The 144,179-nt window shown below is 37.8% G+C and overlaps 2 protein-coding genes and 2 non-coding genes across 8 annotated transcripts; 1 reads left to right on the forward strand and 3 right to left on the reverse strand.

Annotated features, from left to right (window-relative positions):
* Positions 1-5,708: 5,708 nt before the first annotated feature.
* On the forward strand, positions 5,709-96,062 carry Cntrl (centriolin). Of its 5 annotated transcripts, none has more exons than XM_027945013.3 (44): positions 5,709-5,849; positions 15,444-15,691; positions 17,239-17,369; positions 26,238-26,368; positions 27,966-28,107; positions 28,985-29,171; positions 32,345-32,538; positions 40,459-40,578; positions 41,418-41,646; positions 42,979-43,088; positions 46,189-46,383; positions 50,850-51,003; positions 52,162-52,382; positions 55,181-55,357; positions 59,625-59,759; positions 62,549-62,694; positions 63,274-63,481; positions 63,985-64,164; positions 65,852-66,031; positions 66,566-66,682; positions 67,183-67,327; positions 67,798-67,946; positions 70,090-70,276; positions 71,471-71,784; positions 73,200-73,408; positions 75,233-75,425; positions 77,817-77,947; positions 78,076-78,216; positions 78,321-78,447; positions 79,868-80,032; positions 80,773-80,932; positions 82,002-82,117; positions 82,199-82,416; positions 84,590-84,747; positions 85,928-86,001; positions 86,972-87,160; positions 87,567-87,792; positions 89,408-89,613; positions 90,567-90,707; positions 91,893-92,159; positions 92,336-92,398; positions 93,812-94,018; positions 95,159-95,242; positions 95,617-96,062. In XM_027945013.3, exons 2-43 carry the CDS (start codon positions 15,475-15,477, stop codon positions 95,222-95,224), a joined length of 7,026 nt encoding a protein of 2,341 aa, XP_027800814.2. In that variant the 5' UTR covers positions 5,709-5,849; positions 15,444-15,474; the 3' UTR covers positions 95,225-95,242; positions 95,617-96,062. The 5 variants fall into 5 exon arrangements, with proteins under 5 accessions (XP_027800814.2, XP_071456989.1, XP_071456990.1 ...); XM_071600888.1 differs by having other exon boundaries at positions 46,264-46,383; XM_071600889.1 differs by lacking the exon at positions 66,566-66,682.
* LOC114100980 (U6 spliceosomal RNA) lies at positions 37,214-37,316 on the reverse strand. Its single transcript, XR_003584190.1, has one exon. It is a non-coding gene; the product is annotated as a U6 spliceosomal RNA (small nuclear RNA).
* A 262-nt stretch (positions 96,063-96,324) lies between the features above and the next one.
* On the reverse strand, positions 96,325-121,308 carry Rab14 (RAB14, member RAS oncogene family). The gene is made up of 8 exons (XM_027945004.2): positions 121,032-121,308; positions 112,510-112,568; positions 111,567-111,620; positions 109,677-109,854; positions 105,809-105,875; positions 102,067-102,154; positions 101,685-101,715; positions 96,325-100,434 (listed from the first exon to the last, which is right to left on the reverse strand). The coding sequence occupies exons 2-8, from the start codon at positions 112,559-112,561 to the stop codon at positions 100,257-100,259; spliced, it is 648 nt and encodes a 215-aa protein (XP_027800805.1). The 5' UTR covers positions 112,562-112,568; positions 121,032-121,308; the 3' UTR covers positions 96,325-100,256.
* Positions 121,309-125,319: 4,011 nt separating this feature from the next.
* LOC114101017 (U6 spliceosomal RNA) lies at positions 125,320-125,426 on the reverse strand. Its single transcript, XR_003584203.2, has one exon. It is a non-coding gene; the product is annotated as a U6 spliceosomal RNA (small nuclear RNA).
* Between the last annotated feature and the right edge of the window lie 18,753 nt (positions 125,427-144,179).

A 144,179-nucleotide genomic window follows, 5' to 3' on the forward strand; every position in this document is an offset into this window, starting at 1 on the left:
ATTCATCCCTGGGATGCAAGGATGGTTCAATATAGGGAAATCAATAAATGTTATTCACCACATCAATAGACTTAAAGATAAGAACCATATGATCATCTCGATAGACGCAGAAAAAGCATTTGACAAAGTACAGCATCCCTTTATGTTCAAAACATTAGAAAAACTAGGGATAACAGGAACTTACCTCAACATTGTAAAAGCTATCTATGCTAAGCCTCAGGCTAGCATCATTCTGAATGGAGAAAAATTGAAGGCATTCCCTCTAAAATCTGGAACAAGACAGGGATGCCCTCTATTACCACTTCTATTCAATATAGTTCTCGAAACACTGGCCAGAGCAATTAGACGAAAGAAATTAAAGGCATAAAAATAGGAAAAGAAGAACTTAAATTATCACTATTTGCGGATGACATGATTCTATACCTAGAAGACCCAAAAGGTTCTACAAAGAAACTACTAGAGCTAATAAATGAATTCAGCAAAGTGGCAGGATATAAAATCAACATGCATAAATCAAACACATTTCTGTATATCAGCAACAAAACTTCTGAAACGGAAATTAGGAAAAACACCCCATTCACAATATCCTCAAAAAAAATAAAATACTTGGGAATCAACCTAACAAAAGAGGTGAAAGATTTATACAATGAAAACTACAGAACCCTAAAGAGAGAAATAGAAGAAGATCTTAGAAGATGGAAAAATATACCCTGTTCATGGATAGGCAGAACTAACATCATCAAAATGGCGATATTACCAAAAGTTCTCTATAGGTTTAATGCAATGCCAATCAAAATCCCAACGGCATTTCTTGTAGAAATAGATAAAGCAATCATGAAATTCATATGGAAAAATAAAAGACCCAGAATAGCAAAAGCAACTCTAAGCAGGAAGTGTGAATCAGGCGGTATAGCGATACCAGATTTCAAACTATATTACAGAGCAATAGTAACAAAAACAGCATGGTACTGGTACCAAAACAGGCGGGTGGACCAATGGTACAGAATAGAGGACACAGAGACTAATCCACAAAGTTACAACTATCTTATGTGGGAAGCCATTCTCACACGTGACTGGGCAACTCCCGGTTTGGGTCTGAGGCACTCTGGCTAATCTGTGTTGGAGCTTTCCCAGCCCTCTCCTGATGAGAGAGCCTGTCCGTGTGGGGGGTGTGACTGACCAGTGACCCCGGGGGCCAATCACTGACCCTGACCTTGGAGTGCGGCCCCCCTCAACCTTCATTGGATGGAATTGTCCCCTGAATTTCTTGTTCCCCAATAAAAGGCTACTCCCTGGCGTGCTCCCTCTCTCTCTCTCCTGCTAGCCCTGAGTAATCCTTGCTGCCCTACTGGGTGGTTCGAGGTGGGAACCAGAGAGGGGAGCCGTCTCGGACCTGGTCATAGAAAAAGGTAACTGAGTCTGTGTGTTTTATTTCAATCTCGCTAGCTAACTTTTATGCCAAGAACTTCATTAATGAAACCAATGTACTGGCCGCATGGTGGAATACAACTATCTTATATTTGATAAAGGGGCTAAAAGCATGCAATGGAGGAAGGATAGCATCTTCAACAAATGGTGCTGGGAAAACTGGAAATCCATATGCAACAAAATGAAACTGAATCCCCTCCTCTCGCCATGCACAAAAGTTAACTCAAAATGGATCAAGGAGCTTGATATCAAATCAGAGACTCTGCACCTGATAGAAGAAAAAGATGGCTCCGATCTACATATTGTGGGGTCGGGCTCCAAATTCCTTAATAGGACACCCATAGCACAAGAGTTAATAACAAGAATCAACAAATGGGACTTACTCAAACTAAAAAGTTTTTTTCTCAGCAAGAGAAACAATAAGAGAGGTAAATAGAGAGCCTACATCATGGGAACAAATTTTTACTCCTCACACTTCAGATAGAGCCCTAATATCCAGAGTATACAAAGAACTCAAAAAATTAAACAAAAAGATAACAAATAACCCAATCAACAAATGGGCCAAGGACCTGAACAGACACTTCTCAGAGGAGGACATACAATTAATCAACAAGTACATGAAAAAATGCTCACCATCTCTAGCAGTCAGAGAAATGCAAATCAAAACCACCCTAAGATACCATCTTACTCCAGTAAGATTGGCAGCCATTATGAAGTCAAACAACAAGTGCTGGTGAGGATGTGGGGAAAAGGGTACTCTTGTACATTGCTGGTGGGACTGCAAATTGGTGCGGCCAATTTGGAAAGCAGTATGGAGATTCCTGGGAAAGCTAGGAATGGAACCACCATTTGACCCAGCTATTGCCCTTCTCGGACTATTCCCTGAAGACCTTAAAAGAGCGTACTACAGGGATACTGCCACATCGATGTTCATAGCAGCACAATTCACAATAGCTAGACTGTGGAACCAACCCAGATGCCCTTCAATAGATGAATGGATAAAAAAAAATGTGGCATTTATACACAATGGAGTATTACGCAGCCCTAAAAAATGACAAAATCATGGAATTTTCAGGGAAATGGATGGTACTAGAGCAGATTAGCAGGGAGGAAGAGCAGGAGGAAAAGATTAACATTAAACAGAGACATGAGGTAGGAGGGAAAGGTAGAGAAACGGGAAATTGCATGGAAATGGAAGGAGACCCTCATTGTTATACAAAATTACATATAAGAGGTTATGAGGGGAATGGGAAAAAAAACAAGGAGAGAAATGAATTACAGTAGATGGGGTAGAGAGAGAAGATGGGAGGGGAGGGGAGGGGGGATAGTAGAGGATAAGAAAGGTAGTAGAATCCAACAGTTACTAATATGGCATTATGTAAAAATGTGGATGTGTAACCGATGTGATTCTGCAATCTGTATTTGGGGTAAAAATGGGAGTTCATAACCCACTTGAATCTAATGTATGAAATATGATATGTCAAGAGTTTTGTAATGTTTTGAACAACCAATAAAAATAAATAAATAAACTAAAAAAAGAAAATTATGTTTTATTCTGTGAATTAAAAAAAAAACCACTTATTTGAATTATATCTGCATTTCTGTTAACTCAAAGTCCCACTGGCAAGTCACAGGAGAGTAATGGTAACAGTGGAACCTACTAGACAAGCTAGCATGATTCTTAAAGCAAATGTACAAAATGATTTAAGTTGGCTGCAAAAGATGAAGCAAGTTCAAAATAGCTAGATCGATACTCCTGTGGCTAATATTTCTATTGTAAATGCAACTCAGGAAAATGACAACTTTACCACATTATCAGATAAATATGAATTAGCATGGAATGAAAGAGTTTTCCTCTTGCTTATTCCTTGCTTCTTCTTGAGGAAGGTTCTTTTAGTATGCTGATAGGCTAATATTTAAAATAACTAGAAAAAGTTCTCCACTCTGAAGTCATAAGGCCTAAGGTATAACTATGGCCTTCACCATGCTAGAAAGCTACAAAGGTCTCTGTGGAGAAGCAAAATTAGGCAACACGAAAGTGGAGAACACCCATGTGAGGCTACCTAGAAATGGTCTCATAGACCACCCAAGTGAAAAATAAGCATTTTTCACCTTCTTCTGGTTTTGTTGATTTTTGAATAAAATATATTAAGAGCTGCAATTAAAAGTTATTGACATGTTACTACAAAGATTATGAATTATCGACAGACAGCACACCATAATTTGACAATGAATCTCACCTGAATATCATTACAGACTTTGAGGAGCAAAGCAATGAGGTTACACAATAAATCCAAGTCTGGTGGAAATGACAAGTGTCAAAAAATAATAAATTGATAATAATAATAAACTTTTAGCATTGTACACATTCTAAACCAATACATACCATCTAAACTTTGACTAAAAATGGATACAACCTCCTTTTAATGTTAAATGGAGCTTTTCAGGAATTCTGTTTTCTATAACTCCCAGGGCTTCCTGTAGTATTGCATAAATAGTTGCTGAGAGGGAAGCATAATTCACATAAATGTGCATGGTGTCCCTACTGGAAGTCACCTGAATTTCCTATTAAGATGAAGCCATTTTTTGCCTTAAGGAAATCTAAAGTGCTAATGCTGCTTGTAGTAAGGCCCCTTTTCCAGCTTTAGCTTCTCCACTCCAGATTTTTGCACCAGCCATCAGGAATGACTTAGTATTTCTATTCTGAAGGTTTATTCCAGCAACACTGAATTACTTAACCTTCAGCTAACTGCTAAGCTCCCTTGCACACCCACACCCCCACTTTCCTGGGTTTTTCACAAGTTTTCTCTTACTAAGATATTTCTTCCCCACTTCCTTACTCCTCAATCAAATTCTTCTTCAGACTTATGATGAGACATCACTTCTTCTTGGAAACGTTGACTAATAATAACTAAAATAGTGAGAACTTACTATGGGCCAGGCATTGTTCTAAAGTCTTTCAAAGGCATTGTTTCATAATTATAAGGACAACTGCAGGAAGTAGGGAAGATTATCATATTTTATGAAAGAGGAATCTAAGACAGAGAACGAGGGTATTCCCAAAAATAGCGTTACCAAGATGGATCTTGAGTGCCAGGCGCGATGGCGGACGCCTGCGATCCCAGGGGCTCTGAAGGCTGTGGCAGGAGGATCGCAAGTTCAAAGCCAGCCTCCGCAAAGTCCCAGGCACTAAGCAACTTAGTGAGACCCTGTCTCTAAATGACGTACAAAATAGGGCTGGGGATGTGGCTCACTGGTTAAGTGACCCCAAATTCAATAATCCCCGGTACCAAAACAAAACCAAAACCAAGATGGATCATAAACTCCACGTTGAAAGATATGAATATAGGGGGGAATGATTGTGAGAAAACGCTAAGAACAAGGGACTGGCGGATATTAAGGAAGTTCACAATTATGCTGGGATGGGGATCTTCAGATGCAAGCACGCAGCTAAAAGCAGAGGGCTAAAGGAGAGGTAGAGATTGCACTGGAAGTTTCTGGAGTTGGTGCAGCCTCTCATGGGAACACGGGCCTGGGTATTCTCTGGAAATGGGGGGCGGGGGCGGGAGTGGAAGCAAGTATTCTTGATAGTGCTTTTTTTTTTAATAATTGCACTATGTTTCCCAGCAACCTGAAGAATATCTGCTACATTCTCTTCAAGAGCTGTTGCTGACTGTTTGCGGTCGAAAGCAGAACTTTTAGGCCAGCCCCAACCGAAGTCTCTGCAGATGCTTCTTGCCTTAGCTTCCGGTGCCAGCTGGAGGAACATTCTCCGCCAGGGGACGCCGCTCTGCTGTGGCTCCCTAAGCCCCAGGTGGCAGCCGGCACGCACGCTCCGTCCGCTCTAAGGTTCGCCTCTTCCGAAGCGAAGGAGAGTGTTCGCCTCAGCACTAGCGCTGCGGGGAGAAGCGTGCGGCGAGGTGCACCTGCTCCAGGCTAGCTGCCCGCATCCCAGGTGGGGGAGGCGGTGACAGCGCCAAGTCGCTCCCTCAGGTGGTCCTCGGAACCGGCCCAGAGGATCGGGTTCACTCAGGGAAAAGGGAGTCCTCGCGGGCTGCCGCCACCGACAGCCACACTTCCTGAGAACTCCGACCCCAACGCCGCCCGCGTCGCAACCCGAAGGCTGTGGCGCTCCAGAGCGCTCGCCCCAAGCGGCAAGAAGGTTGGTGACCAGAGCTTCCCCGCGTTCTCTCGCGCCAGCGGCACCCACGCTCAGAACGGCGGGAAGCGCCAGCAGCCCCGCCTAACGGCTCCGGGAGAGGCGTGGCCCGCACAGGCCCCGCCCACCCGCGCGTGGGGCCCCTCGGCAACCGGCACAACACAACAAAATGGCCTCCGCGCCGCCGGGCGCCTGACGGGAAAGACCCGTGCTTCTCCGCCTCGCCTCATCCCGCAGGGCTGCTCGGTTCGGTTCTTGGACGGTGAGTGCCTAGCCTGGGTGCTGCTGTCCTCCGGCGTCTCGCCGAGCGGTGGGGGCCGGCGGCGAAGGCGGGAAGGCCTGGGCAGGCGTGCGGTGGGCCGGCTCCTGATGGATTGGGGCGGGGGCGTGTGCCTGGGGATAGGGATTGGACGGGAAGGATGGGCGGGCGCGGAACGGGCGTGGGCAGGTGGAGGCCGGGGCTGGGTTCAGGAAAGCGCTGGCGGCGCGGCGAGGACCCGGCTGTGGGGCCTGTTGGGAGTTGGGCCGCGGCGCCAGGTGGGACTGGGGTCGGGCCGCCGGGAGGAAGTGCCCGGGGTCTGCGCAGTGAGCGCGATGAGAGGGGCTGCGGGCGTCCTGCCGGGTGGAATCAGACGAATGCAGTACGTGCAGAAAGATGAGGGACGGTGCTGGGAGGACTGGGTCGGTTGAGGGACGGGTGATGGTTGAAGCCGTGGGTCTTGAGGCTCGGGTTACTCAACCTCGCCTCGGTGACAGCAGGCAAGTTCCTTCATTTCCTGTAAATGTGTCCTCGCTTCATCTGTATTGAGTGCTCACGAGGTGTCTGCTAAGGCTCTACGTGTTTTGCATATATTGATTAGCTCCTTTGGAATTTGAAAATTCAGTGTGGGACGTTGTCATCCCCATTTAACAAGTGATAGCGCTGAGTACCAGAGGTTAAGTAATTTACCTAATGTAGCACAGTAACTGAAAACTCTGGATTTGAATTCCAGCCGTCTAGTTGCAGAATCAGTTACTTGATTGCTAATGATGCTCAGCCACTCATAAATGAGGTTGATAATTCAGATCTTATGCAGCATCTGTGAGGATTTAAATACGGTGATGTCTGTAGAATGTTTATCACGGTCGTTCAGTCAACATATTTTTTCCCCCATACAACAAAAGACAAATGGAGTCTCTGCTCTTTTGTAGGTTATAGTTTAGAAGGAGAAAAGGAATAATTATGCACTTTCAGAAATGATTACTTAATTCCAATTGTTTATATGTTTATAGAGGAGACTTATTGGTGCATAGACCATGTATAACAGGGGGACACAATCTTGTACATCTTCAGTGTAAGAACCCTGCCTTCTCAGCTCTATTTTAAAGAGTCTAGCACAATTCTTAGCACATAAAAGTTGCTCAATAAAATTGGATAACTAAATAAATTAATGGAAAGAATTGGAAACTTGGGTTTTGGGGTATCTGAATAGAACCAGAGAAATGGAAGAGGGGAAATCAGGGTGTTAATAGGTTCCAGAAGGACACAGGAGCCAGGGTGTTGGAAGTGAAAGCCAAGCAGGTAGGCAGTTAGTGGAGTGGGTGGAGTTTAGGTATTTAGTTATAGTAGGGGAGTAATTATAGGTCAGAATATTGACTGGTCAGGATGTCAGGATATATGTTAGAATGAAAAGAATGAAAGAAATGAGCAGTTTGGGAAAACAGGATGGATATAGAAGTGTTGGTGTGGGGTATTAAAACTTTAGAGAAATGGGAGAGAGAAGTACTACATTAGGGAACTGGAACAGAATTTATGGGAAAACTTGGCAGCCAGAATGGGATGAAAGGGATGAGAAGCAGAGAGGTTGACAACATAGAATGGGGAGTTGGCTTTAGGAAGAGTGCCAGAGTTAAGGACTTTGAAGAAGAATGGGAGTCAGTATTTGACAGGGCTGGAGAAGGTTAAAGAGTATTTTCAGGAGATCCAAGGTTATGAAATGAAGCAGAATTGGAGGAAACTGATAGAAACACAGTTATCAACCTGAGCTGGGTTCACAAGAGCTGGCTACATTAATAACTAAGAAAATGGCTAAAGAAGTACGAAACACACCTTTTTAAAGAAGTACAAACACCTTTTGCTTGCAGGAATCAGGGATGGCTCTAACTTAAGGGTCTGTTAGAAAGAGAGAGGGCACGCCTGAAACCATCCTATTTATTGAGGGGAAGACACTTGAGAAAGTTCCACCCAAATGAGGCAAGGGATTGGGTTTCAGGGTGGTGAGGCTCACTCCCAGAGCTGTATAATTCCTTGCCAAGTGAAGTGAGGTCCATCTGCTTTTGCGCTGTGAGCAGAAGCCAGTTCTACACCTCCATCGCTCAAGGCTAAGAGTTGTGCTCAGCTCCTGTTCATGGAGGCCCCCGACACACAATTAAAGGACTGAGGATGTAGTGTGGTGAGGGACATCACAGTCAAAAAAGTAGGTGAAGGCTGGGGATGTAGTTTAAGCTGTAGCACACTTGCCTGGCATGCGCGGGGCCTGGGTTCGATTCTCAGCACCACATAAAAATAAAATAAAGATGCTGTGTCCAGCGAAAACTAAAAAATAAATATTAAAAAATTCTCTCTCTCTCTCTTAAAAAAAATAAGGAGAAAAAAAAGTAGGTGAGTATTTGTATTTGGGTGGTCTGTTGGGAGAGAATAAGTTTTGGGGATTGTCAAGCTCTGCTTCATTTGGAGGTCCGAGAAGAAGATGGAGAGCTAGGAGTGGTAAGAAAGACTGCGTGTCGACAGAATTTGTCACCTGTGAGAAACTGTAATGGATGGGGTTGTTAGATCAGGTTAGGTGTTTGGGATTGTTGGGGCAGGATGCCAGTGTTTTGGAGCCTGGTCATGTGATTCTGATTGTCAGCACTCTTGCTCCACAGACCATCTTCTGTGCCTATACAATGTGTCTCCAGCTCTAGGCCTCTTTCGCTTGTTTTCTCTTTATTTTGCCCCTTCACGTCTTCTACCTCTCCTTCTCAGCTGTTTTCTCTTTTCCCATGGGTTGATTTTTATTCCCCTTGCAGATGACATCCTAGGATCAAACTACATCCTCATTATTATCTTAAAATTTTTGTTGAAGGGGGAAGGGAACAGGGGATAGGGAGAGGGAAGGGAAGGAGAGGTACTGGGGTCTGAATTAGAACAAAGTATATACCATACTTCTATAATTATGTCAAAATGGGTTCTACTGTTATATATAATTAAAAAGAACCAATAAAATTTTTAAAAAGTTATTGAAGATTTACTATCTTAAGACAGTAGTCTCTAAAATAATGCCAGCCATTCTCAAACACAGCAAGTGCCTAAGAACAGTTCACTTGAAAGTTAGCTATTCAATGAGATAGCTGTTGTTTTAATGAACTGCCTTTATAGGAGCTCTGCCAACCCAGGGAGGGGGTCTGGGGATGCACGGTAACTTCAGTTATTGTTTTTATGGTTCATGTCATCCATTTATCCAAGTCATATTAATCATATTACAATTATAAAAGGAAAGAGCTGATCTAGGTTTCTGAAATCCATTCTAATATTTTAAACTCTGTTAATGATTAAGACTGAGTTATACTTTTCAACAGGGAACAAAGGACTTTATGATAATCTGGGGAGATGATCATTAGGATATTAGGGAGGAGTTCTGGTCAGTATTTTGAGAATTTGGAGAGAGATGGTACAAAATAATAAAAATATGGATGCTTTTTAAGAACTAACAAAAATTTTTAAATATTAATCTCTAGTATGTAGCATACACTTATTCCAGTTTTATAGTCTGTCATTTAGGTTTAAGGAAGATATATAAAAGTATGACTGGGCCCTGTTTCTGCTTTTGTTTTTAAATTCATCACCTTTATGAAAATTATATCCATTCATTCATTTAATTTAGGAGTAAAAAAAAAATAACCTAAATGCATGCCTCTCAGCTCTCAAGTTTGAGAGTACTCTTATTTAGAAGGAATTCAGCTTAGCACAGAATCAGTAGTAATTACTAAGAAGCTTTTCCACTGAAGATGGTATGATATTGGACATAAAAGTTGTTTGCCACACTTTTGAAATTAGGACTAAAAGCCTGTGGTGATGGCATAAATAGCAGTTATGTGAATTGACAGGGCTGCCCAGTGAGGGGGGGCAGGGTCTGATGCATATGAATAGGAAACATGAGGAAATGAAAACATGAGGAAATGAAAGAAAAAGTATAGACCCATAAAAAGCGTTTAAAGTAGTATTCTAGGATGCCAGAGTGAGGCAGTTTGCCATATTAAAATTTATGTCTGTGAGACAATAATTAACTTTTTAAAAATATTTTTTTTATTTGTTGATGGACCTTTATTTTATTCGTTTATTTATATGTGGTGTTGAGAATTGAACCCAGTGCCTCAAATAGGTGAGGCAAGTGATCTACCACTGAGCCACAACCCCAGCCCTAATAATTGACTTTTTTTTTTTTTTTTTGAGAGAGAGAATTTTTTAGTTTTCGGTGGACACAACATCTTTATTTTATTTTTATGTGGTGCTAAGGATCGAACCCAGCGCCCCATGCATGCCAGGCGAGCATGCTACCGCTTGAGCCACATCCCTAGCTCAAATAATAATAATAATTGACTTTTAAAAAACAAATGTGGCAGGTTTTTGTTCCCTTGAAATGAGTTGATTACAGTTGGCTAGGTCATGACTTCAGTATAAAATTTCCTAGTTTTCCTTCAGTTATTGTTTTTATGGTTCATGTCATCCATTTATCCAGGTCATTTAATGGTACTTATTTATGCGTAAGGTGGTCTCATGCTGGGTTCTAGAGAACAAAACAAACATAATATGAATTCCAAAAAACTCAAATTGTATAACATGGTAATAAAAAGCATGGGTTCTGGAATTAGGTCAGGATTCAAGTCTTGGCTTATGCAATTAGTTATGGTATTTTGGACAGATTAACCTTTTCATCTTTAAAAATGACAACTGTTTCATTTCATAGAGTTATATATAGTTCTTCCAATGTGATGTTAGGCATAAAGAGCTCATCTCAATTGTAAGCCCTCATTAAATATTAGCCACTAACATTCTTTAGAATTAACTTCAATTCTAGCAAGTCAGCATGTTTTCAAAGAGGCTTAGATTTTTAGATGTAAACAAATTTATTTGGAGTCATGTTTACTGTGTATATCTGAAGTGATGTGTCCTATTTTCTTGTGTGACTTGTAAGTTGAACCTGAAAGAAGAAGAACCAAAGAAGAATTCCAAAAATGTTTTGAGCAAGATCAGCATTCTTAGAATGACTGTATGGGCATTGCACAGTATAGCATCTGCTAAATGCTGGTTAATCCGTTGAATATATTGATGGATTCTATTAATGGAAAATTTCTTTCCTATATACTGCATATGCCCCAACCATTTAAAAAAATAATCTTCATAATCCCAGCCTGTATAGCCTATGAAGGCTTATTACATGTTAATAGAGACATGAAAAACCCAGAGTAATGCCTTTCCTACTCTTAAAACACCATGCAATATAATACTTCCAACACCAGATGTGTGAGTTGTTTTTTTTTTTTCCCCACACAACATGTACTTCTCTAGTGGACACCTGCAACATGTCCTCTTATTTAATTGAACTCTGACATTATTACCTGGAGGTAGTGTCAGATCCCACAGGTTAAGGACTCAGTTCCACAATACTGCCACCCACTTCAGATGCCAATTGCAAGTAGAAAAACCTTGCCAATTAGAAAGCTTTGTGTTGAGGACTAATGTCACTCATAAAGATATCCCTTTGTTAAGGTGATAAATAATATTTATCACTCTTGTGTTCTTTATGACTAATTTTAAAAATAACTATTAATTATTTACTTTATGATAGGCTGTATTCCAGGCATCAAAACATCAGTTAATGATAGTTCTACTTTCATGGAGCTTGTATTCCACTGGATTAATTATGTGATTTGATCTAAACATTAGTTTCAGTGAACAATTTATTGTTAGAAGAACTTACTGTTGCTAGCATGGTGACTAACCAAGCACTATTCTGAGCCTTGATTTTCTTACATGGAAAATAAAGGAATTTGACCAAGGTCCCATTTAACAATAATTGCTTTAGTTCCTTCTGGAAAATCTAACCTTTAATAAAATTTATTTTGTTAATAAGTAAACTACTGAAAAAAAATGGATTGTCACCTTGGAGGTAAAAAAGCTAGTGAGTAAAACCTAAAAGTAGAATAAAGAGAGGTTTATTCCTTGTAGCAAGTAAGAACACTGGTGCCGGGTTTCTGTTCTCGCGACCAAAAGGCTCAGGGGTCACTCTAGTTAAACTGGGCTAATTGGGCTGCACGAAATAACCACACAAGAGACACAAATACCTTTTTCTTTGGGGTCCCTGTGACAGCTCCTCTGACCTTAAGGGTCCCTAGAGAAAGAGAGAGAGCGCACGCGCTGACCCCTTTTATTGAGGAGAAGTTATTTAAATGACGCAAGAGGTCAGGTTTCAGGGGGCTGAGTCTATCTTCATAATGTCCACTGTCAGCAGGTTGACTGACACCTGGGTAGGCCACACCCAAGGGCACAGTAAGAGAAGGGGACACACACAAGGCACTTCCATGGAAGATTCTATCCTAAACAGGGCAAGGGGTTATATTACAAAGGAACAGGTGAGCGTAGCTTCACCCATGGGGCTGTAGCAAGACACACCCATGCAGGAGACACCGACCCTCAAACCCAAGAAAGGTGCCACATTTCTGTGACTGAGAGCCTCAGCACCCAGCCGGGGAGTGTAACTCAATCATGTGTAAGGTTGGCCTCCCACACACTGGAGTAATTTATGAAGCAGTCTCCTTGAAGAAAGCAAGCAAAGGGGTTTTATTGAAGAACCTCTGTATATTCAGATAGGAAAGCACTTGCAGGGATGGGTACATTCCTAAGCATGTTCAGTCCAAGGTCATAAATCACTTCTTTAAAAGGGAAGATGGCAGCACCTTCCTGAGCATGTTTAGTTGAGGGTCATCATATGCCCTCTGCTTCTAAGCAGAGAATGCTATATTATAATGAGTAAAGTTTACTCCAGGTCATGTAAAATAATGAGTGACCTTGGTTGATTCCTTGTAAGCTTCTTCAAAGTGTCTCAGATGAACAAAAACAAACAAACAAAAAAGGGGGGGTCATTAATAGTCTTTTAAAGGGGCACTGGCTCTTTCCCTGATGAATATAGGAGTTTACCCCCTAAAGTGCCTCTGTCTTGCTTAGCAACTAACCATAGTAATAGACACCAGAGTTTGAAGTGATCACAATCTTCATACAGCATTAGACAAACATGAATGAATTTTAGAAATGTAATATTTAACAAAAGAAGACAGATATAAAAGATATATTTATTTTGTATGATTTCTTAGGTAAAATTCAAAAACAGTTTTAGAATTTGGTGTTGGAAGTCAGGTTAGTGAGTATCCACGTGTGTGTATCAGTGATTGGAAGTGGGCATGAGGGGGCTTCTGGGTTCTGGTGATGTTCTGTTTCTGGATCTGGATACTGATTATGCAGCTTGTATTCATTATATAGGAACTCATGGAGGCTGTCTCCTGCTCTCAAGGTGGCCCACATTCTCTCTTACATGTGTCTCTGCTTTCCTAAATCTCTGCCTGTAAAAAAAGGAAGGAAGGAAACTAACTGTACACTTAAGTGCAGTTTATGTACCATAGACTGCCACAAAGACACACACACACACACACACACACACACACACACGTCAGGAACACACTCTTGAAAGTATGGCTTCTAAGCATATTGAATTCTGTTTGTAAGATAATATAACATTCATGACCTATACCAGTGAGCTGCTGGGAGGTCAGATATTGTCCCTCTCCTTGTGGATACTGCATTATGGGCAAGGAAATAATACTTAGTAAAATATATAAATATTTTTGTACCTCTGATAGAGGTACATTCCGTGCGATAAGAAGACAAGATTAGTTTTACCATCAGGATGTGAATTTCTGGAAAGCCTTCATGAATATAGTGACATTTTAGTTGATAGAAGATGCCATTTTAAGGAGAGGAAATTTCATGAGCAAAAATTCATGATGGGTTCAGATAATGATAAAAAGACAGGCTTGAGTATAGAGTGCATGATGAGGACAGGTAAGAGAGTAGGCTATAAGTTGAGAATAGATTGTGACAGGTCCTGTAAGCAGTATTGAAATGTTTAGCTGTAGACTATGTGAATCATCCAACTTCTTTTTGTTTTGGGTCAGAGGAAGAGGATGGATTAAGCAGTAAGGCAAAGGAGAATTGGAAGGAAGCTACTTAGGAAAGTATAGTCTAAGAAAGAGATTATGAATAATGGATCTAACATAATAGCAATGGAAATGGATAGAGTTGAATTTAGAAATATTGTGGAGATTGAATCAATCTCTTGATGAATAAGGGAGAAGGGCAATGGAAGATAATAAACACCTCTCATTCATTCAACAAATATTTATTAAATTTCTGCTAAGTGCCAAGCACTACTAGAATAGGGAAACGGTGGTAAACAAAACAAACTCATGGAACTCACAATTTGGTAGGAAGACAGATGTTCATCACAATCATGTACATGTATAAATGTGTGTTGAGGAAGAAAATACTAATAAACTTTTGGACTGGAGACTTCACTTAGTGAGTGCTAGCAGAGCTTTCCTGAGGAAGCAACAATTGAGCTGCTCTGTGAAGGAAGACTGAATGAACATGGTTAAAAAGAATGGGGTCAAGCATTTGAGATAGCAGGAAATATGTGAGGAGGTCAGTATGACTGAACCCTTATTAGAGAGAATGAATGATAGAGGTGAGGTAAGAGAGATGGAAACAGATCATGGGAGACCTTGAAGGGCTCAACAGGGATTCACTACAGACTGCAAGTTTTGCTTTTTAAGTAGACCTTCTGACAGTCTGACTATAGTAGTATGATGAGGGCTTGGAGTAGAGTGGACAAACGTGGAGATGAACGATATTTAGAAGTTAGAATTTATAGAACTTAGTGATTGAATGGGTGTGGGAAAAGGGAAGAGAGAAGTATCTAGCAAGATTCCCAGGTTTCTGAGCACTGTTCACTGGTGAGGGAACACTAGAAGAGGAATAGAGTGGGAAGAGAGGAAGGAAGGAAGGAATGGAGGGAGGGAGGGAGACTATTTGGACTGAGTTTAGGATGTTAAGTTTAGAAGGTCAATGAGATGACAATTAAATACTTGAGAAGAAGATTCTGGAGCTCCAAGAAAGATCAGATAGAAGATATCAATGTTAGTATAGAAGTGGCATTGGGAACCATGAATGTACATTAGATTGACAAGGTGAGATCAAAGAGAAACTAGAAGGAAACTTTGAGGAGTACTGATATTTAAATTAGGCTAAATAGAGGAACAAAATGAGCCAACAGAGAAGGCCATGGGGTAGGCAGGTAGATATGGGAGGATATCAGGAGAGTGTGGTGTCCCACAAGCCACAAGAACTGTTTCAGGAGAGAGAGAGAGAGCTATCAGTATTAAAGACTGCCTCTTGTCTTTAGCTTCCTGCATCCTGGGACTTTTTAGGTGTGTAGAAGAGGCCTTGTGACTAGCTTAATCCAATCAGCTGAGAATAGAAATACAGTAATACTTCTGTCTGGAGCATATGTCAGTAGTAGACCCTCTTAAGGTGTCTCTTCCCTGTGGTAGGTCATCAGTGATGTTCAGAATAGTGTCTGCTCTGTCGGGGTAGGGTAGCACAGATCTTCCCATCTATAGCCTCTGAGTTTATAACTTTGTGGTCTTGAAAGCTCTAGAAATAATTTAATGGTTTTAATAGTTCTGGAAAAAATAATGTTGTTAAATATTCTGAAAACCCTTGCAGGTTTTGATGGCCACCTGGCTTTACTCTTGCAATGAAGAAAGGTTCTCAACAAAAAAAATTCTCCAAAGCAAAGAGGCCACCATCATCTCACCCTCCCAGCCCATCTCTTACATCCAATATGAGATCTAGGTCGCTTTCACCTTTGATTGGATCAGAGACTCTGCCTTTTCATTCTGAAGGACAGTGGTGTGAGCAAGTCAAGTTTACAGATGAACCCAATGTGATTTTGGGCTGCCAAGACCATAAAGGTATTCCTTTCATCTGAGAATTGTGTAAGGACAGCGAGAGGACTGAGCCTTCTGGGTGAGGGTAAAGATGTCTGCTTAGGGGAGGAGAGTTTCCAGAAAGAGGAAGCTTTATTTCCTGTGGAAAAGTGCCTACACACTCATTCTCTAGTTTTGCCATCCTCTGTGAGGAGGAGGGCATACCTCTGCATTTCAGAGTGAAGTTCCTTTGGTATAAATATTCAGTATGAAAATGTTTCCACACTTAGGCTGTGCCAGTCTGCTTGCTTTTAAACTGCTCGTCTGTGGAGTGGACTGATTTCCACATTTGGGAAATGCATATGTTTTATCAACATTTTTGGTTTATTCTTAAAAGCATTCTTTTAGTTGGGAGTCTGTTTTTAAAAATTTTTTCTTATTTGTTAGATTATGAAATCACAGCCATCAAATTCTATTGATCTGAATATCTGATCAGTTTTTTAATTAATAATTAATATCAGCATTGAGTTTATATTGTACTACATCTTTGCTACCAGATAGTTACACTTATTTCTATTTGATAGTCTAGGATATTGGTCATCTTTATTCCTAGAACAAATCAAATTAAAGAAAAATTCAATTTTTTGAACTAAAATTAATTTGATATTAACATATAAATCATCATAGGGAACCCTTGGCCCATAGCCCAGATCTTAATCAAGATTTTTTTTTCTGATTCATAAAGTAAGAGCCAAGAAACAATTTTCTTTTTATAGCTACTTTCATAAAATATGATTTTAACAGTTTTTGATTACATTATTGAGGAAGACCATAAAACAAGATATGCTATTATTCATTAGGTTAGAATTATATCTCATATGGTTTTATTCTCTGCATTTAAAAGGGCAACAAATTTAGAGTTTCTTACTATCAAAAAAGAAAAAAATAGGATTTTTGAGGACTTCAGTTTCTGAACTTTAGCATTTTAAAAAACAACTAAAGGGGCTGGGGTTGTGGCTTAGCGGTAGAGCACTCGCCAAGCGTGTGCGAGGCTCTGGGTTCAATCCTCAGCACCATGTAAAAGTAAATAAATAAAATAAAGGTATTGTGTTCAACTACAACTAAATAAATATTTAAAAAAATAAAAATAAAAAACAACTAAATAGTAGCAGTTTATTTTTTAAAAACTGACTTGAAAATATTACTTTGAAACAAACTTGCTGCTGCATATAGATAATATTGTGTTAGATTCATCTGCCTTTGTTCAAGTTCTATATTTACAGCTTATGAGTTATGAGATTTTGAGCAAATAAAGTTTCTATAAATTTGTATATCAAATGTTTGTTGTACAAATTAAATTTGTAAAATGTAAGCCTTTAGCCCAAAGCTTGGCACACATCTAATATTTCTAGAGTGTAATTGCTATCATCATTATTATTAAAAATGCTGTAAGTTAAAATACTATAAAGGTTTTTTTTTTTTTTTACATTTGCCTGACTTAAATATTTTTTCTTACATAGTGTCAAAATTATTATTATTTTTGGAATATGTGTGTCTCCCTCTACTGAAAATGATCTTTTTTGTAATTTTAGGAGCTGATTCAAGAGTAGGAGTTCGATATATCACAGAGGCCCTCATTAAAAAACTCTCTAAGGAAGACAATTTGGCTTTGGTAAAGTCTCTCAACCTTTCACTTTCTAAAGATGGCGGCAAGAAGTTTAGGGTAGGTTACCAACAATTGCTGTGAATAGACATTGATTTTAATTACTTTGTGTTTTCAAACTGCCAATAAAATAAAAAGATTTGAATCCCATCCTCATGTTACCTAATTTGTAGCCGACCTTTTATTGTTTCTGGTGATAGTTCTACATCTGAAGTATAATAGCTCCAAATTCATAAGCATCTATTACTCAGTATTACATATAGTATTTCATTGAGTATGTTTTGTAGTACAGCTTTAGGGGTTATGAATTCTTTTGATTTTTGCATATTGTGGAAAGTTCTAATTTCATCTTTAATTCTGAAGGAAAGTTTGTTTAGTATCATAATCTTTGTAGGCCCCCATTCTAATATTTCAGGTAAACATTCCAAGCCCTCTTATCTGGGATGACAAATGAGTTGAAATTCTAATTGGCTTACCTCTAAATGTGACCTGCTATTTTTCTCTTGTAGCTTTTAAAATTCCAACCTTATTCTGCATATTAGGCATTTTTATTATAATCTCTCTTGGAGAAGATCTTTTCTGATCCTGTCTATCTGGAATTCTAAATGCTTCTTGTATTTGGATTTCCATCGTGTTCCTAAGATTTGAAAAATTTTCTGATATATTTTCATTGAAAAGATTGTGCATTTCTTTAGTTTTATATTTTGGTATAATCTATGCCAATGATTCTTAGATTTGGTGTCTTTATGTTATCTCAAATTTCTTGAATATTCTGGTTATTGTCTCTTAACATCTTTTCTTTATTACTGACTATTTCCAAGATTTGACTTGAAAGTTTGTCTTGAAGGCCTGAGAATATATCTTCTCTGAGGTCTAATCTATTGGTAATACTTTCAAATGAATTTTTAATTTGATTTATTAAGTCTTTCATTTCTTTTTTTTTTTTTTTTTGAGAATTTTAATATTTATTTATTTTAGTTCTCGGCGGACACAACATCTTTGTTTGTATGTGGTGCTGAGGATCGAACCAGGGCCGCACGCATGCTAGGCGAGCACGCTACCGCTTGAGCCACATCCCCAGCCCAAGTCTTTCATTTCTAAGATTTGTTTGATTCTTTTTCAGAATCTTCATCTTTATTGAAATGATCTTTCACTTTCTGTATTTTTTAAATTGATTCCTTGAATCTTATTTTAGCTCATTGAACATTTTAACTATGAACTTTGTAAATTCTTTCTCTGACATTTCTTCAATGTGGTGTCAGAATTGTTGTGGACTGTTTGAGGTGGTTTGTTCCTTTGTTTTCTCATATTGTTTGTATGTCTGCTGATTGTAAAGAAAATAAAAAAAGACACAGAGACAAGATGCAGAGGCAGAAAAGATGGCAGAATGGCAGAAAGGCCAAACTGCCACGCTTTATTTATTTCAATAGGTTACTTTAGGTCATTAGTGCCATAACTACATTATTGTTTGGTGTTCCTTTATTCCCAGGAGCTGAGTGTCTGAGATCAAGGTCCACACTGATAAGACTCTAGCACAGATCCTCTTCATGAAGGATATTACATAGCAACTAGATACTGCACCTATATTAGTTAGTTATCTTACTAGCTTCTAAGAGAAACAAGTCAGAAACTGTCCCCTCACCCCCAGGAGTTGGCTCACCGGAGGAATGCTTCCCTGTATATTTCCAGGGAAATTGGTTGGGATGATTATCACTTCTACTTTTATGCAAGGGACTATTTAATAAACTTCTTTCTCTTAAGTGCCCTAGGCTAGGTGAATAACCAAGTATTAATACTCACACTCAATGTGTATCTTCTGCTGTTCCCAGTATCAGTACCACCTTGAGAGAAAATGCCAAACCCTATTAACTTCAGTCTCTTCAGAGCAGAGCCACATACTTTGGAATAGACCATTGGAAACAAAAAATTTGTTGAAAATATTCTATACAGTTCCCTTAATCTGGGTAGAAAAATGTAATAATGCTCTCCCTTTGTGGGGTATACTGCTGTATTTTGTGTGTAAGATTTTCCATTGGCTGCTTTGGCTTATTCTCCAGGATGAGAAATTAGTTATCGTAGTAAAATTACTGTTACATTATATAAGGACTAAATATAATGTAATTACTATTATATTACATAGGGGAGGAGAGAAAATTTGGGGGAAAAGGAAAGAGAAAAAATAGGAAAGAATAATACAAACCAAGTAAAGAGAAGAAAAAGGTGGTGGGGGAGGGATTTAAGGCAGGAGTAGGTAATGCAACAGAGAAAAGAGAGACTATGAGGAGCAAGTATAAACCTGAGCTAGGAAAAGAGAGAATGATTCCAGCTAATGCTTTAAAACATTAGGAGATGTATAACCAAGTGGGGTGAGGGTGCAATAGCAAATAATATGGAGACATCTATTGATGCAAAATGAAAAAATAACATATAATAAGATCAAAATTGACATTAGAGCTATTTATAATTATCCATATAGAAGTTGAGAAATTTATTATTTAGTCTTTCTTTTTTTATTTCATCAAGATTTGGGGCCTTAGAAGATGCCCACTACTCTGGGTATGGAGGTGTTGATCACACCAGCTCCCCTCTAATACAATTCTTGAAAGCTTTTTCCAATGTCTAGGTACCCACTAGCTTTCTGTTGGGTCAGAGGAAATGATCTCTGATATTCTGTGACTTAGCAAATCAGTTATTCCCTGTTAGGTGGTATAGTCTTTTTGTGCCTTCCAGAAGAAAAGCTCTATGTATCCAGCACTTTCAAATCCAGTGGAAGATATACTGTGAAAATTTGGAGTGTGTGAAGTATGATTATTTAAGTTAGATATATTTTAGCCTGTTTGATGTGGTACTCTTGGGCTGGAGGGGCTGCTGCCCTTTCTCTGGAGTACATTGGTCACAGATCACTGGGCTTGTATCTGGACCCACAAATTGGTGTCTGGTGTCTGGGGAGCTCTTCTGTAAGTCCCTTTGTGGGGTATACTGCTGTATTTTGTGTGTAAGATTTTCCATTGGCTGCTTTGGTGTATCCTCAGAAATTGCCTTCTGTTGGTCTGAGTGTCTGAATGACAATGCAACTCTGGAACTTACAGCTGTGGATCATCCTAAAGATGCTGGGGCACGAGAGGATTCTTCCCTGATTGCTCTGGATTTCCTGCCAGCTGGTTCTTTTTGTCAGCTCAGGGACCTGAACCTGCATGCATGGAGGGTGCTGTGCTGTGTCTGCTGGCTATTTCTGTTGGATGAAGGGGCATAGGATATAATCACGCTGACTGTTGTGAAATATTGTACACCTGCACCCCTACACAGGACCTTCTTTAAAGTGTCAGAGAGGTGCAAATGTGGAGCCTATGATTGCTAGCTGTCTGTGGGTGGCTTATTATGCAGAAGCTTCTACCCTGACTGATGTGTATCACTGGGACTCTGTCCCTGTGACTGGAATGGAGCCTCAATTTGCCCATCTGTATTTGAGCTTCTCCTGCCCATCATTGTGAATCTTTCTATGGAGAGGTGCTATCTGAGCACTTGGTAGCTATCTGCAACTGTGGGGCCTGGAGTTGAAAGGCCTCTACAATGAACACTTATAGAACACTGAGCAAAGATGATGGACGACCCATGTTCTTGGATAGGCAGGATTATTATTGTCAAAATGACCATATTACCAAAAGTGTTGTACAGATTCAGTGCAATCCCCATTTAAATACCAATGGCATTCTTTACAGAAATAAAAAAAAAGTCCTAAAATTCATTGCAAGAATAAAAGATAAAAAATAGCCAAAGTAATCCTGAGCAAGATGAGCAATATTTGAGGCATCACAATACCTGATCTCAGATTATACTACAAAGCTATAGTAACAAAAACAGTATGTTAATGGTATCAAGAGAAACAGAAAGACCAGTGGAATATAAGACACAGAATAGAAGACACAGAGACAAATACACATAGATACAGTCATCTGATACTTAACAAAGGTACCAAAACATACCTTGGAGAAAAGACAACCTTTTTTTTTTTTTAACAAATGGTTCTGGGAAAACTGGATATCCATATGTAGAAAAATGAAAATAGATCTTTATCTTTAACCCTGCACAAAAATCCACTCAAACTGCATCAAACATCTAGGAATTAGACCAGAATCTTTGCAACTGCTGGGAGAACACATAGGGTCAGCATTCCAACATATTGATATAGGCACTATCTCTTTCTTAACGAGACCCCTAAATCTGGAAGTAAAAACAAGAATAAATAAGTGGACTGAATCAAATTAAAACGCTCTGCACAGTAAAGGAAAATAAGAGCATGAAGAGAGAACCTACAGAATGGGAGAAAATCTTTGCCAGCTGCTCCTTCATCAGGGAATTAATGTCTAGAATATATAAAGAACTCAACAAACTTAATACCAAAAAAAAGCGCCAATCAGTAAATGAACAAAACAGACACTTCTCAAAAGAAGAAACAAATGGCCAACGAATATATGAAAAATGTTCAGTGTCTCTAGCAATCAGGGAAATGCAAATCAAAACTACATTGAGATTTCTTCTCATTTCAGTTAGATTGGAAATCATGAAGAATACAAATAATAATAAATGCTGGCAAGGATGTTGGGGTTAAGGTGCACTCACACATTGTTGCTGGGACTGCAAATTAGTATAGCCACTTGGTATTTTTCCAACAACTAAAATCAGCAAGCTATAGTGATACAGGCACATTGTGTTTATAGCAATGTAACTCACAATAGGTAAGTTACGGAACCAGACCAGTTACCTGTCAACAGATGAATGGATAAAGAAAATGTGGTATCTACACACAGGTATCCACACACAGTGGAGTTTTATTTAGCCATAAAGAATGAAGTTACGCATTTGTTGGTAAATGAATGGAACTGGAGAACATTTTGCTAAGCAGAATAAGCCAGACTCAGAAACAAGGATTGAATGTTTTCTCTCATATGTGGGAGCTAGAGAAAAGTATGAGGAAAGTGGGGGAGGGGCTGAGCCCCTGCAAATAGAGGAGAGATCAGAGGAGTAGAGGATAGAAGGGTGAGGAAGAGGGATGGGGAAAGGGAGGAACAGTAGAATGAAATTGACCAAATTATGCTATGTACATATGTGAATATACCACTGTGAATTTCAGCTTTATGTCTATCTATAAAGCACCAATTTTAAAATACATAAATAAGCACAAGGAAGACCAGTAGAGTAGAGGAAGGAGAACTGGGCAAGAAGAACAGGGGGAAGGAGTAAGCACTGGGAACTGAAGTGGAAAAAATTATATTCCAGTATGATTATATCATAATGAACCACACTAGTATGCATAACTATAATGCACAATAAAGTATAAAAAGAATATAATGATTATTTTTTAAAAGTTTGCTATCCTAAATAATAAATACAACATTGACATTGAAAACAAAAGTTTACTATCCTTGCTTTGTGTGTGTTTACTGCTATATTAATAAGGTATACAATGTGAACACAGTGTAATAGCCTCATTTCTTTAATTAGAATAAATAAAACTAATGTTCTACCTCATTGTTCACAGAAAATAATTCCAGAAGGTTGAAGAGCTAAATAAAAACAAAGCAGTGCAAAAAACTTAGGAACAAACTGCTGTAAAGTTATTAGGAAAGAGCTAAGCATGGTAGTACACAACTATAATGCCAGTGACTTGGGAGGCTGAGGTAGAAGGATTCCAAGTTTGAGGCTAGCCTCAGTAACCTCAGAGAGACCCTCAGCACTTAGTGAGACCCCCATTTCAGAATAAAAAATGCTGGGCATGTAGTAAAGTTGGTAAAGTTCATTGGTAAAGTTCCCTGGGTTTAATCCCCAGTACAAACAAAACAATTACACACACAATATATATATGTATGTATGTGTGTATATATATATATATATAAAGAATATGAAAGAATAATTTAAATCTTAAGAGTGGGAAAACAGTAACCCTAGTACCACAAAGAAAACTATTGATAGATTTATTTGACATAAAGGTTGAAGAGTTGTGTTTAATGAGAGATATATTCTCAAAAGTTAAAAGGAAAACAAATCTGACAATTAGTGTTTGCAAAATCTGTTAACAATATCTACATAATATGTAGGTCTCCTACAATTCCATTGAGAGAGGCAACTCATTGACACATGCAAACAGTGTGAATAGGCAGGTCAAAAGGTACTGTAAATGACTGATATTAACTTGAAAATGTATTCAGTTGTTAAGGTCAAAGAAATATGAAATAAAACAAGTTTTACAATATTTTTGTATCATGCATATCTATTGGTCAAGACTTAAAAAACTATTTCATTATTCAATAGATAAGTTCTATAGTTTAGGAAGGTGGTTGGTAATATCAAAATTTCTAATATGCTTATTTTTTATGGATTTTTAGTTGTAAATGAATCAAAAATATTGATTTTTATGTGGTGCTGAGGATCGAACTTAGTGTCTCACATATGCGAGATTAGCACTCTACCACTGAGTCATAATCTCAAGCCCCTTATTTTTTGATCTAGTAATTGTGCTTATACTCTCAAACCAGCAATTCTACTCCTTGATGTCTATTGTACTAGTATTGTGTACACATATATGCAAAAACATCAATATAGCAATGTTTATTAAACACTATTTAAATAAAAATTGGAAATAACTAAATGTCAATAAGGTATCATTTAAATAAAATATGGCATAATATATTATGAACTACTATGCCTGTACCAGGGATTGAACCTAGGGATGTTCTACCACGGAGCCACATCCCCAGCCTTTTTAAATATTTTATTTGGAGGGGCTGGGGCTGTAGCTCAGTGATAGATCACCTGCCTCACACGTGTGAGGCACTCGGCTCAATCCTCAGCACCACATAAAAATAAATAAAGATATTGTGTTCATCTACAACTAAAAAATATTTTTTTAAAATATTTTATTTGGAGACAGAATCTCACTCAGTTGCTTAGGGCTTCGTGAAGTTGCTGAGGCTGGCTCTGAACCTGCGATTCTCCTGCCTCAGCCACCCAGTTGCTGGGATTACAGGCATGTGCCACTGTATCTGGCTACTATGACTTTTTTTGAAAAGTGATTTATACCTCTATGTATTAACATGGAAATATGTCCACAGTTGTTTCAGTGAAAAAGCAATTTTAAAGCATTTCAGGGTCTCAAATATTTTTTTAAATTCTAGTTTTCTCTGTGAGTATAAATGGATGGAAACAAATAGAAATATCTGGGTACACATAAAAATGGTTTGAGTATTAGGAGTTTTGGGGTTTTGGGGGTAGGAAAGAGGATATGGGGCCTTGATGAAGATGGCTTTTTGTATTTCATTTGAATTTTTTTCTAGAATATATTCAGGTCTTCCCTTGTATAGTTAAGTAGTAAAAAAGGAAACATGCTAGAGTTCAAAACTTGCAAAAATGAAATATGAAATAAATAAATTCTGTTTAATTATTATATACCACACATATGTTAGACTGTGGAGGTAGGAATTAGCTTAGTTTTCTAAATTCAAATTTCTGAATTTAGGGCTTAGTGTGAAGAATGCCTAGGATTAAGAGGAGATAGGGAGAATCATAGAGCATGTATGATTGAGGCTTACCCAGTGAAAAAGCTTGAGGGAGCTATTACAGAAGACCCAAGAGTATGATGGGTGGAGGTTATAGAGGGGGAACTTCATGCAGAAAGTTATGATAAAACGATTATAGAATTGTCAAATAAGAGGAAACCTTAGAAGTCAATGGATTTGGCAATCAAGAAGGCAATTCTTCTGTTTCAGAAACCCACCAAGTTCATTTTTTTAGAACCTTTGCATTTTCTTCTGCTCATCTAGTATTCTCTGACCCCAGAAGTTCACGTTCCTGGATTCTTTTTATTAAGGTCTCATTTTGATATACTTCTTCTGTAAAATCTTTCTCTTGCCACACAATCACAGTTAAGTCACCCTCTTTATTTAGTCAACAGATGTTTATTTAGCACTCACTATATGCCAGGCAGAGGTACCATGGCACTGTACACAACAGACAAGATCTACCCTCTTGGTGCCTTGCATTCTAGCACAGATGTTGTTTTTACTTTCTTATTAGTATTGTTGCTGTCTGAAAATCTTATTTGCCTCTGTTTATTGTGTATCTCTGCAGATGAATACTAATTCATATTTCCTGTCCCTAGACAGCTTCTGGCACATAATCCACATTCAATCTGTGAAATATTGAATGGCAGTCTTGGGGAGAACCATTTGAATACATTGATGTAGTAGAGGATTTATTGCCTTACTAATATAATAGGAGTGAGTGGAAGGCAAAGTGAGCAAATGTAGACGATTCTTGTAAGAAATGCTGGTGGCATTATAAAAGGGAGATAAGATGATGGCTGCCTAGGAGAACAAGGTTAGTGCAGGGCGATTTGTTCTATATGGAAGAATTGTGAGCTTATTGAAAGTAAGCTGTGTGCAGCAGGGAGGGTTTGTCCAGTTCACTGCTATAGCCCATCACCTGGTGCCATACTTTGTAGGTAGCAAGCACATAGTGCATGTCTATTGTAAAAATGACTGCCTTTAAACTTGAGGGGACACAGGGAGAGAGAAGAAGGTTGAACATGCATGGGCACTGAGGGAGAAAGAGAGGGAGAGGTTATACACCAGCATAGTACCTAAAGAAGAAAGGAGGAAAAGCAGAAAGGCATAGAAAAATTGAGGCAGAGAGAATGATAGTGGAGAATTCTTGTTGGATAGTTTGAGCTTCTTTTGTGGACAGTGCTATCATTTGCAGAGGGGCAAGGAGAGTTTGGAAACTTGAGGAGAGTTGCTACTTCAGGGATTGTCCAATAGGGTTTTAAATTTTCTGATGACTGGCCTAAACAGCCCCTGATGCACATACTTAAATATTTTGCTTTATGTCATTCCATATGTCATGTAAAGAATTGACTTATTTATTTCCATTTAGTATATTGAGAATTTGGAAAAATGTGTTAAACTTGAAGTACTGAATCTCAGCTATAATTTAATAGAGAAGATTGAGAAGGTGGACAAGCTCTTAAAATTACGTGAACTCAACTTATCATATAACAAAATCAGGTGAGTGAATATTTCTTTAAGTAGCATTGTAGGGTTTTCTTTTGTTGTTGTTGTTCTTTGTTTCTTTGAGAGGTAAACTAATGTCATCCATGTTGCTGGAAGAATCCTTTGAAACAGCAAATATTTTAATAAGTATTTATTAATTTGTAGGCTAGACCTTCATAATATGATAACTTTATGTTTTGGTACTACTTAAGTACAGAATAATAGCTAGTATTTTGGAAGGAGATAGATTTTTTGAATACCAAATTTTGTCTTAATTCTGCTCTTGGCAGTTGCTATCTATGGTTCACTGTTTTATTACATGAAGAATATTGATATGAAGCAGAATGTTCTAACCCTGCCATTTTGAGCCCAAAGATATTCTAACCCTTTTCATCTTAGGTATTTTTCTTCACTTGTTGTTACAAAAAATATACTTTCAATCTTGTTTCTAATGCATAATAATTTTGTGAGAAATAAACATAATCAAACTGACAATGGGTAAAACTACATTTTGAAAATTTGCTATAGACAAAATGATGCAAGAATCAAATAATGAAAATCTTTTTTTTTTTGTTGTTTTGGCTTTGTGGCATTAGGGATTAAACCTGGTGCCTCACACCTGCTAATACGGACTCCAACCAAAGCTTGAAAACCTTATATCAGTATGCTTTCCTCCCACATTAGACTTGTTAAATATGATGGCCAACAAATAAAAACAAAACAACTAATAGCTGCTGAAGTTCCTACAAGACAAAAATGAAATTAAAAAATACTAATTAAAGTCTTAGTATAAAATTTGTGTAAAAAATAACTGATACTGATGATAATAATTTTGACAAAATGGAAATGAAAATAGACAAGCTTAGGAGTACTTTCCTGGTATAGAAAATTGACTGAGTTATTAAATAACATATTATGAGTAACTTGGAAAAATTTTTCATCAATGAAAGTTTATCAATATGGGTGATAAATATTTTATTAACTTAAGTATTCTATAAAAATGCTTATATTCATAAGCAAAGTGTCACTTTAGGGGCTCTGATATCCTTCTGCACAGTTAACCTTTTGGCAGTGGCCTAATATAACTATAGTTATCTCTTGAGCAGGACTACAGCAGGTAGCACAACGTGTGCTGTGGAGTTTTCCGGCTCTCTCCTGGCTGGCTGCTAGTTCTCACAGTAGCCAGTGGGACTGGCATAGACACACTCCTCTGTCTTCCATTACAGGTCTTGAGTTCTGATAGTAAGATGAGTACAGTTCCTAGGCACAGTAATAGGAGTTTGCAGTTCACTGCTCTGGTAAATTTTTTTGTAGCTACTTTGTTCTCATTAATAAGAAAGGTTGATAAATCATAATTATGAAAAGAACATCACATAGAGCCAAGGATATTTTTTGTCTTATTGGAAGTTCAGCAACTGTTTGTTGTCTTGTTTCGATTTTTTAGTCATCATATTTACCAAGTCTAACTGAGGGTAAAGCATATAGATATAAGATTTTCAAGCTTTTGTTTGGTGTGTAGCTCAGATTTAATTCCCAGCAGCTAAAAAGACATGAAAATTACAGTAGAAGGACTTCATCAGTATATTTGCTTGACTTTGTCCTTTGGTTTCAGCAAAATTGAAGGCATAGAGAATATGTGTAATCTTCAGAAGCTAAACCTTGCAGGAAATGAGATTGAGCATATTCCAGTATGGCTAGGAAAGAAGTTGAAATCTTTGCGAGTCCTCAATCTGAAAGGCAACAAGATATCATCAGTAAGTTATTCAAACTAGTAAGAATCTTTTTCAATTTCTTTAATTTACTGAGAAAAAATATTAATACTTAAATTTTACAAATGGGATTTCTTTATTTTCTATTAATCAAACACCAGATATATTATATCAAATTCAGATATGACCTAGAATACTCTATAGTAATTAAATACAGTAAGTTCACATTTTGTATAGATTCCATAGCAACTAAGAGTTTATCTCTTAGCATTTATCATTTCATTTGAGCTCTTATTCCCATTTTACATGTAAAGCCTCAGAGATGTTAAGTCCCTGTCCAAAGTTACAGCTTGAGCTAGAATCCAGACGATTGAATGAATGCCTAGAAGAGTTTTTTTTTTTGTTTGTTTGTTTTTTCCTGGCAGTATTTCCTTAAATTCAGAATGTGAATATTGGTACATATCCTTGTGTCTTTTAGATTCAATTATAACTCAGTTTTCTGCAGTTTTACTAAATTTTTTTCACTACCATTTGTATTTTTGATCTGTTCAGTTAATATAATGAAGAATGATAAAGACTTGAAATCAAATCCTGTTTTATTCACTTAGACTCTGAGCTTTGGGCAAGTCACCTGACTTCTTTCAATCTGTTTCTTTATCTGTAAAGTTAAGATAATGCGTCCATTATAGGTTGTTGTGAAGAGTTGCAAATAGAATGATATAAAGAAAATGCCCAGTACTGTCCCAATACACTACTCACATGCTGCCTTTCTGTTCCTTTCCTCAAACTGCTTTGGAGCCCTTGGTTTCACGAATAGGTTTTTTTGCTATGTTAAGAACAATTTCCAGGATTTATTATTTCCTTTAGGTAGTTTATGATTTTTACAGTAAAATATACCAATACTACTGTTATGTCATTTCAGCTTCAGGATGTCAGCAAGTTGAAACCACTTCAAGATTTGACTTCTCTGATATTAGTTGAAAATCCAGTCGTGACCCTTCCTCACTATCTCCAGTTTACCATTTTCCACCTGCGTTCGCTGGAAAGTTTGGAAGGTCAGCCAGTAACTACTCAGGACAGGGAGGAGGCTTTTGAGAGATTCAGTTTAGGTAAGATGACAGTTTAAAAAACTGAATTTGAATGAGGAAAGAATTTGTTTTCAGAACTTATCTAGAAAAAAATGTATTATAAACTTTCTGATGACATTACATTTGCAGAGATGCCACCATAAATCAATTTATTTAATAACTATTGAGCATATTCAGTATGCCAGGCACTGCACTTGACACTAAGGATACAATGGTGAGCAAGACACTTGGTGCTGGCCTTCATGCAGCTTATGGTTTTGTGGAACAGACAAAAAGCAGTTAAACCCAGGTAAAGCAACAGAGGGGAGCCCTGTTGTGGTACAGAGTGGTGTAAAGGAGTGGCTCTTGAGGCAGTGACATGGAAGCTGAAGGCAAGGGGAGGAGAGGCCAGCCATGTGAGGAATGGCACTCAGAGAGAGGGAGGAGCTGGTTCTCTGAGGTTATAAAGACCCTAGTGGGGTCAAGCAACTGAAAGATCAGTATGACTGGAAGAGTGCAAGAAAAAGTTTGGAGAGAAGGGGGAGGTTCGAGATGGAACAGGGCCTTGTGGTTTGGATTTTATTCTAGCTGCAGGAAAAAACCATGGGCAAGTTTTAAGCAGGGATGGGCCAGGAACAGGCTCTATATTAAGGAGATCATTTTGGATGCAGGTTGGAGAATGATTTGGAGCAGGGCATAGAGGAGATGGAGGGGCATGTTAGGAAGAGCTATGACAGTCATGCAGGCTAGAAGTGTTGGTGGCCTGTGCTTAGGCGATAGATGTGGAAATGAAAAATAGATGCATCACTTTTAATGGTAGAATCAGCAGCGCTCTCTAATGGAGTAGGTAATTCTCAGGCTTCTGGCTTAATTGGCTTAATTAGGTGGTGATATCATGTAGAAAATTAGGAGAATTCAGAGTTATCTTTAGGACATGATGAGTTTGAATTATGTGTGAGGTGGCAAATAGAAAATATGTGTCTGGAGTTCAAAGAGGTCTGTATCAGAGATACAGATTGAGCATCACTAATCTGAATATATAAAATCCAAAATGCTCCTAAATCTGAAACTTTGAGTGCTTTTCTAATGCTACAAGTGGAGATTGTTCACAGTCAAAACACAGGTACATAAAAATTTTGTATAAAAATTACTTTCAGGCCATATGTGTTTGTGTAACTGTATCTAAAAAAGAAATGAATTTTGTGTTTAGACTTGGATTCAGTGCCCAATGTATCTCTTTATGTAACTGCAAATATTCCAAATCTGAAAAAATAAATCAGTCCCATGATAAAGGAGATTCAGCTGGAATAAATTTGGTTTTCATTAGCATAATTCCATAGGAATCAGTTTTCTCATGCAGGCAGGGGTGAGAAGAGAAAGAAAGGCAGCCAACTAAGGAAACTAAAAAAGTGAGGTCAACAGGGTAGGAGAAAACCAGGAAATAGTGGGTTACAGAGGCCCAGAGAAGAAATCTTCAAGAGAGGATGTGGTAAGCTTTGTTGAATGTTGCTGAGGCACAAAGTAAGATGAGCACAGAGAAGTGCCTGATTGTGACAGGGATGGGGGAAAGGCTGGGTAATAATGTATTGAAGAATGGAAGGGAGATATTTGCCTGAAGATTTGAAATTTCCTCCCATAATTTCTCTCTTCTAACACTTAAATAAATGAAGGTGTTTCTTTTCGTTTTTTACTGTTTAAAAGTTAAAAAAAAAAAAAAAGAAAGCTAAACTAAAAATTAATCAGTAGCTTTCAGACCAGGAAATGGGGAGGAAAAAAAATGTAGTTAACCTCAAAATCAGTAGTCAAAGAAATAAGCAGTATATCTTAAGAGCGGACTGCAGAGACAAATCATGCCTCAGTAGGATTGGAGAAAGAAGAGAGGCCATCCCTTGACAGAAGGAACACTTTCTCCATCAGAAAGGAGAGAAGATGTACAGGTCATGAGGTTTTGTTGCTTTGGTGGTGGGAAAATAAAGGAGTTCCCATGGATGGGGTCTGTTTTCTCAATGAAATGTGAGATCATCAGCTGAGAAAGAGACTCAAAGAAGTATGGGAAGTTTGAGGAAAAAGAGGAAGATAAGAAATCACCATTGTAGAGTACTGGGTAATAAGCTGGTATGTTTAACCATTTGGAATGGATGTTAGTCCACTTTCAACCTACAAAAGCAGCAGTTTTATATGGTTTAATCCAATACTTCAGAAACATGGTAAATTTCTTATTTGTTTAGGACCCCTCCCCCAACTCTACTTTTTTCCCCTGAAATTTATTTTGGAATTATTAAAAATTTAAATAATGCAGAGTAATCATATAAATATACTGTTGGAGGAAATGTTTCAACCACTTATGGCTCATTCATGACTTCAGACTGTAATTAGGAGCCTTTAATGTGGTGAGCTCTTAGGACCCAGTAGAGACGAGGTGGATGGAGTTGCTGTTCTCCTGAAGCTTTAGTGGGGTAGGCAGACAGTATAGTAGATCACATATTACAACTCCCTGGGTGACAAGGGCCGGAGCATAAGTTCAGGGTGCATAAGAGCTTCCCTAAGAAGCATCCAACCCAGAGAGAGGAGAGAGTCAGGGCAGTCTTCTCAGAATGGTTTGTAAAGCTCAACCCCTAAAGGATGCAGAAGAGACCTATAGGAAATGGAGGAAGACAGGTTCAGTCAGAGGATGAGAATAAGCCTGCAGCAGTGAAGAGGCATTGTCAGTAGAAAGAAGAGTCATTTCAGGAAAGCTGCAGAAATATGCTTGAAGATGAGGTTCAAGAGGGAGATTGGGGCCAAATCATCTTTACGGAAGCTTTATGAATCTTATCCTAAGAGTGATAGGAAATAGTTGAAGGATTTCAATACAATGTAATGTTTTGCATACATGTTTACAATATTCTCGAAAATGTAATTATTCATATCAAATAAAATACTGCATTTTTTAAAAGGGACTGGGAAAATTTTTCATTTATCAACAAACTAAAATACTTGGAAGTCAATTCTTATGTTTTAAAAATGTCATCAAAATAATAATGACTTCTTGCCTCGTAATATATATCCATTTCAAGTGCAAGATGGTTTTCTCTCAAAGCCATGGTATATAATTTTAAAAGTAAAATTGTAATTACACCATACTTAACTTCTTTTGTTATTCTTTTGAGAAATAGCCTTGCCTTTTTTCAAGTAAGAAACATAATGATAAATACACTATCCATTTTTATTGACAGAAGAGGTAGAAAGACTGGAAAGAGACCTAGAAAAGAAGATGATGGAAACTGAAGAGCTTAAGAGCAAACAAATAAGATTCCTTGAGGAAATTAAAAATCAAGATAAATTAAACAAATCATTAAAAGAAGAAGCAATATTACAGAAACAGAGCTGCGAGGAGCTAGAAATTGACCTAAACATGAAAAATGAATTGGTAAGTCTGATTTTACATCACATTGATTATATTCTCTTCAGGTAGAAAATTCTTTGTCCTTGTGTCTAAAAATACAACTTCTTGACCGTAGAAAGGGGTAGATGTATTTTAATAGAATATGTGCAAAAGGCTTTACTGACTGCAGTTGACCATGTGCCATGTGATATGGCTTCCTGAAAGATTAGTGTTCTTTGGGGCTGCCCAAAGGGGGAAGGTGATGTTCCTCACTGTGAGAAGTCAGTAAGATCATCCCTGATGTTCATTTTTTTTTTTTTAAGCAAGAACATTGTTGGAGAGAGTATACACTGGCAAAAACTTTTAGAAGACAATTTGGGGAAAATATCCAAATTTTAAATAGACCCTCTGTCTCAGAGATTGAATTTCCAATAATATATTCTATAGAAATAGTGGCAAGAATGGACAAAGATTATATATATACCTGAATGTATATGTATGTATGTGTGTATATATAACATATAACACACATATACATATACAAGGATATTCACTGCAATATTATTCATATGATCAAAAATTGTAAATAGCCAAAATGTCCCTCAGTGAACCCTGAAGTGATAAAATAATATATTGTTTTGAATAAAATGAAGTACGGTTTTATGTCCTAAAGTGGAAGATACCTGACACTTTTTATTATGCATAAAAAAGCAAGGTGCGAAACAATATCAAAATCAAATATGATCTTATATCTCAAAGTGTATGACAGTTTCTTAGGGGAGAAATGGCAAAATATGCAGCAAACTCTTGAAAGTAGGTATTTCCAAAAAGTGCAATTACAGAACACTTTCAGTTTATGCATATCTGTAATGGCTAAATTTTATATAGTTGGGCTTTATGGTCGAAACATAAAAAGGATACTAAAACTGAAAGATTTAGACAACCTAAGTGGTATAATTTGATAAAGTAACCAAGATACTTCAAAGGTCTTGGGACCATGTCACATGAAGAATGATCAGAGGGACAGAGTTGTCCAGGCTAGAGAAGAGGAGACTCATCGAGCTATGATAATTTCTCTCAGATATTCAAAGAACTTTTTCATGGAAGAGGAATTATAGACCAAGACTCATCATAAACCAATTGATAGGAAAATATGTTTTCATTTAATGATAAAGAAATTCCTAAAAGTTGGCCTGCAATGGAATAACTGGAATGTTTGCTATCACTGACAGGCAGAGGCTGGCCATATGCTCAGGGTTTTGGAGAAAGATCATTTGATAGGAAGGTGGGCCTTTTCAACCCAAAGAATCTAATTTTATAAACTTATTCGGCTATTTAGGGAAAAATAACTATTGGTACCCTTTTTCTCTCCCCTCCTTTTAAATAATTCCTCATTTTACTTATGTATAACTTAGGGAATTTTACTTATCCTATAAATAATAAAGTCTTTGATATATTTATCCTTTTTTGGATCTCCCTTTCAAGTTTGGCATTCTCACATTCTCACTCAGTTACTTGTTTTTTTAAGAAGAAGAATTCTGCTTAATCACTTACTTTAAAAAAAAAGTATTTCTTAGTTGTTGATGGACCTTTATTTTATTTATTTGTATGTGGTTCTGAGAATCTGCCCCAGTGCTTCACACATGCTAGGCAAATGCTCTTCCACTGAGCTATAACCCCAACCCTAATCACTTACTTTTTAAAACAAAGACAAAAGAGTATTCTCTCCTCTGTGAGGAAGGAAGTTGTTCTTGAAATATGAATTTTAACTAACTCCTACTTAAAGTCTCTTTTGCCTGAGAAAGAAAAGGGAACATGATGGAAATCCAGGACAGCTTCTCCAGCTCTGTACCTCCAATGTTCAGAGCATTTGTGGGTTCCTTTATATGTTACTTAATTTGAAGGTAGTTTTCATATATCTCAGCTGTATCCTGAAGGCATATATTAATAATGTTAATAGATGATTATTAGTGATTTTAGATTATTCAGACTCTGTTGCTTTTCAGTTTGTAATAGAATGGATTGATGAGTAATGAAACCAGTGGAGAATGGTAATCAATGTTACTTAAACAATGAACTCTTTTTGCCATTATATGACATACAAAAATAAAACCCAGTACTTATTTGGTATCATGTGACATTTGTGAACATTTAATAAATTTTCCTCAGTTATTTTTCTGTTTTAGAACATAGAATCCATTTTATTACTAAGAAAGGAACTTGATAATTTGTATATGCTGACTCCCTGAGGCATGTTAATCAACCCATTAAACACCTTAGTTAATATGTCTTAAGGCTTTGCTTTGTCCTGAAAGTATGGTTTGTTATAGTTTTCTCTTTCACTTATTTATGTTATTGTTAATATGGTTGTGCTGGGAATAAATGTTTTGTAAATTGTCAGCAGTTTTGCTCTTTTTTCTGTAACTACTTTTCTTAGATTGTGCTTTTTTCTATGTCATTATTACTCTTATAATTAATAACAATTTAAAACATTTTAACATGTATATTTTTGTAACAAGTTCAGACAACACAAATGTATACAGTAGAAATGAAAATCTACTCTTCCCCTGCTCCTTTCCTCAAGTGTTGATATAGATCCTTTTTGTTTTCTATACATATACAATATATGTAATTAAATAATTACACCCTTGAATATTTGTTATTTTTTTAAAAAAGGAATCCTATTATATATGATTATCCTGCATCTTATCTTTCACAAAGCAGTACATGTAGACAGCTCTCCAAGTTTAAAATATATGTATATATGTACATATGTGTACATATATGTGTGTATATATATATATATACACACACACATACATATATATATAAATCTTTCTCATTCATTTTTTTTCTTTTTAAAATTTTTATGTAATTTTTTAATTTATATATGATGCAGAATGCATTACAACTCTTATATAGAGAGAAAGCACAATTTTTCATATCTCTGGTTGTATACATAGTATATTCACACCAATTCTTCATACTTGTACTTTGTGTTTTTTTTAATTTTTATTGTTGGTTGTTCAAAACATTACATAGTTCTTGATATATCATATTTCACACTTTGATTCAAGTGGGTTATGAACTCCCATTTTTACCCCGTATACAGATTGCAGAATCATATCAGTTACACATCCATTGATTTACATATTGCCATACTAGTGTCTGTTGTATTCTGCTGCCTTTCCTATCCTCTACTATCCCCCCCCTCCCCTCCCCTCTTCTCTCTCTACCCCCTCTACTGTCATTCATTTCTCCCCCTTGTATTATTTTTCCCTTTCCCCTCACTTCCTCTTGTATGTACTTTTGTATAACCCTGAGGGTCTCCTTCCATTTCCATGCAATTTCCCTTCTCTCTCCCTTTCCCTCCCACCTCTCATCCCTGTTTAATGTTAATCTTCTTCTCATGCTCTTCGTCCCTACTCTGTTCTTAGTTACTCTCCTTATATCAAAGAAGACATTTGGCATTTGTTTTTTAGGGATTGGCTAGCTTCACTTAGCATAATCTGCTCTAATGCCATCCATTTCCCTGCAAATTCTATGATTTTGTCATTTTTTAATGCAGAGTAATACTCCATTGTGTATAAATGCCACATTTTTTTTTATCCATTTGTCTATTGAAGGGCATCTAGGTTGGTTCCACAGTCTTGCTATTGTGAATTGTGCTGCTATGAACATCGATGTAGCAGTGTCCCTGTAGCATGCTCTTTTTAGGTCTTTAGGGAATAGACCTAGAAGGGGAATAGCTGGGTCAAATGGTGGTTCCATTCCCAGCTTTCCAAAAAATCTCCATACTGCTTTCCAAATTGGCTGCACCAATTTGCAGTCCCACCAGCAATGTACAAGTGTACCCTTTTCCCCACATCCTCGCCAGCACTTGTTGTTGTTTGACTTCATAAAGGCTGCCAATCTTACTGGAGTAAGATGGTATCTTAGGGTGGTTTTGATTTGCATTTCTCTGACAGCTAGAGATGGTGAGCATTTTTTCATGTACTTGTTGATTGGTTGTATGTCCTCCTCTGAGAAGTGTCTGTTCAGGTCCTTGGCCCATTTGTTGATTGGGTTATTTGTTATCTTATTGTCTAATTTTTTGAGTTCTTTGTATACTCTGGATATTAGGGCTCTATCTGAAGTGTGAGGAGTAAAGATTTGTTCCCAGGGTGTAGGCTCCCTATTTACCTCTCTTATTGTTTCTTTTGCTGAGAAAAAACTTTTTAGTTTGAGTAAGTCCCATTTGTTGATTCTAGTTATTAACTCTTGTGCTATGGGTGTCCTATTGAGGAATTTGGAGCCCGACCCCACAGTATGTAGATCGTAGCCAACTTTTTCTTCTATCAGACGGCGTGTCTCTGATTTGATATCAAGCTCCTTGATCCATTTTGAGTTAACTTTTGTGCATGGCGAGAGAAAGGGATTCAGTTTCATTTTGTTGCATATGGATTTCCAGTTTTCCCAGCACCATTTGTTGAAGATGCTATCCTTCCTCCATTGCATGCTTTTAGCCCCTTTATCAAATATAAGATAGTCATACATGTACTTTGAATAGTAATGATCATCACATTCCACCATCATTAATTACCCCATGCCTCCTCCCTTCCCCTCCAACCCCTCTGCCCTATCTAGAGTTCGTCTATTCCTCCCATGCTCCCGTTCCCTATCCCACCATGAATCAGCCTCCTTATATCAAAGAAAACATTCGGCATTTGGGTTTTTGGATAAAAATATGGAATGCTTCACAAATTTGTGTGTCATCCTTGTGCAGGGGCTATGTTAATCTTCTCTGTATCATTCCAATTTTAGTATATGCTGCCGAAGCGAGCACTTTCTCATTCTTTCTAAATTCTAAATTGTGTTCTATTAAGTGGATCCTCTATAATTTAGTTAATGTTGATGGTTTTTTTGGTATTAGAGATAAGTACTACAAAATCTATGTGTGTGTGTGTGTGTGTGTGTGTATGTGCCTTATGCATACACACTAGTATTTCTTCAGCATAAATCACTTTGAGTGGAATTACTGTGTAATTCTCTTTTAAATTTTTAATAAATGCGAATACCCACTTCAAAAAGCTTATGGCCAATTTATACTTCCATAGAAGTAAGTGAAAGGGTCCAATTTTCAGCTGGATATTGTTATTTTGAATTTATAAATATAATAGAAAAAAATGGAATCTCATTATTGTTTTAATTTCTCATTTCCATAATTGTTGGCAAGCTGAATATTACATATATATTTATTGGCTATTATGTATTTATTCTTTAAATTGCCATTTATATTGTTTTGCCTAGACTTCTCTTACTACAAAGGCTATTATATGTTTAAAAACAATCTGAGCATTAGTCTAAGAATATACATTTGAAAAATATTTTCTGTTATCCTTTAAAGAATATTTGATGGTAATATTATCTACAATTGTATAATGTTTTCCTTTTTTTTTTTTTTTTTTGTAGTATTAGGGATTAAACCCAGAACCCCTGCATGTTAGATGTTAGGTGCTATGCCACTGAACTATATCACCAGCCTCTTTTTGCCCCAAGGTGGGGTGGGGGAATGGTCTTGCTAAGTTGTCTAGACTGGCTTCAAACTTGTGGTCCTCCTGCCTCACCTTCCATAGTAAATGGGTGCAGGCATGTGCCACTGCACCCTGCTTTGTTTTTCAGTTTTATAAAATAATTGCTCATGCATTAGAGCACTTTCTTTATAAAAGAAAAATTGCATTGAAGTTAGTCTTTCAGTGGCCACTTAAACTGTAGTAGTCCCCTATCACAACCCCAACAAATGTTAATTGAATTTATTCTGTCCTTGTGCAGGTTGTTTCATTTCTATCCTTTTGTTTACTTATTTTTAAAATGAGGATGATTTGCTTGTCCTGCCAGCTTTATAGACTGGTGAGGATTTAATGAGATTATGAATGTGAAAATAATTTGAAATGAATCGAGCTAAGTAAGGGAAGGTGGTAAATTTATTATTCACATTTGGAGTGGGGATAAGATATGTCCATATAGGAACAATGCAAGTACTAATAGCCATACCTTCCTGTGGTAAATTGTCAATAAAGAGCACTTGTGGTATCACATCTGAGAGTTCTCCAATTGACAGTATCTGTTTGCTTCTTTCTTCTTTTAGCCCTTGTTTTGGTTTCTTGCAGGCCCTTTTCTGCGATTCTTTATTCTTCCTTAAAGGTAGTTCTTTATTCTTCCTTAAAGGTAGTTCTTAAAGGTATTCTTCCTTAAAGGGCTGAACTGCATACTATGTTTTTCATGATTTGCATGATAATTTGTATTCATATGTTTTTGTTTTAAGTTTTGAAACTGGCTTGCCTCATTGAGAAATGTGCCTGTGTATGTATTATGTTTTGAATGACTGTGTACATAGGGGAACAAATTTGAATGTTGGGGAAAGAATTTGTATTATTTTTCCTGTTGGTAAACAGGTTAACTACAGTCATCTCTTGATTTTAATAGCCAGTGAGTGCTACAGCTCACCTACTTTCCAGTTCCTTTGACTTTTAGTTTGCAGACATTGATGCATTTCTTCAACATACATTTATTGAGTACTTAACTATATACTAAGCCTAAAGCTATAAGAGACACAAAGGGACTTTGAAACACATAGGCTATTTAATAGATACCAGTACATGCACACTCCATGATTCCACTCACATTTACCTTTGGTTTGGCCCTATAGTCAATGAGCTATGGAGAGAGAAGCCCAGGATTGTTGTTGATTGAGTTGCTTCTTTGAGACTCAAAGCCTTATGAGCATTCACTGAAAAGATAAGTATGGCTAATATGCTAGGCACCCTGCAGCAGGACACTGGGACAATAAGCAGAATGTTAGATTGGAAACCAGGCTCTTGGAATTGAACATTGTCTCTTCTGCTGTAAGCTATGCAATAAGACAAGTCCTTTAATTCCAGTGAGATAGCAAATGAGGGTGTCACACAGAATTAGTATTCAGATCAGTGTTACTTCCATTTTAACAGATTATCAGGAGGTGACTGTAAGTTAAATTGTGCACGACTGATTTCCTGACCTTGTAAAATGCTTGTTTATGTTTTATTCTTTTTTGCTTGCATTTTTATGTTTATGAAATATTTCTGCATGATCTTTATCAGATACTGGCAAAAGTAAAGATAATAATCACTTAGTGGACCTTTGAAATGAACTCGAAGAGTAGATGTAATAGAAAAAGGGCTTGTGTTGATAGTAGTAAAATACTTAGCTTTCACCACTAATCTTTTGACAAGTCAATTCACCAATCTGAGTTTCAGTTTATTTATATGTTCAGATAATTATATTGAATGATTCATATATCCTTCTTCTCCCAGTTCCAAAACTTTCTGAGTAACTAAAAAGTTATAGTATAATTACTTTATTAAAATTTTAATATTACATATTTTGATCTGATGGAGCTTGTTTAAATTCCTTATCCTCTGTTACAAATAATGATATTCTGAACATTTAAAACTTAAGAAGCCATTAGCCACAAATACTACGACAACAGTACAGTTAAAAGTAATCTCTAATATCATTCTTCTCACTGCTCTGTAGTTACTGTCAAATATTATTCCTCCATGATTTGAAGATATCATTAAAACCAAGAGTAAGTTAAATAAATTAATACTAAGTCTTGGGACATCATGAAACAGATACTTAGTAGACTAGTTTAAAGATAATTGATACAGAACTATTTTACATTTAGGTAAAACAAATTTAAATATTTTCTTTGTATCCCAAAATAGCATGTAAACTTCAAAGGTCTTTTATGTGATCACTTCTGAAATAATAATTTTGTATTTCATTTTTTATAATAGATAATTAAGATAAAATTCTGAGTGTTGTGCTTTTTGCTATAGTGTTTTTACAATATAGTTATTAATAATGATGAGAAATTGCCATAACATTGCACTTTGGTACTAACTCACTGAAACTATGTTTTGTCTCATCGAATTGGGTTGATAGCTAAAACAGAAGACCATGGAACTAACACGAGCATGTCAGAAGCAGTATGAGCTCGAACAGGAATTGGCTTTTTATAAAATTGATGCTAAATTTGAGCCACTAAATTATTATCCATCAGAGGTGAGCTATTTATAATTCTTTAGTAATCCACAATTAAAGCCAGCATGAAGTGAGGTGGAAGGGGACAGATGGTAGGGAAATTTAAGGGACTATTTTTTTACTAATCATTCCACTCTCTTATTATGAGCAATCAGCAGAGTAAACTGTTTTGGTTGTATCTGTGAATTATTTGGCTCCTGTAGTTAGAGCAATATCCTAAAGAGGTAAAAGCCCCAAGAGAATTTTGCCCACAACCAATTCCCTAAGCAAAAACAGCTTCCTTAACTCTCAGTTACCTCACTTAAATCCAGACTTTTGGAAAAAGTGCCATGGGATAGTCATCTCCCTACAAGATTTGTTCAGTACTTACTAGGTTCAGAATTAGTCAACCATTATTGGCACAGATGCCATAAATGCATTGGAAATAGGGGAATTACCTAACTTCTAAAAACCAATGATTTTTAATAATATCACATGTTGTTTAAATTTTAAAGCCCAATTATTAAAATTGATTACATTGAGATTTTACTGTGTCAGTCAGTCAAGAAACCAAAATGAAACATCCAGATTTCTGATTGGGAGATTAAGAGATTAAGCAGTGCTACAAATCACATAAGTGTGGGCAGTTCTTTAATTAGCTAATCCAAACTGTCACAGTGTGGTAGTAGGAGGAAGAATCCTTTTGAGACCATTTTTAGGTCTAATTCCTTTTTTTAGTATATTAAGAATAAAAGAATAATATTTTTAGCTTCTAAGATTTAGGGTTAGCAAAACTTTGGTGATTGTGTGACATGTTTACCACTAATAAAATGAATAATGTCATTTGTTATTAAACCATAAATCTATTATTTTGCTTTTAGTATGCTGAAATTGATAAAGTTCCAGATGAAAGCCCTTACATTGGCAAATCCAGATACAAGAGAAATATGTTTGCCACAGAAACTTTCATTATCAGTAATGCCCAGGCAGTACAGATCAAGAAGATAGGACCAAATGAAGGAGAACAACTTAGAAATGCACAAGAGAACTTGAGAGCCCATGCACCACTGGACACACAACTGGAAGATAAAGAAAGAAAAATAAATGCAGGTTAAACAAAGTTATTTTAAATTCTTTAGAAATATAAAAAGATTGAATATGTAGGCCAATTTTATTTTATAACTCTTTTAATTAAACATTCTGATGGTATTTATTATATGTCATTAAAATGAAAAGTCTAAAACAAAAGTAGTGACTTATTGAACAGATTTAAAAAAAATTATTCCTTTTATGGTTGAGAGTGGTATTTTTGACCAGAATTTAATGGGAACATGTCCAGGGGATCCAAGAATGCATAAATCCCATCCTGCCAATAAGCATAGAAGTATGCATTAAAAGACGTAATTAATAATAACTAAAACAGGTAAAGAATCACTTTTATTGATGATTATACATGTAGCCAAAACCTGAAGCTGTGCTTTGGATAGGCTGAAACAGATCACTCTCCTTAGGCCTGGGTCTAAGGTTGGCCTATGACTTCCTGATGGGCCCCACATACTGCCTTACCACCATCCCTCCATACCCCAATCTAATTCGAGGGATCTTAAACCTCTGGCAAGTCACATAGAGGAAGAAGTCAAGCCAAGAGGCACTGTAGAAGCCCCTCCAGTGTCATACATAGCTATCCACTTAGCTGTGTAGATATTGAAGAAAGAGAAAGCCAACCCAAATTTATATATCCCGCTAGTAATTGTGGCCCATTGAACCATCAAATTAGCAGTTCATCTTCCTTTGACTGTCAGCTGAAAATATGGATGACTAGTAAAGACTGACTTTGCAAGGGGAGATAAGAAGCTGAGTTCTCCTTGTCTGCCTTTATTATATGTAAAGCTCTAAAAGGTAAAGGAAAAATAAATCAAGATACGTGTGCATACTAACTTCTGGGGACTCATGGTTTCATTGGAGGGAGAGAGAGAGAGGGAGAAAGAAATCTAAAATTCGGGGTAAAAAGTGATTGATTTGAAGTCACCTCCAGTATTGGATTTTTTAATAAATTTGGATTCGTTTTTGAGTCCTATCATAAAGTATTTGCCTCTAACACAGGGTTGTTGTGTTTCAATACACTGATCCTAATTATGACTTAGTGGCATACAAAGTGTATATTTCTCAATAAAATCCTCTTTCTCTCAAAATGGTTCACTAACATTGGGAATCTCAAGTATTGTCCCTTTTATGTTAAGATTAATTATAGTTCTATAGCATATCACAAAACAATTTTTTCTTAAAATATTTAATAGAGATGAAAGCTATCATAAGTAAGTTTTAAAATGTCTATGATCAATAATGACAGAATTTAATTGAGAGAGAAGAGATTATTGCAAAGAAAAAATCTGGTAGAAATTTCAGAATTTGCTTGTGTGTATATGGTTTTTAAATTCACAGCACAAACTCGACTGTCAGAACTACATGATGAAATAGAAGAGGCAGAACAAAAAATTTTAAGAGCTACTGAAGAATTTAAACAACTGGAAGAAGCTATACAACGGAAAAAAGTATGTAAAAGCAAAGCAGCCATGCTAAGAGGAAATGAAAAAGTGAAAATGAAACATGTTTCCCTTTATAACAATATGTTTATTTTAAAGTCAGTACAGTCTAATTAATCACAGAATAATGAATTTCAAATTCAAATGTGATTCTAGCATTTCTCAATTATCCTTTCATTCATGATGATGTCTTCAACATTTTATAAAGCATATAGAAGTAAATGACTGAAAATTCATGTGAAAAGATGTATTTGGTCTACTACATTGTGAAAGTGACTACTTTCCCCAAGAGAGTCTTCTAACTAATTAAGCACCCTCCACCTTTAAGATAATGGGACCCAGATTAAATGCTATAGAAAACTATAGCATGAACATTATCAAATAAAAAACAAACCAAAAAGATATATTATATACAAAAAAGATGAAAGTAGCTTATTCTGAGAAATAACCAAAGCATTTCATGCAGAAGTGAGTAGTTAAGTCCATGATGTAATTTGATGGTGTGGGAGATTCACAAAGGGAAGTATTTTGAAATTTTCATTTTTAAATGCATACTTATTTACAACTTGTAAGAATCAATATTTTAAAATTATAATGATAACTATAATCATAATAGGTTGAAAAAATGTGAAGTCCAAACCATAGGTTCTTTTAAAAGATATACTATAGTGTTATTTTTAGATTATACAGAAACTAGAAATTGGCTGGATTGTACTGGAAACTTACTATATGCCTGACTAGACTGGCTCCTGAGTAATGTACAAAATAGACATGAATCTCTCCTTTGTGAACAGACTTGTAGGAGAAATAGATAATAAACAAGTTTAAAAAGTAAAAAGAAAATTCATAGTTAAACAGCATCAGTATTATAGGAAAAATACTGAAAAAAATTTAGATTGTAGGGCTCTTGAAGGTTTCTCTGAGGAGGTGGTGTTTAGATTTTTTTTTTTAGACCAGGGTCTCACCATGTTGCCCAGACTAGTCTAACAGTTCCTGGATATAAGTGATCCTTCTGCCCAGTCTCCTGAGTAGCTGGGTCTATGGGCAGGTTCCATTGTGCTGGGATTGGAGGTGACACAAAGAATGAGAAGGAACTAGAGAGACAAGAGTTAGAAGAAAGAGTATTCCAGGCAGAGATGGCAGTGTTTGCAAAAGGCTTCATAGTAAAAATTCCTCAGCTGAGTGAAGGAAAGTGTACTGGACGATGAATTCGAAGAGTCATGAGGTTAAAGACCATGCCAGGTTTCATTGGCCATTTTAAGAATCTTGGATTTTATTCTGTATGCAGTGGGAAACTTTGCAGGGCTTAAGTAGAATGGCTGATCTATTTGTCTATATAAGCGGTCACTTTGGCTACTGCTTAATGGTGAAATGGGATGAGAGAGAGAATGAAGATCTGTGGATTGGTTAAGAGGCTGGTATTTAGTTCAAGCAAGAAACAGTAACAGGATGAATGAATCAGGAAGATGGCGGTGGCTAGGGAGAGAAAGCCAACCAAACTGCAGGTCAAATAGGCAGGAGAACTGTCAGGGCTTCCAGATGAATTGAAAGTGGGAAGCCAGGTGGATGGAGCATCAAGATTTTTTTTTGTCTTTAATATTTTTTAAATGTCAATGGGTCTTTATTTTGTTTATTTATATGTGGTGCTGAGACTTGAACCCAGTATCTCACATGCTAGGCAACTAAGCCACAACCCCAGTCCCTCAAGATGGTTTTAATAGTTAAATATTTTACAGTAAACTGACTATACAGGTAGATGTTAATAATATACATGATTTGAAAATAAATGGATGCTTATAAATAGGATTGGAAAAATAATTATTTATTTAAATGAGTAAATGTAACCCTGAATTGTTCTTTACACTGCTTATTTACTTGACCTGCTAAGGTAAGTTTCAGCCTCGTTTTTACCAGTAAAATAAAAATTTCAATTTAATTAGTGGGACAGACATGTGTCCCTCCTTGGTGGATAGACTGGTAGACAATAAACACGTTTAAAAAGTAAAAAGGAAATATGTAGTTAAACAGCATCAGTATTATAGGAAAAGCACTGAAAAATATTTAGACTGTGTGTGTGTGTGTGTGTGTGTGTGTGTGTGTGTGTTTATTTGTTGTACTGGGGATTGAACCCAGGGTGCTCTATGAGCTACGTTCCCAGCCCTTTTAATTTTTTTATTTTTGAGACAGGGTCTCTCTAAGTTGCTAAGGCTGGCCTTGAACTTGCTATCCTCCTGCTTAGGCTCCTGAGTAACTTGGATTAAAGGTGTGTACTGTCACACCTGGCTTTAACAAGAGCTTTTTATGTTTTATAATTCTGTGGTTGAGATGATCTTATCTAGGTAACACAGAATTTTAAATTCTTTTCCTAACTATGAAAGTATTGTGATTAGGGGGAATTGTATAATCATCACAATATTTAGTCTTATTTCCTTCTAAGCTTCTATTTGCATGTTTTTTCACACATCTAATCTCCTAGTGTGACCTTGGGCAATATATCTAAATTTTCCATAATTCAGTTTCCCTATCTGTAAAATTACAATAAATATGCTTTCTACTTTATATGCTTTGAGAAGTAAATTGAAGTATATAAAGAGTTCAGAACAGTACCAGGCACGTAGTAAGTGCTATGTAAAATCAGCTATCTGTAATATTAGGTTTATGATTAATATTTTACAAGTTGCTTATACTAGAATGACAACTGTACCTATTAAATTATCAGTTTTTACAAACTAGTAAAATAATAAGGTTTTCTACTTAATAAGATATATTTGGGGAGTGCCTAGATAACTACCACATTTTAATTTGTAGAGAAATCTGAAAACTGTGCGTGGTGGTACACAACTGTAATCCTAGTCATTCAGGAGGCTGAGGCAGGAGGATTGCAAGTTTGAGGCCAGTCTCAGCAACTTAGTGAGACCTTGTCTCTAAATAAATAAATAAGGGCTGGGGATGTAGCTCAGGGGTACAGTGTCCCTGGGTTCAATCCACAGGACCAAAAAAAAGGTGGGTGGAACCTGATAGAACATAAAATATTTTTTACATTGTGGAAGTTGTCTTTATAAATCAGTGTTGCTATCCTTTGTTAATTGTTGGGGTGTGGGGGAATTAGATTTCAGAAGCAGAAAAAGACCTTCTTTTCAAGCAGTTGAGTGGTAGAATACAACTTCTAAATAAATTACGCCAGGAAACTCTGGATCTAGAAATGCAGATGGAAAAGCAGCGACAAGAAATTGCTGAAAAGGAGAAGGAGATCAAGGACCTGCAAATAGCCATAGATACCCTGGATTCCAAAGACCCAAAACATGTAAGTAAATTAAGAAATTTAGACTTGTTCTATGGACATTTGAATATTATTCTCTCTAGATAGTACTTGTCTCACTATTTTTAGCAGTAGAGTCCTTTCTGCATGTCTCTTTTTGGTTTGATGTATAATTTAAGTGATGTGCATATATGTATGTATAATTTATATACATTATATGTATATATGTATGTACGTATGTGTCATATATATTTATACATATACATAAATACATGTGAATATACATAGGGAATGTGTGAATGTGTTCAGAACAAAACTAGTCTTCAAGAAAGTACCTTTCAGTAAATGGCAGCCGCAGAGTACACTTAACAGTTTCGTTTTATTTCAGAACTAAAGAAACTTGCTCCAAGATGCTCTCCAAACTTAACTCCTTCTCTTTCCTTGCTGAAGGGGGTCAAAGTTCTTTTTCTGCCTCTTTAATCCTTTATGCAAATATTCTGCTAAAGCTTTTTTGTTGTTTTAATATTATTTTGTCCTTAAAAAGAAACTTTTCTCAGGAGTATGTCTTCCTAAGATGTGGTCAGGTGACTGACTGATAGGGTCAGGCTCAAGTCTTTCTTTCAGTACTCTGAGAAATCTTACTAATGGCTTGTATGTGAACTAGTATTCCTAAAGTAAGTGAAAATATTTCCTAAACATTTTCCTGACATATTTTGAATAGTAAGGATATCTTTTTTAAAAACTTTGAAGATCTTTCAATTAACTGTTATCACAGAATCTAACATGCAATTGTAATTGCTTTAAGTACTTGACAGGTTATGTAATATTCTTTGAAATGTTTTAGTAAACTATTATGCCATATTTGTACATGCACATAATGTAATTTGATCAATCTCATTCCCCAGTACTTTCCCTTTCCTTTCCCCCCATTCACTTGCTCTACTAATCTCCCTTCTATTATCATTATTTTAATTTAGTGCATTATGATTATATATACAATCAAGTGGGATTCATTGTAATATATTTGTAGATGGACATAGCATAATTTGGTACATTTTGTACCCCAGTACTTTCCCATGTCTTCTCTTCCTCCCTCCTCCCTATCTACTCTATTACCTCTCTTCTATTCTGTGAGATACCTTTATTTTGTTCCTTTTTTTTTCTCTCTCTAGCTTCCACATTTATGAAGTCCTTTCTAATAAAAGCCTGAGACTTTATTAAAATTGAAACCAAAATTAATCTTATTTTAAAGAATTTTTATTAGATGAAAAATTGCTTATTTAAAGTTCTGCATGTGTAATGAGGTTGATAATATCTGATTGCATTTATTTGTTTTAGAAAGCTACCATCTAAGTAAGGTTATCTGTGTCTCTAGGGACCAGCCCTCTGTTTAAAAATGTTTGCCTTCTGGGGGGTAGGAAGGAACAGCCCACAGGCTCATGTGCTGCCCCTTCCAGTTCCGTAATCTGAGTCTAATTAAAAGCCAGGTTGTGTGTTTGGCAGATGGAGAGTTTAATTTTCACTGAATCTCTGTGAAGAATTACATATAGAAAGGGGCACAGTGAGACATAGGAATGTTGTCCAAGTTTTGAAGGTAGCCAGAATCAGTCTGTGCTAGTAGGGGTGGAACATACAAACCAGGTTTAAGTTTCCCATTTGGTTTTGTTTAAAACTACTAAAAGTTAGTTCTTAGTTCTTGGTCCCCACACCAGAGGGCATCTCTTTTAATTTGTTCACCTAGAAGGAATATCTTTTTCTAATTTACTTGAAGTTGCTACACATATTGGCTAGTGGTAGGCACCCCTTTTAGGCTACAAAATGTGAGCCGTTTAGCAAAAGAGAAAGAATCAAGAGTGTGATTTATGTATATTTTTCTTTAGACTTAGATAGACTTTTATTTAATTGACCTGTATTATCTAGTTAGATAAAAGTATCTTTCTGAATAGTAAATAGAATTTGAAAGTAAAAGTTGGACTGTAATTAAAGATATTATAGAAAACAAACATATTAAGCACCCACATGTCTTGCATTGTGCCAGTATTTTGCATATGCTGCAACCTCTTTTTTTTTTTTTTTTTTTTTTAATCATCCCATCCATGTCAGGTTTGTGTCAGTTTTTTTTTTTTTTTTCCCTTCAATTTGAAGAGAATGAAAATGTGATTTGGAAAGTAAGTGATTTGCCCCCAAATCACCCTTTTAGGAAGAGGTAGAGTCCTTACTTATGCCAACTCCTCACAAAGGGATTAGAGATCTAAAGAAATTAATTATTTTAAAATTAACTCGGTGGGCTCAGTGGTAGAGCGCTTGCCCAGCATTCTTGAGGCCCTGGTTCAATCCTCAGCACTCCCCCCCACACACCCCCGAAAAGGGAGCATTCTAACATTAATTCAGTCAGGTTTTAAATATATATATTAATTAAATTAAGTTTCAAAAGGAAAAGGTACCACTTAAAAATCAGGTCACATGTTAGTTATTCGTAGCCAGAAGCAAAATATCACATTAGCAAATATGATTAAGAAGATTGTGTTGATCTCTCCCGTCGGGAAATGCCTAATGGAAGCAAAAGGTAGCAGTTCTCTGGAGGGAATTCCATTGTGGCAATCTCTGCGATCTCTGTGGTGTTGGGGCGTGATTGGCCCTGGGGAGCTTCCTGTGTTATGATTTAAAGCTAGGAGGGTGGGGCCTGCCAGCAGAGGCTCTAGTGACTGGACAGGCTGGGCTGCCACTCACTTTTGGCCAGGAATGTGGTTTGAGGCGCTGGGAAGTTACTGAGGTTCGTGAAACTTGCAAAAATGTGGCTGTCAGAGAGGGAAGTGCACATGAGTTTGAAGATAGCATTAGAAAGCGTTCCGCCCAGTTTCTCTGTGCTCAACGGCTCAGTTTTAACAGGACAAATTCTAAGTTAAGGTACGGATCATTTTCTCTCTCTGTGTACAAAGGATTTAGAGGAGGAGGAGGAGTCAGATGTAAGTTCCTGTTTTTACAATAACTCTTTTGTGAGCTCCATGGGGGTGAACATTGCAGGATCTACTGTTGCTCCATGTGTTTTATGCACATGGTATTTTGAACCAAATTTTTGTCCTGCATATGAAGTGGTTTCAGTGGACTTTTAAATGGTGAATTTTAAAGACTTACTCATTTAGATATGAGTGCAATTTTTTTTTTTCCTTGAGTCATACAAATTCGTGGTTAGGATGTAAGCTGATATCTGCAGTTAACCTTTTCAGAACGATTTCAGATGGGTATTTTGGGAATGTGAGGAAAGACAAGATTTGAAAATTCCAAGTTTTACCAGTAGTAAAATAAAAACCTCCCAGTCAAGTTGCCACTTTGTTCTTCAAAAAATGAAGAGACATTTCTTTCAAGTATTTGGGGGAAGCAGATGCCTAAAATTGAGAAGTGTTCTTTTTTTGATCTAATGGGTCGTTTGTTGTTCAGACTCTGATACAGGTTTCTCTCCTGATAGCTTTTTCATTAGGTGTTGTGTTCCTCTGATCTTGTGGAGGCAAATTTAGAGTCATGGGGCTGGGGGTGGGGTAAATGGGAAGGCAAAAGTTCTCTGGGGAATTGTTTCCATATGAACAGTTGCCTAAGGAGACATGGACAAGTCATTTGATGGATCTGAGATTCATTTTTCTTATTTGTGAAATTAAAGGTTTGAAAAGATCAGTAGTTCTCAATCCCCCGCCCCCAGCACATCTGAGAAATAATACAATCCACTCCTCTTGGTTAACAGTGGCTCTCCAATGTGGTGATTATTAGGGTGTGTGTGTGTGTGTAAGATGTTTTTTCCACCAGAGGCCTATGTGGTGGGTAGAGGCATGTGTCTTCCCAACGTCTTTGAGGTCCCTCGCAGCTCCCAGATTATTGAATCTAAAAGCAAAATGTTTGTTTGCAGAACAAATTGAAAATAAACTTGAATCCCAAGTAAGTGTTTATTTATCTCATATCTTTTATTTTCCCTAAGAAACTTTAAGGTACATTTGAATATAGGGTTTTATTTTGTTTTGTTTTAAGGTTAAAAAAGGCATTACTTTATAGAATTTATATCAGAATTTTCTAAATATTAAAACAACTCATGAATAAAGAAACAATATTTTCTGTAATCTTCTCATCCAAATATAATTCCTTTTAACATTTTGGAATGTACTTTTAAGTCTTTTTCTATAAACATAATGTATTTCAGTATAATAAATTAACTGTCTGAAAATTCCTTTTAAAGACACCTTTTAATGCCCAATAGATAATATTGGACTTGGCTATGTTACCTTCTAGCTGTGTGCTTGGAAAAGTCATCTATCCTTCCTGATCCTCAGTTTTCTTATCTATAGAACAAATATGATTCCCATATCAAGTTATGCTGAAATTTAAATGAAAACTGTTCACATGAAAGTAATACAGGGCCTGACACAAAATAAATGCAAATCCCTATATTTTCTAGTCTTCCTTTAAAAATGTTTTTAAGGATTATTATTTTTTAAAGCCTTAAGAATTTTTTTTTTTTAACTCAGTCCCATATGAAGGCTCAGAAAAGGGGTAAAGAACAACAGCTTGACATTATGAACAAGCAGTACAAACAGCTTGAAAGCCGTTTGGATGAAATACTTTCTAGAATTGCTAAGGAGACTGAAGAGATTAAGGACCTTGAAGAGCAACTTACTGAAGGTGAGAATTTAAGGTTGAGGTAAGGTCAGTCAGTTTCAATATTAAAAGAACGATGATATGCAAACACATTAATCTAGATATTAGCTTAGTTCAGCTTTTGGTGCTAGTAATTGATAGGGAAATGTTTATAGGGTACCCAAAAGTGTTTAGAAAAAATTTTTAAATTTTGCTTTAGTATGTTTTGTTGCATTGCTGCCAAGTGAGTCAGGTCAGTCCACTCAGTGAGCCAAAAGTCAGTAGACGATGACAATAAGTGCTGCCATGTGATTGTCTTCTATGGCATAAAACCCTTTCAGGAGCAAAGAGTCTTCTGTCATCTGGAAAGTCAGCGTCTCTGTATAGGAAGAGCATAAGAAGAACTTTAGGGTCTACTTTTGCAACATTAATTTAAATTGTGGCATTCCCATAATAGTGGAAAAGGAAGACAATAGGAACCTGGGCTCAGCTTAAAAAACAGCACAGTCCTTGTTTTGCTACTATCAACTGTGTCATCTTAGACAAGTTATTTCTCTCTTGATCATGAGTTGTTGAGAGAATTAAGAGAGTGTTCAGAAAGTGGTGACATAGTGGGTATCCAGTGTATACTGTGATTTTTTTTATTTGTTTGTTTTTTGGTTTTTGAGTCTTTAGGTTACGTGTTTATACTGCCAGTCTTCGAATAGTATATAGTCTTGTATATTGAGTGATTTTGTTTTGTGTTTTCAGCAACAAGAACTCAGTTTTAGTACATATTTTTATCATTTTTATTTAGAAATTATTTAAACATTTTGCAGCATGAATCAGCATTTTGTCAACATTTCCCACAAAATATACTCTTTTTATCCTGTACCTGCTTAATATTTCTGTACTGTGAATAATAAGAAGAAAAGTATCATTGCATCCTGAGAAAGAAAAGTAAGATAGGATATAATTAGAAGGTTAGAATTTCACTCTTGGTTTGCAACAAATCACTGAGTAGAAAAAGCAGTACTTTTTTTTTTTTTATATTTACTTTTTTTTTTAGGTGGACACAATATCTTTATTTTTTATTTTTATGTGGTGCTGAGGATTGAACCCAGTGCCTCACACATGCCAGGCGTTACCACTTGAGCCACATCCCCAACCCCAAAAGCAGTACTTTTAAAATATACATTATTAACCTTTTTCCATCTTGCTCAGGCCAGATAGTAGCAAATGAAGCTCTGAAGAAGGATTTAGAAGGTGTCATCAGTGGATTGCAGGAATATCTGGGAACCATCAAAGACCAGGCAACTCAAGCCCAAAATGAATGTAGAAAGCTACAGGATGAGAAAGAGACATTGCTACAGAGGTTGACTGAAGTCAAGCAGGAGAGGGATGAACTGGAAGTAGTTGCTATGGATGCAGAAAATATGAGAAAGGTATGATTTGTTTCTTCCTTCCTGTTTTCCTTAACTTCAGAAATAGATGATGTTCAAATTAAGTTAGTTGAAGAAGTTAAAAATGGTAGTTATAAATAGCAAAAAGTAACAGTGTTTATTTAATGATTTTTTTTATAAATTGAAACCCATAACCCAGTTTAATAAATAAAACATTGCAGATAAATTTAAAAACCTCTATGTACTCCCTTCCAAAGGTAACATCCTGAATATTATTATTTCCCTGCATCTCTGTTCTTTTATTATATATGTAAACATTTATTTGTGATTTTAAAGATTTAAATGAAAGGTCAGTGTACTTATTCTTTGGCATTTCCTTTCATTTATGTTTTTGAGAATTATGCACATTGATAGTTGCAGCTCTATTTTTATTAATGTGAGTAGCATCCCATTGTGTATACATAATTATTATTTATTCATTGTCTTTTGGGGGGACAGTTGGGTATTATTCAGTCTTTTGCTATTACAGACAATGCTGACATTCTTAAACACGTCTTGACCCTGGGGACTGCTGGAATTGGGATAAAAATCTTTAAAAGCCCATATGTAAAAGTCTTGGCCACCGTCCTGTAGAGTTGTTGGGAGGTAGTGGAACCTTTAGGAGGTGTGGCCTAGTGGAAGAAAGTAAGGTCATTGGAGTCATAGCCTTGAAGAATATATGAAGACACCAGTCTCTCTCTCTCTCTCTCTCTGTTTTCTTCTTGGCCTCAATGAGGTGAACAGGCCTCTTCCGCCATGCATTCCCATTATGATGTCTTGTGCCACAACAGGTCCAGGGACCATGGAATGAAACCATGAACCAAAATAAATATTTTCTCCTTTTAAGTTGATTATCTCAGGTATTTTCTCATAGTAAGGGAAGTCTGACTAACATTAGAACTGTGATCAGAAGTGGATCAGGGAGAATGTGCATCTTTAATTAACTTCACTAAATATTGTCAAATTACTGTCCATAGTGATTCTGACAAGTCTACTACCACCAACAGTGTGAGGCATTTATTTTTTAAGCTTTAATGAGTTATTTTATTCTTATTTTTAATTCACTCAGCAATTAATATTTTGCCCCATTTGCTTTATCTCCATGTAATTTTACATGATTTTATGTATATTTTAAATAGATATTTTTCATTGACCATTTGAGAATTCATCTGCCTTTGCCCCTTATATTTCAGCCTGTGTTTCCTAAAACACTTTTTTCAAGGTAAAAACAGAATAACTCTTAGAGTCAGAAAATGTAATATTTTGTCAAACTTCATGTTTGCCACTCTGCTGAGTTTTAAATGATACCTCCCTCCCAGTCTTTGTGTTAAGAAAATTTTTACACATACAGGAAAGTTGAAGTGGCTTATCTGTGAGCCATTTAGATTTAATAAATATTTTGCTGAATTTATTTTCTGTCTCATAGATAATACCCTTTTCTATCCTGATCATTATAAAGTTGTAGATATAAGATCACCCTTTCATCATACATCTCTTAAAAGTTTTCTCATCACTATAGTACCATGATTACACCTAGGAAAGCTAGCGGTAATTCCCTAATGTCGTCAAAGACCTGAACCATATTCCAGTTTTTCCAATTATCCTAATATTTTTATAGCATGTGGGCATGTGGACATGTGTATAGAGGGTGTATGTTTGTGAGAATCAAAGTGAATAGTGCTATAGATTTTCACACATTCTGGATTTGCCTGATTATTTCTTGTGGTTTGTTTAATTTGTTCCTTTATACTCCATATAAAATAGTATCTTATTTTAACCATATTTTCCTATGATTACTGGAGAAGTTGAGCATATATTTGTTTATTTGCCATTCAGGGTTCCTCTTCAGCGAACTCCCTATTCATATTCTTTGCCTTTTGTTGTTGTTATTGTTGGATTGTCTTTCCTTAATGACTTATAGAAATTATTTTTTCTGGATATTAGTCCTTTGTTGATTATATGTGGTATCTGAATTCCACACAAGAAACTCAAGTGATTGAGATGCCCAGTGGTCTTTGCCCACTGAGAAATTTTTCTGTAAAAGTTCTTATCACAGGATCCTCCTCTTTAATCTGGAATAGTTCTATCTAATTCTTCAAGATCCCAAATAGGTAAAAACTGTAACATTTAATTTCAAAAAACAAACTAAAGTTAATTAGAACTGTAGTATGCTAACCAATATGTATTTATATTTTTATTAGCACACATTTAACTTATTCTCTCATCCTTAATATTAGAGAGTGCCAATCCCATTTTCTTCAGTGAAAATACTGTGATTTTAATAGGAAGAGCTGTGGGCTTTGGAGTGAGAGGTCTAGGTCATATCTTGATTTCATCCTTTTTCTAGCTATACTTCATTATGTAATTTATTGAGATGTTCATTTTTCAATTCTTCATCTGTAAAAATTCAAGTTGCCTTACATAGTTATTTTGAAGATACAATAAAATAAATGTGAAAACATTTAATCCAATTTCTGATAGAAAATAGGCCTTAAATTTTACCCTCTTTATTTTTTTCTGACCTATCTTTCTTTGTGTGTTTTCAGATTCTCTTAAAGGATCACACAACTGGTTACTTTGGAAGCAATGGGTTGGTAGCTTCCTGACTTTTCTGATTACATTTAGTCAGGGTTCTGTTCTCCAATTAGGCTGCACAGCCTGAGGCTTCATCATGCTGTTATCAGTCAGGCAGCAACAGCTGGCTAGCCTCAGTTTACAGTGCACAAGTTACTTATAATGACTTGCAGATGCGTAAGTAACACAGTGAGGGTTCCACAGTTAAACACACTGAATCTTTTCAGGAGCTTGCAGAGCTAGAAAGTGCCCTCCAGGAACAGCATGAAGTGAATGCATCCTTGCAGCAGACTCAAGGAGATCTCAGTGCCTATGAAGCTGAGCTGGAGGCTCAGCTAAAACTAAGAGATGCTGAAGCCAACCAGCTCAAGGAAGAGTTGGAAAAACTCTCAAGGCTTACTCAGGTAAGTAAGAGCCATGTGCCAATCAGAAACTAAGTTTTAAAAACCCGGGCCTTAAGATACCACCTTAAGGTGGCACAACACCTGTAATCACAGCAGCTCCGGAGGCTGAGGCAGGGAGGATCACAAGTTCAAAGGCAGCCTCAGCAACTTAGTGAGGCCCTAAGCAACTTAGTAAGACCCTGTTTCAAAATAAAAAAAGGGATGGGGATAGTTAAGTGCCCCTGGGTTCAATCCCTGGTGCCATCACCCCCCAAAAAAAAAGGAAAAAAAAAACCATCCTTCCTTTCTTTTATTTTAAGATTAAACGCTTTGTAATACATGTATATAGAGTGACAGGAAGGTCACATTTTCCAAGTCAGACATTCTGAGTACAAATACTAGCCCTGTGTGACCCTGGCAAATTACTTCATGGCTCTGAGCCTCCCAGCCTCTTATTATTCTGTGAAATGGCAAACAGTGAGGTTAAAGGAGATAATAGACATGCAAGCACCTGATAGTTGATGTTCAATAAATTCTGTTTTTTATTTCTCAGAATAGCTTTAAGGGATTTCTTTTAAGTTGCATGTAAAAGAACATTGGTATGATTAGAAGGGGAGCTAAGAGTAGGTCTGGTTTATTATAGTAGTTACTTTATTGTATTTCCTTATCAGATACCAATCACTTGGCATTTGTCAGGGTTATACAAAGAGCACGAAGTTTTATAAAACTATAGTTGACAGATGAGAGTCATGGAAAACAAGAGGTTGGGGAAAACAATGAAAATAACAGTAAATACATATTTTTAATAAAAGTAAATAAAATTTCCAAATGGTATCCTTTAAAATTCTTTCCTTTTATTTTAAGACAGCCCTTACTAGTTTCAATTTACGTATACATACACATGTATGTATATGTGTATATACATGTGTGTGTGTATTTCTTTGTACTTTCATTGTCTTTTTTTTTTCTCCTAATTCTTGATAAAAAGGTTACAAGAGCCTGGCCTTTTTACTGATCACTTGGTATTGAAAGAGATACTCCCCCTCTTAGCACTAGGACTGCCAAGATTGGTCTTCACGTCATACTTTGAGAATATGGAACATGATCTGCAGATCTACAGATCTCTGATTGGTACACTTAAGTTACATGAAATCACTTATCAAGCTTGTTCAATGCCGATTCCTAGATTCCACCATAGAGATTTTAACCTATCAGTCCAGGATGGGTTCTGGGCATCTGCATTTTTATAGATACACCAAGGGATTTTGATACTTGTATTTGAGGACATAGTTTGCTTTTGAAATTAGGTGTTTGGGGCCACCTGAAATATTCTGATTTGATATATTCAGGTCTAGCTGATCCTGAAATTAACTCCTTTAAGAATTAATAGTTTAGGGCTGAGGTTGTGGCTCAGCGGTAGAGCACTCACCTAGCATGTGAGAGGCCCTGGGTTTGATCTTTACCACAATATAAAAAAATAAATTAATAAAGGTATTCTGTCCAAACTACAACTAAAAAATATCATGCACCATGATCAAGTGGGATTCATGCCCCAGATGCAAGGTTGGTTCAACATATGGAAATCAATAAATGTAATTCACCACATCAATAGACTTAAAGATAAGAACCATATGATAATCTCAATAGATGCAGAAAAAGCATTCGACAAAATATAGCACCGCTTTATGTTCAAAACACTAGAAAAACTAGGGATAACAGGAACTTATCTCAACATTGTAAAAGCTATCTATGCTAAGCCTCAGGCCAGCATCATCCTAAATGGAGAAAAATTAAAGGCACTCCCTCTAAAATCTGGAACAAGACAGGGATGCCCTCTCTCACCACTTCTATTCAACATAGTTCTTGAAGCACTGGCCAGAGCAATTAGACAGACGAAAGAAATTAAAGGAATAACTATAGGAAAAGAAGAGTTTAAACTAGCACTATTTGCTAATGATATAATTCTATACCCAGAAGACCCAAAAGGCTCTACCAAGAAACTTCTAGAACTAGTAAATGAATTCAGCATAGTGGCAGGATATAAAATCAACACTCAGAAATCAAAGGCATTTCTGTATATCAGTGACAAATCCTTTGAAATAATGAGGAAAACTACCCCATTCACAATATCCTCAAAAAATAAAAATAAAATACTTGGGAATCAACAAAAGAGGTGAAAGATCTATAGAATGAAAACTATAGAACCCTAAAGAGAGAAATAGAAGACCTTAGAAGATGGAAAGATATACCTTGCTCATGAATAGGCAGAATTAATATTATTAAAATGCCATATTACCAAAAACATTTTACAGACTCAGTGTGATCCAATCAAAATCCCCTCGGCATTCCTCACAGAAATAGAAAAAGCAATTATGAAATTCATCTGGAAAAATAAGAGACCCAGAATAGCTAAAGCAATTCTAAGCAGGGAGAGTGAAACAGGTGGTATTGCTATACCAGATCTTAAACTATACTACAAAGCAATAATAACAAAAACAGCATGGTACTGGCACCAAAACAGGCTGGTAGACCAATGGTACAGAATAGAGGACACAGAGACTAACCCACAAAATTACAACTACCTTATATTAGACAAAGGTGCTAAAAGCATACAATGGAGAAAGGATAGCATCTTCAAAAAATGGTGCTGGGAGAACTAGAAATCCATATGCAACAAAATGAAATTGAACCCCTATCTCTCACCATGCACAAAAGTTAACTCAAAATCGATCAAGGATCTAGGAATCAAACCAGAGACTCTGCGCCTAGTAGAAGAAAAAGTTGGCCCTAATTTCTATCATGTGGGGTTATGCCCCAATTTCCTTAATAAGACACCTATAGCACAAGAATTTAAACCAAGAATCAACAAATGGGACAAATTCAAACTAAAAAGTTTTTTCTCAGCAAGAGAAATAATAAGTGAGGTGAATAGGGAGCCTACATCCTGGGAACAAATTTTTACCCCTCACATATCAGATAGAGCTCTAATCTCTAGGGTATATAAAGAACTCAAAAAGCTAAACACCAAAAAAACAAATAACCCAATCAACAAATGGGCCAAGGACCCGAACAGGCACTTCTCAGAAGAGGATATACAATCAATCAACAAATACATAAAAAAATGCTCACCATCTCTAGCAATCATAGAAATGCAAATTAAAACCACTCTAAGATACCATCTCACTCCAGTAAGAATGGCAGCCATTATGAAGTCAAACAACAACAAGTGCTGGCGAGGATGCGGAAAAAGGTACACTCATACATTGCTGGTGGGACTGCAAATTGGTGCAGCCAATTTGGAAAGCAGTATGGAGATTCCTTGGAAAGCTGGGAATGGAACCACCATTTGACCCAGCTATCCCTCTTTTCAGTCTATACTCAAAGGACCTAAAAACAGCATACTACAGGGACACAGCCACATCAATGTTTATAGCAGCACAATTCACCATAGCTAGACTGTGGAGCCAATCTAGATGCCCTTCAATGGATGAATGGATAAAAAGAATGTGGCATTTATACACAATGGAATATTACTCAGCACTAAAAAATAACAAGATCATGGCATTTTCAGGGAAATGGATGGCATTAGAGCAGATTATGCTAAGTGAAGTTAGCCAATCCCAAAAAAACAAATGCTGAATGTCTTCTCTGATATAAGGGGGGTGACTCAAAATGGGGGAGGAAGAGCATGGGAAGAAGATTACCTCTGGAAAGGGAAGAGAGGTGGGAGGGAAAGGGAGCGAAAAGGGGAACTGCACAGAAGATAGAAGGAGACCCTCATCGTTATACAAAATACATGTATGAAGATGTGAGGAAAAAAAAAAGAATAGCATCACCATAGATGGGGTAGAGAAAAGTGATGGGAGGGGAGGGGAGGGGATGGGGGAAAAGGAAGGATAGTAGAATGAAATAGACATTATTATTACTGTGTGTGTATATATGTGACTGTGTGTGTATATATGTGACTGCATGACCAATGTGATTCTGCAACCTATACACTCAGAAAAATGAGAAATTATATCCCATCTGATTCAAATGTATGATATATCAAGGTCATTGAACTGATATGTGTAACTAATTAAAACAAAAAATTTTAAAAAAAATTTTTAAAGAATTAATGGTTTAAAAGACTTGCAGTAAATTATTGTGGGTTTTTAATTTTCAGAGTACAAATTAAACATTAAAATATAGCTAGAAAGGGCTTGTGTCTGTATGTGTATTTATGCCTTTTTGGATCATAAATTATTGCTATTTTACACTTTTATATCGTTGCTTCCTATGACATCAGTTAGAACAATCAACACTTCAAGCAGAACTTGAGAAGGAAAGACAATCTCTCAAGAATGCCCTTGGAAAAGCCCATTTCTCAGAAGAAAAGGAACGAGAGAACAGTGAACTTCGCACACAGCTTAAGCAGTTGCAGGTATAGATTTATTGCTTTGGAATGTATTTGTACATGGGGCATCCAAAGGTGATATCTTTAGTCAGGCATTTAACAACCTTTATAACATGTAATAAGCAACTCAAATTATTTTTTTTTAAATTCTGGGCAGGCAGTACCATAGCCTCTGTTCCCTTATGACCATGGTTTTAAGATTATTAATATGAATATTCCCTACATTGTTAATGATGATGTGAAGAGATGGAAACAATGTCAGTAGGAAACAATGTACTGTGTGAATTCATGGAGGAAATCAGTACTTTTGTATTTCTCTGAGAAGCTGACTTGTCACCAGACTGAGCTAAAATAATTAGATTTGTGCATTCCTCTTCAGCTGAAATCTTTGTAATTATCTATGAATTTAACTAGAGTGGGTTGCAGTAGAATTTCTTAATTATAAACAGTTTTCACAATCCTCAGGATGCTATTAAAAATATAATGATTTTACTTTTGTGAAGAATATATTACAGAATATTTTTATAGCTCTTCTCAAAATAATCTACCCAAAAAACTGCAGTTGGACAGGATTTTCTTGATAATTAAACTCTACCAAAGAAGACAGATATCTCAGCAGAAAGTACCTGAACCAGCAGGCAGATCTTCAGATCTGTGAGAGTAGGATTATGTGGCTGACTGAGAGGGCAGCTATTTACCATTTGGAATAAAGGAATGGAGAAGGGGAATTGCACAGAAGATAGAAGGAGACCCTCATTGTTACACAAAATACATGTATGAAGATGTGAGGAAAAAAAAAAGAGAGAGAGAATAGCATCACCATAGATGGGTAGAGAGAAGTGAGGGGAGGGGAGGAGAGGGGATGAGGGGAAAGGACTTGATTTGGGGGAAGACTTCCAAAACACAGTGCAGGGAGGATTCTAATAAATTAAGACTATGCTCATGCAGATTTTCTCTTTTCAAAACCTCATACATGGTTTTCCTCAAAGTTTAAGGAAATCTGATAATGTAGAATTTTTAATTTTTACTGCTATCAGTTTAACTTCTGAAGCAAATACTATAAAAGATGTACATGTTTTCCATTCTTGTGTGAGAGGTGTGTGTGTAGTGAGTTTGTGTGGGTTGTCACTGGATTATTAGTGTTTATTTTTACTATGGGAATTTTGAAATAATCTAAAAAACACAGAAAATAGTCTTATGATCCTTTATTTGTCCGTGATCCAGTTTAAACAATTGTCTGTTCATTGTTCATTTAGTCCATCTCTTTTTGGCCAGGATATTTTAAAGAAAATCTCATACATCTTTGTTTCACCTATAAATACTTCAGTATACATCTCTTACAGGAAAGTACTAAAATATTCTTTGGGGGTCTTCTCCAAGGTAGAAGCTAAAATTACCTTTCCAAAAGAGTGGCCATGCCATAGGACTACCTTAATTAGAGCCAGGTCCTTGGTCACTTGGCCTACTAACCTCCCAATATAAAGAGCACAAGTTCACTTACTCTACATTTGTTTTTCTCAGAAATCATTTTGTTGCAAAGGACTGAAAACTGCTCATGTAAGCTCAAGAAAGGAGACAGCTTGCTGGGAACCAGAGGGTTCTATTAGTTTTTTAGGGGCTACATGATTCCCTCATTTTTCCTTCCCAGTTTCTCTGGGAATTGTATTTGGCCCAGCATGGACTCCAGCTCTGAGTGAACATATCTTTTCAGGCTCAGCACTTATTTGGACTTGCTGTACTGAATCTTGGTTCAGCTTCACAGAAGCTATTTTCTCACTAGTCAGTGGATTGGCTAGCCTTGTCACATCATCTGTGGCCAGGATTATATAATGCAGATGTTCCTTGATTTATAATAGGGTTTTGTAAGTTGAAAATACCATTAAGTTGAGTAGGGCACATCTGTATTTTAAGCATCTTAGGAGGTTGAGACAGGAGGATTGCAAGTTCAAAGCCAGCCCCCACAATTTAGCAAGACCCTCAGCAATTTAGCAAGACCCTGTCTCAAAAAATAAAAAGGACTGGGGATGTGGCTCACTGTTTGGGGGCCCAGAGGTTCAATCCCTTGTACCAAAAAAATAAAAAAGAAAAAAAGAAAAGAAAGAAAAAGAACTACTATTAAGTTGAAAAATGCTTTTAATATTCCTAATCTGATGAATAGCATAGCATAGCTTAGCCTACATTAAACAAACTTAGAGTACTCCCTTAGCCTGAAGTCAGGCAAAGTCATCTTAATTCAAAGCCAATTTTATGGTAAATGAATATCTCATGCAACTTATTGGAAATATGATGGGATACAAAAACTACAAAACAAAATCTGAAAAACACTGGCCACACAATACACTGTAGAGAATGGGCTGTTGCACCATCACAAGGGAATATCATAACACATATTACCTGCCTGGAAAAAAATCAAAATTCCAAGTATGGTTTCTTATTAAAGTAGGGAACTGTCTATGGTGTAAAAGAAAGGCTGCATCAGGGCACCGCGCAGGAACACTTTACAGGTGAAAGGACTCCAGATGGTACAGGTGTTTAAAACATGTTAATTGCAATTCTGGATTTTCCACTTTAGTTAACAGTGTTACGCTGAGTTTGAAGTAGGTTAGTCATCCAGTTATTAATACAAAAGAATACAATCAATGGTTTAGGATATGGAACTGTTTTGCTTTATAATTTAGGAAAATTAGCAACTTTTATTTGAAAGAAGCACTGTCTGAATTTAATTCCGTGATCTAGATATGTTGATTAATTTGTTAGAAGTGAAATGAAATATGCCATCATATAACAGACACTTCCCCTTGCATCCCGCTCCATAGGATGATAATAACCTCTTAAAACAGCAGCTTAAAGATTTCCAGAATCACCTTATCCATGTGGTTGATGGTTTGATTCATCCAGAAGAAGTGGCAGCTCGTGTGGATGAGCTAAGGAGAAAACTGAAATTAGGAGCTGGGGAAATGAGGTAAGGAGAAATCTAGACCTCCAAGAAGAGAGTGTGCCTCACAGCCTCAGAGTTGGAGTGTGAGTTTGAAAGATGAACTCATCTTCCTAGGTTCTGTTTATGGCCTGATTTCTTTTGCAAGGTTCTCCTTATGATGTTTCTGAGACTGAGATATGAGATCATTTAATTCTAATTGTAATGTTTTTTTTTTTTTTTTTTTTTTACATTTTAGATCTTTTAAATTTTTTGGTACTTTTAATTTTAAAAACGTTTAAAAATTTAAGACTCTTTAACAGTCTTTCATGAAAGACTTTCATTTCTAATTCATATGGTCAGGAATTAGAACTGCATTATACAGTTTAAACAACAAATATAAAAAAACTGATGGTTATTTCAAATATATGGACATTTATTCTTAGCCTGACATGAGCCTGTGTTTTCAGAGTGATTTCAACCTTTGGTAAAATGACAGCTTGCACTTGGCAAGTCTCAGTACATTTCTGTGGATTGCACAGCTCTTCCTATGTTAACAGCATGTTTTGCATGTAGCATCAAAAATGAAATGTCACATTTTTGCCATGTTGTTTCTTTTCTTACCAGAATCTATAGTTCTTCAGATGTGTTAGGGAAAAGTCTTGCTGATTTACAGAAAGAATTCAATGAAATTCTTGAACATTCCCAATGGGAAAGAGAGGAAGCACAAGTTAGAGAAAGAAAACTCCAGGAAGAAATGGTTCTGCAGCAGGAAAAACTGGTGAATGGACAAGAGGAGTTCAGGCTAGCCTGTGAAAGAGCCCTTGAAGCACGAGTAAGAAGGGGCAGGAGGCAGCTGGAGGGTAGTGTTGGACAAATGCTAATGTTTTTGACCAAATTACAATGCTTCTTTTATATAAATTCAGCATAACTGTTGTTATTTTTACTCATAACAAATCTAGTTCAGTGCGACTAAAATTCAACCCGAATATAGTCTATTTGTGCCAGTTTTCCTTGTTTTGGAAGCAAGTGAGAGATGTTTTATAAGAGGCAAATAAGATCACATTGCTAGAGTACAGTGTGATGCCAGAATCTGGATTGAGGTTTTTGGTTTTTGGTTTTATTTTTGGCTTTTTCAAACTAATGATATTGTGATAATGAAGCAAACATTCAAATGGATCCTAGAGAACATTCAAGATAAAACCATCCCAGTGAACTTTTTAGTACAAAATTTTGTTACATTCTATAGTAAAGAGAAAGATAATTCCGTAACAAGTTCTTATCTTGCTTAGACATATTTTGCTTAAAAATAATTCTTGAAATTTGATTTCCTTACAGATTAATTTTGATAAGCGACATCACAATGCAAGAATCCAACAGTTGGAGAACGAAATTCGGTATTTGCAAGAAAATCTAAAAAGTATGGAAGAAATCCAAGGCCTTACAGATCTCCAACTTCAGGAAGCTGATGAAGAGAAGGAGAGAATTCTGGCTCAACTCCAAGAATTAGAGAAAAAGGTGGGAAGGCTAGGAAAGTCAGACACATAAGTACCTGTTACTCAGATCCTGCCCACTGGTGATCCAGTCACCTGACTAGTGTGATTCATAGTTTCTGGCTGGCATTGCTGGCACAGAGCTAAACCTGACCTAATAGAAACCTGGACGCATGTCATTGAATCAAGGATCTAAGACCAAGGCATCATGATAGATGAAAACGAAAATTAGGAATTTAAGGACTAACTTTAGAGTCAGGTGATACTTAAATGATCATAGAATAAGTTTGCCTCCTTAGAAACCCCTTGACCAATTGGATACATCCATGGGACATAACTTTTAAATTCCTCATCTTGCTTTCTAGTACCCTGGCTTCTCTGATTGCTTTTTTCAAACATCTGTTCCCATGGTCTCAACATGGAACTTGTTAAATCCAGAAATTGTACCCACTATTTTTGAAGACACAAGCTGAAGTGTCCCACCCTAATTGGAACTTCTTATCTTGCTGACACCTCCATGCCAACAACTTGTCAACCTTATTGAGCTTGTAGTTCATTAGCCCCACCTTTCTATCTCTTAATAGATGTGGCACAATCATAGAGTGATTGCATGGTCTTTGTGAGGCTGTGGGTTTGATCCATAGCACCTTTTCTGTCTTTACTTTCCCTTATCTAATTTAAATTCCACAGTATACCACTAAGCCCTTTTTTTTATAAGGTACCCTCAAATCCTTTCCCCTTTTCTCCTGTCTCCTACTTTCTCTGGGCCTGCACCCATGCTAGGTATTCTGGAAGAAAGAAAATCCCCCATCCAGCATCGTCGTATCATTATAATCTTAGGTTGGCAGCCTCCCGTGGGCAGCATTCAGTAAGCTTCAGTAAGCTTACTCTCCCACACTGCACGATCTCATGCCTTTTTACTCACTCCTGCTATCTGCCTTCTCCCAGCCTCAGTGACTGATTTACTGTATACATCACTGGGAACCCATTAGTTCTCAAATTCTGTTGAGTCCACCCCCAAAATACATCTGGAGTATATGTGCTTTTTTCTTCTCTTATGTCACCACCCTTGTTTAGGCATCATCTCTCTTGTGGATAACTAGTGTGGCCACCTGACCACAATTCTACTCATGGTCTGCTCCACAGAGCAACCATTGTGCTCTTTCTAAAATGTGAATTGACTGTAGTCAGTCTCAAGCCTGTGAGACCCTGAATGGTTTGCCTCTATATAATTCTTCCCTTTTCTTATTATACTTCTCCTTTTGGTTCCTAATGCCAACTTCTTGGGGTTGGGGATGTGATACAATCATAGAGTGCTTGCCTGATCTGTGTGAGGCTGTGGGTTTGATCCACAGCACCACAAAGCAACAACAACAACAATAAAAATAGCCAACTTCTTTCTTCACCAGTAAATGCCCAGAGCCTAATTCAGTGATTTTTGAAGACTGGTCCATCCATTTCTTGAATGAATGAAATTTATGATCACTGAGATTCTTAACTAAGAAAACTGATTCTTTAAAAAGTTTATGCTAATTTTGAGATTTTTAAGTTTTATTTATATGTTTAGTAGATACTTATAGAGTGCTAACCTGTTAGGACTGTTCTGACATGGTGCATGCAGTGGAGAACAGTTTCTGAAGCTTACATTTTAATTCATTGCTACCAAATGGTTCATCTAGTTAAGTAATTTTTTTTTTTTTTTTTAATTTTAGAAGAAACACGAAGATGCCAAATCTCAAGAGCAGTTTCTTGGTTTAGATAAAGAGTTGAAGAGTCTGAAGAAAGCTGTGGCTGCCTCTGATAAACTAGCTACAGCCGAGCTCACCATTGCCAAAGACCAGTTGAAGTCCCTTCATGGCACTGTTATGAAAATTAACCAGGAGAGGGCAGAGGTTAGTTCACATAATCAGAACTAGCTTATACCACTGCTGCTACTTCTGCAAAAAACATAGCAACTTTTATAGACTTTGGTGTTTGTCAACATGTATGAGGACAAAAGTTTTGAAGTTTTGTCACATAATCTGTCTTAACCTTAAATCTTGTGTATTTGTATGAAAATGTTATCTCATAGGGCTGTTATGACTCCTGAGGTAATGTTTGTTACAGTACTTTATAGGATACAGATACTAATGACAGTAAGATCAAAGGACCAAAAAGATATATTGATGGGACCCCAAAGAGAGACCAATTGTGGAAGACTGTAGAACAGTGAAGAAAAAGCCCTTGTTCCTTCTAATGCAGCACTCTGACCACTTGACCAGAGTGGATCAGGCTGCCCAGATGGGAACAACATCAGAGAAAGTGGGGTTTGACACCACATGTTCATGGGATAGCCCAGGCAGGCAATGTGACAAATACAGAATCAGTCTGAGAGAAAGAATGAAGATGACAACCTGTGATGGCCTCCTCATACTGTGTCCCAGTAGGAGTTGCAGGAAGTTGAGAGGTTCAGCAGAAAGGCAGCACAAGCCGCCAGGGACCTGATTCGAGCAGAAGCAGAGATCGAGCTCCTGCAGAATCTTCTCAGGGAGACAGAGGAGCAGGTCAGTGTTGGTCCCCAAGCCATTTTCTTCCTGGATCTTTCTCAGTTCCTAAAAGATGAAAGTACTTCAGGTGATATATCAAATCTGAAGTGCAATCATTAGTCTATCAGTACTCGAGTCTCTACTGTGTGCAGGGACGAAACACAGTGTAAATATAGGAGTCAGGTGATTTCCTCACTGGTAGGGACTAAATAAAAATTACAGAATTATGCTGGGCGTGTGGCACCTGCCTATAATTTCAGCGCCTCGGGAGGCTGAGACAGGAGAATCGCAAGTTCAAAGCCAGCTCAGCAAAAGCAACACGCTAAGCAACTCAGTGAGATCCTGTGTCTAAATAAAATACAAAATAGGGCTGGGATGTAGCTCAGTGGTCGAGTGCCCCTGAGTTCAATCCCCAGTACTCCCCCACAGAATTACAGAATTATAATCAAGTTGCAGGGATACACACATCTGAGAAAGGATTCATTCATGATACTTTGTATGATGAATTTTTTTAATAGTTTCGAACTGAAATGGAAAAAACAGATGTAGGTACTGGAGGAGCAAACTCAAAAGTGCTAGAAATCGAGAAGCTAAATGAGATGATGGAGAGGCAAAGGGCAGAGATCACAAGACTGCGGGATTTACTAGACCTCACTGGGGCTGGTAAGATATTATTGGGCTTTGATTTTTTATTTGTAGTCATAAAACTAAACTGTTTGTCAACATGTATGAGGACAAAAGTATTACAACGTATTTAACTGTTGTAAATAAATTCCATGCTTGACTTAGTTGCAAAAATTATTTAATAGGTTAAAGAATTTAAAAAAACATTTTGTGTCAAGTGTGGGTATTGAGGGACTTGATTAGAGATAAGGTGTTTGTATTTGTAATTTTCAAAGAAATAATGCTTATGAGTCTGTTTATTTGTTTTCCCTGAATTACTTTGGAATCAGAAAGAGAGATTAATGTACCTATCCTCTTAGTGTCAACAAAAACTAATTAAAAGGACAACTGAAAGTCGCCTTAAGGAACTGATGAAATTCACTGGCTCTCATGGAATCTCTTTTGTACATTGAGAAAGAAAGGAAGTAGATGATTTAATGCCAACTTCATAGAATGGCTTTCCTTTACAGATAACAAAGGAGGCTTTGAAAATGTTTTAGAAGAAATTGCTGAACTGCGCCGTGAAGTTTCTTCCCAGAATGATCACATCAGCGGCCTGGCAGTTCCTTTCAGAAGACGAGGCTGTTGGTACTTTATGCCACCACCACCATCATCAAAAGTAGGGGTTCTGTGGCACTGGAAGTGTATTCTAAATTTTTTTTTTAAATTATGACATTGTCCTCTTCCCCAAACTTGTGTACAGGTGCCAAGAACTTGTCTGTATTGAGCTTCTTCAGTGTTTTTAATATTTGAGATGAAAACGGGGCTTTCCAACAGAAGGTAGTAGTTGCCTTTCGCAGTCAGGTGGTATGTTGTGGGGTTTCCTGGTTGAGGATGCTAGAAAATGATACTATGACTTGAGTCAGAGAGCCTGCTGAAAACATGTATAGAATTGTGCAGAGGCCCAGACAGAAAAATAGGTATCTGGATTTCATTTCTTTTTAACAAACATTTAGTACTTACTGAAGTCTAGACCAAGTGTCTGGCAGAGTTTGAGTACGATGACACCTGCTTTTGGGGCATGCTAGTAAAATTACAAAACAATGATATGCATGTTATAACAGACTGGGGGGGTTGTTTTGGGTACTGGGGAATTGAACAGGGGGTGGGGATACCACTGAGTTACCTACCCAGCCCTTTTTCTTTCTTTTGAGAGAGGGTCTCACTAAGTTGCTGACATATCTTGACCTTGAACTTGGAATCCTCCTGCCTCAGCCTCCTAGTTGCTGGATTACAAGGATGTGCTACTATGACTATTGTGATAACAGATTTGTTACAGAGAGATGTTAAGAAGTCATCTCATGAGAAAGTTCAGGAAGGAAGACTTCACCTCAGTGTCGTAAAGTCAGCACTTAGCAAGCAGCATGGGCTTTTGGGGAGAGAGAAAACAGCTTGTGTAGAAGGGGAAAGCTGGCTTAGCCATGGCAAGTACCCTTGTAGGACTCTGGAGGTTTATGGGAACAATGAAAGAGGGAGATAGAAAAGTAGATTTGGGTCATGCTTCTTTTAAAGGGGCTTTAGAATCCCTTTCACTGAATTATTTAGGTCATGGGGAACTGAGGTTGTATGTTAACATGATCAGGGTAGGAAGAGTATTCTGGCTGACTTTGGAGTATAAACTTAAGGCAAGGAGAACTTTTTGTGGGGCTGTTTGAACTCTTTCAAGTGAAGGACAAAAGAAACCAGAGCTATATCAGTGAAGCTGAAAAAGAAGAGATTAAGGAATGGTAAGGAGACCAAATAGTCAGGTACCTGAATGTGGAAAGTAAGGAATGGACTATGTAAGATGTACTCAACCAAAGCAGAGGAGCTAGGTGACATCCTTCTGACTAGCAACAGTAAGGGGAGAAGCAGCCTTCAACTTGCTAGGATCTCAGAAACCTACTTAAGTTTAACCAGAACCTGAAGAGCAGAATCTGAGATCCTCCCTTCCAGAAACCTAAAGGAAGCCTACACGCTGGGCACAACCAGAAGCACTGTATGTTAGAACAAAACATTATGGCCTGGAGTCTAGAACTTCGGGCTGGAAAGGGTGGAGAATAGCAGAGTCGAGCTTTAAAGACATGCCAGGCTCCCAGGGCGGCAGATGACTAGTGTCTTCAGATTCCACTGAAAGTTTGCTGCTGTCTGTTGCCGCAGTGCTAGACTATTAAGACAAGGCAAAAGAAGAGAAAGCACAGGAAAGATGAACACAGGTAGAAGAGAGCCTGAAACACAGGGACCTGCTCACTTATCGAGAGCTTGTTTTCATTTCTCTTATGGGGAATTATGGCATAAAACTAACCCAAACAGATAGGTAATGTGCTTTTACCATTTCAACATTGTCAAGGACTTGTTATTTCTAGAAAATGGTACCAAAAGACAGGAGAAAGCTTTCATTAAATAATTTCTGAAGAGATTAAATAAACATCAGTTTGGTTGCTTTCACACACTTCAAGCCTTTCCCTTTCACAGACTAGTCTGCCGTGACCCCAGCCATTGCTTACACAGTCCTTCTCTCTGCATGGCTTCCCTAATACTGCCTTGTTGATCAAGTCCAGATGCAAGTAAATAAACTGAATCATGTGTATGGAACTGTGGTTTATGTGACCTTGTAATCACATCTCACTTCTGACTATGAAAAATAATAATTACTATAATGAAAAGAAACCAAGTGCTTTCTCAGCTTTGCTACATCTCAGCATTCCTGCAGACTTTGACATTTCTCAAAGTCAGCCTTTCCATTTGTAATACACGGTGTGCTGTCCTGTCATTTATTTTAGATTTCCAGCCATAGTTCCCAGGCTACCAAGGACTCTGGTGTGGGCCTCAAGTACACGGCCTCAACTCCTTTCAGAAAACCACGGTCTGGACAAGAGGGAAAGGACAGCAGTGGACCTCCACCTGCTTCAGGATACTGGGTCTATTCACCAATCAGGAGTGGGTTACATAAATCATTTTCAAATAGAGGTAAATCACATCACATAAGAGAAGTTGTACTTCTCTTGCCTGTTTAATATCTTTTTATTGTTTTCCTGAAATCCATAGACATTGTCCGAACTCTTTAGTTTACTCTGTGAGGCTTTCTGTGACCTGGTCTTGGCCAATGACTTCTCTTACCTCCCATACCATGCCTGACTGCTTAAGATACAGCACCAGTTTTCTCAAACCTCCAGAGTTTAAACACTCTACCACCAAGCCACATCCCCAGCCCCAAAGCTCCATATTTTAAACTTTCTATCTGGAATGTCTTCCTCCTTTCTTTCTTTCCCAAACCAATTCCTCCTCATTCTTCAGTAAGTCCTAGGTCCTAAAACAGCATTCCCTTCATGGAGCCTTCCTCCACCTGCTTCCTCCAGGCCAACCAAGTGGCTTCTTTGCCTGTGCTTCTGGAGTGTAGGGCCTTGATTCCTTGTATCATGGCAGTAAGGTAGCTCTACTAAAACAGAGTATTATAGGTGTGTCTTCCAAAGCACTCAGGGGAAGAATCAGACCTGGGTAAGTCCCAGCTCTTGCACTTAATAATTGTGATCATAGGCAAACTATTTATCTGCTCTGTGACTGTTAATCTTTAATATAGGAGTACTACCTTCTGAGGATATGTTCATTCAGCAACTATTTATTGAGCACATGCAATGTGTTAGGTTCTTTGTCAGTGATGAGCAAATTTAGCTCCTCCTTTTAGAGGCAACAAGTAAGTAAGCCATCATATTGGAGAGTATTAGGTGTCATAAGAGTGGTAAATGCTGGGTGATGCCATTGCTGTCCTATCTCATGGCACATCTCTGTTAATCTTTAATGTAGCATCAAACAGGCATCCAAATGATTGCTGGATCAATGAATAAACTAGTGAGTAAAGAAATAAACCAAGATAAGCTTAGGAAAAACTCAAGTATCCGCTGCTGAAAACACTTTAAATCTGTTTTGATCTCAGAATTGCTTTTGACCTTTCTCAGAGTGTTTTTTTGTTTTTGTTTGTTTTTTTCTTCAGTGTCACAGATGGAACCTGTGGCCTTGCCCATGCTAGGCAAGCCCTCTACCACTGAGCTACATCACCAGACTCTTTTTTGAGAATTTTATTCTCGTATTTCCAGGATCTCTGTCAAAATCTACTGTTCTCTACTAAACCCTGGGGTAACATACTCTTCTGTTTATTTTTTGAAGATGGAGACAGTGAAAGAGATAGCCAGGAAGAGAGCGGGATGGATGAACAAGAGGAGCCCCCATTTGTGCCTCCTTCTGGATACTTGATGTATACTGTGCTTCCTGATGGTTCTCCTGTACCCCAGGGGATGGCCCTGTATGCACCACCTCCTCCCTTGCCCAACAACAGCCGACCGCTCACCCCTGGCACTGTTGTTTATGGCCCACCTCCCGCTGGAGCCCCCACTGTTTATGGACCACCACCCCCAGGCTTCTCCATTCCCCTCATCCCTATGGGTGTTCTACATTGCAACGTGCCAGAACATCATAACTTAGTAAGTGGAAAGATACCCAGCTCTACCCACACCGCTTCCATGCATGCCTGATAAGGATGTACATTTAATGAGTTGACTTTTTATGAATAGGTTGTATTCCAAAAGTGTGATTGTGAGGCTGATGTTTAGAACTGAGTAAGAGTTCTCTTATTAAAATGCTATTTTGGATAGGACTTAAGGTCCCAGGCCAGTCTAAAACTTGGTTAGCCATTTTATTATAGAAATGCCTTCAGTTCAAAACTGAACCATTTTCATGTATCTTCTATTAACAAGTGCTGTATTAATGTGTATTTGTAGATATAGTCACATAATAGGGCCTATACCTGTGCATGTACACATATATGTATACACACTCATATAAAGAGCATACAGCAGGTTTTGATGGGAATTATCTCTGGGTGTAGTATTTATTGATCATTATTAATTTTATAGTTATTTTTGTACAGTTTTCCCACTTCATATTATAAGTATTTCCCTATGATTTTACTAGTATTTTTAGAAAGTATTTTAATAACTGTACATTTATTTGTAGGTCTTACAATTGACTGTGTGAGGAATCTAAGAACAGATAACTTCCTAACACTGAATTAATTTCTAACTTTTGGGTTCTAAAGCAATAAAACTTCATTCCAAGCTCCATTTCAAACTCAAAGCACCGGGAGACTGGTGGGTTTTTGTTTGTTTTTTTTTTTTTTCCTTCCATTTTCAGCAGATTGGAGGGAAAGTAAAGGACTAGGACACCTGGTACCATGTCACAGTACTATCTTAATGGTTCAGACTGGCTTCAGGGGGCCTTTGTGCATTAACATGGTTACACTGGTAGTCACTCAGATTCTCTTGTGATTTTTTTTCATTGTACATTGTATCTGTAGCCATTCTTTCTACTCAGCATTTATTAATAAGCTCTTACACCAGTTCTTTTATTCTCTGAAAGTACTTAACTACTTATGTAGTTTCCAAAGTATACCTTTATGGTTTCTTACATTTTCACATATTATTTTTTTTAGCTCAGGTTTTCCCTTTTTCATTTTTTTTTTTTAAATCCAGGCAAAACATCTCTTCCTCTGGGCAACCTTTTCAGATGACACCCCTCCTGTGTGTCCAGAGGAAGGAGAAACTTCCATCTGTCTCTTCTAGATTGTGAATGTCAGAAGCAGACATTTGGAAGAGTCTTGGTGGATGTTTTGCAACCATAGTCACACTGATAGAAAAGTTAGATCAGTCCATCTGTTTCACCTATGGCATGTGAAAAAATGGGCTCACCTTAAATTTTCTTTTTATACAAAGTCAAAATCTGCCATCACTTTTCAGCCTATAGAGTCACTTTAACTACAGTTAATTTCAGCTTCTGGGGGAAAAAGGGGAAATACATTCTCTGGTGTTTCAGTACTGCATTTTTTTCCCCTGTATTTCAGGAGAATGAAGTTTCTAGATTAGAGGACATAATGCAGCATTTAAAATCAAAGCGACAGGAGGAACGGTGGATGAGAGCATCCAGGCAGCAGTCTGAGAAAGAAATGGAAGAACTGCAACATAACATTGATGGTCTTTTGCAAGAGAAGAAAGAATTAGAATGTGAAGTAGAAGAATTACATAGAACCATCCAGAATCATCATCAACGAAAGTAATTATTATTAGCCATTATATTTTCATAATTTTTTCATTATATTTTCATAATTCAGATGGATATGGTATTTTGGAAATGTTCTATTTCTGAACTGTCTAAAACAGTATTACGAGTCACATGTTGGCTATTGTGCACTTGAAATGTGACTGCTGGAACCTAGAGGAACAGAACTAAATTTAATTTTAATTAATTAGTAGCCACATACTTTGGACAGTACAAATCTTGAGAACAGCACAGCCATTTCCCTTCCCCTTACTCCCCCCAGGCATCTAGTTGGCCTCTGAGTCCTGCTGATTACATACAAAAAGCTGTCAAACTGGCCCTTTGACCACTGCCGCTCTGGCCTTTCATCCTTCTCATCCTCAGCCACTGTAATAGATTCACACTGGCATTCCAGTGTCTTCTCTCTATATACTGGACACTGACTTTCTGTCCCATCATAGTGACAACACCTGCTACCATCTGAGCCCCGCCTCTCCTTTGTATCCCTCCCTCCCTCATACAGTGTTTGATCTCCACCCCTGGCTTTTCTGTGGCCTTCCAGACACCATGTTTTTCCCTGCTTCTTCCTTGATGTGAGCCATCCTCTGCTGAAATGCCTTCCCTTTCCTTGCCTGATTCTACTCTGTCTTTCAGACAAAGGTTAGGGATCTGTTTTACACAAAGACTTTTTCCTCCTAGGCACCCCCTAATTCTGGGTTAGCAACCTTGGGTATAGCACTGTCCACAAAATATTGTGAGAAACCCAGGAGTTCCTTGAGAACAATGGCTGGGCCTCCATCTCTGAAAGAGATCGGGGAGGCTCCATTTCCCTGTGCCTGGCATAATAAAAGTTGTAGCATCTGTTGCTTCAATCCAGTAATATAAAAACCCATCTTCAGTAATATTCTGTGAATTGTGGCATGTCTCAAGTTTTTGTCACTTAAGGCAGACTAGCCCAGGTCCCAGGATAGGCGAGAGGCCTGCGGAGGATTCAGAGTAAATGAGTTGTGGTCACTGCCATCTAGGAATAGACATATGACTGACTAAAAGCCTAGAAGTGGAAAGCAAAGGCTACACCAGGAAGATTGGGACTGAGTGTTGGAGGATTGGAGAGGGTTGTATCTATTAGTAGTATATATTTTGAGGTCTTTTGAAGGGGATGTTAGGGTATAGGATATCCACTACTTTTTCCAGTTATAAAGGTGTATTAAAATGATCATTAGGAAATTTGGGTAACACAAAATTGATGAAAAAAGTTAAATATCATCTGTATACATTTATTTAAGGAGAAAAATATGTTGTATTTATTTTCATATTTTTCTGTCATGCAGTCATGGATAGTCCCATTGTCAAATAGTGTTATCAGGTTAAGCTTGGGTTTTTTAATCTTGTACCAAACCTTTTAACTTTTCAGTATTAACATTGTTTAACAGAATGAAATAAATCACAAAATCTGGGCTTTGAGGACAGTTTTGAGGGAATGGATGATTATTCTGTTAGTAAATTTTTATACTTCAATCTATTCAGAATATTTCAGTCATTCAGAAGCTTGGATGTGTCAGCACTGTCTTAGCCAGATACTAACAACATGGAAATATTTGCTGTTATTTTTAAAAGGAGAAACCATTCCATAATAAGTTCTGTGTATATACATTTATTGCCAGTAGTATTCCATATTTAACAAAAAGGTGGACATTAATTTTGAATATAACCAAATGTAGCTGCTTCTCTTGTCCCTTCCCATATAAAATTAGAAAATCATTGTGCATCTTTTTCATAGGTTCTATTCATATTGTCTGCATTTAAAATCTTTTAATGTTTGTGAATGTAATTTTTTAGGGACTTCATTGATGGAAATGTTGAGAGTCTTATGACTGAACTAGAAATAGAAAAATCATTCAAACACCATGAAGATATTGTAGATGAAATTGAGTGCATAGAGAAGACCCTTCTGAAACGGCGCTCAGAACTCAGGGAAGCTGACCGACTCCTGGCAGAAGCTGAGAGTGAACTTGCCTGCACAAAAGAGAAGGTATGTCTTCTTGTGGTTTGTGGCGTGAACTCATTGTGAGTGGGGGGCAGCTTACTGTTATATGCCTGGATTGCAAAGAAAACAGGGGAAAAGAACACAGTTGTCCAAGCCAGATAGCCAGGTTCCAGATTGGAGTCTGCCAGAATTTGGGCAAGTCATTGAAGTCCTCAAGTTTTGCCTTTCTCATCTATAAATTCAGGCTAAGAATATGTAGGCTGTTCAGTATGAATGAAATGAAATAGCATATTTAAGATTTTTGAAGTTAATTTAGTTCTCAGCATATTCCACTATTTTATCATGTGTGTATGTGTTTGTGTTTGGGCTCTTCTGTGTTTCTTTTCTTTTTAGTTTTCGATAGACCTTTATTTTATTTACTTATATGTGGTGCTGAGAATAGAACCCAGTGCCTCACACATGCGAGGCAAGTGCTCTACCACTGAGCCACAAACCCAGCCCTCTGCTGTGTTTCTTAAGTAGGCCATTTAATTTTTTAGAAAGCCATAGGGACCTCACAAGTCTTACTTTTTCTTTAAGATGGTAATGGGAATAATAATATAATTTTGGTCCAAGATAGTATTCTTCAAAGACAACAACACAGAGGAAATTTGGAGTGGGGTGAGGGTGGCTTCCTTTTACTGAGCCCCTTCTGTTGTCAGATATGGTCCATTGATAAATACCACTTCATTTAACCCTCCTGGCAACTCAGTTTACAGATAGAGCCCAAAGAGGTTTATAACTGACCCAGAGTTACAAAGTTGTGCTACTGAAGAGCTTTTTTAGTTAAATGAGAATTTCAAGATGAAAAAAGTCCTTTACCCACATGATACACCACAGGAACTACTATTTTTACATTATTATTTCAACTTGGATCTATTTAAATTAATAGAAATCTGTTGCCAGGAACTAAAATGGTTTCAGTTATTAAAGATATTTTGTGAGTGTTGGTTTTAATAAGAATGGAAAAAGTTATCTCTTTTTAGAAGAGTCCTTGTCACATATTAGATCACTGTGAGAGAAAATAGGTGTTAGTAGTACAGAAAAAATTATCACTGGTATTTGAAAGGAAAGTGATGATACTTGTATACGAACAGGTGGTAAGTGAACCAGGGCTGAGAAGCTCTTTCCCCTTTAGCCCCCCACAAAAATTCTTTACAATTCATTTTGTAAAGAATGTGCGAGAGATGTTAAAACCTGACATGGGAGGGACAAAAGGCTACTTAGAAATGTGGCCTTCTGCAGTATGTAGTGATTTTTGTCCAGTGCTTTGTTGATAACTGACAGAGAGCAGCTCTCTGGAATAGAGAGAGGGTGGTAAATACCTAGCCCTTAGAGGGCTTGCTGGCATTTTGGCAGGCACGTGGGATACTTAATAGACAAATTTAATGTACAGACTCCCGTGACTTCAGTACAACTGCAGAAATTCAGGTTTTTGATTGATGTTGAATCAGTGCTTGACCAAAATACAAACCAAACTCTTATTTTTAGACCTTTTGATGTTATTATTAGCTTGTTTTAGGCAGAAAAACAGAGCTGATTTAAAAAAAAAAAAAAAAAGTGTTTTTTTGCCAGATATTTTATAGGAAGATTTTCTTTTTGGGGGGTACCAGGGATAGAATCCATGGGCCCTTAACCTCAGTCACATCCCCAATGCTTTCTAATTTTGAGACAGGGTCTCACTAAGTTGCTGAGGCTTTGAACGTGGGATCCTCCTGCCTCCTGAACCACTTGGATTATAGGCGTGTGCCACCATACCCAGCAGGAAGAGTTTTTAACTACTTCAAAGGAATTCAGTATTTGTATTCTTAACCATAATTAAATCATCACAAAATGAGTTTTCACTTGATTTGATAATATCTACAGTACAGCAGGAGTCTCAATGTACATAGAATCTTGGTAAAATCACTTCATTGGCATTTAATTGGCAATTAATCAAATGACCTAATAGTATTACATATTGTTTTGAAATAAAAAGATCATCTACAGTTCACCATCTTCAAATGACTATTTTTGCAGAGGCTTTTTGTCTTTGTTGACATAGATTTTGTTTTATATAGTTGCTCTCAGAGTACTTATGAGATTTTAAATTTGTTTCTCTTGGCCAACATAATATGGTTAACATTCTTGCATATTGCTACACAGAGCTACATAGTATTCTATTGTGTTTAATGTACTCTCACTTAATCTTGTATTTCAAGTTTTATATCATTTTAATACATTTTTACATAGTAGTTCTTTGCTTCACAGTTCTTTTCTGAGAAGTATAGAGTCAAAGCAAATGAACATCTTTATGCCTTTCTGTTTTGTTTTCCAAGAGTTGTACCTGTTTACACTGCCAGTCACTATAAGTCAATATTGTAGGTGAGTTGCTTTTAATGGCAGTTTCTTTTCTAGACAAAAAATGCTGTTGAAAAGTTCACTGAGGCCAAGAGAAATTTATTGCAAATCGAATCAGATGCTGAGGAATTAGAAAGGAGAGCACAGGAAACTGCTGTTAACCTTGTGAAAGCCGATCAGCAGCTGAGGTAGGTGGAGTCCCTAAGCTTATATGAGGTGATGAGTGAAGTTTGGTTCTAAGAAGGTAATAATTGGTTTGTGATAAGTGGTGCATGTTAAGTCTTTGGGCCTGGGGGAATAACATGATGTATTTTAGATTGCTCCAAGCTGATACTGAGGATTTGGAGCAGCACAAAATTAAGCAAGAAGAAATCTTGAAAGAAGTAAACAAAGTTGTAGTAGCAAAAGATGCAGACTTCCAGTGTTTAAACAAGAAGAAGGAAAAGCTAACAGAAGAGTAAGTCAGGCCTCTGTTGGGCTGCAGGGGTGTGTGCAGGGGACAAGCTCTGTATCCCGATCTCTATCCATAGAGTCTGCTCAAGTACTGCTGGTGCTTTCTAGGCTTCAGAACCTTCAAAAAGACATTGAGGCAGCAGAACACAATGAGCATCACCACCTGCAGGTCCTTAAAGAATCTGAGACCCTCCTTGAAGCCAAGAGAGCCGAGCTGGAAAAGCTCAAAAGCCAGGTATGGCAGTAGACACCTGGAACAGAAAATTCATACTGCTTTAAAACCTACTTATGTTGTTTTATGATTATGAAAGTAATACAGATTTTTTAAGACCTTTGAAATATTTTTTAGTTGTAGATGGATACAATACTTTTCTTTTATTTGTTTTTATGTGGTGCTGAGGATTGAACCCAGTGCCTCACACGTACTAGGTGAGTGCTCTACCACTGAGCCATAATCCCAGCCCCAGTAATACATGTTTGATTGTAGAAAACATTGGAAAATATGAAATAAAGTATAAAGAATAGGGGCTGGGGTTGTGGCTCAGTGGTAGAGTGCTTGCCTAGCATGTGTGAGGCACTAGGTTCGATTCTCAGCACCACATAAAAATAAATAAAGGTCCAATAACAACTAATAAAATATTTTTAAAAATAAATAAATAAATGAGGCTGTATGTCAGAAAAGTGTAGAGTCCAACATAAGTTTAAATCCCAACTCAGTACAGTGTATTATTGTGTCAGTTTTCTGTCACTATGACAAATACCCAATGCAATTAGCTTATAAATACAAAGGTTTGTGTGGTTCATAGTTTTAGAGGATTCAGCCCATGCTCACTTGGGCACATTGCTTTAGGCCTGTGGCAACACATCATCGTGGGAGCGTTTGGCAGCATCTGGGGAGTGAACATAGGGAAGAGGAAGAGGTGGGATCCCTTTATTCCCTTCAAGGGCCCATCCCCATGACCCGAAGGTCTCCCACTTGGCCCACTTCCCAGTGACACATTCTGGGGACTAAACCTTTAACACTGGACCAATCACGTAAGAGCCCACCTATGGCCATTAGTGTGTAAAAGATATGAGTTTTAATACATGGCATACTTTTCTGTTAAGTATGTTTATGAACACTGGGGCATTTAAACCAAGCATGAAAGTGGTCATTTGATAAGGGCACATTATAAGTATTTTTCTCTTTTCTTCATTTCCATGTTTATGACTGCTTTTTCTGTAAACAAATATGTATTGCTCTTAAAATTATAAGTAATTTTTAAACTTAAAAAGGTGAATAAACTCTAAAAATTTCTGCCTAATTTACATTGCCAAGGTTGTTACCAAAATGGAATTAAGGTGTGTACACACATACACACACCTTATTTTATACATATATAAGAAAGTTATTTGAAAACCATAACCTGAGGGGTAATCACTATTATCATGTTTCTGTTCTTGTGATCCGAATGATTTTAAATATGAGAGCTCAAGGTCTTCATTAGGTATTCCATGTTCACACCTCCAAGCTTGGCCCTCCTTGTTCTTGGGACTGGGGTTGAAGCTTTTGATTGCCCCCACATTCTTTAGCTGGCCTAAATAAATACTTAATCTCCAGGGTAGCACTGAAGGCTCTGTGGCCTTTGTCAGACTTTGCATTCTTCCCTTTTCAGGTGACAAGTCAGCAGCAGGAGATGGCTATCTTGGACAAGCAGTTAGGGCATAAAAAGGAGGAGCTGCAGCTACTCCAAGAAAGCATGGTCCAGGCAAAAGCTGATCTCCAAGAAGCCCTGAGTCTGGGAGAAACTGAAGTTGCTGAGAAGTGCAGTCACATCAGGGTATGATATTCAGTAGGTTTTCTTAAGAGTCCTAGACAATGCCATTGATTTATTTTGAGGTAGTTTCATTGGTTTTCTCTGAAGAAGATGTAAATTCCTGAAACCTTGCCTCCTCCCTAATGCTATTTGGTGTGTGTTGTGTGTCCAGGCTATGCTATGTCTGTGATGTGAAGTGCACCCATATTGTTGCCTGGATATGGCTAAGGTTCTCCTGTCTCTTGCCTTTCTCATTTCATTTCTTCTCTAGGAATAGCCTTTCTGCCCTGTTACTAGCCAGATCCCACCTGATTCTCATGGCCCGGCTACCTGCTGCCTTCTCAGAAGATACCCTTGACTTTTTGCTCTGGAAGGAGTTTCTTCCTCTCCTGAGTATGGCAACGTTCTTTGTGTTTCCTCGAGCACCTTGACTTTCTAAGAGTGTGCTTGTTTCCGGCCTTACCTCTGCACTAGGGCTGCTTTGCCCCTTGAGGTCAAAGACTATGTTGAAATCAGCCTTTTTTCCTCTACAACGTGTTGCCTTGCATATGGTCAGTGCTGTGTATATATGTAAAGATGTTACTTTCTTCCATTATTCAGAAATATATTAGTGAAAAATATCGTGCTGTTCTTGACATCAAAGGCAAAAATGAGCTTGTTTCTAAGTTAGAAATTCTGTGAAATGAGACAAGAACATAATTGATTTTAGAGGAATTTCAGTTCATATTTTCATAGGGGAGGGTAACTTTTTGTTTTAAACACAGGAAGTAAAATTGCTTCTGGAAGAACTGAGTGTTCAGAAAGGAGAACTGAATGTCCACATTAGTGAAAAAAAAACTCAACTTGCACTTATAAAGCAGGAAATTGAAAAAGAGGAAGAAAATCTTCAGGTAGTTTTAAGGCAAATGACTAAATACAAAACCGGTAAGTTTAAAGAACATATAAAGTTTGGTGTTGGAAATGTCTGTGTTATAGGTTATAGAAAAATACAAATGACCAAATAAGCCTCAATTAAAACTTAACCTTACTACTAATAAGCAAGTAAAGGCAGATTATAAAAGGAATATATTATATTCTGGCATTCAATTTAATATGGTTTATGTAAAAGTGAAATAATTATATTCATGGTTGACCAGCATATACTGACAGAAGGGCAAGTATATGCCTGTGATCCTTTGAAGTGTACACTGGAATACTCTTTCAAGGTTCAAGACTCTTAAAAAAGTCACATCTGTTGGGCCAGCAAGCCCATTTTTATTCATACACAAGTGGCATCTTTTTACATGCTTCACAGTAATGTTTATAATGACAAAAATTTAGAAACAAATAACCAATTTAAAATGATATTTTTGATATTTAATGACATTCAAAAGTGCTCAAGAGAATAGTGAAAAATAAATAAAAACTGAATATGGAGTATAGTCCAGTTTATTTTAGAATGTGTGTGTGTGTGTGTGTATGTGTATGTGTGTGTGTTTTCCTGGAAGGAAATACTACAAAATGCTATTGTAATGATTATCATCTTTGTATGTTGGGATAATGATATATTTTCAGTTTTTTCTTTTAATACTTTTTTGTATTTTTTCAAATTTTCTCCATGAGCAAATATTATTATAATCAGAAAAAATTTAATATTTAAATGTCTATATTTCAAAGGGCAAAACTATAATCATTTCAATCTTTACATAAAGTTTTTCCTATTTTGATTAAGTTTTATTTGTATAAAATGTTTTTAGTTCATTCTATTGTGGGGATATAAATGCTTTTCAAAGTAGTTCTTTGTTAAATATTTTTTTAATGTTTCTAACAAATTAAATAATTAACAATACGTTTAAAAGTTCTTTCTGTTAAATATGTAATTAGCACCATTTATTCAGCTGAACAAAATTTTTTTGATCATCTGTTATTTCTTCCAGTCAGTAGCATTATTTTTTGTTTCATTTTATAAACGTTTCCAAGTTTATATGGGCTATGCTTTGTTTCTGTCCATTAGAACTAAAGAACATTTTGGACATGTTGCAACTTGAAAACAATGAACTACAAGATTTGAAGCTACAGCACGACCAGAAGGTGACTGAGTTAGAGAAGACTCAGGTCGAAGTGCTAGAGGTAATGAACAGAGATGTTGTCCCCTTAGCAAACTGAAGTCTTTCTCTTTTAGGATGTTGAGTCCTCTTTTATCTGATTTAGGAGAAAATGGAGTTAGAGAATTTGCAGCAGGCAGCCCAGCAACAGAAAGAGGAAATAGAGTGGCAGAAACAGCTCCTTGAGAGGAACAAACGGGAAGTAGATCGAATGACTGCTGAGATCCAGGCATTACAGTCATGTGTTGAGTGTTTGAGCAAAGAAAAGGAAGATCTCCAAGAGAAATGTGACAGCTGGGAAAAGAAGTTGTCACAAACCAAAAGGTGAGAGCAAGAACAAATAAGATTTGGGGACTGGGCATATGGCTCAGTATAGAGCACTTGCCTCACATGTACAAGCCCTTGGGTTCAGTCCCTAGTCTTGCAAATAAATAAAATAAAAATAACTGAGAAGGTATTTTAAAAAACAAAATTAGAACTTACAGAAAAGGAAAAAAAATATTCAAACATGGTAGCATAATTCTGCAGTAGTGTTTTTTGGTGAATTTACTTCTAGCTTTTCTTCCCTCCTCAAAAAGACTTTTTAAAATAATCTGTTGTTGTCTTTGAAGTGAAATAACACATGCTGGAAATAAATGGAGAGAAGTACCTAATTCATTGGCTAGGAAGACAATATTGTTAAGATTTAGTTCTCCTCAAATTGCTCTATAAATTCAAAACACTGCAATAAAAAAATCCCAGTAGCCATTCTTGTTTTTTGTAGAAATTGACACATTGGTTCTAAAGTTCAAATAGAAATGCAAAGGATCTAGAATAGAATTTTTGCAATTTTTTAGGCATAACACCAAAACAACTTTGAAAAAGAAACACAAAAGTTTTGGGCTAACACTACCTGATTTCAAGACTTCAGTATAAAACTGTAATAAGCAACACTGTGGTATTGGTATAAAGTAGACAAATATATCATTGGAACAGAATAGAAAGTCAGAGATAAATTCTCACATATATGGACAACTGATTTTGGCCAAGATACAGAAGTATTGTTTCAGTAAAGAAAAGATAATCTCTTTAAAAAATGTTGTTAACCCAATTGGATATCCAAAATTAAAACAATGAAACCTTGACTGGTATGTCACATTGTATACAAAAATTAACTCAAACCCGACCATAAAGAGAAATGCAAAACCTAAATATAAAACCTCTAAAGAGAAAATTTTTTGTGATCTTGGGTTAAGCAAAATGTTCTTAGGTTTGGCAACTAAAAACATGATCCATAAAAAAGTAAATTGTTTTGTTTTGATACTGGGAATTACCAGGGCACTTTACCACTTAGCTACATCCTCAGCCCTTTTTATTTTTTATTTTGAGATAGTCAGGGTCTCAGTAAGTTATGGAGGATCTTGCTAAGATGCTGAGGCTGGCCTCAAATCTGCAAGCCTCCTGCCTCAGCTTCCTGAGTTGCTGAGATTACAGGTGTGCACTGCCAAGCCCAGCTATAAGGACAGTTTTTTAAATGAATACAAGATTTGAACAGACATTTCACTTCAGAATATATATGATGGCAAATAAACGTGATACGATGCTCAGCAACATTGCTCATTAAGGAAATACAAATTAAAACCATAAGGTAATATTCACTACACATTTATCAACATGACCATACCATATGTTATTGAAGTACTTTCATGTACATCTGATGGGAATGTAAAATGCTACGAGTATTTTGGAAAACAGTTTGGCAGTTACTTAAAAATCAGAAGTACACCTACCCAGAGATTCAGTCATTCTGCCCCTAGGTTTTGTTTTGGTTTTCTTCTTGCAGTACTGGGGATTGAACCTAGAGCCTTATGCATGCTACACTCCCAGGTATTTACTCAAGAGAATGAAAGCATATTTCTACACATAGTATGACAAGTGTTCATAGCATCTTTATTTGTAATTGCCTGCATGTCTATAAACTGGCAGATGAGTAAACGAATTGTAGTATGTCTATCGTGGAATACTGTAGGAATGAAGGGTTGATACACAACATGGATGAATGTCAAAGTAATTGTGCTGAGTGAAAGAATCCAGACAAAAGCAAGTTTACACTTTTGGCCTCCCTTGATATGTAGAATACCCCTCAGGCATGTCTATGATATGGAAAAACCGTATGATACATACCATTGTGTTTCCTGCTTTTTCACCTATCACAAGTTAGCAGTACAATTTTGATCATCAGATATTTGGAATTCTGAATATTATCCATTTTTTATCCATGATTTTTATAAAACCTGAATTTAGTCAGTAACTTTCGAGGTTGGGGGGAATCTCCTATTTAGAAACCTGATAAGATTTCATTTAAAAAAAATGAGTTCAACAATCTTGAATTTTAAGATTTATATTTATTCAGACCTTCCATAACTGTACATTGTGAAAAGGTAACACTATTCCTTAGTCATATCTTATGTGTGCTTAACTATTTCGTATTGACCATCTGATTTATTTTGTGTGATAGGGTTTTAGCAACTACAGAAGAAAATAGCAAAATGGAGCAATCAAACTTAGAAAACTTGGAATTGAATGTCATAAAACTACAGCAGGAGGTGAACCAGCTAAACAAAGACAAGCTGTCACTACTTAAGGACGTTTCAGCAGTGCAGCCACAGCTCCACGGTAGGAGGCAGCAGAGCAGGAGAGATGTGATTTTCCCTGTTTGTTAAATTCTTTGTGTGATTTTTCTTATTACAGAAGTCTTCATGCAAATGGGCAAGGAGTTTCTTTCTAAAATTAGATTGTGGTAATGGTTGCCCAACTCTGAATATACTAGAAGCATTTGAATTGTATACTTTAAATAGGACATACATGATATGTAAATTATATCTCAGCTGATCTATTTGTCTAAAAACTCGAATTCATGTTCCTTAGAGAACAATTTTAAAACATAACAAAAAATATGAAAAAAAATATTTTTTATAAAAATAAAAAAAAAGTAACTCCTATTAACAGTTTGGTAAATATTCTTCCAGGTTTTCCCTAGGAGTGTATGTGTGTACTTTAATGCAAATGAAAACATGTCTTTTATTACCAAATCTTTATAATTTTTTAGGAGAAATTGCTATGTCATTCTAGCTAATAATAACTTGTTGAGCATTTATTATGCCCTAGACCTGATGATACATTTTCTCATTTAATCCTCATACATTTTTAGGAGATAGAAACTATTGTTTACCCATTTACAGATGAGGAAACCTAAGCTTAGTGTTCTTGTAATTTGTTCAGTCACATAACTAGTAATTGACAAAGACAGTATAGATATAAATTTAGTTCCTAAATTGTCTTCCTGGAAAGTACTAACTTTACATTTCTACCAGAAATGTAGAAGGTACATATTTTTACGTCATGCATCTCAACATTAAATATTATCTGTAAATTTTTTTCAGTACTTCAGGTTGAATCTCTACCATTGAGCTATGTGCTTAGCCCTTTTTATTTTTTTATTTTTTGAGATAGAGTCTAAGTTAACCCAGTCTGGTCTCAAACTTGTGATCCTCCTGCCTCCACTCCCAAGTTGCTGGAATTACAAGTGTACGCCACTGGTGCAGCTATTTTCTGTAAAGTTTTTAATGTAAGATTTTGAATATGAAAGTCTTTAAAAACCTAGGCTCCTAGCCAAGATATGGGTTGTGTATTTATCCCTGTCTTTTGGCTTTTAATAAGTGAGTGTGACATTGTAATTCATTCTACAGAAATATGTTTGAATTCACTTTTGCTGTACTTTTTTTGGGAAGGTGGTTGATGAAAATCTGTCATGTATACATAACACGTATATTATTTTATTAAAATGTTTCTGTAGAAAAACGAGAAGCAGTGAAGTCACTACAGGAGGAACTAGCTAATGTCCAAAACCATTTGAACCTAGCAAAACAGGTAAGGCTAACAAGTAGAATCTTCTGTTAGTATCCCAAAGGCACGCAGACAATTGGGTAATATAACAAAAAAGTCAAGTAAGCTGGTTTCCATTCACACCAATAGATCATAGGGCCATTTATATAATGCAACCCTCAAATAATATTTTGGTACAGAGCAGTGGTTTTCTAATTTATTTGGGCCCTAGAACTCTTGATTCAAATGAAGTTTTACTCAAAACAAATACGTAGAGTGGTGGCTAGACCAAAGTCGTGCATTTCCTCTGCAGCTCCTCCAGGGCCAAAGGGAACAGGCAAGACTTCCAGATAAAGCTTAGAACTGATTACTTATTGAACAACAGAGCAGGATGTTGGATAGGGGAGATTCTTGAGCCTGTAAATTCTCATCATCTTCCTTAAGGTAACTTAGTGTTGTCCTGTGAGAATAGTGCTAAAATCAGATTTTCAAAGAACTTCAAGCAAATTCTGGGTCTTATTTTCTTCTACATAAATTAGAAGTTAGATTTAACATCTAAATTCTTTTCCTTATACCTTTAATATTGTGCTTCTGAGAAGTATAAAACTTAAAATAGTCTACTTTTAAAAAATCCCACAAAGGTTCTTGTGAATATTATTGTGAGAAATATGCTTTAAAATGCTTAATTTGTGTTCCTTCAAGAGGTATTTAATTTTCTGAACAATGCTGTGAGGTAGCTTGTTGTTTTTTGTTTTCCTCCTACCCACCTCAGTGACAAGGCAGATAAGCTGAGAGGAGCTGAGTATTTTGCTGGTTTTTTGACTCCTTATTTTTTAGGCACTAAAAAAGAGGAAAGCCAGCAATTAGTTTGATTCCTGAATCCTTCTGTAAGTTCGTTGAGATAAAGGCTATGGAAACTATGCTTCTCATTTCATCAAATTTGGTAGATGGTGGATTGGCACTGGCCACTCCTGGAAGCTTTGTGAGTCCTTTCAGTTTGTTCTTCTACCTGCAGGACCTACTTCATACCACCAGTCGTCAGGATTCACTGCTTGGTGAGCAGACCCGGCTGCAGAAGGACATCAATGAGTGGGTAGAGAGGTTCGAGAACTGTCAAAAAGAAGCAGAAGCTAAACAACAACAACTCCAAGCGCTTCAGAGTGAGATCGAAGAAAACAAGCTGAAGCTAGACCAGCAAGAAATGGTACTACACATTCACGATTATACATGAAAGGAGCCTTCTATTACTTGTATGAGCTTTCTCCTGTGACAGAAAGCTGCTGGGAAGCCCCTCCCCGTGGCCTTTGTGTCTCTCTAACGTACAACTAGGTGTGACTTTTACACCAGCTCTATGACTCTGTTGTGATAAATATACATGATGGTCCCTTAAAGTCATAGGACATTGATCCTGTAAAGAATCTTAATGCCACGTGCCCTTTGCTGCTTAATCTCCTCACGCTGCCCAGGTGACTTTCCAGCCCTTGCGTCATCACTTTTGCAAAGGATTTTTCTGGCCTGTGGGCCAGAGTACTGGAATCTGTACTAGGACACTATTATGAGCTATTTTTTATTATGAGTATTTATAATGACTAAGATTTTTCTCCATTAAGATGTTTCAGAGACTCCATAAAGAGAGAGAGAATGAAGAAAGTAAATTAGAAGCCAGTAAAGTAACACTGAAGGAGCAGCAGCACCAGCTGGAAAAAGAATTAATGGACCAGAAAAGCAAACTGAACCAGGTGCTCATGCAGATGTCGGTGGCAGAAGAGCGCGTGAGGACTCTGCAAGAAGAGGAGCGGTGGGGGGAGACCCTGGAGAAGACGCTCTCCCAGACCAGTGTGTACCCTGAAATGAATCAGGGGCAGGGATGGGGCAAGGGCAGGGAAGGTGGAAGGGTAGCTCTGCTGGTTGTCTTGTAAAGTGTGTGAAGGACCCAGGGCCCAGGAAGGGGCAGGAGAAGCAAAGCAGGAGAATGGCACCCCTGGGAGAGATGCAGAGACAGGAGCAGAGACACAAAGGGAACGTGTACCTTGCTGGAGAAGTTTGATCCTAAGACTGCCTCCTTTGTTATCACAAGAAAGTGGAATATTGAGGCAAAGAAGTGTGGAAGACACTCTCAAGTACACTTTGAGCTTTAGGAATAATGATCCGTTTTGCTCAGCCAGTCGAACAATATTAACAATTCTTCTGTCCTCAGTTGACATAGTAAATGGTAAAGAATACAGATATTTGCCTTTGAGTCAGTTTACTCCTGCTTGAACCTTATGTAAATGAAGTTGGTTTGAAAATCCAGGACACATGGTCATCAATAAATAATTTTTATCTTTCTTAGGCCACAGGGTTTAATAGTGCTCAGAAAATGTTATGGTTCTGGTGCCTGAAAGGATTGTCACTCATTTTCCCCTAGCAACTTACGATACACCCAGACCCAGTCATTTCATAATGAAAATGAGACTAAACAAATATGCTGAATTCTGACTGTAGCAGAGGTGTTGAAAAGTGAAGTCTGGGTAGGGTGCTACTCTAAATAGGGTGATAAGAAAAATCTTTTTTTTTTAAATATTACTCTTATTTGTAAGCATTTTTATTTGTAAGCTTACTCTGTCCCCAATATTTGCATATGTGATTCTAGCAGAATACAAGGCAGTGTGCTCCTCACAGTGTGCTCCTCATCTGTAACACGGGGCTCAGGCCACTGTAAGAACCAGCTCCAAATCCTGTGCCTTTTCTACTGCACCACCTCCTGTGTAGGAGGAAGTACTGATGTGCTTCCCTTTAATCAAATCAAAGTCCACAAGCCAGGCGCAGTCAAGCACTCCTATTCTCCAAGCTACTTGGAGGCTGAGGTAGGAGGATAGAAAGTTTGAGGTCAACCTCAGTAACTTAGACCCTGTCTCAAAAAAAAAAAAAAAAAAGGTTGGGGGGGACTGGGATGTAGCTCAAGGGTAAAACACCCATAGGTTCAATCCCCAGTACCAAATCAAGTTGTTTTTTTTTTTAAATAACTTTATTTGTTTATTCTTTTTATTTTTTATGTGGTGCTGAGGATCGAACCCAGGGCCTCACACATGCTAGGCAAGCACTCTACCACTGAGCCACAATCCCACCCCAAATCAAGTTTTATTAAAAAAAAAAAAAAAAAAAAAAAATCAGCAGTCTGTTGCATGTTTCCTGCACCTCAGTATGGGACTGTATTTATTCTCATTTGTCTCGGAGACTCAAAGGAAGGATAGTTTTTATCACTTTGGGATCAGGCCTCCAAGAACCAGTTACTTCAGGATGTGCCTTACCTGGATCTTTCCTGGTCTTTGGAGTGGTCGGGGCAAACTGGTGAGGTATGGTAATGGAGGGAAGCTCCAAGTGGACAGCCTGTCACCTTGTGAGGAAAGGAAAGTTCTGCCTGCAGCTGCCTCAGGGCCTCCTGCTGAACTTTGTAAAATGCTTATTTCAGAGCTGCAGCTTTCAGAACGGGAGCAGCAATTAATGGAAAAGTCGAATGAGCTACGGGCTCTACAGAAAGAGACAGATGCTATGAGGGCAGACTTCAGTCTCTTGCGGAACCAGTTTTTAACAGAGAGAAAGAAAGCTGAGAAGCAGGTGGCCAGCCTGAAGGATGCACTCCAGGTCCAGCGGAGCCAGCTGGAGAAAAACCTCCTTGTGAGTAGCTGCTGCCCTGGCAGTGTATGAGGTTATGATGCAGTTAAGCCCTCAGCCTGCAGCACCAGTGCAGAGAACGTTAATAGCCCACCAACCACCCCCTACCCAGCTACGGGTATTGCTGTGTTCATGGAGATTGACTCTTGAAGCTCGTGGTAAGTTTTGCCTGAGACTCCACTGCTGCCCCAGAGTAGCTTTGGCTGCTGGCTGGAGAGCATCCCATGAACTAGTGTCAGCACAAAGTTGAGACAGCTTCTGCTGTGGCCCACTGTGGGGGATGAGGGCGTTGGAGAGGGCTTGGAAGACATTTGTACCCAGCTGCAGTCATTGCTTAAAAATTATTCTCATCCTGGCCTTTTCAGTCAGCATTAACATTAATCATTATCCTAAACCAGGAAGCTCAATCTACTATGCTTTTATCCCTGAAATAAATTCAGGTGGTGATAATCAAATAGTTTGGAGCCATTTGTGATAGGTGGGGGCAGGTGAACTCAGTGGTTTCACACATAATCCTCTGGTTGGATTGAGGGAGCCCTGTTATATGAAAGGAACTTCTAAACGGTATGTGTTTCCAGAGGGTGATATTCTTACAACTATCGATAGACAAGGTAACTGTAAAGATAGAATATAGATGTTTAAAATTTAATACTCCCAGTAACACTGATGATTGGTACTGTTGTTCCCATTTTACAGACAATTAATGGAGACTCAGAGAAAGTAACTTATCAAAGATGCAGCAGATCTGGGGTTCAGACTTTGGTGTAATAGATTGACATATGTGTACTCCCAGCTATACTCTGCCTACCCCAAAGAAGTAAATAGACTTATCCCCATTTTACAGCCTGAGAAGCTGAGGCCAGGAGGAGATGAAGTTATAGAGCTAGTGAGTATATGAGCCAATAGCAGCAACACCGCCATGTTTGGACCACAGAGTCATTTTCCTCCTGTTCTAGGAGCAAAAACAGGAGAAGAGTTGCATGCAGAAGGAGATGGCGACGATGGAGCTGGTAGCCCAGGACAACCACGAGAGGGCCCGGCGCCTGATGAAGGAGCTCACCCAAATGCAGCAGGAATACCTGGAGCTCAAGAAACAGGTGTGTGACCAGGACCTTCTGCTGGCCAGCCTGGGCAGGAGGGGTCAGTAAACACTCCTTGCCCTCAGGACTCCAATAGGTTGTAACAGATTTGGTATCTTTTAAGAGGATTATTTCTTTATGGAAATCATGAAAGGCTGGTTATAAGAAGATTCTGTAAAAACAGATTTGACTTAAAATTTTGAAATGTAACTCCCCAAGGGAAAAAAGTATTTGTTAAAAATGTGCTTTTAAAACTCTCTTAAAGGGGCTGGGTTGTGGCTCAGGGGTAGAGTGCTTGCTGGGTGTGAGGCATTGGGCTCAATCCTCAGCACCACAGAAAAATAAATAAATAAAGCTATTTTGTCCATCTACAACTAAAAAAAAAAATAGATTCTCAGCACATCTGTAATCCCAGAAGCTGAGGCAGGAAGATCACAAGTTCAAAGCCATCCTCAGCAAAAGCAAGGCACTATGCAACTCAGTGAAACCCTGTCTCTAAATAAAATGCAAAATAGGGCTAGGGATATGGCTCAGTAGTCGAGTGCCCTTGAGTTCAATCCCTGGTCCCCCCTGCCAAACACAGACAAAAAATCTCTTAAAGCTGGATGCACACCTATAATCTTGTAATCTGAGCTACTTAGGAGGCTGAGGCTGGAAGCTTACAAGTTTGAGGCCAGCCTGAACAACTGAGATGTCTCAAAGTAAAAAATAAAAAGGGCTGGGAATGTAGTTCAGTGGTAGCGCATCCATGGGTTCAACCCTCAGTACTTAAAAAAACAAACAAACAAGAAAAAAACCTAATACTAAAATTCTCCAAGCTTTTTATGTTAGTTATTGAAAGGGAAAAAATGGTAATTCTTTAACATAAAACTTTATCATGGCCCAAAGAAATACGTTAAAATGTTAGTTTTTATGCCAGAAACAAGTCTAGTAACATAATCCCCAAACAAGAAAAAATGATCCAGGGGAAAACTTTGATAACATGTAACCAGGTGGAAAGCACAAAACCAGTTCATGCTTGGAGTTGTCAGCCTGGGCAACACGGGAGACCCATCTCAAACACACACATCTTTAAGTTGAACCATCATAAGACAGGGATTGTCTGCAGTTGATATCTACAGATCTTTATAAATACTAGACGCATTCAATAGCTGACCTCTAAGTAAGTCCCAAACCTTACTCAGTATATTTAACTCTGTTTAGATGGCAAACCAAAAAGATCTGGAGAGAAGACAAATAGAAATCAGTGATGCAATGAGGACACTTAAGTCTGAGGTTAAAGACGAAATAAGAACCAGTTTGAAGAATCTCAACCAGTTTCTTCCAGAACTACCAGAAGATATAACAGCTATTTTGGAAAGAAATGGAAACCTAGAAGGAGAGTTGGAAAGCTTAAAAGAGAACTTTCCATTCACTGTGAATAAGAGACCATTTGAAGAAAAACCAAATTTTTCCCAAGTTCACATAACGGTAAGAGTGTATCCTGCTATTCCCTCAGCTTCATAGAAGGATAGTTTGTTTCCACCTTCTCCATCCTCCAGTTAAGCTAAAAACAGGTTTGGAGGTGCGGGGGTAGGAAAGGCTGGTTGTCTCCCACCCATGATACTGGGTGACTCATGGATGTCTCCCTTTTCCTTTTGCAAAAGGATGAGCACTGGCGTGGGGAGGCACTCCGAGAGAGACTGCGGCACCGTGAAGATCGACTCAAGGTTACCCTTTTAAAAAAAAATAAGAACCAGTCTGGAGGTGTGGCTCAGTGGTAGAGCACTTGCCTAGGATACACAAGGCCCTGGGCTCACCCCCAGCATCACAAAACAAAACAAAATGGTTTGAGATACTTGGCACTTTGGGGAAAATGGGGGAAATTTCTCATTCACAAGCTGCTCTCACATCCACTATTTTGCAGCACTGAGAAGTTTATAGATGACATGGTTGAAGTTCAGAGAAGTAGATGTCACACAACAATGAATGACAGTCAGTGTTCAAGATTCTAGGGCTGGGGTGTAGCTAGTGATGAAACACTTACTTGCCTAGCAATAACCAAAATTCTGGGCTTGATCTCTAACACCCCACAAAACATGAATTCTGGTGTTAAGTCTAGTGTTCTTTAACTACATAACGCTGCTTTACTTCATCTAGAATTGACAGAAACTAAGTATTTGGAAGAGGAAATGGAGACATAGTGATGAACTGTAAGAACACCATAAGCCAGTGATTTGGGGAAACATTGAGAACACTGGAAAAGTAGGGTTGAGTGTCAGATAAGGAATTGTTTGACTCAGAATACATTGCTTTGGAGGCCCTGCGAGACATGCAGTTAAAGTCTATTAGTGGAGTCTAGAATTTAGTGTCCAGTGTTAACCTAAAGATTTGGGGGTTAAGTGTATGGGTGGAGTTGAAATGAGAGGGAGGTAGAATGAAAAGACAGGACTCACCTTTAGGGAATGGCTGCCCTACACAGCTGGCCTGCGAGGGAACAGTACTGCAGCATTGAGAGGAGCCCTGTGACTTCCAGTGACTTTCTCCCACCACACATGGCTGCTTTAATTTTAGTCAGTTATATAATTAAATCAAGTTAAAAATTCAATTCTTCAGTTGCTACATTTCAAGTGCTTAGTAGCCATGTGTGTCTAGTGGCTGCTCTAGATAGATACAACCAGAGATAGAACATTCCATCACTGCAGAAAGTGTGTGTGGAGGGTGCTGCTTCAGACTGAATCACTTCAAGATTAAAGCATAAGGAAAGGTCAAGAGGCACTGTGAATTAAATACCTAGTGAGGAGACACTGAAGATTCCAAGTATCAACTAATCATCTGATTCTTGGCAAACAAAGAGATGAGGTAGCAATTTAGTGGGAAGGCAGGAGAGGCAGAAATCCTAAGCATTGCTACAGTGGAAACAATGGGCTGGGTCAAAGATCCAGTTAATGACAACATAGATGGTAAAAGTTGTGCCCACAGGGGTGTCCATCCTTCCCTGGAAGCTCCTTCAGTTGTTTTTTAAGGACTCAGCATTTCCAGCAGTCACTCCTGCTCCACGAGGGTCAGGCTGGCCTCTCAGATGTGGAGCGTGAGAAGCTGTGACTTCTGCATAAAACCCTGTTTTGTCTAACCCTTTTCAGGCCCAGCTTCGACGCTGTATGTCCAAGCAAGCAGAAGTATTAATCAAAGGAAAGCGGCAGACGGAGGGCACTTTACATAGTCTGAGGAGGCAAGTGGATGCGTTAGGAGAATTGGTCACCAGCACCTCTATAGATTCAACATTGTCACCCAGTTTGTCTCACCTGGAGTCTTCGCTTGCAGATGACTCTCACCCTGGGCAAAGTCAGGTAAGAGGAAGCCGTTAGAGTTTAATATGTTACTTTGGAAGTACTTGAAACTTTGAGGCACACGCTGAATCTGCGGAGGATTCAGGGTCAGAGAACTCAGGATCTAAATGCCACCTTCTGATCTGGAAAATTTGTCTTAGCAGATTCAGTATTTTGTGGCCTGTGGGAGAACTGGAATTGCCTAGCTCATAGATATCCAAAAAAATAAGCTGATGGCTTAGCAAGTAGATTAGCACTGAAGAGTGCATGACCTGACAGCAATGCAATTAATTCTATTCTTCCTGTCCTCCATTTCCAGATTTCCTTATTTTCTACTTGGTCAATGTAAAGATCTTATACCTATGAGGCCAGTTTGAGTCTTAGTTTAGTTTGTCTGTTTCCCTGTGTCCTGGGGAAAGATGATTATTAATAATAGTGCCTAATATTATTTTGCAGTAAAAATTTTGAACTGTAACAAACTGAATTTCATAAAGGTTTTCTGTGGGAGACTTACACACCTATGTTAACACTTTACAGTGTTAACACTTTACAGATAACAGCCCATTTTATCCTTACATTCTGGGATGTCTTTTTATACTGAAAAGATAAATGACCTGATTAAGGATGTAGCAGAAGACAAAGGTCTGATTAAGGTTTGATCTGAGCTGTTTATTGTAATGGGCGAACCACAAGGAACATTCAAGGACAACTTCTTTATTAGGCCAAAGAGGAGCAAGTGACTTACCCAGGTCACAAAGCTAATTAGTAGCAGAACCAAGATTTGAATATGATTTCCTTAACTCTGCAGTGGGACCCTAGTGCAGAAAAGGCCAGAACCATCATGGCCTCAGGGCAGTGTTAAGGAAGAGTGTGATGCACTGGGCATGGAAACATAGGTGGGCTCTGTAGCAGCCCAGTTGTGAGAAGAGCACGTGGAGGTTTAGGGGCCAGGTTTAATTATCAGCTCAAGATTGCATCCAGAAGAACTCCGATGCTCTGAATGCCAGAAAATGAGAGATGTTGGAGCATGAGTAGGACAAAGCTGTTGGAATTGTTTAAAAATCTGGGGCTGAAATCCAGCCTTCTGTGGGATAAAGGTTTGAACTAGCTTGGAGTGGGGGGCTGGCCTTTGGGCCTGATGTTTTATACATTTCTTTTCAGGGCTCTTTCCAGGTTCTCCAAGGTCCATCAGAACTGCCAGTCAGTTACCAACACGGATGCCATTAACAGCTTCCTGCTCATAGGGTACATGTTAAAGAGTTCTTCTATTTCTTCCCCCCACCCCTTACGTACTGGGGACTGAACCTGGGGCCTTCAATGGTATCCAAGCACTTTTAATTGGAAAATCTTCAATTCCAGAGGTCTTAAAAAAAAAAAAAATTAATTTTTTCTCTCATAATCTTGAAGTGGTTCATCTTAAACTTTTGGGGCTGAAAATATATGAGTGGTAGTGCACTTGCCTAGCTTGCATGAGGCCGTGGATGAAAAAGAAACAGTCCAGAGGTACTCAAATTTGTGATTTTTTTTCCTGTCAGCCATTGTGCCATCGCCTATTAAGACAGTTTTCACTGTTAAAAGAATTTAATTCATCCTTTCCATCTTTTCGTCTTACAATGTAGGAAAAGGATGGCCCACCGGGACGAGGAGTGATGTCTTGTGTAAATGTATCTGAGGACACTTTCTCCACTACCTCACTAACTTCCAAATTGCATTGTTGTGTGGTTTTATCAAGATCCAGTGAATCAAGATGCTGAAAGTGCACTCTACTGTGCTTTTGTACCATTAATGCCAATGTTTTTGTAAACCACTTGTATATATGGGAATAGTTAGTTGTAAACAATTTAAACCAGTTTCCTAGGTGGCTAAAACCTTTGTTTTTAATCTTGTGGTGTGTTTTTATAAAGACAGTGCTGACCTTAATTGCATTATTTGAATCTATACACTGGTAAATCTAGTTGCAAAGAATGTACTTAACTTAAAAGCCCCTCTTCTTTTATATAGTTTCAAGTTATTTTTGGATTAACTTAAAATCTATTTTTCATATAAAAATAAAAGATACACTCAACTTGGGTCTGTCATCTAAATTTCACAGATCTGTGACATCTAAAAGCCATCAAATTTTGCCTTATTTCCAAGAAAATGACAATCTTCTAGTTGGTTTTACTATCCCTTACCTGGAAGTAGGTTCTATTTCCCAATGAATGTTTCTTGATTCAAAAATAATATAAAACCATTATGCTTCAGACATTTTTCCTTGGCCAATAATATTCTTTGGGGGGAAATTAGGAAAACTTTATTCTTTATAAACACTAACCCAGTCACATAAATTCATATTGTAGTCAGACTTTTATTAAACTTTTGAATTATAATTAACAGCTCAATTCCATGACCTATACATTTCTCTAAAAACAAGAATAACAGGTAGGCACACGCCTATAATCCCACCTATTTGGGAGGCAAAGGGATCCCAATTAGAGACCAGCCACAGCAACTTGGGGAGACCCTGTCTCAAAATTTAAAAAAAGAGCCAGGAATGTAGCTCGGTGGTAGAGCCCCCCTGGATTCAAACCCCAGTACTACAGGAAAAATAAAAATACCATCCCAGTTGTGTGACAATAGAATTATTCCCAAAGGGAAATATGTAATAGAGGTTTTAAAATATTCCCAAGAACTGTTTTCTAGACCACCAAATAACTTTTGAGCCAGAACTGGCATTATATCATGTTACTATGCAGAACAGCACAGTGTAATAATCCCTTGCCACCAAAGTTTTAGATTCCTATAGTGTGGCTAGAACTGGATCATTAAGATACTACACAAATTTAATTACAGTAAAGATAATGGAAGTCACATACAATTACTGATTTAGTATGGTCTAGAAGGCATGTTTCTAAAACAAAATTTGGTTTGTATTTTGTCGGGGTTTTTTTGTTTTTAATGTTTTTAGCTGTAGATGGACACAATACCTTTATTTTATTTATTTTTATGTGGTGCTGGGGATCAAATCCAGTGCCTCGTGCGTGCCAGGCAAGCGCTCTACCACTGAGCTACAACCCCAGCCCCTTGGTTTGTATTTTGTATTTACATTTTCCTTCATTTCACTTTTGCAACTCTTAGCAAAATGGTTTAAAGGCCTGGCCCATTCACAATTTTGGCATTCTTCAAGGGCAGTTTTCAGGCCTGTGTTGAATGTGGGTCAAAACTAGCTCAATTACTTATTGATGTGGTTTTATATGCTGCAGATGTAGATTAAATTAAATTTAAAGTGCCACACGAACCCTCTCCGTATTCCCAAATAGACAGAAATGGAAGATATTTGGTCTTCTGTTTAAGGTGAGTGGACCAGACAATTCTATTTTTATAAAGGTTACATGTAAAACAATGGATATATGGGGGAAAAAAAAAAGTCTAAGACATATGGCCTTATGGAATTAGAGAAGTGAAGTAATGAATATATGAAGTCAAATAAGTGGTTTCAATATACATCTTTCCCAAAAAATTGTTTACTACCACTAGTATTTTGTATATGACTCCAACAATCCCACCCCCACCAAAAATAAAATCAACATTACTGCATCAAACATTTTATTATCCATGAAAAATAACTTGAACATTGTACTGGAATGTCTAATGCATAAATAGTACTGAGCACCAATAACTAACTCAAGGGCTTCCTCAAGGGTGCAGGGCAATGAGTAATCCAAACAGGTGACTGCACAAGCAGGAAGCGCTTTTGGGTTAAAAATTAAAAGAATTGCATTCTCTCCAAAGTGTACTACCTACCCAGTGTCTGGCACCCTCATGTTACAACAGGACAATCTGCTCCTCACTTTTGAGCACCCAAGTTTATTATAGGGATTTACACATGCAAATAATAAAATTTGGCCCCAGGTACAGTAAAGGGAGAACATTACCAACCACCAAATATGCTGACCTCAAACTGAAGGTCAATGAAAATAATCCAAGGGTTATGTAAATATTAGGACAAAACTAGCTCAATTACTTATTGATGTGGTTTTATATGTAGACCTCTTCATACAATGAATAAGCACAGTTATGCAATAAAAACTGAACACTTAAACATCAAAAAACCATTGACCTGAAGAAAATAAATCCTATTATAGTTCAGAAAATAATGCAACCAATTTTAATTTAATCTAGATACAGGTACTTTATTTACAAATATTTAGATTAATAGCATTTTGTTACATCAAATGAAGAGTACAGCAGTCTGAATAAATCCTTCTGTCACAAAAACAATTAAGACCCACTGTAACTAACTTTGGGAATCAGGGTATTGCACCTAAACAAGGAGTCTTTAGTTTGTGATTGCTACCTTATATCCCAGTAGGTGGTTTGTTTTTTGTAAATATTTACACACACCAGCAGGTCATGGTCCCTGGGCAAATCCCTTGTGATGCAACAATGTAAGCAAAATGGACCACTGTAAGCCTAACAGAATATCCCAATCCACTCCAGGAATCTCCTTAAAAAAGTTTTAACAGAGACAAAAATAAAAATGAGTCCACAAATAAACCAAATCCTATTTTTCTGCACATTCCAGTTTTGGCTTTTATTTAACATTGACTATACAATACTCTGGAACTATGACAGGTTTATAGCCCAGAAAGATGTAACTTTACGTTAGTGTCTGTAAATAGGGATTTAAAATGTGTATTTAAAACACAGCAGTTGAGCTGAGCGCATTTTATATAATATGCTCAGGTTTACCTATCCTACACTTCCAGTAACTTCTCAATCCCCAGCCACTGAACCATAAACTCAATTAAAAAGCAATCAACAGAAGTGAAGAACTTAGGAAAACAGTTTTCTAAAGAAGGAAGATTGTTTCTCTTAAAATATGTATTCTTTCAGTGGCCAAACCACCTAGTGCAAAGTAATAACTTACTTTGTATCAGCACAAACACTGAAACACCATTAGAAACACTTTCCCTTTTACAAAATGATTTATGCCAACATGACATAAACTAGCCCCTCCCACTATGAACACAAGGGATAATCCCATTTCACTGTGGTGTTAAAAATGCACAATTTAAAATCCCTTAACAGCAGACCTATGGTTCTGGCTATTTGGTTCACAATCTCGACCATTCCAAGAAGATAAAGATATAAAAGCTTAAAATGTGCAATAATAAACCCAGCCTTTTTTCTTTTTCTATACAGTAAGGCAAGAATGCAGCCCGTAATGCAAAATGTTTACAAAAAGAGAAAAGCAGGTTAGCACATTGTCGATTGCACAAGAACAGTTAAGAAAATCAGCAGGTAAGCCACAGTGCAAAGATGGAACAGAATCTGCTAGTGTTAAATCTGCTGACGCTAGGAGCTCTTTCCAGCATAATGTCCCCAAACACTGCCAGCACCAAGGGATGGAGCCAGTATTACTTGTGAACTGCAGTTGTGTCTATTTCCTTGTGTGAAATGGCAGGGAGTAACATGGTCACATACAGGTCATACTGTACAAACTGGTATTTTATACTGTTCCAATGCCAGTAATCAATTTATTTTCTTCATTAAAATAATATACACAGGATGTATTGTTAGTTCGGTTCCTTCAAATTTTATACATATTTACTTTCTGTTAAAGAGAAAAGGATAAATGGTGTGTAAAAAAAAAAAGAGAGATAAAGCTATTAAGCATGAGAGAAAAGATAAATGGATATTTCTCCCTGTGCAAGGCTAAGACAGAAGCAAACCTCATCAAGAAAAATGCCACCTGACAACAGGGAATTTATCCAACAAAACAAAACAAAAGCAGTTGTAGAACCCCTTCTCTACCATCAGAAGTCATTTCACAGCAATGAACTTACTGGTTGCAACAGACAAACAGTCAAAGTGAGGGAGAAAGGCTGAAGATATCAGCAAATTAAACCGTACAGTGAGACAATGCCTTGCCAAAGAGGGAAGGTAAAAATCATCAAGTCCAGCATCAGTGCTCAGTTTAAATCATATATTGGTGACATATCTATCACAAAGACAATCGAGGAGGGAAAAAAAAGTCTAGATTTACCATGCAGGAGAGATTTATTACTCTACTTGCCTTTGATAACCTGATTACATCTAGTTGTTTAGCAGTTTAGTATTGTGTTAAACTGTTTTTACAACAGAGTTGTTTTTTTTCTTTGTTTTTTTTTTTTAATTAAACCCAGTAAGATGTACAGAAGACAACGTGGCAGTAAAAAGTACTGCTTCCAACAGACAGAGGTGAAAGGTCAAATGAGGGGCCACAGCAAAGAGGTCACTAGCAGCCACAGCCTTCTCTCTGAGGTTGGGGCTCACTGGTTAGCCGGCCTCCCTGCGGGGCTGACGGTTTGTGTTGTACACCGGACTCGGCAGCATTCAGATCCAGGCTTCCATCCTGAATGTTCTGATAGATTTTCTTGGCAGCCTCAAGGAAAGCATCTTCTACGTTCTCTCCCCTAAGAGGCAATTAACAATTTTTATTCAAGAACCATAGATTTCTACAGGTAACACATTATACACTGACTTTTTTGCTACCCTTCAGTCAACTACCATGATATCTTCAACTTAGCCAGTGTCATTTAATAAGAGATCACTTGACTGGACTAAGAGAATGTGGGAAGATATTTCTGGTGGAAAGTGAAAAAACATACTAAAAGCTGTTTCTACAAACTGTATCAGGTCATTACACATGTTCTAATTATTACTAAAATGGTACACGTAACATAGAACATGATGGATGAGAGGCCATTTCTGTGACAACAGACAGGGTACTCCAAATAGAAATGGAAATTTCTCCAAACATGCTGAATAGGATTCCAAAATTTACACTGTCTGATCAAACAAGTGTAAGTATGGACTGTGTCCTGTTTTTATCATATGATGGTAACATGCTTAGCCATGTTCACATTTTTTAATCTTTTGAGACTAAAAGAATCAAATGTAAGACTAAACAAAAATAAGCTACCCTCTACTCATCACTTGAAAGACTTTTTGGCTTAATAAATAAAGAACTCTGATTGGGAGTACAAGGATTCATGGAAGAACAATTAGAAATGATCATTTTTAGACAATATTTCCAGTCTGGCACAATGGTGCAGGCCTGTAATCCCAATGCCTCAGGAGGCTGAGGCAAGAGAATTCCAAGTTCCAGGGCAGCCTGGTGGTGATGCTAGGGCTGTAGCCTAGTGTTAGAGCCCCCCAGGTTAAATCTCAGTACAACCCACATACACAGTATCATGCTTTTTAACATAATCATAAGTATTATATGAACAAATTAGCCAAGACTGCATCCAATATGCCAAATTCCTGTTGTGAAAGTCCAACAAAACTTTTGGAATATAAACAGTTTCATTTATTAAACTGGGTTACCAATGGGAACAATCAAGAAATAATTTTTTAAGTAATAAAAATTCACCTTATTTTTAAATGTGACATGGGAAGTATGTTTGCTTACTGTTCTTCCTGTCATTAAAAACTACACGTGGAACTGGTGATGTAGCTTTAGTGGTAGAGTGCTTGCCTAGCACACACAAAGCCCTAGGTTCAATCCCCAGCAGCACCCGCACAAACACACACGTACACATATTACATGGATATGTTATTTGTATATGTACATGTGTGTATATATTATACACTTTTTGTATACATGGTTCTACTTTGAGAAACAGTATAACTGAAACATAATCAACATTTCAACTATACTTACGTTTTTGCACTTGCTTCAAGGAACAATAAGCCTAAAAATAAAATTGAGACTATAATTAGGACATTTCAAACTAACTCACAAGAGTGTTTCTCTTCAGTAACATCTGAGTAAGTTTTCCCATCAGTTGTCAGTATTCCTCCTGTAGTTACTGTACAAAAAAATGTATAGTTTTGATTGGGGTTATCTTAATATTTCTAATCAATTGAACTGCTCCTAAAATGAATTTCATACAAGCTTCTGCACACACTTTATTCCCTCATTCTTGAGATTTTTGAGCAGTCTGAATTTTTGAAAATTTGTCAAATAATCTGCAATATCAAAATCCCACCTTTTCTCAGAAATTCTCCCAAGTGTAATCATTAAGTGTTAAAAAGAAACCCACCATTTTCTTCAGCAAACTGTTTGGCTTCTTCGTATGTAACATCTCTCTGTGCCTCCAAATCTGCTTTATTTCCTATGAGAATTATTACCTAATTTGTAATCAAAAGAAAGACATCTTAAAACAAAAGAAACCATTTAAACCAACCATGCAAATTCTGAAACCCCCCCCAAATCTTGACAGAACAAAAAACTGGGTCCAAAAAGGCAACCAAGTACTAGCAATACCATCAGGCAGGTCTACAGTATCATAAAGACATTAGTAAGAAGAAAGACCTTAGCAGTCACACAGGCCAAAGCTTGACAAGCTTTCTGTGAAGAAAAGGTAGTGTATTTTTCAAGTTTGTAGACCCCATATAGTCTCCACCTGTTTTTTTTTTTTTTTTTTTGTACCAGGGATTGAACCCAGAGGCACTTAACCAACCACTAAGCCACATCCCCAGCCCATTTTGTTTTTTTCTTTTGAGAAAGGGTCTCACTAAGTTGCTTAGGACTTTGCTAAGTTGCTGAAGCTGCCTTTGAACTTTCAATCCTCTTGCCTCAACCTCCCAAGCCACTGGGATTACAGACATGTGCCATCGTGCCTGGCCTGCATATTCTTCTTTGCTGTTTTTGTTTTCTATTAACCCCTGAAAAATGTAAAAGCATCCTTAGCTTTGCAAACCATTCAAAACTAGACTGTGGGTTGGATGTGACTTCTGGTCTAGAACAACATCTATTTGAGTAAGATTAATAAATCCCATACATACACCCCCCCACACACACACACACACATTTATTTTTATATATATAGGAAAGGTTTTGGGACTCTCAGAAAGTTTAAAAACCACTAGTTCAACTCCTTCAAGTGACAGGTAAGGAAATTAGAGCCCAAATAAGGTAAAGGAACTTGCCAAAAGCTACTAAGTCAGTGGTAGTAGGATGTTAGAACCAAGTAGGAAACTCTCATTGTGACCTATGGACAAAGACTGTCCTACCTACACTATCTCTAGGCAAGACTAAGTTCATAGCAGGTAAACACAAATGTCTGTGTGTTGCCACGGGGGCAGCTGAGAATGAGAATCAGGGTTCTAATGCTATGGGTTCCAGTCCATGGCAAAATATCACACACCTATAATCTTCCATTTGGAACCATCTATACAAAGTAAAGTTATGCCAAAGTTAAAGAAAGCTCTGCAAAGCTTTAAGAAAAAAGTGTGTAGTCTTGGAAACAGTCAACGGTTTGGGCCTTTCCATGGGGCAAAGAAGGGAAGATTTATGGATCAACTGTATGTGTGTAAAAGCTTATTTCGGACATCAAAATCTCCCCCCTCCTTTCCCTTTCCATACAGGTATAGTAATCCAGATATGGTTTCAACTAAAAGGTGCTTCCACCTTCCACCTTTTTCATGTGAAATACAGTACCTGGCTCTTTTACACTTTCAATCTTCTGCAAGGACATTAGTCAAGCAGTACAACAAAAGTAAACATTCTTCATTCAATAAACAAATGCCCACTCAGAAGGAAAAAATACCCTAACATACAGTCCACTGGTCTTTTAAAGAATAAAATAATGGCACTTAAAAAAATTCAACTTTTTTTAAAAAAACAAGTCTGTTAAAAGTCAAAACTGCCTAGTACAGGGGCATAAGATAGGTACTCAAAACAAGGAAAACTGGGCTAGGGTTGTGGCTCAGTGGTAAAGCATTGCCTAACGTGTGAGGCACTGGGTTCAATTCTCAGCACCACATATAAATAAATAAAGGCCCATCAGCAATTAAAAAGTATTTAAAAAAACAAACAAGGAAAACACCCTGGCTTCATGGGAGGTGAGGAGGGAGGAATACCACTTCCTTCCCAATTACTTAAGAATTTCAAAAGCAGGCTTCCCACCTTACTGAGAGGGGACGCACATGGAATGCTAATAACAGAGGTATAGAACATACTGGCAACAAAATGAGAAAATATATATAACTTTTACATAAAATCCAAAGGCAACTTTATAGAAAATGGAATTTATGAGCTGGACATCAAGAAATAGAGATTTTTTTTTTCTTTTGAAGATCTGGTTAGACTGTGTTTATAAAAGAGACAGGAAGGACATGGCTAATTTGTTTACTACATGCCTCCATGGACCTTCTACAATGAGTATCTTTAACATTTTATTTGAAATAACTGTAAAGTCACAGCAAAAAGAGAGGTCCTGTGTATCTTTCACCAAGCTTCCCCGATGGTAGCAACTTATGTAACTACAGCATACTCTTAAAAATCAGCAAAGTGACATGGTACAATCTACAGCTCTTAAATGTCAATTTTTAAATGCTCTCATGTATGGCTGTGCATGTGTGTGTGATTCTATGTATTTTATCACAGGTATAGATTTGTCACAACAATCAGGATATAGAACCATTCCATCACTGAAAGAACTACTCTCACACCTCATCCCTAACACTGGCAACCACTCATCTGTTTTTCCATCTCTACAATTTCATCATTTTGATAATGTTACAAATGGAAGATATAATATGTAACCTTTTGAAATTGTCTTTTACTCTGCATACTATCCTTGACAGCCATCCAAGCCGTTGCCTGTATCAATGAGGTTGTGGCTCAGTGGTAGACTGGTTGCCTAGCACATGTGAAGTACTGGGTTCCATCCTGAGCACATTAGCTAGATTGCTTCCGGTTTTGGGCTATTGTAAATAAAGCTCCTACCAACATTCATCTACAGATTGTATATATATACCAACACAATAATGAAAATAAAAGTTCCAGGTACAGTCTCTAGCATAATAGGCATACAATGTTAACTGACTTTCAATTATGGTTAAACTCCTGTTCCATCATAAAAGCTAATCTCACTACTGATTACATATTTATGGAACCAGGCCTCTGCTAGATGGTGGACATACAAAGTTAAGTGAGACATAGGCCTTCCAGTCACAGCTCAGTGTCCTTCTCCTCATTGTTCCTGGAAGACCTTCCACAGAAATTAATGAAACTTACTCAAGGCCCTGCTTACACACCATACCTTTGCAAAGCTGGTTTCTCCAGAAGGCACTGTTCATCCTAGACTCCCCAACACTATGCCACCCTATTTTCTACTTCATTTTTCAGTCTGCTTTTCAATATAGTTATCTATATACCTGTCGCTTCCCTGTTAGACTATAACCTCTTTTGTTAAGAATGTTTGTTTATCCTTGTATACTAGAGTTTAGATGGCTGGCTTTAAAAATCTCAATAAATATCTTCTCAGTCTGGTTAAGAAACTGGTTTTTTAAAGCATGCTAATATTCAAATAACTGTAGATTCACATCCAGTTAAATAACACAGATCTCTTATATATTGTGCCCAGTTTTCTCCAATGGCAACATTGTACAAAACAAATGCAGGCATCCCTTTTAAAATTGAAGATTTCATAGTCTCCAACTGACATGAAATCACCACCCCATTCATAACTTTCATTTTTTTAAACCACAAACATGAACAAAAACCAATTATAATAAAATGGAAAACCTGGAGCAATTAGAACTGGAAAAAATATTAAGTTTTCAGTTTATCTAAAGATTCTTGGGGCTGGGGGTATAGCTCATTGGTAGCACACTTGCCTAGCATGCATGAGGCTCTGGATTTGATCCTCAGCACCACAACAACAAAAAATCTCATTCCTAATACCCAAATACAAAAATCTCACCAGTAAAAGGCTTTCCTGTTTGGATTAGCTTAGATCTTAACTTTTCTTTATAGTAAGATGTCATTTAACTTACAGTATTTGGATTGGTGAGATTCCTTGCATCTGTCAACCAGCTGCTTAAGTGGTTATATGTACTTCTTCTGCAAAAATTAAAGTTTAAATTTGTTGACTTCCACATACAACTACCATTTAAACAGAAAAAAAAAAAGAAAATTTGGCAAATATTTAAAGTATATGCTTTAGTCAGTATTTTTATTTTGACTAGGTAGTTACTATGAAGAATGGTTATGAAATACAACCATATGATTTTTTAAAAATCTAGCTAAACTCATTATTTATAAATAAATAACATCCGACAACTATGTTAATGACATGTCAGAATCAAATTATTTATACTTAAAAGTACATCCATAAACAAACCAATAAGCAAGCATGGAACAATCTGAAGTCAAAACTAAAATTATTTTGAAATTATCCAGATTTTCAATCACAAAATGGACACAATGTAATACCAAAATGCCTAGACAGTGACACGTTCAATAGAAAAACATTTCTGCATTTTAATTTTCAATTAGAAACCAAGAAATCACAGTATAAGATGGTATGTAATTTATTTTAGTAATAATTCAAAGAGTAAGCTAATTATAAAGCATAAAAACTAGCTTTAAAAGGGTATTTAGTACACGTGACTAGAAATTTAAGTTCCCAGATATCAGAAAGGAAGTTTAACCTAACTTTGCATTTTTTTTTAACCTGGCAGCATTTCCAGATTCAAACTGTCCTATTTCTCTTTCTCCAAGCAAAAGTTTAAAAATTCATAGGCTACTTTGCACTAGCCAAGTTGGCCCCACAATAGCAAGCAAATCCAAATACAGATGGTCTCCAACTTATGATGCTTCAACTTGATTTTACTAAAGGTTTACCAGAATATTACATGCATTTTTGACTGATATTTTCAACATACAAGGAAGTATCAGAATGTAACCCCATTGCTAAAGAAAATTTGTAATGTACAATATTATACAGAGTAAAACTTACTAAAGAAGATAACCTTTATGAAGTTAAAAATGTTTCTGATTTCTAGACTCAGAACATTAATCCCATCTCACCCATCTGACATGTAAGGAAAGAGAAGGCCATAAGGATACAGGTCAAGATCTACAACCCTTTCACACATACCATGTGTCCTTAAAGTGTTTCTGAGGTTTGCCTTGCGAATATATTCCATGATCTCTAGCTGCCAGTGCTCAGAAGTATTCATTATTTCAAATATTTACTCTTTCCCCAATGGGAAGTAAAAAAAAATTCCTTACTCAGGTATTTTTCTTTTCTTGTACTATCTCAAATTATACATAAATCACCACCTAAACGTCAAAAAATGATGTCACATATCAAGACAGCACCTTTTTCTTAATGGTTTAAAATGTTGTAAGTAAACAATGGTCAAATATCACTTTCAAAAAGTACAAGCCTTACCACTGCTCAATATTTGCAGTACCAGCATATCATGACTTCACACAACAGGGATGTTTTACTTCTTACACAAATGATAAATAAGTCCAAACATACTTATTCTGATTTTGATGAATTTTAAAATTTCAAAGCTGACAGGAAGAGTGAATTGTTATAAACTGCCACCACTCTGGTAAAAAGAAAAACCTACAGTTCTATACAGACAGGTTTTTAAATAGTCTTATACAATACCATTTACTGATCATGTTACCAACTACCTGACTAAAATAAAGCATTAAGATATGTAGCATCAAGATCATGTAAATCATATTATTTATGTGCACCTTCACTTCTGCCAATGATTCAGATAATTCACTATAATTTTATATCTATGAATAAAGATATAAAATTAACTGGTGGTACTAACACTAAAAAGAAGTGCTAAAATATTCCTAGCTTTAAGGTGGACATTAGATATATATCAAAACTGATTTGGCAAAACAACTGCCATGATAAGCTCTGCTCTCAATTTAGAAAGGTATCCTGTAACAATTACAGTTAATGCCAAGAATTAAGTCTCAGTAAAGTATTAATAATAGAAAAACTGGGAGGTAAACTGGTATCATGACTCCAACATCAATGTCACTATAAAGTGTCAGTCAAGAAAGCATTGTGTAAAGCCTGAAGTATCTTTTATCTGTAACAGTTAATATTGAAATACAATCACCATAAAGCTTACCCTTTTAAAGTATATAATTGTTATTTTTCATATATTCAAAATTGGGCACTGATTACTATTATCTAATTCTAGAAGATTTACATGATCCCAAAGAGAACCCTACCACCACCACCCCCAGCAACTCCCTAGGCCCTGGCAATCTTCCATGTCTGTGGATCCGCCTATTCTGGGTATTTCATAAATGGTACCACCTAATATGTGGCCTTCTTGTCTAGTTACTTTCACTTAGCATAATGTTTTTCAAGGTTGATCCTCAGGTAGCTCGTGTAAGTACTTCATTTGTTTTTATAGCTGAAAAGCAGTCTATTGTGTGGATATGCGATATTATATTTACCCATTCATCAGTTGATGAACATTTCTGTTGTTTCTACCTGAACTACTTTCAATGATTTAAATAGACATATTTTACTTATATGTTTAAAAGATGTTTAAAAGCAAAAATATTTTAAATATAAATTACATTTTAAGTATAAATCACCATATTTAAATTTATTAATAATGCATGGCATTTTTAATAAAATGAGACAGTTCTACACAGACAGGTTTTTAAATAGTCTTATACAATACCATTTACTGATCATGTTATCAACTACCTGACTAAAAGAAAGAGCAGTAAGGCTTATTTTACTGATTTTCCCTGAGACCACCCAGTTGTAGAAATTTACTGAGACTTTTGTACTACAATTATAATTAGACACCATCTTTATTCTAAGGCAGCATTTTCCACAGTGTGTGTTCCTCAATAAAATAAACTTAGGAAACACCAAATTAAACAAAGTTAAACAGTAAGGAATTTCATTACTGAAGAATTTCTCAAGGTCTTAATATGCTAATGTACACTGCAACTCTACATAAGGAAATAGTATAAAGCATTTCCTAAACAGAAATATGCTTCAAAGTAATTATCACTTGGTCCCACTCACCTATCTCTACCCCCTAAAAAGAGAGAGTCACGCTGCTTTTGATTGGTGCTTTGCATCAACATGAAAGGTGATCCAGTTCATTTTCTAGCTTATGGGAGACAAACAGCATAGTTTTCCATGTTCTCCAAAGTAAACCTTACAGTCCAGTTTTGCTACTTTATATCAAGTGCCTTGAGTTTCCAGAAATAGCCATGTTGATATAAATTTAATCCTGCTGCATGTAGTATTTAAGTCACTTCAATCCATGTTAGGACAAAAAAGAATTTAAGTAAATGAACAATTAAACACTGAAGTATTATACATAAATCACCACCTAAATGTCAAAAAAAAAATGCTATATATTTCAAAATAGCACCTTTTCCCCTTCAGATGCTAGCGTAAGAACTACTTGCAATCTATCATGCTGGATTAGCAAAACTGTATATTTAAATCTTTGGCCTTATTTTCAGAAGGCGTAAATTTTAACACAGAGGCTGAATAAAGTAACTCCTCAAGACTTGCTTGCTTTCTACTGAAGTGAAAGAACAAAGCTTCAAATATAATCATTTCTTCTTAAATAATTCAACTCATGCTGCTTTTCAGAACTGTATTCTTCAATTAGCTCCACCCACCATCTCCTAAAGTTTTCTTCAATCATACCAACTTCCAGAAAAAAAAAAAAGTTATATCAAGTTGTAGACAGCAACTTAAGTTGTAAAACCAAATACATTCATTTAGTCATCCAACTACAAACTAAAGAATGCCTAAATCAATAATAAAGAAACCACATTTCCCAAAGTAAATTTCTATTCCCAAGTATGAAGGTTGAAAAGTTATTCACCTCTTACCTAGTGATATCATACACCATAAGTGCACCCGCAGCTCCTCTGTAGTAGCTTCGTGTAACAGCTCTAAACCGCTCCTGTCCTGCTGTATCCCAAATCTGCAGTTTGATTTTTTGGCCACTAACTTCAATTATTCTTGTACCAAATTCAACACCAATTGTGTGAGGACAATCAGCCATAACTGTTAGGGAGGGGGAAAAAAATATAATATCCCAACTTTCAGAAAACTTCAAATTTAGACTACTGGGGAAAATCCACTGAATAATCAAAAGACTTGCTAATACTTATAGGCTCTAGACTAATTCTACCACTGGAGGGTTGCGGGGTAAGGCGGGGAAAGCAAAGAACTAGAAGTCAAATGAGAATGAACTAGTATAAGGGTCAGCAAACTTCTGGAAAGAACCAAACAATCGAATTTTTAAGTTTTGTAGGCCAAAAGGTCTCTGTCACAACTACCCAAATCTGCCTCTGAAGCAAAAAAAAAAAAAACAACAGACAATATGTAAAATAGACAGGGTTGTGTTCCAATAACATCCTATTTCAAAAAATAGGCAGTAATTGGATTTAGCCCACTAGCTACTGTTTGCTGACCCCCTGGACTAAAAGAATCTGCTAAGTACAAATAAGATTTTTAATAAACCCTTCATAATGCCAAAATTATACTATTTAGCCATCTGACAATCATTACTCCGTTTAAAAAAAAATCAAAGATTTTAGGACTCTAGGTGTTATTAATCAAACAAATTTTTACCCTGGAAAATATTATCAGTGTCTCAAACAAAATCATCACATTTAATACATACTTATAATTATACACTAACAAGTTACATATATCTAAGCCAATAGTACAAGTCCTTTCCCTTATTATTAGGCCGCTTAAAACCTAAACTCACTATTCTGGTACAATTGCACAATTGAATGGACACTTCATAAATGTTACATCAAATCTCTGTGGTTAGTAGCACAAAAATGCTACAGAAATGACTTCAACATACACAAACAATTTCACTTATGTTTAGCATATCAATCACAACAAATTGGCCCCTTCTCCTATCACCTAAAATGAGAGTTGTACTCTGAATCTTATCAACTGGTCATAAATATAGAAAACTCCATTTTAAGTATTTCAAATCTACTAATTAGTTAATAAATGAAATATATGCAGCAAATGTACAATAAGATAATCAATTTCTACAACAGAGTCAAAGAATAAGATTATTTAAATTTGACATGGTTCTAGCATCTTTTTTTTTTTAAAGAGAGAGAATTTTTTTAATATTTATTTTTTAGTTTTCGGTGGACATAATATCTTTATTTTATTTTTATTGGTGCTGAGGATCGAACCCAGCAACCCGCGCATGCCAGGCGAGTGTGCTACCGCTTGAGCCACATCCCCAGCCCAACATTATTCTATGCATTTTTTTAAAATAACATTTTTGCCACCAAGAAATCTAAACGTGAGTCAGAATATACCACATATAAAAATTAACACTCTGGGCCGGGGTGTAACTCAGTGTACAGAGTGCCTGCCTAGCTCAAAGCACTGGGATCAATTCCCAGAACCATAGAAAAACAAAAACCAATACTCAAAACATACTGGTAATAATATATTTCATTTTATCTAAGTTAAAAAAAGAAATCACTGCACCTAAAGACAAAAGTGTGAATATAGGGAAAGTTATATTTAATTCATAAAGTACACTGAAAATGACTCAAGTTTTTAAAAATGTAGAAATGTAACAATAAAGAAAGCTCCTAAAAGGCTGGGGCTGTAGCTCAGTGGTAGAGCGCCCACCTCGCACGTGTGTTCAATCCTCAGCACCACATAAAAATAAATTTATTGTGTCCATCTACAACTAAATACTAAAGTTTTACTTCACATATTGAACTTACATTTTTTTTCTGTAAACTGATGAAGCAAGCAAGATTTTCCTACTCCCATGTCCCCTGTTTAAAAAAAAAAAAAAAAAGTTTAAGATGGCAATTACATTTCTCAGTTTTATAATATCATATGCAATGATTCTTATGTCCCTTACCATATCACAAGTTTCTGAGACGCTTTTCCTTCTTTACAATGGATTAAAAATATGTGTACGTACATTTTCACTGACTAGTTCCAACCTTTGGCAGTGACAGAATTTGGTTATAAATTTATTATGTTAACAGTGAGCCACCAACTTTACCAGCAAAATTATGAAATGTTACTGTGAGCTGTATCAAAGTTTGGGTGTTTTTTTTTTTTTTTTTTAACCCCTTAACAAACACACAGAAGCAAAGGAGTAACAAATGAGGAAACATAATAAGCAGAAATAACAAAGTGAATTTTGGAAGCTTGACTGACTAGATCCTGTGTCTTATCTCACATTTTTTATTTCTTATAGAATGACAAAAGAAAAGAATTTATATTACATAAAAACCACAACAGAATAAATCTCATTCCTGGCTATACTACAGCAATATATTTTATGTGTTACAGAAATTATTCTGAATCAACAATGTTCGCTATCAATTTTTGGAATCCAGGGGGATATCAGAATTTTCAAGTAATCTTTAGAATATTTCAATACTACTAGGAAATTAATCTCATTCCTCATTCCTAGTATTAACAATCTTTCAGGTAGCCCTCAAGAACAACCAAAATCACTACACTAGGTACTCAGCACTGTACTACAGAAGTATCTAGGCCACAATGCAAAAGGTACATTTATCTTTATTAAAGAAGCTTTTAGTTCCAAAGTGAGAAAAGAGCTTATTTCTTCTGGAGTGTTACATATTAGTACATAAATATTTGTATATTAATGCTTTAGGGATAAGAGTATAAGTTAAGCAAACTTACCAATAATAATATATTTAAAGATGTAAGAGTAGTTGTATGGTGCAGTTGCCATGGTGGCACTAAAAACAAAGAAAACTGTGTTACTGCAGAAGGAAAAATACACGTTATCCAAACTGATCATTGCAAGCCTTTAAAAGGACATAGGTAAAGACATATATAAAATAAAGTATACTGAATACAAACAAAATATTGGTTACGATAAGTCAGTAAAATTCACTTCACAAATGATCAATACATACAAGTTCTCTTCAATGAATAGTACTTTAACATTCTCATGCATTATTCACAGAAATATGAGAATACACCCAAAAAACTCCAGTATTTCACCTTAGGAATATCAAAAAAGAAATGTTACTCTGGAAAATTTCCAACAAAAATCTCTAAAAATAGTCCCCTTTTCCTTAACATCCCCTCCCTTGTTAATAGATCAAGTAAGTTACAGGTAGTGTACTTATTCAGAATTGTGATTCTAAACAGAATGATAAAAAATAAACACAAAATAAGTTTTATCCTCTACTCTTAAATCAATAGCAGAGCATCCAAAGAGCAATCACATGATTTTCAAATCAAATTGACATCAGATTATATTGAATCCCATGAAAATGTGGTTCCTGTATTATTTTATTTTTAAAAGGAGGACATCATCATTGGCAATTTCATATGATTCACCACAGGACTTGCAGATTAACAATATAGTAGGGGCCTGAAGAAATAATACTATAAATGCTGAAAAATATTACTAGAAAATTGTACTTATGCTTGTAAAATTTCAAAGTTTATATGTGTGTGTGTGTATATACACACACATAAATATATGTACACACACACACATATATATATATTTCAAAAGGTCACAGCCCATTCATTATCTTCAGACAGACTTAACCTAAAGAACTCTAATTAGTTTCCAATTTTAACAACTTACAAAAAAAAAAATTCTCAGCAGGGTGTGGTGGCACCACCTAACAGTCCCAGTTATTCAAGAGGCTGAGTTTGGAGACTGCTTGAGCTCAGGAATTCAAAACCAGCCTGGGCAACATAGTGAAATGCCATCTCAACAATGACAACAAAAATTCTCCAAACAATTCACATGTGCCTCAAACATGTCAGACACTGTGCTGGTGGTAGAGAAACAAGGGATAAGTTCTAATAATGGCAGTAACTTCCAATAAAAGTTTATTTTCATCAGTTTTCAGCTCATGGAAAGACAAAAATTATATATAAATATCAAAATTTAACCCATTTTTAAAATTTTGGCTTATATATATTTTTTAATTTGATTTTTACTGTACTGGTCAATATCAAATTATACAAGCAAGATAGCTGATATTATTGGAGAAATTCCTTTATTGAAATCAACACTTTACCATGCTTCAAATAAAATTTCTACATAAATAACAAATCTTAACCAACACAAAATATTTACAGTAAGTGAATTATCAAGGAAGAGAAAGTTCTTAAATACAGTAAATTATTAAACAATCACTTCACACAGTATAGTCGCCTTCCCATTTAGCTATATGCATTTACATTCACACAAGCAGATTCCTTGCTCCCCATTACAGCCTGGCATGTTGTAACACATTTACAATCAGTCTTCTACATCATAGAAAACTCCCTTAACCAGTTCTGTCAGGAAAGGGAGTTTTTCTAGTTAGATTTAATTCTGATTCTGAACAACATGACTTTCCATCTCTTTTCCAGCCATTAGGGACTTAATACTTTTTTTAAAAAAAAGCTTGGTCTTGAGGCTGAACTTGGTCTGGATTATTCACCAGATCTCTGAACCAGATACTAAACACAAAAAAAATCTCTTGCATTAAAAATGGTTTTTAAAGGTTATTAACTTCCTAACCTGCATTACTTCTCTTCTCCATGAAAAGAGTACACTTTTATTCTAATTAATTTTTAACTCCTACACTCTTCTTCCCCTACTTGAACTTGAGTAAAAGTAATTAGTTACCTTTGAATTACTGTTTCTCTGGTACTCCTTCCCTTGATTTTCTATACATCTTCTAAAAGTTACAGCTGTATATACTTTGCTTCATCTATTTTACTGTATTAAAATTACAGGGGTTGGGGCTGTAACTCAGTGGTAGAGCACAGATTTAGCAGGTATAAGGACCTGGGTTCAATACCCAGCACAGAGCGTGCGGGTGAGACACACACACACACACACACACACACACAAACCTATGCCTCTAACAATCCCAATTTCTACCTCAAATGCTCTAAAGACTAATCATTAAATTATAATCCAATTCTAGTTGTACTAATTTGTGTACTTGCTAATTATCAAACAAAACATTAAATATCTAAATATTCATTAATTAAATATCTACAAAGATAATAAATTGAGAATGTTAATTAGAAAAATCAATGTAGTATAAACAATTTCCAAACAAAATAATCACTACTCCAGATTGAATATAGCACTTTTCTTTGCCTCTACTTCACCATGCAATTTGGGGGCTCAAGTTTCTTTAAATAAACAAGCAAACCTAAAAGCAGAATTAGTGGAAAACTATTCAAACTTACTAATTTCTATAGAAAAAAAGGAGGCAGAACACTGTAGCTACTGATACAACATGCCCTTCCTTTTTTACTCTAAGGTTAAAAAAAAAAAAAAAAAAACTGGTTAGTTTAAATACATTCCAATAGCTTATATTCAGTCAACTATGTATTTACACTAGAACTACATTCAAGGGACCTTTTTAAATACACTTAGTATTACTTTAACAAAGGATTTCTCAGCCTCATTTCTTAAACATGAAACTTAGAATTGATTGGTGAAAACTATATTTTTGTCTAGCTTTGGAAGGGGAAAATCTGCCCTTTATTTTATTTATTTGCGGGGCTGGGGCTGGGGCTGGAGCTCAGTGGCAGAGTGCTGGCCTAGCATGTGTGAGGCACTAGGTTTGATCCTTAGCACCACATATAAATAGACAGATAGATAGAGATAGATAAAAGGCATTCTGTCCATTTATAACTATGAAAATATTTTTTTAAAAAGAAGTGCTCTTGCTTTACCTTTTGAGAACTTAAAGGGGACCAAGAAATGTTGGTCTAGTTCAAATACTCTGAAAAAAGAAGTCCACTCAACACTACAACTTCTACTAATTAAAAAAAAAAAAACAAACAAACTTGGGGGACTGGGGTTGTGCTCAGTTATAGAGTACTTGCCTAGCATGGGTGAGGCTCTGGGTTCGATCCCAGCACCACATAAATAAATAAAATAAAGGTATTGTGTCCATTTATAACTAAAAATATTTTTTTAAAAACTTAGTAATATTCTATAATTTGTATACAACTCCTGATGTGACTAAAAGGCACTTCCTTTTATAGCATTTGAATAAAGATGACAAGCAGATAAGACCTCCTTTAATGCTTCTGATTTTGTGTGTGTTGATAGGGACTTAAACCAGGGTTTTACCATTAGCAAGTGCTCTACCACTGAGCTACATCCCCAACCCTTTTTATTTTGAGACAGGGCCTCACTAAGTTGCCAAAACTGGCCTCAAACTTACAATCCTCCTGCCTTGGCCTCCCAAGCAGTTGGGATTAAAGGAGTGGGCCACCACACCTAGTGGCCTTTGATTTACAAGGAAAAAAAATGACAATTCAGACAACAAACATCATTAAATACATGATGAACAATGTGTAAACTAACAAACACGACTGTTACAGTTACTATTTACTGGGTATAGAACATGTACCAAGCAATATACTAAACATTTTATATGTGATTTCACTTAATCTTTACTACTAGCCTTACAAGACAGGTACTATTATCTCTCATTTTACAAATGAGAAAATAGTTGCAGTAAGTCAATAACACGTCCAGACCACAGTTTAAATGGACAAGACAAGACTGAATTTGGCACTGTTTTGACTGCAGAGATCCCTCTTTAACCACTACATATTCCTGCCTCTTCCACACAGTTATGAGAAACTCAGTGGTGTTGCTTTAGGACACAGAGCTTTCTCACTGGGTCCTAATTTAATATTGTGAGTAAAAAGTACGAAATAATCACATTCAAAAGATGCGTTGTGATAAAAATTTGTAGGTACAAATGAACAGTAATATTAGCAGTCATTATAATTTACCTACTTTACAAAGTTTCCTAAGAGAGCATGTGAGAGTAAACCACATGATGATTTGCATTACTTTTCCCTATACTGTCTTACATAAATCGTTAACTCTCACAACTCTAGTAGAATCATTATCAACATTGAAAAATTCCAAGAAATTGAGGATATAATCTACTAATTTAGCCAGTGTTACAAAGGTAGAACTAAAACTTGAACCCAGGCCTGATTCCAAAGCCATGGTTTCCCTAGCATACATAGGTAGACAGCTGTCATGAGAAATGTTTACTAAAACAAACCCCAATTGTTGTTCCATGTAGTCAAATGACCCCTCTTAAGACTTTTTGCTTAATTCAGCTTTAACAAAGGATTTCTCAGCTTTGTATCTTGAATATAAAACATACTATTGTTAAGGTCATAAATAAAACACACAACATGTTTTTCTTCCACGTTAACAAAAATCACGAACATATTTCCATATTAACATTACTGTTGTGCCAAAAGAATACATGATCTTCATTAACTGAATCAGACACCTTCCTAATTATACAAATGACTAGTTTTGCAATGCGCAGGTACATGTGAAGTTAGATTCATACAGCTTGTGGAATTCTGAAATGCCATCCTTTTGTAAAGTTATCAGTATATTTAAATATCTTCAAAATAATCCAAATCATCCTTTGGTCCACAAATCCACTTGAAAATATCCTATAGAAACAAAAACTTCAGTTCATAAAGCTAGGAGTGTATTACATTTAATGCACCATTTTTACAGCAAAAAACTGGAAACAATCTTAAATATTCCCATCAACAAGGAAATGGCTGAATAAAGTACACCTGTACTACAAAATAATATGCATTCAGTTTAAAAACCAGTTATACTTACATGCATTAATCTGGAAATATGTTGATGATTTTGTTAAAAATGCTGCAGAGTTTTGAGTAGTAAAGATTAAGCATACCTAATTTTCGGACACACACATACTCAAGAAAATAAACATCAAATGTGAAAATGGAAGAATATATAGGCTGAGAGAATAAAAGGCAAAGAGGAAAATTATAAACCTTAAACATCCCTGCAGTATAACATAACAAAAAACACTCTATTTCATTTGGTAATATGTTCTAAAGTACACAAAGTACTGAAAATTGATAAGTATCATTTCCAACACTGTTTCTGAATTTATTCATAGTACTGGGAGCATCCTAAGAAGCCAATCATATGATCAGCCCCAAATAAAAAACCAACACCAAGAGCAGAGGATTTTTCATTTTTTTAATAGTTTAACTCCCTACTGTGTTTATGCACTGTCTTTCACACTATTATATACCATTTTATACTTCTTAGAACATATGATATTACTGTAAAACTTTTACATAACTGATTCAAGACAGCAGGGAAAAAGCAACCCACTAAATATTCCTGGTGATCTGAAGTCTTTCATACCCTCATTGCTCAGGATTTTTTATTTGTTTGTTTATTCCAATAAGTAAGAATTTTGCTTTAAAGAGGCACCAAGATGGACTGCTTTTGTGATCTCATTATGAAAATATTATCTACTGAACATAAAACATTGTGCTAGGATTTGACAATATAGTAATGATCAAAAATGACAACACTGCCTCTGCCTTCATGGAGTTCAAGAACAGAGTATTCTGATTTACTTATAGGCCCACTCAAGTGGAATGCTTACTTGACTGTAAGTCAGGTGGACACAAAACTTCTGCAGTTAATAACAATCTAATTAAAATAAGTAGTCCATTTCCTTTCTGCTACAGTATTACAACTTCTGAAAGTAATCCTTGGAGGCCCACTTTAAAAACAAAAAAAATCTCACTTTTCACAAAATAGTTAATTAAATGTGAAGGATTATAATAACTGGATCACTTAAAGTGTCAAGAAATTTCAGCTAATTATGGTATACTGCTGAATAGGAAGTAAAGTAGTACCTTTATTCATAGAAAAACTTAACAACCAAGAGACAAAATTCTGTACTTGCTATTAGAGCTTAAAAGGATTAGTAACAGTGAAATGTTTACTAATGATATATTATTCTACTTTGTATACTTTAAAATTGTCTAAAAAAGTCTTAAAAAGTAAAATATAACTATCTCTAATCTGTTTGTAAACTGCTTTTTCCTACCATGGCTGACACTTGTTTTTGTTTTTGTATTGGAGATTAAACCCAGGACTGCTTTACCATTGAGCTACATCCCCAATCTTTTTCAATTTTCTGAGAGAGGGTCTTGCTAAATTGCTGAAGCTGGCCTGGTACTTATGATTCTCCAGTCTTAGCCTCCCAAGTCACTGGACTTAGGGCAGATGCCACTAACACTTTCAACCACATTAAAAAAAAAAAAAGCTTGAAACATTTTTAACTGTCTCCCTATAGTATCAGTTTTAGCATTATATCTTACATATCTTACTAAGATTATGCAAAAATATTTGATGCTTACAGACTTACTTGTAAGAACACTCAATTCTGTTGCATATTTGAAGTTATTACAATTTATTAATTTTAATAATTAGTAATATTATTAATATTAAAATTTAATATGAAATATAAAAAGTGAAAATATGGTTTTAATTCCAAAGAATTTTTACTAGCGCATTATAATTATACATAATAGTGGAATTCATTATACCATATTCATGTAAGCACATAACCAAGGAATTTTTAATATATCAGAATCTAAGCTTTATATCTTTATAATTAGTACCATTTACTGAGTACTTATTATATCCCAACTACTTTATAAACTCTAATCTTAAAAAAATCATTTTATAAATAAGGAAACTATGTCAGAGAAATGATATACTCATGTTTATATACTACTGGATGCAAAGCCAGGATTTAAGCCCACTCTTTTAGAAGTGGAACTATCTGGCTCTCTAAAGCCTTGCTCCTCTCATTCATTCAACAGATATTACACACCCACTACAGGCATGGCAAAGTTGCAGGCACTGGGACACTATGTCAAGCAATGTGCTAAGGGCTTTCCTTAAATCCCACTTAATCCTGAAACAACTCTAAAAGGTAGGTACAATTATTCCTTTTATAGATAGGGACAACACTGAAGTGGGAACCCTAGGCAAGCCGACTCCAAAACCTTAGCTAGTACATCCTTCAAGGCATGACCAAGTAAAATCACCAAAGCAGATCTCTGAAGAAAAATTTGGAAAGGCTTGAGGGAGAGGTAGAACTTGGATTATTGCAAGGTCAAGTTTGTCCTCAATAACCTCACCAGAATAAAAAAAAAGGTAGTTGGGTCAGTAATGAAATGAATAGTAAAACTTTTCCAGAGTTCAAATCTGAGCTCTTGACACTTGCTGTGGGACCACCAGGAAAACACCTGCCTTCTGGGAAAGTGCTTCTTCAAACAAAATGGAAACCTGCATATCTCCTCCAAGGTCTGTGAGAATGAGGATTTGGCCGTGTACCAGCTGACCTGATAGACTTTAGTCATAAAAGGGTAATCAGTTATCATCTGGAGCAAACACAGGAAAAAAGAAATTCAGTCGTCAGACATGACCAGGCAGGGTCTCTGGTCTAACCTGGGGTGTAATTCAGAGAGCACCAGCCACCGTGTGGGGAGAAACCAGTCTGTTCGTACACCGTTAGCCAGCTACCTCACAATTTCAGGCCTCAGTTTCCACGCCTGTAAAATGGGGACGATACAACCTATCTCCAAGGACTACACGAGGCCGGATAAACACATCTGAAGATCCCTCTCTGTGCCGGTACACAGGAGAGTGCAAATCCTCAAAGCGTTCTTGTTCCATCTTCTTTTTTAAAATTCTAGCCAAAACTTTTTTTCTTCGACATTTCTAGATGCTATGTCGGTTCTGAGCTTCACAGGGGCTCACCAAATCCAGAACCCGGCAAGCACGGACCCACAACCGCGTCCCCAGCAGGGTCTAGACCGGCTGCCCACATCGACAAGGACGCGGGAGCTAGTCCAAGACACCGGCGAGACTGCGGGCTGCTGCTGCCTTTTGTACTCGGGGCCAGATGCGGCCTCTGGGGTGTGAATGCCACGTCTGGGGCTCTTGGGTGCCGGCGGCGCGGCTCGCGTGGGTAAACACTGCGGGGGAGGCCTGCAGCCGCGGGGACAGGCGGCGGGAGAGGGGCCTGCGGGAGCCGCGGGTCTACCCGGGAGGCGGGGAAGACCAGGCGGAACACACCCTTCCCCGCACGCCCGGAGCCCCGCGCCGGCGGGCAGCAGGAGGGGGTCCGGGCGGCACGGGGGACACCTGCGCCCCCGCACGCGTCCTGTCAGGCCGGCGTCGCGGCGCCCTCCGCCGACCCGGGCTCGCCGCGGCCTGCGGGGCAGGGCCCGGGCGCCGCCCGCCGCCGCCGCCGCCGCCGCCCCTTGCAAGGACCAGACGAGGAGGCCCGGACCGGACGGACACTGCGGAAGGCCTGGGTTACCTGGGGGGTTGCTGGTGGCTGGGCAGCTTTCCGGGCGGGAGGGGGGCGTCAGGACGAGGAAGAGGAGGGCGGCAGCGGCGGGAGAGGGGGTGGGGGCGGTCGGCCGAGGCCCCGGCAGGTAGGCTGGCGGGCCAAGAGGTGCAGACGCGCCGGCGGCAGCAGCGGTGACGGCGGCGACTGCTCTTGCAGCTCCCTCAGGATCTACCTCGGGCTGGTCCAAGATGGCGGCGCTCCCTGCACAGGGTTTCCTGTCACCCTCGCAATGGGCCGGACCACAAAAGAAGGGGGGAGGATGCGCGCGCAGCCGGCGGAGCCCGGAAGAGGGTGGTGGAGGTCGGGCCGCTGGCCACGCCCCTTCCTCGGTCCTCCCCTTTTTACTAGTCGCGCTGCCGCCGAGGCCCGCCCCACTAGCCTCGCGACTGAAGGGGAGGGGGAAAACACTGATGCGCAAGCGCAATCGCGTGTCTTCGCCTCTCGGGGAACTTACTGCGCAGGTTTGCGTGGAATCAGCTGGGGTGCGTCTGCGTCTCAGATCCCTACGGCTGTTGCGCGAGGAGACTTTTCCACAATTTTGAACGCCGGCAGCCACCACTTATCTGGACCCTTGCTGTGTACTGGCCACTGTCCTAAGAATGCATTTACTGCATTCTTTTAACATGTATGTACTATTGTTTTGTATACAGCTGTGAACAAGGCAGACTAGTCCCTGACCAACAATCCCAGAGACATCTCCCCATTTTATCGGTGGCGAAACTGAGGCTCACATTGATCAACCCATATGTCTAAGATTATACAGCTAGAAAGTATCCCTTTCTGGCGTGTCTCTCTCCTTTCTTTTAATCTTGCTTTGAAGGTGCCTTGATGAGAAGAGGCAAATTGTGACATTTTCCACTCCCATCTTCCAACTCAGCCTTCATTATCACCGCCCCAGAAAGTTAACACGAATTGATGCAAACCATGTTTTTAACTTTCTTGGGCTCCGGGTGTTTTCGCCTTGTGACTTGTGGATGTGGGTTTATTTATTTTTATATTTGCATTTAATTTCTATTTTACAACTGCATTGGAATAAAGATAAATATAATATATAGCAAGACTTTTTTGCAGGTAAAAGTTCATTTTTTTCTCCAAATTTTAAAAGACCCTAAAGCATTGTGCACCCCTAAAAGTTTTGTGGGCCCTTCTACATATTATGTCTTGCACAAACAAAAGTTTATAGACAGAAAGGAACCACCACGTGGCAATGGTTTGCCAGTTTCCAAGAGTCTCTTAGTGTCTGTCTTCAAAACACGATGTATGCTTCATAAACCTGTTTTTCTAATGTATTTAACAACATGTGTTGTTGCTGACTTATAAAACCTAGAGAACATAATGGATGTCTCCTCTAAATGAAGTTCAAGCTCACTCTTGACATTTAAGATCTTTCCTAAACTGGTTCTGCCATGAGGTAGCGATATTTCATTCCGAAAAAAAAAAAAAAATGTATGGCAGTTTACAAATTTCTTTTTTTTCAGAAAGACCTAGGTACAAATCCCTCTTCTGCAATCTACTAATGCCATTGCACATATCAATTGATTTCTCAGATCCTCACTCTCTTCTGCAATACAGTAGCTATAGATAGCTAAGGCACATGGGTCCTCATGAAAATTAAATGACTTTATATGCAAAATGCCTGACATAGTAATTCAAATGGGAATGATTATTATATGATGATCTAATATAAGTTGATATCTAATGTCTTCCAGTGGGAAGAAGAAAGGAAGGAAAGAACTTTTTAAAAAATATATATTTTAGTTGTCAGTGAATACTTTTATTTATTTATTTATATGTGGTGCTGAGAACTGAACCCAGTGCCTCACACATGCTAGGCAAGCACTCCATCACTACAACCCCAGCCCCAGGAAAGAACTTTCTTGTGCTAAATAAAGGAGAAATATGTAAGCCATTTATTTGCCTTTACTTGCCCAGGTATGAAGTTAAGCCTGGCTATAAAGATTCTGTATGTCCAATTGTCACTTGAATTGATAACTTTCTGTGTATCTAATGTTTATTGAACAATTATTATGTGCTAGGAGCTATCCAAACATCCTGTTCTCTTATTTAATCACTACAACATCCCCCCTTAAGTCAATACTGTATTCCCATCTTTTTTTGCATTAAAAAATTGAGTGTCATACAGGTCTAAAGTCATATAGGTAAAAATTGGAATGCTGGGCCATATATGACTCAAAAGCTACCATTTCTAAATGCTACTCTGTACTTCCTCCCTTAACTGCACTTGCAGCACTACAGCTAGCTTAAATGTAGATCCCAAATGGTTGCTTAAGACATCACTTAGATACAGTTTCAAACAGAATAGTTGTAAATGCAGAGTGTTTGTCATATGCTAAGCAATGCAGTTACAGAAGGTAGGAAAAGTCAATTCTTATAATAAGCCCCAGAGTTTTCAAAATTAGGAGATACTGTGTGTGACCAATTGCAGAATAATTAAGAAGGATTGCCATTGAGACAAAAATCTGTCAGCATTTCCAGTTAACATTTTTAAAGGCTGCTTCTATGTAAAGAGATGTATACACACAATATTCATAGCAGCTGTTTGTAATAGCAAAAAGCTAGAGTCAAATAAAGTGTCTATTACTACACACCTGTTACCATAAATTATATAAATCCATATTATGATATACTATGCAGCCTTTAAAAAGAATGAGGCCTATGCATATGTTCTGATACAGAGCGATTTAAAAAAAATTCTTTAAGTGAATAAAACAAGATAAAGAAACTAGTTTGCCAACATTTGTTAAACTGTAAGAGGAAGATGAAATGGACATATATGCTTGTGTAATTGGTCATTGGGAGGAGTTTTTTCCTGTTGTCCTGGAACTGCTGCTGAGGCTAAACCAGAAAACAGAAGTCCATAAGGAGCCTCCATTCTACATCTAAAGAGCTGCCAAAGCCTAGAACCAGCTACCTTCCTAACAGAGCATTAGAAGACCCATTGTTCTTCCAATCCTTACTTACCTCCACTCCAGTATCCCCTGACTAGTCCTCATTCCAGTCCCCTCCCCACATTAATGAGTGGAAAGAAAGGCCAGGGCAGTGGGAGGAATGTCTGCCTATGAGGGAATGCAGTGTTGAGGAAGGAGACCCATGGGTGCTTATATCCTCTTCCAGACCCCAGAGAGAGGGGCGCCAAGAGAATCCCTAGTGAAGACTGAACAGCCTGAAGCAAGAGGGGACTAGCGCCCTGCACAGCTGCTGGGCAGCAGACTTACAGACCTGCCCTGCCTCGTTGCTGCCAACTCAAAGGAAAACACCAGTGGAGGAGTTGGCATGGTGGGGCTTTGGGTATGTGGCAGAAGGCTATAGGTGGAGAGGGGCTGAAACTGCTCCATCTCCCCATCCAGTTCCAGATTGGAGCACTGCAAAGGGGTGTTAGCAGAGGGCTGTGCATGGACAACACAATTGGAGTCAGCTGGGAAATATAGCAGATACAGGAGGGGTCACCCATTCCTGGGGGAGATGCATTCACTGATGCTTTGCCATGTCCACCTGGTCTTGTTTCTGTGTGTGTGTGTGTGTGTGTGTGTGTGTGTGTGTGTATTTTGCTGGGGATCTAACCCAGGACCTCACACATGCCAGGCAAGTGCTCTGCCACTGAGCCATATCCCCAGTCCTGTTTGTATTTTTATAATACCTTTTGTAAAAATAGATGTTATTTTATCCTGTATCTCTTTCCAGAGCCTTAACTAATTAAAGTCATTTTCAGATCTATCATGTTTATTTAAATCAAATTAATTTATCTCCTTATTATTGATTTTATAAGCTTTATTTTCTTGGTGAATTTTCCTTGTGAGTTTTTTTGAATTTTGGTTCATAGACTTATCTTGGACTGCAGATTTTCTTCCCTCTCTCTTTCCCAGCCTCCCCCTGCAACCCCCACCACTCTCTCCTCTTCTTTTTTTTTTTTTTTTTTTTTTGTCTGTGTTTTTGGAGTTGCCACCTATACAGAACCAGATATTAAAATATTGGTGTCCCAGTAGGAGACGTTGAACATATAGGTGAATTAATACAGTTTGTACTCTGAATTCTATTACTATATATACACATGCTTCCTAATCTATTTAGTTAGTTTACAATTAAAAAGCAGTTTTGTATCTTTGTTTTTAGATGTTGATGGATCTTTATTTTATTCATTTATTTATATGTGGTACTGAGAATTGAATCCAGTGCCTCCTACATGCTAGGCAAGCGCTCTACCACTGAGCCACAAGCCCAGCCCATATCTATTTATTTTTATATGGAGCATTTCACAAGTTTGCATATCATCCTTGTGCATGAGCCATGCTAATCTTTTCTGGATTGTTCCAATTTTAGTATATATGCTGTTGAAGCAAGCACCATGCTAATTTAAAAACTAATGTTTTTAAATATGGTTGATTAATTCCCAGTGATGCATAATTCAATTAAGTAAAAAGAACCAAATAGCCAAAAAATACTAGTTTAAATGGCAGTTGGGGTACTTCCAAATTTAGCAAATTGACAAAGAAGTTAAAACCAAGTGCATGGAGACTCTAGTTTCTGGTTGTGAAAAGGGTTACTTTCAATTTATGATCTAAAGAAGAAAGTAATGCCTAAGTGTAAAGATAAGTACACAATATATTCAATTGTTAAAAAAAAAAAAGTTGGGCTGGATTGTAGCTCAGTGGTAGAGTGCTTGCCTTGCATGTGTGAGGCACTGGGTTTGATCCTCAGCACCACATAAAAATAAATACAATAAAGATATTGTATCCATCTACAACTAAAAAAAAAGTTGCATCCATTAAAATAGCATTCCACTGGCCTCCAAAAATATAGTATTCTAGAGTCATAGTGTGACATATAAAGTTATTCCATAACAAACAAACAAATAAAAAAATCACACAAGAAGCATTCTTGAAGGGTTTTCAAGGAATAACCTAGAGACTGTTATCCCAGTTTTCCTCTGAACTTGGACCTGATAGCCATTTCTTTGTTTGATCATCAAAAGAATTGGATGCTTTAGATTTAGAGGCCAAGTTACATCAAGTGTGTGTGTGTGTGTGTGTGTGTGTGTGTTTGTGTGTGTGTATTTTTTTTTTTTTTTTTTGCACCTTTGAACTTAAAGTCACATTCAGTGTGGCAAAATGACCACATCACAAGGTTCTCATGGGGAAAAAAACCCTTGCTAAGAAAATAGATTGTGCTCTTTCTTTGTATTCTCACTCCAAGACAGGCATGCAACTAGAAAGAAGACAGATTTGTGTTTAAATTGTTTCTTTAATGTTTTGTTTGACCTTGTACAATTAGTAGAAAATGTAAAAGCATATGTGATGTGACAAAGCAGTACTCACCATCAGTGACGTTCAGAATGGCACAGAGATGGCAGGTGCTGTCAAGAACTGAGACTTTACACTATTTGCAAGCTAAGTTTAAGTTAGCTTGTCACGATGTCATGGATATAAGCAGAAGGTGTGAGACTTCTGGTTCAGAGATAAAGAATTTTATTATTCACAGCACCAGAAGCAGCATGAGCATCAGCATGCTATCATCAGTTTTACTTGTCCCCATGTCCCATGTGAATAGATGCCTGCCTGCACACATATTGGGTAGGGTTACAGAAGAACCATAAACTTAGGGAATCCAATCTTTTCTAATGGAGAGTATTTCTATCTTTGTTCTGGAGAGAAAACTATCTGTATCCTCCAAGTCTGTTTGCTTTGTCTCCAAGCTGGGGCAAAGAGCAGTCAGGCCTCTGCTCACAAGACTTGCAGAACCACAAGAGACCCATGGTCAGTTGTCTCCCTTAGGGCAGGATTTTATTGCAGTTGTAGCATATTGTCTTTGGTGATAATGAGGGAATGGTAACCTAGGAGGAAAGACTATGGTTTTGAGAGCCAGATTAACCTTAGTTCCATTTCCAACATAGCTCTTCATTAGTTTTTTGACCTTAGGCAAATCACTTAATTTCTCTGACCCTCAACTATAAAATGGGGTAGGAACTCTAGTTCCAGAGAATTGTTGTTTAGATCAACTGAGGAAGTGTAACTGCTGACATAGTATCCTGAGACACTTGCTCTACTAAGTCTAAGTCCCATTCTGTTCAGTGCGATAGTAGTAGGGAACTCCTTTTCCCCAGTCCTAGTTTCAATGAGGAAAGGTTTGTTCTGAGCACCTTCCTGGTTCCTCTCCTGCTTTATGCATTCTTGGGAAGAAGAAAGACTGATCATTTGGGTAAACATGAGAATACTTGGTCATGTGTAACTCAGCATGGTGTTTCTTTTTTTACTGAGAGAGAGCTGTTCCTATAGCTCCCCCCGCCACCCCTTGGTTAAGGTCTGCTTTTGTCTTTGAAGCTCAGGTCTGGGGACTAGTATTAGCACTGCCCTTCAACTACCAGATCTAAAATCCTCTTCTCTAAAACGGTTATATCAGTAATAAAGGGGATAACCTGGTCTCCCTCTGCTTATACTTCTTTTGTTGCTCAACCTGTTCAGAACTAAAGCTACAAAGGGATGCCATTTATTCAAAGTCCTGGAGAGCCCCAAACAGGCATCCTGAACGAAGGACCCTGGTGGGAAAGGTCTTGTGTTCTACTGCTCCTCCCATTCCTCATCTTGGTAGCTTCAGGGTTTAACTCCAGCTTCCCTGAGTCTTCAAGCTGCTCTAATGCCTGCCCTCACTTAAGCAAAGGAGTCGAGTGTGGCAGAAATGGCTAATGGTTTCTCAGTACCCATTCATGTCTTCTTCCATTAGTAATAATCCTCCCAGAATACAGACTAAATTTCCCAGCATCCCTTGTAGCTAGGTGTGGCCAGGTGAGTCAGCAATGGGATGTGAACAGAATCAATGTGCATAACTTCTGGGTCATACACTTAAAGGCATGCACGTGGCATCCAATTATTTTTTCTCCCCTTTCCTGGTGGTAGAGACACTAAGTACTGTGAGATGGAAGCATGTGTTGGGGGTGCCTTCAAGCTGCCATATCAACTGTGGACTACCTACCCAGATATCCATGTAGGAGAGGAGTAAATTTCGATCTCATGAAAGCTGCTATCATTTGGGGGTTTCCTGGCTACAATGTCTGAACCCAGCCTCATCAACAGGTAGACCCTGTCTCCGAAATGAAAAATAAAAAGGCCGGGGTTGGGGGGAAGGTGTAGCTCAGAGACAAAGAACTCCTGGGTTCAATCCTCAGTAACAAAAAAGAAAAAACGGGCAAATAAAAGAAAGGGAAAGGGGAGGGAACAGAAAGAAATAGCAGTGCAAGCGAGTATAACAGAGCCTAGAAATATAACAGGAAACCAAACTGACAAGTCAGAAATTACCGAACGCTATAATTGGATGTGAGCCCAGCCTCGCCTCTTAGTAGCTGTGAGGCTTTGGATGAGTTCCTTAAGGAAAGTCTCTAATTCTTCATTTCCTTGTCTGTAAAATGAGGAAGTAGAAGTATCAAATTCCTAAGGTAGTTATTAAGATAAAATGAGGCAAAACATGAAAAACTCTTAGCATGGTGCTTGGTAGGGAATAAACACCCAGGAAGCAGAAGTGGCTATTATTATTTCTGAGACAGTCAATAACGTCTGAAGCAGTTTCTCCATATAATTTGGGAAAGAAGAAACCTTTATCTGATATCATGGATTTGAACAGAGACCAGAAGCATTTCCAAAGAGTAAGATGAATAATTAGAGAAGAGGGAAAGAATGGGAAATAGGTCTCTGCAGGCTTCACTGATCTGGAAGGTTGGCTAGCATCCAAGACAATCTGGGCTGGGTCTTCCTTTTCCTGTATCTCCTGTACTACCCCAAACACGCACATGCACACACACACAACCGTGGACAGTCAGGATGGATTCAGAGTCTGACATCACAACTCCCTGTGGTCAGGAGCCAATATTGCCTTCACAGATAGATTAGTTAGGCTAGGCTAGGTTTTGCTGTGTAACAAAAGACTCCCAAATCTCAGTTAACAACCACCACAAAGGTGTATTTCTTGCTCACCTCTACATCCATAATATGCCAACTACTTCCTGTGCTACATCATCTTCCCTCCAGCACCCAGGCTGTTGGAGCGTTCTCTCCTCCCTCTCCCTCACCCCGCCTTTGTCTCTCTCTTTCTCTGAACATTGCCATATTTCATAGCAAGGGGAAAAGAGACCTGGTAAATAATCTTCTCAGTCTTCAAGCTTCTGCTCCAAAGTAGCCCAAATCACTTCTCAAATTTCAGTCTTCTGGCCTTAAATTGATAGTATTAGGGTGTATAATCCTCCTAGATAGAGGTAGATAGGCGGACAGTAGGCCAGTTTCCTACTGTGTATTTTCTTCCTATCCAAACACACCCAAGAGCCAGAGAGACAGACAGCAGATGAGAGCGGCCCTCTATAAAATGTGGGTAGCAGTTCCCATCCTGTGAACCTTACAGAGAAGGGGTAGGAATTCAAATGAGACCACAGATAGAAATGCGGTTTGTAAACTGTGAAGTCCCATGCTCCCATGAGGGAGTTTCCTTACCAGTATGAGTGTATCAGGAGGGACACTAGTGCTTTTTATAAAAGACCCCACTCTCTCTCTGCAACAGGAGTGATTTGTTGGTTTAATTAGTGTATAATCAGCCACCTTGTTAAGTATTTTACTCAGATTTCAGAGTTACACTATGGGGTAGGGAATGTTATTAACTCTACTCATATCTATGGATGAATGAAATGTTGTCTGTACTTACGATGGGAAATTATTCCACCTTCAAAATTAAGTAGATTCTGATACATGCTACAGCAGGGATGAGCTTTGAAGACATTATACTAGTGAAATAAACCAGTTGGAGCTGAGTGTGGTGGCACATGCCACCTATAATCCCAATGGCTTGGGAGGCGGAGTTCAGAGCCACGCTCAGCAAAGGCAAGGCGCTAAGCAACTCGGTGAGACCCTGTCACTAAAAAAAATACAAAATATGGCTGGGGATGGGACTCAGTGGTTGAGTGCCCTTGAGTTCAATCCCCAGTGCCTAAAAGAGAGAGAGAGAGAGAGAGGGATTCTGATACATGCTACAGCAGGGATGAAATTTGAAGACGTTATACTAGTGAAATAAGCCAGTTGAAAAGACAAATTTGTGTGATTCCATTTAAAATGTTTGAATTCCTACATATCAGTCTGGTGATCTGAATATGGTTTCTGTTGGTCTTTCAACCTCTGGGTCCTTAGGCTGATGTGATTGGTCTTCATTATCTAATCAATAAATAGAACTGAAAGTCCCCTACATTATATGTTCCTCACGATATCATATCTCTCTTTGCTTAATGCAATTATTAGGAGATTAATTAATAGTGCACAAGTAGATTTACAGATTTCTCAGGAATTTGAAAGTAACCACCCTGAAAAAAAAGGACAGGTTTAGAGAGTACCAGTTCTGGGAAAGTATGAGGATTTCTGAATAAAATTTCATTTCCTTTTCCTTCCTCTGTGTCTCCTTTCAACTTTTTTTTTTTCCTCCTATCCTATCTCAGGGTCATTAGTTTCCAAAAACTACAGTTCACACTGTCCTTGTCTAATCTGGTGTCAAACGGAAAACCTAGTGAGCAGAGCATTTCCAACATGCTCCACAAGAGGGTGCAGCAGGCCTACACCAGGGCAGCTCCAAAGCCAGACCGCCCCGCCTTTGCTGTTGGTGCCCTTCGTGTTGCTCACCGACCTGGCTTGGCAGCAGACTTTCCTCAACCTCCTTGTTACTTCCTCACTTTTCACGGCCTAGGAGGAAGTGAAACAGCATTGAGTCAGGTGGACTTGGATTAAAATCCGGCTCTGCTGTTGGCTGAGATCTTGGCAAATTAGCCAGCATTCTGAGCTGCTGCAATAAATAGGTGACTTACCTTCAAGGCTGGGGAAATCACAAAATTATAGATTCTTGGCAAGAAGGGGACTTCGAGATCAGCCAATAGAGTCCCTACATTTCATGGGTGAAGACACAGAGGCCCAGGCTGGACCAGAGCCTATATCTCTCAGCATTTGACTGTCGTTCTCTCAGCCACATTGGGGCCTTCTCTCCAAAATGCATGAAGCACAAAGAGCATTCATTAGTGAATGAATGGGTGAATGCAAAGATGAAGAGCTCTTTTAACCAACAAGTTCATCATCACACAGCTTCAGCAGTTACTAACTTGGGCAAGTTACCTGACCTCTCAGTTTCCTCATCTTAATGGTAGGGGGGCACGATATGGAGATTAAAAATATAGCCACCTCATAGGGTATGGTAAGAATTCAGTTTGCACGTGCCAAGCTCAGTACCTGGCACCTTGTAAACATCAAATAAGCATTATTTTTTTGGTTTGTTTTTTTGGCTTTTGTATTCCTGAGGATCAAACCCAGGGCCTCATACAGGCTTCCCAAATACCCTCCCGCTGAGCTATACCCCTAGTCTTAAATATTATTTCTTAAAATCTAAGTCTCCTAAGCTTTCCAAGCCTCGGTGTTCTTATCTATAAAGAGGAGATTATTCATAGGGTGATGGGGAGGATTAAGTGCCACAATACATAAACCCTCAGCACAGAACCTGCTTCATAGTGATGATACAAAATATAATAGATAATAACAAATACTAGATTATTCCCTTTCAGGAGGTAAGGGGTGACTATTTCTAAAACCAAAGAGGAGTAAGACTGAATTCTTACCAATCCCAAAGACCTATATCATTCCCAAGAACACATTGTTATTCTATGTCTCACTTTCCTACAGAGCTCCTGTCCAAGGTCTTGTCACCAGCTCTGTTTTGAGCCCTTTTAAGACCACTCTGAGATGGTACCAGTGTTGTGAATCAGGATCCGGGTTCCGCTCCCCTTGTGTTGAAGATTGAACACCCAAGAAATGCAGAGGCAAGATCATAATATTTTATTTAAAGGATAAAACAGAGAGAGAGGCTCCTTGCAGAAGAGGGGGTCCAAAGCTGGTGCCCAAGGGAGTAGGGGTATCCTGCCCCTTTTATCCTTTCTTCTCATGCCCCCTCTTACTCTTATCCCGCCTAGTGACCAGTTACCAATAGCCAGAAGAGGAGATGCCCAGAAAGGCAGGAAGGGAGCCACCCACGGGATACTCATTAACAGCTCCTTGTTGGGCTGGGCATGATGGCACATGCCTAGAATCCCAGCAGTTCTGGAGGCTGAGACAGGAGGATGGAGAGTTCAAAGCCAGCCTCAGCAATGGTGAGGCACTAAGCAACCCAGTGAGACCCTGTCTCCAAATAAAATACAAAATAGGGCTGGGGATGTAGCTCAGTGGTCGAGTGCCCCTGGGTTCAACCTCTGGTACTGCTCCGCCACCACCTGAAAAGAAAACAACTCCTTGTTGGGAGGAATAATTCTCTGGAGGTAGATAACCTTGGCAACAAGCCAGGAGGAGGGGAAAGTGACCTGAAGGTATTAGCATTTTATTTCCTTTTGAACCAGCCCCCTTCTTCCGGACACAGTCATTCATTATTTGTGATGACTGTCCTTTTGCCCCGGTCTCACTTTAGCTTGCAAGGCATAGATATCAAACATAGCTAACAGGGAGTTGGAAAAAATCATTCACTGCATTGATTAGAATAGCAAGGTGGTGGCTACCCCATAAGCAGAGTAGCCAGGCAGCAAAGTGACCATGCCACAGACAGAGTGGCAAGGAAGCCAAGGGTGAACAATGTTTATATAGTTATGAATCAGGGATTTACTTCTTTATGGCAATATTTATGTTTATGTTGTAATCTCTTGGGGTGCCTTTTTCACACTTAAATGTGTCTAAGAATTTGTTAAGCCTGCCCCCCTCCCCCAGGCCCATCTTTTAACATGGAAATGCATTTAGATGAGGGTGCTGGTTACTTCAGGTCAGAACTGCTTACCCCATTTTTGACAAACAGGAAGCCCTTTTTTTTTTTTTTTTAGTTTTTTTTTTCCTTAAGCAAAAAGGATGCTTGTTTTAAAACATTGTTTCTGACTTCAGCTTTAACTCTATATGCCCGTCCCTGCCATTTTTTTTAAAACATAGGACATGTAGTGCCTTTCTGTTGACTGTCACCGACTTATAGCCCTGTGCTCCTGCCTCAGCTTCACCAGCCAACTCAGGGATAAAACCATGGTGATTCTTCTGTTCTCACCTGCTACAGCTATTGCAGTAGGTGAATTTCGTCTTTTGTCCCTGGACCTTTGCTACTGCATTTGCACCTCCGGAGGCAGGAGCAGTGTCTCTGGTGACCACTCACCCCAAAGCATGTCCTCAGGCTCCATACCACCTACTTCTGCATTTTGCAGTCCTTTTCCCAGTTTTCCTGATATTATATCTCAATATAATATAGGGCTTCTCTCCCTAGGCTAGGTGCTCCTAGGAGACAGGAACTTGACCTTGGCTTTGTATTAGTTTGCCAGGTGTGTTCATCAGCTTTCCATCACTGTAACAAAATACCTGACATGATTATTTTAGGTCACAGTTTGGGAGGTTCCAGCTCATAGTTGATTGGCCCTGTTGCTTTGGGCCAGTGAGGAGGCAGCACATCATCATGGGAGCACATGGTGGGAGCACATTCAGGAACAAAACTATTCTCCTCACCCAGAAAGCAAAGGGGAGTAGGAAGGGGGGGTCCCACAATCCTCTTCAAGGGCATGCCCCCAATGACCTAAAGACCTCCTTTAGCCCCCCCGCCCCAAAGGATATACCACTTCCCAATAGGACCAAGCTGGGAATGAAACCTTTAGCACTGGGCCTTTGGGATTCAAGCTCCAAAACTGTAGCACTAGGGGCTGCCAGAACAAAAGATCACAGAATGGCCGGCTTAACCAATAGAAAACGATTCTCTCACAATCTTGGAGGCTACAAGTCCAAGATCAAGGTGTTGAAGGGCTGGTTTCTTCCTTGGCTCATGGATGGCTCTTCTTCCGGTGTCTTCACATGACCTCCTCTGTGTGGGTCTTGGTCCTAAGCTCCACTTCTTATAAGGACACCAGTTGTATTAGATTAGAATCTACCCTATGACCTCATCTTAACTTAATTACCTCTTTAAAGACCCCGTCGCCAAATACGGTTTGAGGTACTGGGTGTTTGGGCTTCAGTTCAACTTGGAATGAGTGAAGGGACACAATTTGACCTTTCAGTCCTTCTTTAAATTTTTAATAACTCAAAGAAATTTAGGGCTGGGAATGTGGCTTAGTGGTGGAGTGCTTGCCTCGCATGCTTGAGGCCCTGGGTTCAATCTGCAGCACCACAAAAATCAAAAAGAATTTAGAAATGTATTATTATTATTATTATTATTATTATAACATTAAACAAAGCAGGTAAAGCACAGCCCTCCCTTCCCCACCTTCACCACCCCTTTCCATCCTACACTGCCAGCTCTATTTCTAAGCCTTTACACATATGAGTGTACCCACCCAAAAGATATAGCTTTGGTGTGTTTTTGCTTTCACATGCATATGATCATATTATGTGCAGTATTTTGCAAATCCTAATCTTATTTACTTTCCTTGTGTCCACCCCACCCCTTTCCCTGACCTAAAGTTTATCTATGACTAAGCCTGTTCAGAAGAATCATTGAAATATTGAAAAGAGTGCAGGCATGGAGAATAGGTCTGCTATGAATTTTCTGTACTTGCCTAATATTGTAGTGTCTCCTTTTCCTTGTATGCAAAATAGAGAACAATAATTACAATTATCTCCTAGGGGCCCCAAGTTACCTGGCATTTAGATGTTACCTTTCACTTTAATATTTAACCAGTATCATCAAGCATCCATCCTGCATGGTCCCCTGTCACGTCCATAGCCTGGTTGTGCCAGGGCAGTGGGGTAGGTTGCGAGAAAGCCAAAGACAGTGCCCAGAGACAGCATGGGAGACTGTGATTTACCGGGAAAAGCTTACAAGAGATCAGTGACCACTGCAGGAAGAGTTCACTGACGACAGGCTGACAGATGACACCGTGGTCCCTCAAGGTGCTTTGCCAAGCAGTGCCTTCTCTCCCTCTCAGTATTTTGTCCAGCAGTGGCAGGTGGATGAGAGACACATGTCCTTTTCCACAGTGCCCTCACATCTGCATCTATTAGAATAGCTAATAGATGCAGATGTGAGGGCACTGTGCAGCCTAACATATAGAACTCCTACTCTAAGAGGGGTTCTATATGTTAGGCTGCAGAATCAGTGACATTGTCAGCATGACCAGCATCCCAAGAAGCTACTGTCCTGGCATCCGTGAGTGGAAGTAGCTTTTCAGCAGAAAACACTGACGTTTCCTGGTTCCCAGTGTGCATAAGAGGAAGCCAGGGTCTTTCAAGAGAACATGATCTGGACTTTCTGGCCTAGCCGTGCTTTCATTGTTCCCTTAGCTTGGCTAGGTTTTAGGGAACAGAAAAAAGTACATTCAGGGACATGGTATTTTACTGTCCCTTTTTCTTTAGGGACAATATACCTCCAAACTCTGATATATTCATTCAGTTTCACTTCTCTTTCTTCTTCTTTCCCCAGTGCAGGGAATATCCCCAGGGCCTCAGGCATGCTAGGCAAGCGCTTCGCCCCCAGTCCCAGTTTCAGTTCTTGGATGTTTCTGAGAATCCCAGGTAATGCTTCCACATTCCACAAATCCCCTGGTGGAGCCGACTCCTTGATCGTGCCGTTCTGCTGGTTCCTGCCTACTGCTTCCTCTGCGGCTCCCATACAACAACTACCCAGACTCTGCCCATTTCCCCAAAGCACATCTAATTGTTGGAGGCTCCAGTTAAGGAATTTTACTAAAGCCTTTGTGATTCTTACCATGCTCACCTCTCATAGAATAGAGCTCAGGTGAATCACTTCACGAGTCCCGGATCCCTGCATCTGCCAGAACCCTAGATGGTAATTTCTGTTAACATATTTATTTTGCAGGTGAGGGCTCAGAGGCTCAAAGAGGTCAAGAAACTTTCCCAAAGTCTCTTTGCCAAAGAGTGATGAGCTAGGATATGAGAAAATTAAACCATAGGTAGGAAAAAGCAAAAGGAATGACAAGGAGCTTCAATCTAAAAACTTTGTGCTAAAGTTCTGCATACCTTTCTCTTCAAGCCAGTTCTCTTCTGGGACTATCTGTAAATCAGTTCTTCTCTGAAGGCTGTCACTCCCAAATTTCTGGAAAACCTACAAATCTTCACTCTCAATCTTAGAGTTACTGAAAATTCACCCGCTTATGAAAATCGCATTGTGCACGGTTAGCCTACATAATAGATTAAGCAAAGAGAAAAATGATTTTTTAAGAAACCTGTAATCTAGGGTTCTTTCCAGAGTTGTCTACTAATCAGATAATGGAGACCACATCAGCCTAAGGATCTGAGAACTCCCAAACCACCATGAAACTGTTTTGTGATCAGTAGAACAATAGCTTCCCCACATAACTTCCCATGCCCACCCCTCACCAACTCCCCTTTAAAAGAAAAGTCTACACAAGGGAAGGTACTGGGAGCAAATTGTGCTAAGTGCATATGTGAATATGTCACAATGCCCCCCACGAGTATGCATAATTACAATGCACTAAGAAAAACCTAAAAAGAATGCAAAAAAATGAAGAAAAAAGAGTCTGCACACCCCCAAAGTTCCTCTCACTTTGAAGACAGCCTGCATTTCTCCCTGAATGTGTTTCCACTTTCCTAAATAAACCTGTCTGTACCTCTAACAGGCATATCCTTAAATTCATTTCTGTAACATTTGTCAAGAGCCCCACTTGTCCTGAGTTGAGGTCTCTCACTCCCAGGAGCTCCTGTCTAAACCTTTTTCTGAAGTCTGGCTATTATCAGTGGTGGAACTTCAGCTAATTTTAGCTTTTTTGCACAAAGGTCTTGAGTAACTAAACCACTAGGGCAGTGGTCACTTCATCTTCAATTGTCTTTTATTCTTCTGATTAAATCAAGGAAAGCCTCAGGTTGTTTCTAATAGGCCTTTAAAGGTTCTCTAATAGTGCCCAGCCTCCCTTTCCAACAAAGAACAGGCAACAAGATCTCACTAGAATTTAATCACATCATTTTGTTCTCTTTGTATTTATTTTTATGGAAATGATGCTGATTTCCATCAGAAATTAGATTTTTTTTTCAATTAAAAAATGGACAAAGTCACATAATTGTTCTCTTAAAATAAATCTATTAAAAAGGAATAGATGTGCAGAAAAATACTAAGCAAACAATAGTATGGGCCCTTCATTGAAATGGCAAAAATTGTGAGATTTGGGGCTTCGAGGCTGGAGGACACCGTGTTTAATAAAGAGAAACTTTAAACTGAATGCCAGAATCATCTCCGTCCTCTCCAGTGCTCAGAGGCTGCTCCTCTCCTCCATTCTTGGCAGGGATCCCAAGAAGAGGTCCCATGGTCCAGCCAAGCTCCAGCCCCAAGAAGAGCCAGTTCACGTGGGCGAGGAAAGCTCATCCTTTCCATTATGCAGCTTTCTAGTTGGATACTTCTCCATTTCAAGGGGGTTTCCATCTTCCTCTGCATAACAACATTCTCTGACTGTATTTTTCCCCAAACCACAACAGAAAAAGAGCAGCCTGTTTTCTCTTCAAATGCAATTAAATGACAGGCCGCTTTGCAAGGGCAGTTTATTATTAAAGACCTGGTAGAGCATTAGGACCTCAGAGTGGCCCCCTTCCCAGTCAAGCCCCCTAATCCTACCATTCCTCCTGATCTAAGTGAAAACTCTAAATCCCAGACCTAACTTGGGCTCTTCTGCATTCCACAGGCCATGTTTCTCTAGCCAATCTCCTTGGCATGACCTTCGAGGCCGTTCACAATCAGCCCAGCAAGGTGAAGTATAAAAGCATTGGCTTGAGTTGAGGTCAGGGTTCTAGTGCTGCAGTGACACCCAGTTTGCTACATGCTGTCTCTGGGTTCCCTTCCCTCTTCAGGCCTCAGTTTCCCCTCCATAGAAAGAAGGGATGAAATTAGAAGACATTCGGTGGGCTGTCACATGAGTCTGAATTTATTAACCAGATCCAGATTGAAGAGAATGAAAGAGGCCAAGCTGAGGCCTAAGTCTCAGACCTGACTCGCCCAGCCTGGCCACCAAGAGGACTTTAATGCTTTGCCATTTTCAATAGTCCTTTTTATGCCTGAGTGCTCTATATCAGGAAAACCAGGTCTGCTGGAACTGAATCTGGCCTGCCCCCTTCCGGAAGGGACTCCTTACATCAATAACCAAGCCCTGCAGTGAAGAGGACACTCACATTTGACCCCAGACACTGTCTCCTCCCATCCCAGTGACCACTTGCAACAAGAAAACTTCCTGGGTTGTCTTTTTAAAAAGAAGATAGATTTGTGTGGTCATTGTCTATTTGTTTTAAGTTGTCATAAAGCAAGGGCCCAGCATAAAAATGTTTAGAGAGAGGCTGGGGGTGTAGCTCAGCAGTAGAGTTTGGCATGTGTCAGGCCTTAAGCTTAATTCCCAGCACCAAATAAATGAATGTAAGAACAATATGAAATGTGTAAAGAAGAGAATAAAAGTAAAATGGAATATTATCCATCCACCCCACCCAAGAGATCCTTCATAAACCCTTTTATACTCATCCTTTCAGGCATTCTCTAAGAAATAGAAAGGCACACATCTATCTTATAATGAAGATAGGATTATTCTGCAAATAATATTATAATTATACTTTTTCAAAGGTAAAATTACAATGTATACAAATATAAAATGATCACTTGTCAAAGATTTTCTTCAACTCATCATTTAATTAAGTAACCAGTAATATATCAAAAGCAGTGCAAAGGAGAATCTGATCTATCACAGATGTATATAAAAGAATCAAGAGTGCAGGAATAAATGTGGTAATAGATGCAAAGTGAGTTATTATCTATAGGGCAATAACATGTCATATTTGGAATCATCTAAGTTGTACATTTACTGGACAAAATCAGTTTGAGTTCTAATGTGGATAAGAATAATTTGCATTGATATCACTTTTCTATAGCACTTAGAATTGCAAAATAACCTAGAAGGCCCCTATAGAATCAGGTAACCCCTAAAGAATCTAAACAACATCCAACTTGCCATTGAATCTCAATAGATTTCTACAATTAGGGGGGATAGTAGAGGATAGGAAAGGTAGCAGAATACAACAGTTACTAATAGAGCATTATGTAAAAATGTGGATGTGTAACCGATGTGATTCTGCAATCTGTATTTGGGGTAAAAATGGGAGTTCATAACCCACTTGAATCTAATGTATGAAATATGATGTCAAGAGCTTTGTAATGTTTTGAACAACCAATAAAAAAAAAGATTTCTACAATTTTCATGGGATTGTATAACATGGTTATAATACCTAACATTTTGGGTGTGCTTACTATGTGCCAGACATGATTGTAAATTCTTACTATGAATATCGTTTCTCTTCACAATGAGCCTGAGACATAGATCCTCTCATGGTTCCATTTCTACTGATGACACAACTCATGTGATGGAGAGGTCATGTAATTTGCCCAACGTTGCAGAGATAGGAAGTGGGAAAGCCAGAATTTGAGCTCTAACTACTTTCTAGCACCATTGTTTATTTATCCAGCTTGCAGTTGTTGGGTATTTGGGTTGTTTCCATTTTTTTTCCTATGATGAATAGTGCTTCAATGTGTATCTTTAAATCATCCTCTGCTTCTCAAGAATATACGCATTTTTATATTCCACAGATATTATTGAATTGCTCTCTAAAAAGTTGCATCAATTTAACACTTCCACTAGCAGTCAGCTTTGAGGTTTTTTTTTTAAGTGTTTCCTTGTATCTTTGTTAACAATGAATAATAACAATCTTTTCAATGCTTGCTGGTCCCATAGGTGGAAAAATGCTATCTTAGCATTATTTTAATGTATATTTCTTTTTCTTCTTTTTTAAAATATTTTTTTAGTTGCCAGTGGACCTTTATTTTATTTATTTATATGTGGTGCTGAGAATTGAACCCAGTTTCCTCGAATATGTTACACAAGTGCTCTACCACTGAGCTACAACCCCAATCCCGTATGTATGTGTGTGTGTGTGTGTGTGTGTGTGTGTGTGTGTTTTGACACAAAAATTCTTCAGGACTTTTCTGGAAGGGTAATTGTCAGTGCCAGAGATTACTTTTTCTCCCTCTTCTCCCTCAATGATAGAGTTGTACACTCAAAGTAAGATGCAAACAGGAAATGGGACCTGTCCAAAGCCATCCAGCATGTTTCGGGTAGAATTGGACCCTGACCAGGGGGTTCTGACTTCTTTCTGGGAAAGACAGAGCCTTTTCTGTGGGCTCCTCTGCCACTACTGCTTCTTGCAGACTGAGTGCCAGTGAGGTGACTGGGGAGCCATCAATAGTAAAGCAGTTTATGTAAAGCAGTCAATGGTGATGATATTGATGAAAGATGCCTTTGAACAACCATTGTTTCACAGGCATTATTTTTCCTAATCCTAAAATTATTTGGCAGTTGGTGAAGGCAAAAATGATTATTTATTTATTTATTTAGTTTTGGTACTGGGGATTGAACTCTGGGGCCCTTAACCACTGAGCCACATCCCTAGCCCCCCACACTTTTTTTTTTGTATTTTATTTAGAGACAGGGCCTTGCTAAGTTGCTGAAACTGGCTTGAATTTGCCATTCTACTGCCTCCGCCTCCAGAGCCACTGGGATTACAGGTGTACAAACCTCTGCGCCTGGCTCACAAATGATATCTGATATGTGCTTGAAAAGTAAAATTTTGGATACATTTTTCCTTTTTTTTTTTTTAAAAAGCCCATTTGTAGTAGATTTGGGGGGTTTCACTTCTTAGATATTTTAAAGCATTTAATATTCCAATGTGTTAAAATTCTCTCTTGTGTGTGTGTGTTTTTTTTAATAAATTGCAGAAGCTACAGAACTAAGTTTTCTCGTGGTCTGTTTATTCATTCATTCATTCAAGTGTTTGATCCATTGGTGATGAGGTACATGTTGGGTGTTTAGTTTTAGTTTTTTTCTATGGTCTAGTTAACCCTTCCAGACTTGGCCTTCATCTGTCTGTTCAGCTGTTTCCTTTATTGTATTCTTTAAGGAAAGCGTTTCCCTGAGTTCTGAAAGCCGCTCCAGCAAGTTCATTGAACCCGAGGAGCAGGTAGTGGAATCCCCGATTCATAGCTGGTTGGTGAGAAGAACAGGTGACCAACCTATTGCTCTTGATTGGGGTCTGAAGTGGGACAGTCTTGTGGGACTAGCCCTCAACCTGTGGGATCTGATACTATCTCCAGGTCGGTGATGTCAGAAGCGAACAACGCGACCCTCAGTTGGTGCTTGGTGGGGAAGAGCCTGGTGTGGGAGACGCCCCACGCACCCACATCTGATGTGTTGTGTTGCATGGTGTGTGAGCGAGGGAAATACACTATGGTTTTTGGTGTTTCTTTCCCTCTCTTTAATACCTGAACAAATCAAAGGAGGATGAGTGTGCCGGAGCCTGGGCAAGACAGTTGCCTCTTGGGCTCAGCATCCCCAGCTCAGGAATTCTGGCTCCAGCATCCCAAAGAAGGTTCATTTCACTTTGATTCTGGACATTCTAGGACCAGGAACTCACCATTCTGAGGTGACTTGGTCTATATGGGGGTTGATTAGAGCATCCAGAAATGTAGATGCAACCTGCTGGCTACTGTACCTCTACAATCAGGAAATAAACAACCAGCCCAAGTTCTTGACCTGAGCTCTGATGCAATCAGTCAACTCTCCTTTGCCAAGTCCCACTTTCCCTTTTCTGTCACTTATCCTTTGTTGTAATTACCTACTTGTAATACTCTCCACTATCCAGGAGCTCCCTGTGAGAAAGGAAGGTGCCTGCTTCTCCCTCAGTCTCAATCGGGTAGCACAGCCCCTGTGCATATGAGATGCTGCTCAGTGTAGGTTTGTTGGATGAATAATAAATGATGTTTGTAAAGGTTTATTCATTTGATCTTAAGTAACACTATCCCCCAATAATAACTATGTTTTACTGAGCATCTACTGTGTGCCTAACAGATTGCTTATGTTATCTCATTGACTTGCGTTTTGTAGATTGACATTGTTTTTTTTCATTTCCCCCTCAGCTCTTTGATTTGGAGAAATTCAGATAAACAAGTTGAAAGAATACTACAGTAAACAACCCTGCAATCTTCCTCTATATTCTCTGATTTTGCAACAGTTGCTCTAATCTGTGTGTGTGTACATACTCACATACACATGCTCACTTTTTTTTTCCTGAACAATTTGAAAGTTGCTGATTGACTTTTCACCCCTAAGTTAGCACATCTTTCCCGAGAACAAGGACATTTTCCTACATCGTCATGGCTGTCACAATCAATAAGTGTAAGATATAATAGTATCTAAAGATATCCCAGGTTTGAATTTCTCCAGTTGGCCTGATTAGGTCCTTTGATCACTTCTTGATTTTCCTTCAGTAGCCTCCAGAGCATTCCATATCTCTTTGTCTCCGTTAACTTGGAATCATTACCTCCATGTTTTGTTTGTTTGTTTATCTTTCATGGTAAAATTTTAGGTTCATTTAACATCTCTTCATTATTAGATCAGGTTATCCATTTTTGGTAAAAATACTGTTCAGGTGATGCTGCATCTTTCTAGAGAGTCGCATCAGAAAGCAAATGGGATCCACCTGTCCCATTATTGGGGATAATAAATTTGATCAGTTGGTTAAAGTGGTGTCCAAGCATGTCTTTACTGTGAAGTCACCCTCTCATCTTGGTAGTTAATAAGGCATTTATGTAGAGACACTTTGAGATCATATGGATATTCTGTTCCCAAATAACTTCTCACCCAGTGACCTTAGCATCCACTGACAACCTTACCTGAGTCAGTTACCACCATGGTGTTGCCAAATGATCCCACCATCTGTCCTTCCTCCCTACCTCCCTTTTTTTCCTCTTTCTTTTTGCCTTTCTTTTCTTCTCTCCCCCACCTCCCTCCTCCCTCCCTCCCTCTCTTTCCTGATAGAATATCACTATGCACTCGTGTATTTTTTTAAATCAATGTGTAGCAATCCTTTGTAGTCATGATTCCTTCTGATGTTCAAATTGTCTCCAATTTGACCTGGGGGAGCTGCTCTGTGCTGGCTTCTGTGTGCTTTGATGTGTCTCCAATAGCTTTGAGCACTTTTTTGTTTTCTGGCACAAGATATCCCAGACTCTCCTTTTATCCTTATCTTACAGAGGAGGAAAAAGACAGAATAAATGGCTTGCCTTCTCACAATATTTGGGATATCCTGATCAGGCTCAATTCCAAATTCCTAGGAAAGTAACTAACCTAATAAGCCAACCAGTCCTAAAGTACAGAAATGACCTTATCAAGATGTGTAAATGGTTGCAAATACAGCGAAGCCTTACCTGACTGCACAGTTTGTCTGAGAAGATGGAGACATCTGAATAATAACTGTGAACTTTGATAATTAGCAACACATTCTAAGGATATCATATTTATGGGGGAAGCTGTAGGATGCACTTTGGAGTTGGGAAGAACCAAACTTTCCTTTAATATCCAAGTAAATTCTTCCCAATGTGTGTCTTTGGGAAAGTTACTTTACCTTGTTGAATCCAGACTTTTCCATTTGTTTTCAAATATCTCTCCAGAAATGCCTTATTAACTACCAAGATGAGTAATCATACCCACCTTATAAAGTTAAATGGATGCATTTAGAGGAAGTGCTTAGTGTAGTATCTGGCCCATGTAAATTGCTCCAGAAACAAAAGCTGATTTTACCAACAGTACTTTTGTTACTATTATTAAAATATGAGAAAATCCTGTGACTCAGTGAGTTGGTCTGGTAGAAGAAGCCGTGGATTTTGGATTCTGAAGATCTTTGTCCAGCTGTTACCTCAGACAATTCCTGTCCCCATTCTTATGAACTTCATTTTCTTCACATATAAATCAGGACTCATAATCTCTACCTTGCAAATTCACAGCGTCACTCGACAAATATCATGAGCATCTGCTGTGTGCAAGATAATCACATTCCTAATGTAAAGCCAAAGGGTTTACACTGTTGTCCTCCTCCTTTAACACAGGATCTATTGATGATCTTGAGCAGATGAATTAGCTGTGAAAATGCTCTGCAAAGCTACCAGGCCCTGTAAAGATAAAGATCATTGTCATCACAGAACAGCATTCCCTCAGTGGACTCCATCATGGGGAGGAGAGCAAGAGACTGAATACGT

This window comes from Marmota flaviventris, chromosome 13 (assembly GCF_047511675.1).
Source record: "Marmota flaviventris isolate mMarFla1 chromosome 13, mMarFla1.hap1, whole genome shotgun sequence".
Taxonomy (NCBI): Eukaryota; Metazoa; Chordata; class Mammalia; order Rodentia; family Sciuridae; genus Marmota; species Marmota flaviventris.

What these genes read in the sequence shown, in the direction of transcription:
- Cntrl (XM_027945013.3), top strand. Translation starts at nt 15,475, where the DNA reads ATGAAGAAAGGTTCTCAACAAAAAAAATTCTCCAAAGCAAAGAGGCCA. An exon ending in AACTCTCAAGGCTTACTCAG is followed by an intron (nt 55,358 to 59,624) that starts GTAAGTAAGAGC and finishes CTATGACATCAG; the next exon opens with TTAGAACAATCAACACTTCA. An exon ending in AGAAGTGCAGTCACATCAGG is followed by an intron (nt 80,033 to 80,772) that starts GTATGATATTCA and finishes TTTTAAACACAG; the next exon opens with GAAGTAAAATTGCTTCTGGA.
- Rab14 (XM_027945004.2), bottom strand. Translation starts at nt 112,561, where the DNA reads ATGGCAACTGCACCATACAACTACTCTTACATCTTTAAATATATTATT. An exon ending in CTTTAAATATATTATTATTG is followed by an intron (nt 111,621 to 112,509) that starts GTAAGTTTGCTT and finishes TTTTTTAAACAG; the next exon opens with GGGACATGGGAGTAGGAAAA. An exon ending in ATCTCACCAATCCAAATACT is followed by an intron (nt 102,155 to 105,808) that starts GTAAGTTAAATG and finishes ATTACAAATTAG; the next exon opens with GTAATAATTCTCATAGGAAA.